Source organism: Dipodomys merriami, unplaced genomic scaffold, assembly GCF_024711535.1.
Source record: "Dipodomys merriami isolate MVZ:Mamm:240054 unplaced genomic scaffold, mDipMer1.0.p SCAF_718, whole genome shotgun sequence".
NCBI classification, from domain to species: Eukaryota; Metazoa; Chordata; class Mammalia; order Rodentia; family Heteromyidae; genus Dipodomys; species Dipodomys merriami.
The window spans coordinates 177,869-293,882 of NW_027206311.1; the positions used below are offsets into that span (position 1 = coordinate 177,869).

Here is a 116,014-nt window from a genome sequence, read left to right on the forward strand (position 1 = left end):
TCCAATGATTTCTCTATTTGTTTTCTGTTTTTTAATCTCTATACAGCTGGCAGGGAATATGAACGTGTGAGTGTGAATCCGCCGCAGGGCCAGCTATTCTGGGACTATCTTTGTAGCCAGGGATGATAAGTTATGTAATGACCAAAGGTCAAAAGAAAATATGCTCAAGTTGTGGGGCATTGAAGGAATGGAAGTTGGGCCAGCGGGTTGAGGGCCGGGGAAGTGTCGGGAGAGTGTGGGCTATGAAGCTGCTGCTTCTTGGGAGGATGAGAGCGGGGCAGTACTTACTGTCGGGCTGGCTAAGAAATCTTCAGTGCTGAGGAGTTTGATTCTGGACACCAGAGGTTTCCAGCATCTTAGCGTAGCAAGGAATCAATCTATAGCGGAATGAGTTTTTTTTTTTTTTTTTTAAATAGCATGAAGTCCGGAGCCAGTGACTCATTCCTGTAATCCTAGCTACTCGGGAGGCTGAGATCTGAGAATCTCAATTCGAAGCCAGCCAAGCCCCGTGGCGACGGGGGTGGGGGGTGGGGGGTGGGGGGGTAGAGGATGGAGGGAGGCAGAGGGAGGGAGAGCAATTTTTCAAAGATGTTTATGGTCCAATATGTTTAGCAGAATGTAAATCCATTTAAAAGCCAATTTTATAGTATAGCCCCATCAGCATTTAATAATACTGCCTGTATCCTCTATGAAATGGCATACACAGTTACTATGTGAATCCGTTGCATTGATGTATGTGTTTCTTTGTTTTACAATAGCTACAGTTTTAATGTTATATTTTTTTTTTCTTTGGCATATTGTGACAGATTTATTTTCCAAAATGTTGACTTCAACTACCTTGTTTCCTTTTGCCTCTTCTCCAAAAACAATGTTGTGTGCTGGTTTCTCCAAAAACAATGCTAACTAGCTCATCCTTGTAACCCTAGCTACTCAGGAGACTGAGACTTGGAGGATGGCAGTGTGAGGCCAGCCTGGGCAGAAAATTCTACCAGACTCTTTATCTTTTAATCACCAAAGTGCCAGACTGGAGGTGTGGCTCTAGTGATAGTGCACTAGCCCTCTGAGCCAGGAGGGCACAAGCCTGGATTTCAAGCTCCAGTATTGATCATAGATAGAGGTTTTTGGTTTTGATTGGTTTTTAAATTTTTTATTATTATAAAGGTGATGTATAGCTGGGTGTTGGTGGCTCACACCTATAATTCTAGCTACTCAGGAGGCTGAGATCTGAGAATCACAGTTCAAAGCCAGTTTGGGCAGGAAAGTCCCTAATACTCTTATCTCCAATTAACTTCCAGAAAACCAGAAGTGGCACTGTGGCTCAAGTAGTAGAGCACTAGCTTTGAGCTGAAGAGCTGAAGGACAATGTCCAGGCCCAGAGTTCAAGCCCCATGACTGACCCCCTTCTCCCCCCCAAAAAGGTGATGTACAGAGAGGTTACAGTTACATAATAAGGTAATGCATACATTTCTTTTTCAATGTGACTCTTTCCTCTCTCATTTTTCCCTCATTTCCCAATTCATAAATTGTGTTTTGATTTTTTTTTTGTTTTTTTTTTTGTTTTTTTGGGGTCCGGTCGTGGGCCTGAACTCTGGGCCTGGGCGCTGTCCCTCAGCTCTTCAGCTCAAGGCTAGCACTCTACCACTTAAGCCACAGCACCACTTCCTGCTTTTTTCCTTTTTGCTTAGGTGGTGCTGGAGAATCGAACCCAGGGCCTTAGGCATGCAAGGCAAGCGCTCTACCACTGAGCCACCTTCCCAGACCTGTGTTTTGATTGTTTGTTTTTGCCTGTCCTGGGGCTTCAAGGTGGGCACTGTCCCTGAGCTAGCTCAAGGCTAACTCTCTACCACTTGAGCCACAGCATCAACTTCCAGCCTTTTCTGTTTATGTGATGCTGATGAATCAAACACAGGGCCTCATGCATGCCGGGTAAGCACTGTACCACTGAGCCACCTTCCCAGCCCCCCTTGATTGTTTTTAAAGGGGTACATTGTTACAATTTACCTCCATTTTTAAATGTGTACTAGGGATATAACCCAGAGCCTCAGCACTTGCAAAGTGTTCCCTGGTCCTTTTGCTTTGTGTTCTGTTCTGTATTTTAGTTTTTGGAAGTACAAGAGTTTGAAATTATCGCTAGTTCTCTACCACTTAAGCCATGCCTCTAAACATAAGTATTTTGTTTTGCTGGTCTCAAAATTGCATTATTCCTGTCGGGCACTGATGGCTTATGCCTGTAATCCTAGCTGTTTAGGAGGCTGAGATCTAAAGATCAAGGTTCAAAGCCAGCTTGAACAGAAAGGCCGTGAGACTCTTTAATAAACCACCAGAAAACCGGAAGTGGCACTGTGACTCAAGTGGTAGAATGCACTCTTTGAGTTGAAGAAGTGAGTGACAGCCCCAGAGTTCAAGCCCCATGACCGAAAAAAATATTGCAATATTCCAAAGAAGCTGGAATTACAGGGCCTTCCTAAAATGTGCCCACCATGTCCACAATTCAATTCATTTCTAGTATTTAACCAAGGTTTTGCAGCTATCACTGAGATCTAATTTCACATCATTTTTATCACCTCAAAAAGAAAAGCCACACTTAATAACAATCACTCCAGACAATGGAAACCACTAATTTACTGTCTTTATAGGTTGTCTGTTCTTTGTATTTCATGTATACATGGAATCATACAATGTGTATATAACACATTCAAGGTTCATCATGGTTTACTATGTATCAGTGCTTTATGGTTGTTATTTTTTGGTTTGTCTGTTTTGTCTGTTTTGTCCATAGTGGGGTTTGTATGAACTCAGGAACTGGGCACTGTCTCCTGAGTTTTTTTCACTCAAGGCTAGTGCTCTACCACTTTGAACCACAGTGCAACTTCTGGTTTTCTGGTAGTTAATTGGAGATAAGAGTCTTATGGACTTACCTGCCCAGGCTGGCTTCAAACCATGATCCTAAGATCTCAGCCTCCTGAGTAGCTAAGATTACAAGTATAAGTCACTGGTGCCCAGCTTACTTTATTATTTTATTCATTTTATTGCTAGGGGCTGGGAAGATGGCTCAGTGGCAGAACGCTTGCCTTGCATGCATGAGGCCCTGGGTTCGATTCCTCAGCACCACATAAGCAAAAAGAAAAAAGCCAGAAGTGGCGCTGTGGCTCAAGTGGTAGAGTGCTAGCCTTGAGCTGAAGAGCTGAGGGACAGCGCCCAGGCCTAGAGTTCAGGCCCCACGACCGGACCCAAAAAAAAAAGAGTATCATGAGCTGAGAGCTTATGTCTTATGCCTTTAACCCTAGCTACTCAGGAGGTGAGATATGAGGATTGTAGTTCAAAGCCAGCCCTGGCAGGACAGTCCATGAGACATCTCCCATTAATAACTAGAAAAATGGAACTGTGGCTCAAAGTGGTAAAGTACTAGCCTTGATGGAAAAAGCTCAGACAGCATCCAAGCCCTGAATTCAAGCCCTACAATCAACATCAACAACAACAAATTATTATTGTCTATAAGAAATGGCCTATGGGGCTGGGAAGGTGGCTCAGTGGTAGAGCGCTTGCCTTGCATGCCTGAGGCTCTGAGGCCCTGGGTTCGATTCCTCAGCACCACATAAGAAAAAAGCCGGAAGTGGCGCTGTGGCTCAAGTGGTAGAGCGCTAGCCTTGAGCTGAAGAGCTGAGGGACAGCGCCCAGGCCCAGAGTTCAGGCCCAACGACCTGACCAAAAAAAAAAAAAAAAAAAAAAAAGAAATGGCCTATGGCCTTATGACCACCAGGCTCCGGTGACTCATACTTTTAATCTTAGCTACTCAAGAGGTGAACATCTGAGGATCATGGTTCTCTTGTTTTTGTTTTTGTTTTTTGTTTTTTTTGCCAGTCATGGTGCCTGAACCCTGGGCCTGGGCACTGTCCCTCAGCTCTTCAGCTCAAGGCTAGTGCTCTACCACTTGAGCCACAACACCACTTTCAGCTTTTTCTGCTTATGTGGTGCTGAGGAATCGAACCCAGGGCCTCATGCATGCAAGGCAAGCACTCTACCACTGAGCCACCTTCCCAGCCCCAGGATCATGGTTCAAAGCCAGATCAGGCAGGAAAGTCTGTGAGACTCTTATCTCCAATTAACACCAGAAAACTGGAAGTGAGCGCTCACCTTCAGCTGAAGAGCTCAGGGACAGTGCCTAGGCTCAAAATTCAAGCCCCATGAATGACAAAAATAAAATAAAATAAAAAAGGCCTTATTTCAAAGAAACACATGAGGAATGTTCATCATCCCTGGCTGTAAAGGAAATGTAAATAAAAACAACGCTGAGATATCACCTTACCCCAGTCAGAATGGCCTATATCCTAAATCCAGACTGACAAATGCTGAGGGGGATGTGGAGAAAGAGGAACCCTACTGCACTGCTGGTGGGAATGAAAGCTGATACAACCACTCTGGAAAACAATCTGGAGGTTCCTCAGAAAACTCAACATAGACATATGACCCAGCCATACCACTTCTAGACATCTATCCTGTGCAACAGGAACCAGGATACAACAAGGACACCTGTACTTCCATGTTAATTGATGTGCTGTTCACAATAGCCAAAATAAGGAAAGAACCCAGATGCCCCATTACAGATGAATGGATCAAAAAATTGTGGTACCATATAAAATGGAATTTTACACAGCCATTAGAAAGGATAAAATAATGGCATTTGCCAGGAAATGGAACTAGAACAAATCATGTTGAGAAGGTAAGCCAAGAGCAGAGAGACAAATGGCACATGTTCTCCCTGATATGTGGATATTAGAATTAAAATGCAGTGAAGGGGCTGGGGAGGTGGCTCAGTGGTAGAGTGCTTGCCTTGCATGCATGAGGCCCTGGGTTCGATTCTTCAGCACCACATAAGCAGAAAAGGCCAGAAGTGGTGCTGTGGCTCAAGTGGTAGAGGGCTAACCTTGATCTGAAGAGCTGAGGGACAGTGCCCAGGCCCAGAGTTCAGGCCCACAACCGACCAAAAAAAAAAAAAAAACTAAACTAAAAAATAAAATGCAGTGAAGCTGGGCACCAGTGGTTCATGCCTGTAATCCTAGCTACTCAGGAGCCTGTAATCCTAGCTACTCAGGAGGCTGAGATCTGATGATCATGGTTCAAAGCCAGCCCAGGCAGGAACATCTGTGAGACTTATCTCCAATAAACCACCAGGAACCTGGAAATGGTGCTGTGGCTCAAGCGGTAAAGCACTTGCCTTGATCTAAAGAGCTCAGGGACAGTGCCCAGGCCCAAAGTTCAAGCCCTACAACCAACCAACAAATAAATAACTAACTAAATAAATAAAATGCTATGAGATATATGAAGTAAACAGGACTCAAGTAACCCATACACAGTGAGACCAAAAGAGGATAATCTTGGGAGAAAGGCACCAAATTGCAATACTCAAACACCTCTTCATTTGTATATAAAATAATATGCATACTGAAAAGAACCCCAAGGATAAGGAAACAAAGGACCTCTTCTTAATTTGTCCTATAGTTTTTTTAGATGACTCTGTATTCTTTACCTCATATATAGTATGTGCACATCTGTGAGAAGGTGGGAGCAGAGCACAGAATTAGTGGAAAGCAGGTAAAAATACACGAGAGGGGCCTATCAGCTGCATTGGACATTGATGAGGATGAATTAAGCAACTCAAGGGTGGTGATGGGAGGAAGGGAATAAGAGAGAAAGAGGGAACAGCTGATACTAAGTAAAAGGAAAGAAATGTATGTATCACCTGATTTTTTTTTTTAAAGTTTTATTGTTAAGGGTCATAGAGGGGGCTGGGAAGGTGGCTCAGTGGTAGAATGCTTGCCTTGCATGCATGAGGCCCTGGGTTTGATTCCTCAGCACCACATAAACAGAAAAAGCCGGAAGTGGTGCCGTGGCTCAAGGGGTAGAGCGCTACCCTTTAGCTGAAGAGCTGAGGGACAGCACCCAGGCTGAGTTCAAGCCCTATGACTGACCAAAAAAAAAAAGTTATAGAGTTCATAAGTAATGTAGATTAAGGGCTGGGAAGTTGGCTCAGTGGTAGAAGCGCTTGCCTTGCAAGCCTGAGGCCCTGGGTTCGATTCCTCAGCACCACATAAGCAAAAGGAAAAAAGCCGGAAGTGATGCTGTGGCTCAAGTGGTAGAGCGCTAGCCTTGAGCTGAAGAGCTGAGGGACAGTGCCCAGGCCCAGAGTTCAGGCCCCACGACTGGACCCAAAAAAAAAAAAAGTAATGTAGATTAAGATAATGATGACTATCATTGTGAAGATTAAAAGGTGTTTGTGTCTTTAAATAAATAATGACTATGACCAGAATTGTGAAATTTGTGTAGTCATGTAATCTCAATAAAGAGATATTTTGGGGGAAGAAATGGCCTTGTTTTTATCTTCCAAGGATTTGGCAAGTATTTGATACATAATAAAATGTTGTGATTAGTGAAAGAGAACAAATGAGTAAATGAATGAACAAATTACTAAAAAAGTTCTTAGACATAGCCAGCTGTGGCATCACCTCTCTGCATAACAATAAGGGGATATTGATGACCTCCATCCAAGTAAAAGACTAAACTAGAAATGAGTAAAGATAAAAGACATGTCAGAGGACCAGACATTTAAAAATAAAAAATGGCAGAAATCTAGAACTCTAGCTCAGGTACTTTATATCAAGAAAAAGTTGTATGTGGGCTGGGAAGATGGCTCAGTGGTAGAGCGCTTGCCTTGCAGGCATGAGGCCCTGGGTTCGATTCCTCAGCACCACATAAGCAAAAAGAAAAAAACTGGAAGTGGCACTGTGGCTCAAGTGGTAGAGTGCTAGCCTTGAGCTGAAGAGCTGGGGGACAGTGCCCAGGCCCAGAGTTCAGACCCCACTACCAGATCCCCCCACCAAAAAAAAGTTGTAGGTTATGTGTGGTGTTAGGATGAGCTTTGTAGATGCTAGGCAAGGGCTATCTGGCTGAGCTATGCCCTGGTTATCGTTTTTTGTTTTTGTTTTGTTTTTCTTTTTTGCCAGTTCTGGGGCTTGAACTCTAGGCCTGTGTGCTGTCCCTGAGCTTCTTTTGCTCAAGGCTGGCACTCTACCACTTGAGCCACAGCACCACTTTTTCTGAGTATGTGGTACTAAGGAATCGAATCCAGGTCTCCATGCATGGTAGGCAACCACTAAGCCACATTCCCAACTCTGCCCTGGTTATTTTAACTGCCAAATTGGCAATGTAATTCTGGAGAGCTGTGCAGAAGAGTGGACACAGTTTTGAGAAATAAGTAACCGAAGTGCATGGGAGTGGCCTGTGATTCCAGGAGGACCTGTGGGGCTCTCCTAACTTAGAGCTCTGTACTCCCCCACTCTCCTTTTTACCACCCCTCAAATCCTAAACTAAACATGCTGGCACTCATCCTGTATCTCTCTTACCCATAGGATTCTCAAATGGACTCATCAAACCCAGTGTGTGTGTGTGTGTGTGTGTGTCACTCATCCTGTATCTCTCACCCATAGGATTCTCAAATGGACTTATCAAACCCAGTGTGTGTGTGTGTGTGTGTGTGTGTGTGTGTGTGTATGTGTGTGTGTGTGTGCATGTGTTTGTCATAAGACATGAGCTCGAAACCCAGGTGCTGTCCATGTATGAAGGCTTGAACTCAGGGTCTGGGCACTGTCCCTGGAGCTTCTTTTGCTCAAGACTAGCACTTTAACACTTGAGCTGTAGCACCACACTTCCAGCCTTTTCTGTTTACGTGGTACTGAGGAATCGAACCAGGGGTTTCATGCATTCTAGGCAAGCACTCTACCACTGAGCCACATTCCCAGCCCCCCTGAGCCTTTTTGCTCAAGGCTAGCACTCTACCTACCACTTGAGCCACAGATCCACTTTCAGCTTTTGTGTGTGTGTGTGTGTGTGTGTGTGTGTGTGTGTGTGTGTGGTTAATTGGAGGTAAGAGTCTAATGTGTGTGTGTGTGTGTGTGTGTGTGTGTGTGTGTGTGTGTGTGTGTGTGTGTGGTTAATTGGAGGTAAGAGTCTAATGGACTTTCCTGCCTGGGTTGGCTGTGAAACGCAGTCCTCAGATCTCAGCCTCTTTATTAGCTATGATTACAGGCATGAGCCACAGCTCCTGCACTGATTTATTACCCTGCAAGTCCCCTTTGTTCCTCAGCACCCAAGAGAACTGAACACATTACCTTAATTAGCCAGCAGAGGGCAAGGAGTTGAATATGTTGGATCTCTTGAAAGAAACTTTTTTTGGGGGAATGGGGAGTACTGGAGGAGAGCAGTACTGAGATCTGAACTTGGGGCTTCATGCTTGCTAGTGAGGCTACCATTTGAACCACTCTGCCAGCCATGCAAAGTCTCTCTTTTACACAAACACCTGTGTTCTCTATTCCCCATTACAGTGGCAGTGGGTAGCTTTGGGCAGTGAAAGGGAATGACCTAGTGAGGCATTTTTTCCAGTTGGAACTGAGGTCATGGCGAGACAGGATGTGTCATGGTGAGGGCATGTCTCAGGCTCCATAGTTCTGAAATGGGGTTTAGGGAATGGAGAGAGTCCAGTTACTAGTGTAAATTGGCCCCACAGACCAGAATAGGCAATGTGAAGCTTCAAGAGAGATGGCAAAACTACTTAAAAGTCTGAAGCAGAAACAGAACGGAGGGCATTCCCACATCCACTTAAAGCCTGAAGGCACTGTGTTCCCAGAGGGGAGTGAACAGGAAGCCATGACTTCCTCTCTCTCCCTCCCTGTTCTTAGCTTCAAGGTCACTTGCTGCTGTAATGAATTCCAACCTGTGTTTTAATTGGCACTGTTCCCAGGGCATGATGACAATAGCTCAGCATCCTGCTCCCACTGACCCCTATAAACACCCCAAATGTTCTTAAATAATAGTCATTCACACAAATGTCTCACACATATTATCCCATTTTACCACACCAATTATGTGTAGGACATTTTTTTTTTCTAGTACAAAGGATTGAACCTATGGCCTGGTACATACTAAGCATTTACTCTACCACTAACCTACACCTCCAGCCTTTAAAAAAAAAAAAATTGGTACCAGGCACTGGTGGCTGATGCCTATAATCCCAGCTACTCAGGAAGCTAAGATCTGAGGATCATGGTTCAAAGACAAGAAAGACTCTTATCCTCAGTATACCACCAGAAAACTGGAAGTGGTGCTGTGGCTCAAGTGGTTTAGTGCTAGCCTTGAGCTGAAGAGCTCAGGGACGGCCCTCAGGCCCAGAGTTCAAACCCCATGACAAAAAAAAAAAAAAAGGGGGAGGGCTGGGAAGGTGGCTCAGTGGTAGAGCGCTTGCCTTGCATGCCTGAGGCCCTGGGTTCGATTCCTCAGCACCACATAAGCAAAACGAAAAAAGCCGGAAGTGGCGCTGTGGCTCAAGTGGTAGAGCGCTAGGCTTAGGGACAACGCCCAGGCCCAGAGTTCAGGCCCCACGACTGGACTCAAAAAAAAAAAAGGGGGGGGGGAGGCGGGGAAGGGAAGTGAAGGGTAAACAAAGGAGGAGGCTGCAATGCTTGGTAAGAAATGTATGCATTATCCTGCCCATGTAATTGTAGCCCCTCTGTACAGTATGTTCCCAAATAAAATAAAATACAATTAAAAAAAAAAAAAAAAGGTTCTGAGAAGGGGAGATTCTGGGGTTTCAACTCAAGACCTCCTACTTGCTAGCTAAGCAGTCTGCCACTGGAATTTTGTCCCAGCTCCCTTTGCTTTTATTTTTTTAAATTAATTTACTTTACTGTTATTATAGATGATGTACAGAGGGATTACAATTACATGAGTCAGGTAATGAGTACATTTTCTTTTGTACAGTCTTCTGTTCCCTCATCCTCTCCCAGTCCCTCTCTCCTGTCTCCACCCTTTCACCCATGTCCAGTGAGCTACCCTGCTGTACTTCTTCACCCTTTCCCTTTGTGTTCCTTGCCCTCCCCCCAACTCTCCCAAAGATATATACGTGAATACACCATATATAAGGTAAAGAAGACAAAATCATAAAAAACTAAAAAATAAAATCTTTCTCGTATCTTGGAGTTTCAGTATATATATTACTTTATATAAATATGAAGAGGCATTTAGGCATTGTGCCTTTGTGGTTCCCTCCTAAGAGTATCATCTTTGGGTCTCACTGTGTATGATTATGTAGAATCCTGTGTAATTTGTCATATCTCAGTGCATTTTAGATCTAGTTTCTTCATATCAGAGATAACATGCACCATTTGTCTCCCTGAGCTTGGCTTACCTCACTTAACATGATTTATTCTAGGTCCATCCATTTCCCTGCAAATGACATATTAGTATTCTTTCTAATGGCTGTGTAAAATTCCATTATGTATAGGTATCCCCCCCTTTTTTTTTGCCAACCCTGGGGCCTGAACTCTGGGCCTGGGTGCTGTCAGCTCTTCAGCTCAAGGCTAGTGCTCTACCACTTGAGCCAGTGTCACTTCTGGCTTTTTCTGCTTATGTGGTGCTGAGGAATCAAACCCAGGGCCTCATGTATGTGAGGGAAGCACTCTTCCACTAAGCCACCTTCCTAGCCCCCACTCTACCAATTTGAGCCACAGTTTATGTGTTTATGTGGTTCAGAGGAATCCAACACAGGGCTTTATGCATGCTAGCCAGGTACTCTACCACTAAGCTACATTCCCAGCCTCATAGGTACCATTTTTTTTTTGTATCAACTCATTTATTGTGGGGGCATCTGGGCTGTTTCCATATCTTGGCTATTGTGAGTAGTGTGGCAATGAACATGGATGTGCAGGTGTCCTTATCATATCATGGCTCATGATGTTCAGGGTAGATGCCTAGGAGTGGCATGGCTGGGCTGTAGGGAAGGTCTATGTTTAGATTTTTGAGGAACCTCCAGACTGCTGCCCAGAGTAGTTGTACTAGTTTACATTTCTTTCCACAGTGCAGTAGGGTTCCTTTTTCCTTACATCCCCACCAACATTTGTTGTTTGAATTGACAATGTTGGCCAGTTTTACTGGGATAAGATAGAACCTGAGTTCTTTTGATTTGCATTTCCTTTATGGCCAGTGATGTTGAACATTTCCTGTGTTTCTTTGCCACTCTTACGTCTTCTTCTGAGAAGTCTCTCAACTCTCTTTCCCATTTAGTGATTGGCTTATTAGGTTTGGGAAGGGTTTCTTTAGCTCATTATATATATTAGATATTAGATCTCTGTCTGATATATTGCTGGTAAAGATTTTTTTTTTTTTTTTTTTTTTTGCCGGTCGTGGCGCCTGAACTCTGGGCCTGGGCACTGTCCCTCAGCTCTTCAACTGGAAGCTAGCACTCTTCTATCACTTGAATCACAGCGCCACTTCCAGCTTTTTCTGCATATGTGGTGCTGAGGAATTGAACACAGGGCCTAATGCTTGCAAGGCAAGCACTCTACCACTGAGCCACCTTCCCAGCCCACTGGTAAAGATCTTTTCCCAGTTTGTTGGCTGTCTTTCTAGTTTAGCTATGCAGAAACTTAGTTATTTTCTTGACAGATGGGGTCTCTCTGCTGGCCTTGAATTCCTATCTCTACCTCCTGAGTAGCTGTGATTATAGGCATGAGCTAGTGAACTCAGCCCCAAAACTATTTTTGATATTATTGTTATATTGCCAAGGCTGGCCTTGAACTTCAAAAGACACACAGCAAGTATCCAATGTAAGACTCTAGAGCCTTTGCTTTTTCCTGTCTCTTTGATGTCTATTTTGGTTTCCTACCTGTATACCCCTTCCTTGTCAAGACTCTAAAGGAGTTTTGTCTACAGAAGAGACTTTGTACGGTTTGGAGAACAAGGATTTCTAGTTTGGTTCTTTTCATCTCTAGACAGGGAATTTCTAGTTCTCTTCCTAGGATGGAGGTGGGGGGCTGTTCAATGTAGTATGGTAACTACCATCCTTCTCCTTCCTCTGTTGTTTAGCCACACACACACACACACACACACACACACACACACACACACACACACACACACACACACACACACACACACACACACACACACACACACACACACACACACACACTCCGTGTCCTGCCCCCCACACACACTCCGTGTCCTGCCCCACCCTCACACACACACACACACACACACACACACACACACACACACACACACACACACACACACACACTCCTTCTGTGTCCTGCCCCACCCTCAGTCTTGTGCTACAGGGAAGTTGTAGGTTTTTCCAGCTACACCCCTCCCTCTGAGGTGTGGGTGTGGGTGTGGGTGTGGGTGTGGGCTGGGCTCCTGACAGCTAGAAGGCCCCAGAGAAACATTCAGTACTGAGCCTCCTGCTGAGAACTTGAGGTGGTGTCTGGTGGGCGCTTGCTGGTCCCTCTGCTCAGCACCACCAACTTCTGATGTTCTGCAATGCTCACACTCAATTCTTCTGCCGCTTTGCCTATGTTCTTCTGGATCAACATGTCTGGAGGCAGCGTGCTGAGTGCTGATGATGCAGCGATGCCTGTTGAATTCCTCATCCTGCGGGTCACAGTTGCCCTAGCCTATGGGCTTGTGGGGGCAATCGGCTTGCTTGGAAATTTGGCTGTGCTCTGGGTCCTGGGGAACTGTAACCGGCGAGCTTCCAGCACCCCTTCAGACACCTTTGTCTTCAACCTGGCGCTGTCAGATCTCGGGCTGGCCCTCACTCTCCCCTTCTGGGCAGCTGAGTCAGCATTGGATTTCCACTGGCCCTTTGGAAGTGCCCTCTGCAAGATAGTCCTCACAGCCACTGTCCTCAACATCTATGCCAGCATCTTCCTCATCACAGCACTGAGCATTGCCCGATACTGGGTGGTGGCCATGGCTGCAGGGCCGGGCAGCCATTTCTCTCTTTTCTGGGCCCGTGTAGCCACCCTGGCAGTATGGGTGGCAGCTGCCCTGGTGACAGCACCTACAGCTATCTTTGGGGCTGAGGGTGAGATGTGGGGCGTGCGCCTCTGCCTGCTGCGTTTCCCCAGCAAGTATTGGCTTGGGGCCTACCAGCTGCAGAGGGTGATTGTAGCCTTTGTGGTCCCCTTAGGCATCATCACCACCAGCTACCTGCTGCTGCTGGCATTTCTGCGACAGAGGCAGCGACGGCGGCAAGACAGCAAAGTCATAGCTCGCTCTGTCCGTATCCTGGTGGCCTCCTTCTTCCTCTGTTGGTTCCCCAACCATGTGGTCACACTTTGGGGTATCCTGGTGAAGTTTGACCTGGTGCCTTGGGACAGCACTTTCTACATCATCCATACCTACGTCTTCCCTGTCACCACCTGCTTGGCTCACAGCAACATTTGCCTTAACCCTGTGCTTTACTGTTTACTACGACGGGAGCCCCGACAGGCTCTGGCAGACACCTTCAGGGATCTGCGATCAAGGCTGTGGCCCCAGGGCCAGGGCTGGGTGGAACAAGTGGCCCTAAAGCAGGTAGGCAGGCGGTGGGTAGCAAGCATCCCCCGGGAGAGTGGCCCTTCTACCATGCTCATGAGCATGGACAAAGGGACACCTGGGTGAAGAGTACAGCTAAACTCTCTCCTCTTCTGGGATCTGCCAGGTGCGGGACCCACACATTCTAGGGAGAGTCAGCACTCTGCACAGCTGCAGTGTCCTCAGGGCAAGTCTGAGCCTCTGAGCACCAACTCTGGGTATGGTAGAATGGGGAGGCCAGGGCCTGGATCAGGGCTGAGTATGACACAGCTTAAATCACTATTTGAAGATGGCAAAGAGTAGGAACTGAGAATAAACCTCTAGATTATCCACAAATTGTCTTGACCTTTTATACCAGTACCACCTCCAGTTCAGTGTGGGATAATTTTCTGCCATATTTCTGCTGTAAGTATTCCTGGAAACTTTTTCCTTAGGTGTCTAATCTATCAGAAGTCATGCCCCGTCCGTTTGTCCTCCTGTAACCTTCACCACCAAATAGAGTGCCCCTGATGCTTCTCCAATACCAACGTCCCCAGGGCCTTCTTCCTCTGTCCTCTCTCTTTTTTTTGCCAGTTCTGGGGCTTGAACTCAGGGCCTGGGCAGTCCTTGAACTTCTTTTGCTCAAGGCTAGCACTCTACCACTTGACCACAGCACCATTTCCGGCTTTTTTTTGTTGTTTTTTGTTTATATGGTACTGAGGAATTGAACCCAGGGCTTTATGCATGCTAGGCAAACACCCTACCACTAAGCCACATTCCCAGCCCCCAACCTCCTTTTTCTTATAGGTGCCCACAAAAATAGAAGCTGGGTAATGGTGGCTCATGCCTATAATCCTAGCTTCTCAGGAGGCTGAGATCTGAGGATCATGGTTCCAAAGCCAGCCTGGGCAGGAAATTCTGTGAGACTCTAATCTCCAGTTAGCCACCAGAAAACCAGAAGTGACACTGTGGCTCAAAGTGGTAGAGTGCTAGCCTTAAACAAAAGAGCTCAGGAACAGCATCAAGGCCCTGAGTTCAAGTCCCACAACAACCAAATAAAGAGAAAGAAGGAAGGAAGGGAGGGAGAGATGGAGGGAGGGAGAGAGGGAGGGAAGGAGGAAAAGAAAAAAGAAAGAAAGGAAGGAAGGAAGGAAGGAAGACAGACAGACGTAATTTCAGCAGAGACTTCAGTCTCCAAAGCTGTAGCTCCCTGGAAGGGAAGATGCCATATGTTGGGTCTTGTTAGAACCCCTATAGCACCTGCCATTCTGGGTGTAAAACACTGGTGATGATTGGAAATACGTGTCTCTACTTAAATTAGGATTTGGAGAGAGAATAACAAATTAAAGACGTGGGTGAAGTGAAGGAAGATGCTGAAAGTTGAGAGGCTAAAGGTGGGGCCAGGAAAATAGAAACCAGAGAAAGTGGTATTTTAGTCTTCTTTGTTTCCCCAAATGCTTAGTTTTGAACATTCAGTGTCAGAGCACCTGGATTTGTTCCTTATCTCAAGAAAGTTTCTTTACCTCCCTGTGCATCAGTTTTCTAATCTACAAAATGGGCTATTGAGTCAAGTGTCTGAAATTTAGGTCTGGCTATTATTTTCTCATCCTATGTATAATGGAAGGCAGAAATAGGGAGGGAAGAAAAAAGGAGAGTAGCTGGAAGACAGGGGGCTGAAGGAGTCTTGAAAGTCTTGTCTGGGTTATTGTGGTAGTGCATAGCTGTAATCTTAGCACTTAGGAGGCTGAGGTAGTAGGATCATGAGTTTGAGGCCAAGGTGAGCTACAGAGTTGTGACCCTGATGCAAAAAAAGAATAAAAGGGGCTGGGAAGGTGGCTCAGTGGTAGAGTGCTTGCCTTGCATACAGGAGGCCCTGGGTTCAATTACTCAGCACCACATAAACAGAAAAAGCCAGAAGTGGTGTTGTGGCTCAAAGTGGCAGAATGCTAGCCTTGAGCATAAGAGCTTGGGGACAGTGCCCAGGCCCCAAGTCCAACAAAAAACAATGGCTCACGCCTATAATCCTAGCTACTCAGGAGGCTGAGATCTGAGGATCACGGTTCAAAGCCAGCCCAGGCAGAAAAGTCTATAACACTCATCTCCAATAAACCACTGGAAGTGGCACTGTGGCTCAAGTGGTAGAACACCAGAGTTGAAGAGCTCAGGGACACTGCCCAGGCCAAGTTCAAGCCCCATGACCCATCAAAACAATAACAGACCACCAACTAAATGTCTTGAAGAGCAGATCTGTCTCCACTGGTGCTTTTTTTTTTTTTTTTTCCCAAGTCAAGAAATATCAATAAGACTTTTGGGGGCCAGCCTCTGCACAGAAGGGAAGAGCAGCAGCTGCTTGTATGTTACCCCCTTTAGGACAAGATCTCTGATGTGCCTTGTAGCTTGACACTTTCCACTCAAGGTCCCAGAGTCCTCGGGAGGGGAGGCCACTGGCTTTGGTTCCAGAAGCCCTGAAGAGCCAACCAATTCACAACATAGTAGGCAATGGGAAAGAGATTTAATTAGGCTTTTGATGTTCAATTTCCTCTATTTGATAATGTTTAAACTGGTTCCAAAATTCTGGGTCTGTTCCCAGCCCATTCAGGAAGATGGAAAATCCTCCCTAGCCTAAGTACCCTCTTTTCAACCCCCAGCAGCTTTTCTGATGTCCTAGCTTGGGCTCCGGATATTGATTTCTCAGGGGGGGATCTCTGTTTTATGGTACCCATAGGTAAATATTGACAAAATGTACACAGGTCCAAAACAGAGCTGAGTAAATGCACATAGACCTACCATTGGAGGGGGTAGTGAGGAGAGGAGACAGGAAGGGTGTGGTGATGCAAGAGGGATGGGCAGGATTAGGCATGGCAGGCCCAAGAGCTCCTCTAGGAATGAAAAGATCTCTGGAGCATGAGGCCCCACCCCACAACTTTGAAAATGCAGCAGGAGAGATTAATGTTTAAGACAGTCCTTGAAAGTAGGATTAGAGAGAGGGATGAGGGACACAACGGTGAATGAGAGAAATTTAGGTGTCAGAAACAGGCACCATGTTTTGAGGCTGAAGATGAGGTTAGGTAAAAGGGTGACACAACAGTGCTGCTGAGAATAAAACAGTGTTTCTCTCTAAGGAGCTGTGGCTTTTCCACATCCCCATCTTGGTGGTCCTTTGGATGCTTAACACCACCCCTACCTCTCTATCCCCACAGGACTTTCCAAATTCAGGCCTCAGCTCTTCTTTCATAGAAGACAGATGCTAAACCTTAGAGTGTTTGAAACTTGAAGTTTTTTAGTATTTTTTGGCAGAGTAGCCAAGTGTATGTGGGGGGAGTAGAGGGCTGAAACTAGGACTGGCTATTCCTGGGTTATCTACCCTGGCCTAGCCACCTTTCTGCACCTAGTGCATAAAATGAGAATTTTTTTTTTTTTTCTTTTTTGGTCATGGGGCTTGAGAACTCAGAATCTGGGGGTTGTTCCTGGACTTTTTGCTCAAGGCTAATGCTTTAACGACTTGTGCCACAGTACCACTTCTGGTGGTTTATTGGAGATAAGAGTCTCCTGGACTTTCCTGCTGGGGATGTCTTTGAACCAGGATCCTCAGATCTCAGCCTCCAGAGTAGCTAGGATTACAAGCATAAACCTACTAGGTATCCTGCCTGGAGCCTCATTCTTAACCCAGAGGCTGTACACTCACACCAACCGGTATACAACCGTAGGCTCTGTCCCCACCCCCATAGCCCAAGGGCATCTGTCAGAAACAGGAAATGAGCCAAACCCAAAGCAAGAACTGAAACCAGTTACTCTCTCCAAGAGGCAATGAGCAAATAAGTAGTTGTTGTGAGCAGTCCATCACCCCAGGGCTCTCTCTGATACTGGAGATGAACCAGGGTACAGTAGGGGCTAGTTCCGAGAATAACACTGGGGAGAGGGCAACAGGAACTGTTGCCAAAGGGGGCAAAAGGTAGATGTGATTTGTAACCACAACATGCAAATAAGATGAAACAAGTTTTCTAACATTTGAATCCCCAAGTCATTAGAAACTGGATGCTACTTCTTTTTTTTGCCAGCCCTAGGGCTTGAACCCAGGGCCTGGGCACTGTTCCTGAGCTTCTTTTGCTCAGAGCTAGCATTCTACCACTTGAGCCACAGTGTCACTTCGTTTTTTCTGTTTATATGGTACTGAGGAATTGAATCCAGGGCTTCATGTATGCTATGCAAGCACTCTACTACTAAGCCACATTTCCTGTCCACTACTTCATTTTTATCCTGGCATTTGTATTTGTGAGTTGCTATTTAAAATGACTAGCAGTTTAAGCTGTGCACTGGTGGCTTATGTCTATAATCCTAGCTACTCAAAGGGGCTGAGATCTGTGGATCAAGGTTCAAGGCCAGCCTGGGCAGGAAAGTCCATGAAACTCTTATCTCCAGTAAACTACTCAGAAAAAGCCGAAGACTGGCAGCTGCATTTGGTAGCACTTCTTCTGAGGCACCAGAAACTGCCAGTGGAGAGGAAAAGTCACCTTTAGAGGAACCTATGTCACTTCCCCCCAGCCCAACAGGAGAATATGTAGTCATTACAAAACAGCACCTCATGGGGTTTCAGGTCTTTAATTTTCTGTGTGGTTTTTTTTTAAAACAATCAAATTGGCAGAAAAATGGCTGGAGCTGGTAGGCATTGGGGGGTTCCACTGAAATCCCCCCAAATTCATACTGAGGTTTTAGGTCATGGTTGCCAAGGTGGGTGATGAGGTTAGGATTTCTAGAGATTTCCCAACCCACACTAGAACTTCTTCCAAATGGCCAAGGAAGAGGTCAGAATAGGAGCCCCATTACTATAGATGAAGGGAGAAGTCACTGTCTCTCCCCCACCACTCAAGTTCAGAGATGTGGAGATAGAAGGCTACGATCTCTAAGTGCCTACAATCTTCTCTTAAAAATATAAAACACGTGCAGTTGGCTTTGGTACAAAAACAAAACAAAACAAAACAAAAAACAACAGCAACAAAAACATTCTGGTCCCTGTGGATTTTTCTCTCACCCCCAAATAAACCAAGATGGCCACCCTAACCTCTACTCCATCAACTCTAGGAAGCCAGGTTATCTCCCTGAGATTTCCGTGGAGGATGGAGAGAAGGGAGAACAGCAGTAGGAGGGTAGCAGGAGTAGGAAAGGGACAAAGTCCTGCCCACAGCCCTCCTTAAAGGGGTAGTAGGCCCTGGCTGTGGTCTTGCTTTCTTTCATGTTTGCTGGGGAGAGTGTCAGACTTGAACCCTGCAGCCGCATGGCTAAGCCTGAATACCCAGACCCCAGTAGTGTTAAAGGAGAAGGGCCCCTGATCCCTATGGCTTGGTTCCCATGTCTCTGGTCCTTTAAGTCTCCTCTCTCCCCCTAAACTAATAAACAATAAATAAATAAATTTTTCTAAAGTAGAGGGAAGAAGGCATGAAAAATTGGCATCTGTGGTGTAGGCTTTTGGATGCCACTGGGGGTTATTGTGGCCTAAATCCCCCACTTCCTAAATGGCCCTAGGTATCCAAGGATCCCAGAGCTGGCAAGGACAATTAGCAGTTCTTTCAAATGTTCCCTCATCACTGGCAGATTGGAGTTCTCAAGTTTTGTCCCCCTCAGTAATGTTCTTCAGGGGGACACTGGGCAGAGGGAGGGGCCCGCTTAGCTCTCTGAAGCCACAAGTTCCCCATCTCGGTTCTCTGTCTCCTCTGGGATGTCTTGCATTCGAGTAAAGTCTGAAGAGGGACAAGGTAAAGCCAGTGAGTGAGATTTTCCCATGACAAACTACACCCCTATATTACTGCCTCCCCATCTTCAGACTGTGGAGGGATAAACGCTCAGGTGAGGGAAAAGTCAGCAGTGGGCCAATTCTTAAATCTTTTTTTTTTTGGGGGGTCCGGTCGTGGGGCCTGAACTCTGGGCCTGGGCGCTGTCCCTCAGCTCTTCAGCTCAAGGCTAGCGTTCTACCACTTGAGCCAGTGCCACTTCCGGCTTTTTTGTTTTGTTTATGTGGTGCTGAGGAATCGAACCCAGGGCCTCATGCATGCAAGGCAAGTGCTCTACCACTGAGCCACCTTCCCAGACCCTTAAGTCTTTGATATATAAAGATACAATTATAATCAGGGCTGGGAAGGTGGCTTTGTGGTAGAGTGCTTGCTTAGCATGCAGGAAGCCCTGGGTTCAATCATATAAAGAGAAAAAGCTGGAAGTGGCGTTGTGGCTCAAATGGTAGAGTGCTAGCCTCGAGCAAAAAGAAATTCAGGGGGCTGGGAAGGTGGCTCAATGGTAGAGTACTTGCCTCATACACTCATGAGGCCCTGGGTTTGATTCCTCAGCAACATGTAAAAGAAAAAGCTGGAAGTGGCACTTTGACTCAAGTGGTAGATCACTAGCCTTGAGCTCAAGAGCTAAGGGACAGCACCCAGGTCCAGAGTTCAGACCCCACAACCAAAAACAACAACAAAAAAAAGAAGCTCAGGGACTGTGCCCAGGCCCTGAGTTCAAGCCTCAGGACTGGCCCAAAAAAATTTTTTTTTGAATTTTTTTTTTTTTTTTTTTTTTTACAATTTTATCATGAGGGATAAAAACATGGCTTAATGGTATCCAGCCAGCCTACCAACTACAATTAAGTTGCTCTTTGATTAGATTGTATTTCCTGCACAAATTACTGGGAGCTTCAGGAACTATAGACTTGAAAGCTTCTGAAATTGTTTCACCTTAAAAATGGTTTTCTTGGCAATCCCTTAGTACAGCCTTTTTTAATTTTTTTCCAGTTGTAGGATTTGAACTCTGGGCCTGGGCGCTGTCCCTCAGCTATTCAGCTCAAGGCTAGTGCTCTAGCACTTGAGCCACAACGCCACTTTCGGTTTTTCTGTTTATGTGGTGCTGAGGAATTGAACCTAGGGCCTCATGCATGTGAAGCAAGCACTCTACCACTGAGCTACCTTCCCACCCCCAAAATATTTTTTAAATAAAACTGAAAGAGAAAAAATGGATTTCTACCTGCAAAGCCTAAGGGTTGCCAAGCAATTAAGAGGAGAAACCCCTCCCCACTCTGCTTCCTAGAGCTCCACCCCTGCTCAGTACAGGAAGTCCTGGCCCACCTGGAATGACTGTGGGCATCAGCAGCCATTCACTTAGAAACATACCAGGCCATGGCCTACACTTATTCCATGACCCCCACCACTCTCTCACCTCGTGGACTGTGGGGTGGAGACAGTCGGCTGCTCCCTTCCTCCTCACTGCCTGTGTCTGGGTCACTACTATCTTGCAGTCGCTCCTCCGGGCTACCCAACTCCTGCCTCTCACGGTCCTCAAAGGGTCGGTGGAGGGAGCGAGTAGTCACAGGCAGATCCAGGCGGTCATGGCCACGGCTAGGCTATGGATAGTAGGCAGGAAAAGTAGTAAGCCAGGGGATGAGCAACATGAATATTGCAGGATCTGCTTAGCTAAGGGCAGTGGGCCCTACTAGGCCTCAACACAGGCTTTCTTTCCTCTGGGGTCCAGCAACATCTGCCACCACTGGCTTCTTTTAGTGCTGACCATCCAGGTTGTTTTCTTTCAGCATCTGTCCCTGCACTTATCTGAATTCTTTTTCTTCTTTTTTTTTTGTCAGTTGTGGGGCTTGACTCTGGGCCTGGGTGCTATCCCTCAGCTCTTTAGCTCAAGGCTAGCACTCTACCACTTGAGCCACAGCGCCACTTCAGGTTTTTCTGGGGGCTAACTGGAGATAAGAGTTCTCATGAATGTTCTTGCCAGGGCTGGCTTTAAACCATGATCCTCAGATCTCAGCCTCCTGAGTAGCTAGGATTACAGGCATCAGCCACCAGCACCTAGCTGTTGCCTGATTTCTTAAGTTAAAAATCTCCAACAGTCCAGTATCTTTGAGGTTCTATGGACACCTGAATCTGGCCCAGGTCAGTTCACTACATGCTGCCTTACCTGTGGGGGGTTGAAGCTCAAGTATAGGGCATCGCCTGCTGGGAGGCTTCGTCTCCTAGGATCCAGAGGCCTGCGGGCCCAGGGGGCCTCTGCTGGGAGTGGCTCATTCTGACCCAAGGCCGCCAACTGCCTTCGAGCCTCTTCAGCCTCCCGCTCCAGCAGAGCCCGGGCCTGCTCACTTTCCCGGAGCCGAGCTTCCAGGCTGCCGGCCTCAGTTGCCCGCTCTTCACCCAGCCGCCGACAGCGCCGCAGCTCCTCTTGCAGCAGTGCATGCTGTCGCTGCAGTAGTGCCAGCTCTGTGGCCTGCTTTTCAGGAGCCACAGGCCCAGCCCCGGCCCTGCCAGCCTCACCATCCCGGGAATTAGCTCGAGTCAGCTTCTCCCGACGCTCAGGACCCTCTGGGAACCTGGCTTCCATTAACGTGTCCTGCTGAGCCACAGCTGCCTGGGATGGGATGGGGACACATGGGGTGCATCAGCAGCCTGTTTCCTTCTACACCTTCCTCTCAGCCCAGGGGATTAATCCTGTAGAGGTTGGCCTGAGGGAATACTTAGAAAAGACTGTTAGGGTAACTAGGCCCACCTACACCCACCTCTCTGCACAGCTATAATCCTTCCCCATCCCAGCCCTTGCCCACTGACCTGTAAGCCATGAAGAAGTCCATAGAGATTGACCAATCGCTGTAACACTTCCTGAGGACAAAGGAGAGAGTGGGAACAGTGCCCATGTTTAGGATGGGAGCACTGCCCAGAAGCTGAACAAGTATGGGTGTGGGTGAGGGAACAATACTATCTGGAGAGATACTTTGAGGTGTTGTCTTTCTCCACCCTCCCTAAATTGAGATACAATTTTTCAGGCTGGGAATATCATCCTGTCTCCCATACCAACAGATTCCCACTTACCTCCTGAGGGGATCTTAGCTGGTTTCCATTTCGATCCTGCAGAAAGGGGCAAGGATGGAGAATCAGCGGACACACAAGTCCCCACTGCCAGCCCCAGAGGCCAGCTGCACCTTCCCACCCTCTAGCCAAGCCCCAAAACCTCTAGAGAAGCCACCTTCTGGTTGGAGTCTGAGTCAGCTCTGCAGAGCTCAATGGAGCCGTTAAAGGTCCTGGCCTCTCCATCTGTTGAGGGGGAAAAGGAAGGTTTTGAAATCACTTTCCTAGGCTCACCCTACTGAGTCCCTGAAGCCCCCATTCTGTTTAGTGCCCCCCACCTACTACCTTAGTCCCCGGCCCTAGCACTCACTGGCAGTGACCCCAGGACTTGTGTTACCACCGCTGTCTGTTTCCAAGGGCAGGGATTCTCGGGATGTTAAGAGCAGCTCCACTCCAGGCCCCACTAGCAGGTCTTTCAGGCCCTCCACTGATGGAAAAAAGGAGGTGATGAGGATAGGAATGACAGAACCCCAGGAGTCATGCCATCCACTGAACACACATGGACTATTCAGCTGGTATTTAGAAATGCCCTACATAGGTAGTGGGCAGGCTTTCATTCGGTCATGTGGGGGCCAAAGGTCATTTAATATTTCCAAGGACATGTAAGTTTACACATAAGGACCATGTCTCTCCCTGATATTCTGAGGAACTGGCACAGAAGAGGTACTTGGGCTGAAGAGTTGATAATCCCTCTGGTCTGCCCATACGTCCACATTAGGTGATGGTGAACAAATGTGCCTAAACTCTTCCTGGAGAGTTCCCTCACTCACCCTCACGGATGGCATCTTGCAGCAGCCGCTCGCCACGAGGTGACTCCAGGGACTCTGAGCGGAAAAGGCCCCTGGGCAGGCTGGGCAGGGGCATCCCACTACTGCCATCCTCTTCTGCCTGGAAGTGGGTCATCTCAGCAAACAGTCCAACCTTCTCCTGCAGCAGTTCTACCAGTGCCCGGTCCTTCTGCTGAAGTTCCACTGTGGGTGAGAAAAAGGTGAGCATGTGGAATAACTCAGTGGGACAGCCACAGGGCAGAGGTTGGCTAGGAAGAAAGGCAGAATTTTATTTTATTTTATTTTGCTGCTCATGAGCTTGAAATCTAGGCCTAGGTGCTGTCCCTGAGCTGCTTTTGCTCAAGGCTAGCACTCTACCACTTGAGCCATAGCACCATTTCCAGCTTTTTCTGAATAATTTACTGGCAATAAGTCTCAGAAGGTTTCCTGCCTGGGCTGGCTTCCAACCATGATCCTCACATCTCAGCCTCCTGAGTCACAGCGCCACTTCTGGTTTTCTGGTAGGTAACTGAAGATAAGAATCTCACAGACGGGCGGGGAAGGTGGCTCAGTGGTAGAGCGCTTGCCTTGCATGAATGAGGCCCTGGGTTCAATTCCCCAGCACCACATAAGCAAAAAGAAAGAAAAAAAAAAAAGAATCTCACAGACCTTATTGCCCAGGCTGTTTCTGAACAGCGATCCTCAGATCTCAGCCTCCTGAGTACCTAGGATTACAGGCCTGAGCCACCAGTGTATGGCTCAATATTTTTTATTGTTTTTTATTTTTCGCCTTTCCTCGGGCTTGAACTCAGGGCCTGGGCACTATCCCTGAGCTGCTTTTTTGCTCAAAGCTAGCACTCTATAGCTTGAGGTACAGTGTCACTTCCAGCTTTTTTCTGTTTATGTAGTACTGAGGAATTGAACCCAGGGCTTTATGCATGCTAGGCAAGCACTCTACCATTAAGCCACATTCCCAACCTTCAAATTTTTTCTTTTTCTTTTCTTTTTTTTTTTTTTAGGTCTGGTCGTGGGGCCTGAACTCTGGGCCTGGGCGCTGTCCCTCAGCTCTTCAGCTCAAGGCTAGCACTCTATCACTTGAGCTACAACGCCACTTCCGGCTTTTTTTTTTCTTTTTGCTTATGTGGTGCTGAGGAATCGAACCCAGGGCCTCATGCGTGCAAGGCAAACGCTCTACCACTCAGCCCCAAATTTTTTCTTTAACACATTTTGTTTTTATAACAAAAGTGACAAAGATTTATGCCAAAGATTAAATTGTCTACCATATTCTTTCCATCTTTCTTTAATTATAGAATGTGAACGGGGCTGGGAAGGTGGCTCAGTGGTAGAGCACTTGCCTTGCACACATGAGGCCCTGGGTTCGATTCCTCAGCACCACATAAGCAAAAAAGAAAAAAGCCGGAAGTGGTGCTGTGGCTCAAGTGATAGAGTGCTAGCCTTGAGCTGAAGAGCTGAGGGACAGCGCCCAGACCCAGAGTTCAGGCCCCACAACCGGACCCCCCCCCCCCCCAAAAAAAAAAAACAGAATGTGAACAAGTTTCATTTGGACATAGCTGCCCAGGCAGATTATTTCCCAGCTTTATCTACAGCGAGTTACACACTGCCACGTGCTAAGCCCAGTAGGAACTGAACTCACAGCCTGATGTTTGCTAGGTAAGTCTTTCAGCTATTTTTGCTTTGGTTATTTTTGAGATAAGGTTTCACTTTTTGCCCAGACTGGCCAGGAAATCAATTCTATTTATGTTTCCCACAATAGGTAGGAAGACAGGCACACATCAACAAACCTTTTCTGCTGAGACAGGGTCTTGCAAACTTTTTGCCCAGGCAGGCCTCAAACCTCCTCAGCCTCGAATCCTTCTGATTTTTAGTATTCCCAAACAGACAGGATTATAAGTGTGAGCCACCATTGTTTGGTGAAGAAACTTTTTTGTTGGAGTTGTCATGGGGCTTGAACTCTTGGGCTTGGGCGCTCAGCTCTTCAGCTTAAAGCGGGCACTCTACCACTTGAGCCATAGTACCACTTCTGGTTTTCTAGTGGTTTATTGGAGATAAGAGTCTCAAGGCCTTTCCTGCCCAGGATGGCTTTGAATCGAGATCCTCAAATCTCAGCCTTCTGAGTAGCTAGGATTACAGGTGTGAGCCACCAGCACCGGTCTTTATTGGTGTTTTTGTATAGCAGCTCAATTAGACCCTTACTAGGGACATTATACAACTAAAAAACACCCCCATAGAATCATCTCATCTTTTAAGCAATTGCATAATATTTGTATGGATATATCACAACGTATTTCATAAGCTCCCTGTGGGTGGACTTACTCTTGATCCGCCTCAGGTAAGCCTCATCTTCTGTCTCAATCAGGGGGAAGTCTTCCCTGGATGGACATCTGGAGAGGTAATAGGTCAGGTGGGGTTGGCGGACAGATGTGAGGTTACATATCAATAATCAGTCTTCCCTCCTTCTGATACATGTTCTACATTCCCCTTATCTAGTAAGCTTCCTCACATCTTGGCTTCATTGACTTTTATTTATTTATTTTTTTAATTTATTTATTTTTTGTCATCTTTAGGGCTTAAACTCTGGGCCTGAGTGCTGTCCCTGAGCTCTTTAGCTCAAGGCATGTGCTCTACCACTTAAGCCACAGAGCCACTTTGGATTTTCTAAAGGTTAATTGGAGATAAGAGTCTCACAGACTTTCCTGCCCAGGCTGGCTTTGAACCAAGATCCTCAGATCTCAGCCTCCTGAGTAGTGAGGATTACACGTGAGAGCCACTGGCACCTGGCTCCTGTGCTCTTTTTCTCAAGGCTAGCACTCTACCACCTTGAGCCATAGTTCCATTTTCAATTTTTTTTTTTTGTTAATTGGAGGTAAGAGTCTCACTGACTTTCCAGCTCAGGCTGGCTTTAAACCATGCATGATCCTCAGATCTGAGCCTTCTGAGTAGTTAGGATTACAGGCCTGGATGCATAAACACTTTTACATGTAAACTTCCCTTCTTGGCTCTATCAGGTTGGTTTAACGGGAACCATCCCATCTTCTCTCTAACATCAATGCTTTTATTATCTTCTTTTTTTCATTTTCAGAAAAGATAAAATGCAATATAATCCAAAAAACAGTCTCTTGCCTACAGATCAAGATGTTAATGAGGCTCAAACTGTCCTTTTGGCTGGCAGCTGTGACCATTCTAATTGTTCTTTGGCTTTTCAGCTCATGCTACATTTGAAAGGTAGTTGAGGTTTTCAGCATATAAACTTTGACATGATTCTCTCAGCCACTGCTCCTCCCTGTCAAAGCTAGGTTCTGTTCCCAGGTGGTACTGAGGCTTAGCACAAATGCCATAGGTACTTGAGGCCATATGAACAAATAACACAAGCAGCAGGCACACACTCACACGCGCACACTCTGCTGAATGACTCGCATCCAGGTGCTCCGGTCATCCCGGGATGCTGTGTGCACCTCATACATCTCAGGAGGGGCCGCGCTAATCAGAAACATCCCCTTTTCTTGGTTGGCAATGTCCCGAACAATCAGATTCTGCAGTGATACCACCGAAGGCTTGTCCTGTTGGGAGAAAGAATTAAGCCTGGGAATCCTAAGCTAATTGGGTCTTCAATCCTGGAATGCCCAAAGGATTGAGGAAGATATCCTACCCCCTCTTCTGGGCCATTCAGAGAGAACTTGGAAATGTGTATGACCTTTGTCAGGTTAACTTTAAGATTTATTTTCATCATCTATAAAATGCCAGTGGCTAAAAATGGACTTTCCTCATAAATATTGAAATATCTGAATACAATAATATGATAGCAAAAAATGATAGCTAACTTTTATTTTATTATAGTAATAGTTATAATAATTGACAGGAAGACTCTAGGGCTTTTTCACTTGGAGAAGAAAGCAAGCAGAGCTTGAGACATTTGCAAGTGTTAAGAGAATGAGGACTCACCAGAGCAGGAAAGATGTACTTCTGATCCTTCTCTTGGAGAAACAGTAGCACATCGGTCATGAGCAGCATTAGCACATCTGGTAGGAGTATAAAGTGGGAGAATGGTCAGCACTAGAGAGATTGAGCAGCCATTTCTCTGTGCTTTTTCCAAGAATCAGGCCTACACCATTAGATAGAACTTCCCATTCCCCTCTTCTTCCCCTAATCCCCTTTTTTTTGGTTGCTTCTGCCACCTTTGTAGACCTCCCACTTTCTCATTCTGAGAGCAGAGAAATGAAGGGGAAAAGAGAGATGTATGTGATACCAGATAAAACACCCTTTTAAGCTAGCAGGGACAGCAGGAGACCACTCAGTGCTTTTATAGAAAACTGCCACAGCTGATCAGGCTTCTTAACCAAAGGTCTACAGGTTCCCAGGATAGCCACTGCTAGCTCCAGGGGCTCTGTAAACATTCTGAAGTTGCATAAACAGTTGGATGTATCAATATAACATATATGTGTATTCTTCTGGGTGGAAGGGTCCAATAGTTTGTTTTGTTTTGGTAGCACTGAGGTTTGAAATCAGCCTTGCACTTACTCGGAGAGTATTCTACCACACTTGAACCACACTTCCATTCCTGCTTTTTGCTGGTTACTTATAGATGAAATAGAAGGAACTTCTCTCTCTCTCTCTTTGTTTTTTGGTGCTGGTTCTGGAGCTTAAACTCAGGGCCTGGGTGTTGTCCCTAAGTTAATTTGTGTTTTTGCTCAAGACTAACAGTCTACCACCTGAGTTATAGCTCCACTTTGGCTTTTTTGGCAGTTAATTGCAGATAAGAGTTTCACAGACTTTCCTGCTTAGGCTGGCTTTGAACCATAATCCTCAGACCTTGGCCTCCTGAGTAGCTAGGAACACAAGCATGAACCACTGACACTGGTCTGTAGAGAACTTTTCTGCCAGGGATTGCCTAGCAATCCTCCAGATCTCAGCCTCCTGAGTAAGCTAGGAATTTAGGCTTAAGTCAATGGCACCCAGCTCCCAGACTGGTCTTGAACTTGTATGGGCTCAAGCAACCTTCTGGCCTCAGCCTCCTGAATAGCTGGGACTAAAGGTGTATGCCACATGGGGCTGGGTCCAAGGCCTTTATGTTATTAAGGATTCTAAGACCAATAGGAGCTATGCATTTCCCAGCCTTTATGGGCTTCCCAGTCTTTAAGTTTCATGTCTAGCATCTAACTAATATAAAAATCTTTTTTTTTTTTTACTTTTTTGCCAGTCCTGGGGCTTGAACTCAGGGCATGGGCGCTGTCCCTTAGCTCTTCAGCTCAAGGGGAGCGCTCTTCCACTTGAGCCACAGCACCACTTCCAGTTTTTTTTTCTGTTTATGTGGAACTGAGAATCTAACCCAGGGCTTTGTGCATGCGAGGCAAGCACTCTACCACTAAGCCACATTCCCAGTCTAATATAAAATCTTTTTTTCTTTTTTGTCAGTCATGGGGCTTGAACTCTGGGCTTGGGCGCTGTCCCTAAGCTCTTCAGCTCAAGGCGAGCACTCTAGCCCAAGGACCACTTCTGGTTTTCTGGTTGTTTATTGGAGATAAGAGTCTCAGGGACTTTATTGCCCAGGCTGACTTTAAACTGTGATCCTCAGATCTCAGCCTCCTGAGTAGGTAGGATTACAGGTGTGAGCCACCAGCACCGAGCTAACATAAAATCTTTTTTTTTTTTTTTTGGTGGGGGGTCCAGTCGTGGGGCCTGAACTCTGGGCCTGGGCACTGTCCCTCAGCTCTTCAGCTCAAGGCTAGCGCTCTACCACTTGAGCCACAGCGCCACTTCCACCTTTTTTCTTTTTGCTTATGTGGTGTTGAGGAATCGAACCCAGGGCCTCAGGCATGCAAGGCAAGCACTCTACCACTGAGCCACCTTCCCAGCCCTAATATAAAATCTTTAAAAAACTTTTTTAGGTATCTGACCTAAATTCTTTCTGCCTTGGCATATTCCTATTTTTCACTTTGTGCTCAGTAAAGGGAGAAAGTTCACTTCCTGTCTACTAAAGGAGGATTGAGAGGTCAGCCCTCATCCAACAAAGGTCAATTCTATGCAACCTGGATGTCACAGTCAAGAACACATACACTCACCCTTCATCCTTGGGATCTTACTAACTGTGGGCATACAGAATGGGAGGGCTTTTGCTAAATGCTCAGAAATAGAGCTCTGTAGCCTTGCTATTTTTAACCCTCGATGCTTTATATTCTTAGCTGCTGTGTGGGAGAGATGAAAAGGAGAGAAATGGAAGAAGCTGGTGAAGACAGAATATCCAGGCCCTCCAAGCAGAGATTTTATGACCTGGACACAGAGGAGCAGGCAGACTCTGGCCTCAGATGTCAGTTGTTTTTGTCCCCGAGTCCTTACCCCCAAAGCTGATTTAGACAGAATACTTTGCAAGTGCACAAAAATTCTGAAAAGGGAGCCTAGGAAAGTGGGCTTAGGCCCACAGGACTCCATTCTCTCGCCTTTCCTGCCTGACCTTCTCTGGGTTCAGCCTCTCCCTGGAAACTCCCAGCTGTGCTCCTTGAATGCCAAAGCATTCCACAGCCCTGATGGCTGGGATTCCGGTTGGGGAAATTAACTGCCTTAATCTTGTCCTGTGGTCTGCATTTCTATTTTTTTACCCCTGGGACTGGGGCTTGAACTGAGGCTCTAGCACTTTTGCTCACAGGGTCTTCCACTTTTCTTTTCTGGCCAGTCCTGGAGTTTGAACTCAGGGCCTGGGCACTGTTTTGCTCAAGGCTAGCACTCTATCACTTGAGTCACAGTCCCCTTCAGGCTTTTTCTGTGTATGTGGTACTGAGGAGTCGAACCTAGGGCTTCATGCATGCTAGGCAAGCACTCTACCACTAAGGCACACTCACAGCCCAGGTCTTCCACTCTTGAGCAATGCGCCAGCTTCTCTCTCTCTCTCTCTCTCTCTCTGTGTGTGTGTGTGTGTGTGTGTGTGTGTGTGTGTGTGTGTGTGTGTGTGTGCTGGTGTGGGGTCTGAACTCAGAATCTCACACTTCATCAGCTAGCATGCTTAGCTAGCACTCTACCACTGGAGCCACACCTCCAGCCCACCTTTTTATTGGTTATTTTGGAGATAGAGTCTCAAGAACTTTTCTGGCCAGGCTAGCATCAAACCTTAATCTTGTAGATATCAGCCTCTCAGACAGCTAGGGTTACAGGTATGAACTACCAATGCTCAACTGTGGTTTACATTTCTATGTCTTCATTAAAACTGATGGTTCTCTGGCCTGGCAAGGCCCACCGAAATGAATATAAACTCATAAGACTGTCTTGTCCAGAATATTAAAAACAGAATGCAAAACTTTGGCTGCAATAAACAACATATCTTTTCCTCCTACTGAGTCTCATACTTGGTGCAGGCCTACATAAAGAGAAGTTTTTTTTCTTTTCTTTTTTTTTTTTTTTTGGTTATGGGGCTTGAACTCTGGGCCTGGGCGCTGTCCCTCAGCTCTTCAGCTCAAGGCTAGCACTTTACCACTTGAGCCACAGTGCCACTTCTAGTTTTCCTGGTGGTTTATTGAAGATAAGAGTCTCATGGGGGCTGGGAAGATGGCTCAGTGGTAGAGCGCTTGCCTTGAATGCATGAGGCCCTGGGTTCGATTCCTCAGCACCACATACGCAGAAAAAAAAAGCTGTGGCTCAAGTGGTAGAGAGCTAGCCTTGAGCTGAAGAGCTGAGGGACAGTGCCCAGGCCCAGAGTTCAGGCCCCACGACCGGACCTAAAAAAAAAAAAAAAGAGTCTCATGGACTTTCCTGCCCGGGCTGGCTTTGAACCATGATCCTCAGATCTCAGCCTCCTGAGTAGCTAAGATTACAGGCGTGAGCCCAGTGCCCAGCTAAGAGAAGTCTTTTTTTTTTGGGGGGGGGTGGGGGTCCAGTCATGGGGCCTGAACTCTGGGCCTGGGCGCTGTCCCTCAGCTCTTCAGCTCAAGGTTACCACTTGAGCCACAGCACCACTTCCAGCTTTTTTCTTTTTGCTTTATGTGGTGCTGAGGAATCGAACCCAGGGTCTCAGGCATGCAAGGCAAGCGCTCTACCACTGAGCCGCCTTCCCAGCCCTAAGAGGTCTTAAGAGTGGCTGTATCTCCCATTCTAACTCTGGACTCTTGTAGACGCTTCCCAGCAAATCACTGATCTTTTGTTTATTTTTATGTTTTTGATAGCGTCTCACTATACAGCCCAGGTCGACTTTGAACTTCCCATATAGTCAAGGCTGACCCAGAATTTATGATCATCCTACCTCAGCCTCCTGAGTGCTGGAATTACAAATGTGAACCACCACGCTCAGCAAGGTCTACTGACCTTTAAAGCGACCTGTCGCTGTCTTCCAGAGCAGGCAGCCATCATGGATGAGCTTGCGCCGCAGAAGCTCCTCTCGGCCAAAAGGGCCCTTGCCAGGTACTGGGGCCTGGGCCCGAGGGTCCATGCGGTTATAGATCTCCTGCAAGCGAGCCCCTTTCTCCAACTCATGAACATCCTGGTCCACATTCGACAGCAACTCTTTCACTAGCCCCAGTGCTGCTGTCAGGTCCTGGCGCTCCTCCTCAATTCCTGTATCAGAAGGCCAACATGGGGGACAACTTACCCACTGTCATTCCAGTCCTAACTCCCACTGTGTCCCAACTCTACCTTTACAGGCTTCCCATAACTCCATACCTGCCCTTTGAGCCTTTATCATCCCAGCCTTTCCTTACCCATAATATCCCCCCTCCCTGGTGCTTCTCCTCACCATGGGAATGCTGAAGGATCCGGTTGATGAGCACTGGATACTTGGTGATGCGCTGAGTCACCAGGAGGATGCATTCCTGTACCCCATGTCGCTTCAGCACAGCTGAGCGGGTCACTTTCTGCAAAGGAAGAGGCAGGGCTCAGGGCTATCGAAAGATGCCAGTCCTAGCTTTTGGTGCTGGTCCTGCCTTGGCTATTACCTGACACTGGTCTACGTGACATCAACTGGAAAATGGGGACAATGTCCCCGATTTGTGGTAAGGATCAACCCAACAAAGTCAGGAAAAGTGGATGGGAAACTAGTAGGAGATACTGTCTTCTCTGAGGGTTAACTCTTGACAGGATCCACAAATCTAAAGGGGTAGCCAGTACTTGCTGTCTGGGTGGGCACAGATCACACATGACCTTCCCATGAATGAGGAAGATGGATTTAGGCTTATGAGGAGGCTGTGAGTCTGGATCTGCAGAGGCTGGCTCACCCGAATGAACTGCTGGAAGCGTTTGTCTCGAGCATACAACTCCTTATAGAGCTTTAAGGCCTTTGTGTGGCGGCTGCAGAACTCTGAGTAGGTCTTCCGCATCTGCTCTGCACTGGGACCTGAGAACTAGATGTCAGGAGAGCAAAGCCAAGTCAACATTTCTCACAAAATCATACCTTATCCCTTGGGCATACCTCCAGCCTCCTGCCAAACAGGCTGGCATCCTGCCTCTGGAGTGTGGTTGGAGACAAAAAAAAAAAAAAAAAAATGCTCACTCCTCCTTCAATGACTATTACCCAGGGGTCCTACCCTTTCCCACCTGGCTGATAAGCAGGTCACCCAAACGATGGATGACAAAATTCCGAGTGCTGCCAGGGCACAGGGCTTGGCGCCGGCGTTCTAACAGTTGGCTAAGGAAGCGGGTATGAATGTCATTGAGCTCATCCACGCAGGGGAATAGGCCCTGGACCACTCCTGGCTCTAACTGTAGTTCTTCTAGCATCCCAGTGCGGAAGAGGCGGGTCATGATCTTCAGTGTCTTCACATGGTGCAGCTCCGTCTGGATTAGTTCTGTGGGGACAATGGGTCATTCAACCTTCTACTCTGTCTTGAGCACAATCTGTGGGCCCCTTGGCTGGTCCCTTTTAAGTTAACATCTGCATTAGTGGGATCTTAAATCATTTTTTAATCTTTACACCTGTCATCTGACGATTATCAACTATTTTAGGAAAAGAACCATGTGTCTTCTATACATCTAAGCCTCCCACACCCAGCATGGTGTCGTACATTAAAGAGGCAGAGTGAAAACTGAGAACCACGTTAAGAAAAAGGGATAAAGATGGAGCAGTTGAGTATGATTGGTGCATGCCTGTATTCTCAGCACTCAGGAGGATTCTCAGCAAGAGGATTGTTGGCTACCTAACAAAACCTTGTCTCAAAAAAACAAAACAAAATATGGGGCCTTGGAGACCAGATGAAGGCCTAAGGAGCAACCTGATGCCAAGCAGGGTCATGGAGATAAAGAGTCTGGAGAGGTGAGACTGCTAGAAAGGAGAACATAGACAATCAGGGCCTGGTAAGGGAAGAAGGCTGGGGTGATGCAGTTGGCTCACCATAAATGACATCCTGCTGCTTCATCACTTCCTTTTTATGTTGCTGCAGGAAGCTGCCATCCACAGCAAGGCTCCAGGAATCTGCTGCAAAGTCCTTCTCGTCCATTTCAAAGTCACTCATCAGCTCATTATAGATCACTTCTGCACCTGGGCATCAGTAGAGGAAGAAACTAGGAACTGATTCCTCCTTCCTGCTTTCTAGGCCCTCCTTTACATCCCTTGTCTCCCTGCCCTTCCCAAGGCTGCTCCCACCAGCCCTGCTTCATCTCCTCCAAGTCTCTCCAGCCTCAGGCATGCTCACCTTCATCAATAAGGGATTCCACTGATAGGGTTCGGTTTCGCATGTTGAGGGAGTCTGTGGACTGGGAAAGGATCCGACGCAGCCCCAGGGGAGACTCATCATTGAAATGTCTGAAGGAAGTGAAGGTTGTCTACATCATCCCTACTCAGGCAGAATATCCCTTCCCAGGAGGGGAACCAAGACTGGGAACTTGAAAGGCAGTCACCCTAAGTTCTCCTTACTTATCAGTCTACAATTCTCAACTCAGAGATGGAAAAAAAAACCTTAGTCCCCCCCTTTGGGATCCATACTTTGCTATATATCTGGTCTTCCCTTCCCCAAAAGAGGCTCACCCAGCAATGTTGGTGGTAGAAACACTCTTAGCTAAAGACAAGGAGGAGCGGCCGCGGCGGGAGCCAAGGAGGGACTGTCGGAAGCTGTCGGAGGGGTAGATGGCAGAGGTAGGCCGCTCCCGGGTAGTTGCTGTCAGGAGAGAGGCCAAGCAGGCAAAAATCAAACTCTGCCTCCCCAGAGTTCCAGCCTCCCAAGCTCCTCCACTAGAAACAAGGTATTCTCTGGCGCCACTCCCGGCCCTTCTGGTCCAAGAAACACTTATAATGTCACTTTACATCTGTGCTATCCTCCAATGTTTGCAGAGCTTTTTCTTGCCTTACTTCCTCCCTGAAACAAACTGAGCAAAGTGAAGCTCAAAAAAAGTAAGAAGACCTGATCAGGACCAATGGTGATGAGACTTGGGGCTCTGATCTTTCTGCCTAAGTACCATGTTGTTACACCAAAGCTATCTGACTGAAACCACTACCAAATGCAGTGATAATAATACAAGGCCAGGCATTCAAGCCTCTAACCCTACTACTAGAGATTGGGGGAATCACGGTTTGAGCGCCAGCCCAAGCAAAATGTTTGTTAAAACTCCATCTCACTCATGGCTCAGCAAGGTTGTGTGTGCCACCTACAGGGGAGGTACAATGTGGTTGGGTATAGTGGTGTACACCTATCATCCCCAGAAACACAGGTAAGCATGAGTAGGAGTACCAATCCCCAGGCTAACTTACTGAGCATACCTCAAAAATAACCAATGTAAGCCGGGCGCTGGTGGCTCACGCCTGTAATCCTAGCTACTCAGGAGGCTGAGATCTGAGGATCGCGGTTCAAAGCCAGCCCGGGCAGGAGAAACCGTGAGACTCCTATCTCCAATAAACTACCAGAAAACCGGAAGTGGCGCTGTAGCTCAAATGGTAGAGTGCTCGCCTTGAGCTGAAGAGCTGAGGGACAGCGCCCAGGCCCGGAGTTCAAGCCCCATGACCGACAAAAAAAAAAAATAAAATAACCAATGTAGACAGGTGCTGGTGCTCTTGCCTATAATCCTAGTTATTGAAGAGGCTAAGATGTGAAGACCACAGTTCAAAGCCAGCCAAGGCAGGAAAGTCCATGAGACTTTAATCTCCAATAAACTACTAAAAAAAAAACCCGGAAGTGGAGCTGTGGCTCAGGTGGTAGAGCAATAGTCTTGAGCAAAAGAAGCTTAAGGACAGGCTGGAAATGTGGCTTAGTGGTAGACTGCTAGCCTCACAGCTCATAGAAGTGGGTGCATCTACCTTTATTTTACAGATGAGCTAAAGAAGCTCAGGGACAGAGCCCAGGCCCTGAGTTCAAGTACTAAGACTGGCAAAAGGAAGAAGAAAGAAAGAAAGAAAGAAAGAAAGAAAGAAAGAAAGAAAGAAAGAAAGAAAGAAAGAAAGAAAGAAAGAAAGAAAGAAAGAAAGAAAGAAAGGAGAAAGAAAGCAAGAAAGAAGAGAGAGCAAGAAAGAAGAGAGAGAAAGAAGAAAGAAAGAAAGGAAGAAAAGAAAGAAGGAAAGAAAGTAAGGAAGGGAGGGAAGGAGGGAGGGAAGGAAGGAAGGAGAGAAGAAAGGAAGGAAGGAGAGAAAAGAAAGAAAGAAAGAAAGAGAAAGAAAGAAAGAAAGAAAGAGAAGCAACAGCAGCTTAGGGATAGTACTTGGGCCTTGAGTTCAAGGCCCAGGACCAGCACAAAAAAAAAAAAAACAAAACCAAAGCCGGGCACCAGTGGCTCATGCCTGTAATCCTAACTACTCAGGAGGCTGAGATCTGAGGACTGCAGTTCAAAGCCAGCCCCGGCAGGAAAGTCCGTAAAACCTCTTATCTCCAATAAGCTACCAGAAAACCGGAAGTGGTATTGTGGCTCAAGTGGTAGAGCGTAGCCTTGAGCTGAAAAGCTGAGAGACAGTGCCCAGGCCCAGAGTTCAAGCCCCACGACTGACCAAAACAACAACAACAACAACCAAAAAAAAGGTCAAAAAGGGGTTGGAGGTGTGGCTCAAATGGTACAACGCATGCCTATCAACTGGGAGACCTTTAGTGCAATCCCTAGTAAAAAAAAAAACAAAAAAAAAACAAAAAAAAAACCAGGTAAATGATACTAATACAGCATGTACCAGGCCCAAATGACAGACCATCACAATCCTTCATCCCTATAAGGATTCCCCTGTCCTACCTCTAAGCCCAAGAATATAGACCATCCCCTTCCTTATGCCCCTTTTAGCCACTTCCACTAGAGGAAGTTGCTGTGTCCAGGTATAACCTCAGGGGGGCAGCAGAGCCCATGAGCTGAGAAGCCTGGGGTCCCAGGGGCTTATGGTGGCCTCCCCAATACCCAACTACTCACTCTTACTTCGAAGAGAGACAGACTGCAAGGCAGTGTTGTTCTTCAACAGAGCAGCTTTCTGTTGCTATGAGAAAGAGCAAGAGACACCAAGAACAGCTGTCACCTAAGGATCACCCCCCAGAACCGAGGAGGAAGCAGGTACTGAGCACTGCTCCCTGGGGAGAAGCTAGCGCTATGGTTACAGGAATCAGGATGGCAAAGCCCAGTGATGTGGGGCCATGTCTTCAGCAGTAGGCCTGATCCACTAGGGTCTGAGGCCTGGGGCTGAGGGTCTGGGCTGCCCCGTGGTAAGAAGGGTGGAGGAACACAGGGTAGGGAATGAATGCAAAGGCATGAGGGCACCACACGCTTATTACCCTCTCCCCCAGCCCTTTGCCCTCCCTGTCATCTCACCTTCTGCTTGACCTTGGTACAGTTGGCCAGGGTGTCTTTACAGCGGTTGTGGATAGTCACATTGCAGGCTGGGAGGGTGGGGTAAAGAGGGTAAAGGGAGGGCTGGGTGGTACAGGAGGGGACACACCCATGTGCAGACACCCATCTCCCCCTGGCCACAGGTATTTCCCCCCTTCCCATACTTCTCAATAATTACCACACCTTAATCCCTTCTCCTCCCACCTCCCTCTTTCTTCTCAAGCAGGAAGTGAAGTGAGAGAGGGGTCTGGATGTGAACTGGAATCACAGAGTCAGGAGGAGTGAACAATTCTGAACTTGAAGCAAGCTTGAGATGTGGACTACAGGGAAGAGGAGTTACTGCTGTTAGAGATGAGCTGGAGAAGCACAATGGAGGATGAGAGCAAGGACTCCCACAGACCACACGATGACAGGATGGCAGCTGGGGTGGGGGCTAGGGTAGGGAGACGTGAACACTCCTTGAGCACTAAGGACATGCTCCACCTTGACTGTGTTCCACAGCCCAGAGAGGTGGGTGCCACTACCCTTATTTTACAGATGAGGAGCCTGTCCTGGAGATGTTGTAATCAATAGCCTGATACCCTCTTGCTGGTAGCAGAGCTGGCATTTACTCCTTCCTGCCAGTGCCGCACATATATGCCCACTGCCTCTGGCTGGGTCTGAGCAATTCCAAGGCTGATGGATCTAGTGGGGAATAAACAGGTCCACGCCTTGCCCTGCCTTCCCTGCCAATCTATCAGCCTTCTGTTCTGATCCCAGTCAGGCTGCCTCTTCCCTTCCAGGCCCAGGGAGTCCTGTTCACCACGCAAGGCAAACCTACAGCTCCCACACACTCCATCTGCTCCTCCCCCACTTTCTGCCCCACCTCGCCATGGAGTAGGGAAGAGGAGGAAAAAGGAGGGATAGCCAAGTCTAGGCACAGGACCACTGATGTCCCCTTCCCAACACACTCTCAGCCCTTGGCCCTCTCCAGCTTCCCCTCCCCCGCCCAGCACCGGAAACGCTGCTAACTCCTTCAGACAATACTCAGCCCCAAGCTCACTTCCACAAATACAAGGCAAGTAGGGTGGGGCAGAAGGTTTAGACAGATGTGGGGGCTACAACATTGCCCACCCCCCCCCTCCCAAGGAGCTCCCTTCTACCCCCAACACCTAGTGTCTCTGGATCAAACCTCCGCTTTCCACCTGCTCTCAAAATAGTAATGCCCGCCTCCCCAGTTCCCCTGGCAACAAGCTTCCGGACTGGGTATTTTGTCAAGTCTCTAGAGGAATCTAGATGGGGGTTCCCTCCTCATCCTCCCAACTCTAAATGGAGCAGTGAGAAAGAAGGGAGGAAGTTCTTTCTGGGTTTCTTCTCCATAAACCAAAGGGATTCATTTGGAAGCTAGGAAATTCATCCCGTTGGTCAGCAGCCAGTCATAATGCCTCCAATCCTGTTCTAATCAAAGGCAAATAGTTGCCATAAATTTGAGGGAGCAGGCCCGAGCTAGAGCCTTCTGCATAAACAACTTCAGGAAGGAAGGGATTTCTGGCTGACACTCCCTCATGCACGGGTCCTTTCTTACTGTCTAGACTAGAAATCTAAGACGGTGTTCTAATCCCATCTTGTCCTTGAAAGGACATGATTTCAGACTCTACCCACAAGTATCAGAAAGGAAAGGACAATGGAACCCTGAGGTCCTGAATGTCCAGTTTTGCCCAGCAAGATGGACAAAGCCAGCTGTGAGGCTGGCAGCTTTCCCCAGCTCCTCTCCCACCACTTTTCACACACAAGTCCTCCTCCTCCTGCAGTCAGTTCCCCTCAGCAGCTGTTCAGGGAGCAAGAAGGCTACCCCGCGGGTGACAGCTGCAAAGAGCCATTCCAGCTTTTCTCATCCACATCCCCAGCTAGACCTGCTTCTGCCACATTCCAATAGCCACCACCCTCCAGAGGAAGGAGAATAAGAAAGAAGCATCTGGTCCTGGCACTTGGGCTCAGAGGAGAGCTTCCCTTATGATCCAGGGCGGAAATGACAGGTTACAACTGGTAGTCACCAAATCTGTTCAGGGGACAACTTACTTGGGCAGATGAGGGCTTCCTTGGCTGTGATGCTCTTGTTACAGGCATAGCACATAGTCATGCCCGAAACTGAGATGGTAGTGAAGAGGTGCCCATTGGTATAACGGGCGTCCTTGGCTTCCTTCATCTTCTCCTTTTCCCGGTTCTGTGGAAGGGATGCAAGAAACAGGAGGTGAAGCTAGGTGGCATCAGGGTGCCTGGAGTCCAGTCACAGGTTGAGGGCAGAAGCAGAGAAATGCCTGCTTGCTGAGCTGGAAAGACCATTCTCAAAACAGCCTGCAACAAGGTGTCATCAGGGGCAGCTGTCCAGAAGTGAGCAGGCCGAGGGAGAGCCAGGTGCAAAGGGCTTCTGGACCCCTGACCTACCTGGCCCCTGCGGCTGGGCTGCCTCCTATTGCCACTCATCTCCCTGGTTCTCCGATCTCTGCGTCCTCACTCTACCTCCTAGCCTTAGCTCTGCTCGCCCCCGGGCTGCTGTACGCTCTTCTCTGTGCTGGGGGGAGTGGGGGGGTGGGAAGATGCGCAAAGAGGAGGGAAGAGCAGGCAAAGCAGAGGGTGCCAGCTCACCAGCGCTTTCCAATCTATGGGAGTTAGCTCCTCTCATAACCATGACAACCAGTGTTAGAGCCGCTATCTCATGGCAGTCACAGTGGCAGTGGGGGGGAGGGGGGAGGCAGGAATGAGAGGGGCAGGAGTTCCCTCTAATAATGGCTGAAGGAGCAAAACACCTCAATGGCTACCCTCAACTTAGAGGTCAGGTCCCCCAACCTCTAACTCTTCCACCCACTCTCTCAGCCAAAGCCTCTGTTTGGAAGGCAGCATGTCTCCCATTGACTTCTAGATAAGGGGAGCCTCATTCTGACCTCAGGTCAGTCTTCCTCTCTGGCACCTTTAAGGAAGGAAATCAGCCAGCAGGCTGGGATGTCCTAGTGGAAAAGCTCCCTTGCAAACAAACTTATTCCTCTCATATTCCTCTTCAGAGACAAAACCTGTGGAAGCTCCAGATTGTTCCTCATCCAACTGGTCCTGGTCTCCCACATCCTTTCTACCATCTACGCCATCCATCAGTATTTTTTTTTTTTTTTTGGTTGGTCATGGGGCTTGACTTCTGGGCCTGGGCACTGTCCCTCAGCTCTTCAGCTCAAGGCTAGCGCTCTACCACTTGAGCCACAGCGCCACTTCCAGTTTTCTGGTGGTTTATTGGAAATAAGAGTCTCACAGAAGCTGGATCCCGGTGACTAACACCTGTAATTCTAGCTACTCAGGAAGCTGAGATCTGAGGATCATGGTTTAAAGTCAGCCCGGGCAGGAAAGTAGTCCAGAAACTCATCTCCAATTAACCACCAGAAAACTGGAAGTGGCGTTGTGGCTCAAGTGGGAGAGCACTAGCCTTGAGCTGAAGAGCTCAGGGACAGTGCCCAGGTCCAGAGTTCAAGCTCCACGACTGATCCCCACCAAAAAAATAAAAATAAAAAAATAAATAAAAAACAATTGACCCTCCCCCCCAAAAAAAGTCTCAGAGACTTTCCTTCCCAGGCCAGCTTTGAACTGTGATCCTCAGATCTCAGCCTCCTGAGTAGCTAGGATTACAGGTATGAGCCACTGGCACCCAGCCGCATCCTTCTCTTGATCTCCATGGAGATAGGACACACTCCATATATGTTCCTTCCCAGCCTTTCCTCTGTAAGCTTTCTACCAGCTTCTTCTGCTTTCTTGACCTCTTGTCAGTCCCTACTTAAGCCTGAGCTTCTGAAACAGCGGGAGGTGAGATGGTGAGGACATCATTCTTCCTCACCTCTTCTAGTACCTTCCTCAGTTGTCACTTGAGGTTTCTTAATTTTCCCTCCATTCTTTTTCTTCTTCTGTCATGGTCCTAGGGCTTGAGTCAGGGGCCTGAGCTTTTTTTTTTTTTTTTTTTTTTGGTCGGCCATGGGGCTTGAACTCTGGGCCTGGGCGCTGTCCCTCAGCTCTTCAGTTCAAGGCGAGCGCTCTACCAATTGAGCTACAGTGCCACTTCCGGTTTTCTGGTAGTTTATTGGAGATAGGAGTCTCACAGTCTTTCCTGCCCGGGCTGGCTTTGAACCACGATCATCAGATCTCAGCCTCCTGAGTAGCTAGGATTACAGGCGTGAGCCACCAGCGCCCAGCTGGGCCTGAGCTTTTTTTGCTCAAGGCTAGTAGCACACTACCACTTGAGCTACAGCTCCACTTCCAGCTTTTTTTAGTGGTTAATCAGAGAATCTCAAAGACTACGTTGGAGCTGGCTTCCTTCAGTGATTCTCAGATCTCAGATCTGGCTTCCTGCTTCCCTCCACTCTTAAAGGACATAAGGCAGTTCTAGAAGCAGACCACTCTTTTCAAGGTAGCCCTGCCTCTCAGAAATCAAAACAGCAACCATCTGGGTGCTGGTGGCTCAAGCCAGTAATCCTAGCTACTCAGGAGACTGAGACCTGAGGATCAAAGTTTGAAGCCAGACCTGGCAGAAAAGCTGTGATACTCTTACCTCCAGTTTACCACCTGCAAACTGGAAGTGGAGCTGTAACTCAAAGTGGTAGAGTGCTAATCTTGAGAAAACAAAGCGGGGGGGGGGGGGAACCCTCAGGAATATAACACCCAGGCCCTGAGTTCAAGCCCCATGACCAACAACAACAGAAAAAGAACAACTGAGGCTAAGGATCTGAGTCCCAGTGGCTGGGACCTTGGGACAAATAATTAGAATTACAACCCAGTGAGGCCATAAACCAGTCCTGACCACAGCTCCAGCCATGCTCAGGGCAGTTACACTAGCAGTCAGGGGTTGGGGGAGGGGAGAACAGTGGCCTGGTGCCTAAGGGTAGAAAAGGGAAGTGTGCAGGGTCTGAGTCAACAACTCAGGGGCCAGAGGGCACTGGGCTGCAGTACCCTAGGTTTCAGAGTGTCCTGTGACTTTAGGCCTCAGGGTGTCCTGGTACCCAAGATCCTTCTCTAGCCCCTCCCCTCCTTAGCTTAGAGTGGCTGGTGGATGTCTGACAAGGAACAGAGCTCAGAGGCTTGCAGGTCTTTTCCTTATCTTTATTCTCTTCATGTACCCTCCCCACCCCCTTGTTCTCTCTCTTCCCATCACCCAGTTTTCTCTCCATGTCCTCTCTTCTGAGCTCAGGCTCTCCCTCCTCTGCACCTCCACCTCTGCCTTCCTTTTCTCGGCCAGCTTTGCTTCAGCTCTGGCTTCTGCTTCTCCTCTGCTGCAGTGAGGCCCTCCCTCTCCTTTTCCCTGCAGGCAATTCCTCCTTTCTGCTTGGGCCTAGCTCAGGAGCTGAGCTGACAGATTCTAGAACTCTGTCTAGCCTTCTTGATACTGCAGCCTCCCTTTTTCTCCACTGGTACCTAACATACCCGAATCACTAGAAACATCATTGGTCTAATCTTAATCTATTTTGTGCCAAAGTATAGGTCTTTAATCAATGCAATGTCTTTAGATCAAATTCTCCTGTAGGACCTCAAAGACCAAGTCCAAAGAGCTGGGCACACACTGAATGTATGAGCAATTATGACATCTGAATGAAAAGAAGCAAGCAGACAAACATGAAAATAGCAATACAATCAAACATGCCCGGAAGGATCACTCCAGAGGGTAGTGCTACAGATGGCCAGAATGCTGCTACAAGAACCCTTTTTCCACACACAGCTGGGCCCCTGGCCTCAGCCTTGGCCTCTAATTAATTTCCTGAGGTAGGAGACCTCCATCCTCCAAAATTCACCTATCAGGCCAGTTCCAATAGGAGTAGCAAAGGGAGAGAGAGGCTTCAGACAGCTAGAGAAGGGGTTCTCCAGTTCACTCCTGCCCTTTGGCACAGAAGCGGATATAACCCAGGCACTCGGGGCCCTGCCTCCTCCACCTCCCAACACTCACCCTGTCTTGAAGTGACCCCCTCTCTAGGTGGGCCAGCAGCGGGCAGCAGCCACAGCAGCAGCACATCCCAGCATGGGCACTGCCCAGCAGCAAGCAGCCCTGGCACTGCCTAGCACTATTGTTCCAGAGGTGGCCTGTGCCCGCCCCAGGGCTTGGGCTACTGAGGATGGAATAACACAGGGCCTGCTTACCAGGGCTGCCTGCTCAAAGATGGGGTGCTGAGGCTGGTTTGGTTCTTTGTCCTACTGTTTTCTATTCTAGGTAGTTTATTATTTTGTTTGTATCCGTCCTGGGGCTTGAACTTAGGGCCTGAGCACTGTCCCGGAGCTGTTTTGCTCAAGTATAGCACTCTACCACTTGAGCCACAGCTCCAGGTTAACTAGAGATAAGTGTCTTATGGACTTTGCTGCCCTAGTTGACTTTGAACCATGAACCTCCTATCTCAGCCTTCTTGAGTAGCTAGGATTACAGGCATGAGCCACCAGCACCCAGCTTCTTTTAAAGTATTTGTTTGTTTGTTTTTTAAATTACATTGGTTTCCATTTAGCAAACAAGACAATCCTTAACTTTTATGCCCCAATCTATCTATTCAGAAAAGGCCAAATACAGCAGGTATGGTGGTAGACATCTAATCCCAGCTACTTAGGAGGCTAAGGTAGGAGGATGCTAAATTTGAGGCCAGCTTGGGCAACTTTGCTAGACCTTGTCTCAAAATAAAATTTAGGAAAGAGCTGGGGGGGCTGGGAAGTTGGCTCAGAGGTAGAGAGCTCCCCTTGCATGCTTAAGGCCCTGGGTTCGATTCCTCAGCACCACATAAGCAGAAAAAAAAAAAGCCAGAAGTGGCACTGTGGCTCAAGTGGTAGAGTGCTAGCCTTGAGCTGAAGAGCTGAGGGACAGCACCCAGGCCCAGAGTTCAGGCCCACAACCGGACCCCCCCCCAAAAAAAAAAAGATTCTCATGGACTTTCCTGCCCAGGCTCACTTTGAACCACAATCCTCAGATCTCGGCCTCCTGAGTAGCTAGGATTACAGGTTGAGCCACCAGTGCTCAACTAAGCCACATTCCCACTTCTTAAAAATGCATCTTGCCGGGCGCTGGTGGCTCACGCCTGTAATCCTAGCTACTCAGGAGGCTGAGATCTGAGGATGGCGGTTCAAGGCCAGCCCGGGCAGGAAAGACCGTGAGACTCCTATCTCCAATAAACCACCAGAAAACCGGAAGTGGCGCTGTAGCTCAAGTGGTAGAGTGCTCGCCTTGAGCAGAAGAGCTGAGGGACAACGCCTAGGCCCAGAGTTCAAGCCCCACAACCGACAAAAAAAAAAAAAAATGCATCTTAATGTTCTCAATCAAAGAAGCTGAGCCCGGCACCAGTGGCTCACACCTGTAATCCTAGTTACTCAGAAGTCTGAGATCTGAGGATCAAATTCAAAGCCAACCTTGGTAGGGAAGTTTGTGTGACTTATCTCCAATTAACCACCAGAAAACTGAAAGTGGCACTGTGGCTCAAGTGGTAGAGCACTCGCCTTGAGCTGAAGAACTCAGGGATAGCACCCAAGCGCAGAGTTCAAGCCCCACAACTGACAAAGAAAAAAAAAAAAAAAGAAGAAGCTGAGTATGGTAATGTGTTCCTATGATCCCAGACAGATCAGTCTAAACACAACCTGGACAAAAGCAAAACCCTGTCTCAAAATAACCAGTATAAAAAAGGGTTGAAGCCGGGTGCTGGTGGCTCATGCCTGTAATTCTAGCTACTCAGGAGACTGAGATCTGAGGATCTCGGTTCAAAGCCAGCCCGGGCAGGAAAGACTGTGAGACTCCTATCTCCAATAAACCGCTAGAAAACTGGAAGTGGTGCTGTAGCTCAAGCAGTAGAGCACTCACCTTGAGCGGAAGGGCTGAGGGACAGCGCCCAGGCCCAGAGTTCAACAACGGGCAAAAAAAAAAAAAAAAAAGGTTGAAGGGCTATAAGTGGAAAAGCAAGTGACAGCACAAGGGAGGTCCTGAGTTCAAGTCTCAGGACGAACACCAAAAGAGGGTTGAAGGCATGGCTCTCTGGCAGAGCACCTGCCTAGTAAGCATGAGGCTCTGAGTTCAAAGGCCCATCACTTCATAGTCCAAAAGCTCCCCACCATGCTCAGAGGCTCTTCCTGCTGGATCCAACCGTCTGCTGTCCAGCATGTATGGTCACTGTGCCTCTTCATTACAAACCTTTTCCTGTTCACTGCCTTTATCTATGCCACTGTTACATCATGGATTAAGTGAATAAAGACTATGAACCCACCTGCACTCTAACATAATCCCTCACTTACAATAAACATAATCCCTCATTTACAATAAGCACTCAAGCCGGGCGCTGGTGGCTCATGCCTGTAATCCTAGCTACTCAGGAGGCTGAGATCTGAGGATCGCGGTTCAAAGCCAGCCCGAGCAGGAAAGACCGTGAGACTCCTATCTCCAATAAACCACCAGAAAAGCGGAAGTGGCGCTATAGCTCAAGTGGTAGAGCGCTCGCCTTGAGCTGAAGAGCTGAGGGACAGCACCCAGGCCCAGAGTTCAAGCCCCACGACCGACAAAAAAAAAAAAAAAAAGCACTCAATACATGTTAAGAAAGAAAGAAAGAAAGGAAGAAAGGAAGGAAGGAAGGAAAGACATGGGATCTCAGCAGCACCCATTCCTTATGGTGGTTAACTGGAGATGAGTTTCTGCGGACTACTTTCCTGCCCGGGCTGGCTTTGAACCATGATCCTCAGATCTCAGCTTCCTGAGACAGGCCTTCCTCTCCTGTCACTCCTTTTCTCCCTCTTCCTAAAGTGTTCCCAGTCCTATACTTTTATTTCCTTTAAGCATAAATCATAAGAGTAACCTATATCATCCTTCTACTCAGATCTTCATCATTGTGGGGAAATAACAGGCTCGGGGCTAGGAAGGTGGCTCAGTGGTAGAGCGCTTGCCTTGCATGCATGAGGCCCTGGGTTCAATTCCTCAGTACCACATAAACAAAAAAACCCGGAAGTTGCTCTGTGGCTCAAGTGGCAGAGTGTTAGCCTTGAGCTGAAGAGCTCAAGGGACAGCGCCCACGCCCAGAGTCCAGGCCCCATGACCAGCATTAAAACAAAACAAAACAAAAGAAGAACAGGCTCACTGGCTGACTGCTGACAGGTTGAAAGGTTCCCCTTCTCTTCTGTCCACCTTGTTTTCCTGGCCAAGAGAGTAAAACAGTGACATCCATGAAGGACAAGGCCTGCCAAAGCCTGGACCTTATCTCCTGTGCTCCCCAGTGGGCTGCAGAACCTGGCAGAGCCATCCAGGGGAGTCAGGGCTTCTCCCAACCCAAGGATCCTTGACGGGGTCCATTGGCTCCTGAGTCATTTATGGCTCAGCTGTGGATAGCAGGGGTGCAGGGTTACTGGCACTGAATCATAGGGAATGAATGAGCTATAGGACTGGGAAATGAAGAGGGAAAGGGCTCCTGACAATGGAACTTGAAAGAGGACCTAGGAATGGTCCTGGCCAGGCCTTGCTCCTTTAGGAGCTTCCAGGGACAAGATGAAGGCAGGAGGCTGAGAAAGTGGCCAAGTGGAAGAGAAACAAACAGCAAAGCCAGAAACCACACAGAAAACCATCACAGAACACACAAAGGCACTTAATACTTGTTAAATGAATGAAGAGAAGACACTGGTCTTAGGGGGTGGGCACACTGGTAAAGGAGAAGAGGGATGGCTAAGAGCTATAGGGAATAAAATCAGGCTAGAGACTCAGAGATCCAGGCACTGTGGATGCCAGCCTGCCCAAACCCAGATGGCCACACCTGTCCGGCCAAGAGACAGACAAGCAGAAAGAGAAGGAGGGAGAAAGATGCAAACAGACAAGCATTTGTGCAAGCGAACAATAGCTGTGCCAGGACTCCCTGCCCTCCTGGCACAAGGCAAGCTGGCTGAGTTAGGAGGGGGCAGCTGCTGCCTGCAGTCCTCCTCCCACCCTCCCCCAAGGAGACACAAACAAACCCAGAAGGGTCCAGCCAGCTTCTCTACCAGCTCCAGAAATCCTGACCAATCCACTCACTCAGTTTCTACAAGATACTTCAAATCAGAGGCTGAAGCTAAGAATGGAACCACTTCCTCACATCCAGAGAGCATGAGCCCCCTAACTTTGGTGACTATGGTTTCAAGCTAGAGTAACCCAGAGTACCACATGCAGGTAACATGCACACATGGGGTTCACATTTAGATAATGCCCCCTCCCTGATCCAAGATCAAAGCTGCAGAGCCTGTGGGACTGAGATCAGACCCCTCTTTAACTCCTATGCTTGCCCCCAGCAGATCCCTCAGTGACTTTGTTAAACCTTCCCCATCCTGCTTCCTCTCCCTCCCTCAATTCTTTCCCTAACCTTCATGATCCCTAGAATCCTCTTCTATGTCCACAAAAGCTTCATCCTCCAGGGACACCCCCAATCCCTCAAGTCTCCTCCCAAACTGTCAGCCCTCTCCACTCCCTCCTGGCTCCTCTCCGCTACTCTTGGCCTTGCACACAAAGCCAGCCACCTCTCCAGGGCTCAGAACAAAGACACAGTCTCTCTCTCCGGTCTCCACTCCACCTGCCCACCACACACGCCAATGCTACAGTCCTGGAGATTCTAAGCACCCTCTTTGCCCCTGGCCTCCAGAGTCATCCCTCCATCTCTGGCCCTTGCTTGTCAGAAAGGGACCCTTTGTTCTGAATAGGAAGAGAAAAAAAAAAGGGAAGAAAGAGCAAGAAGGCGAAAAGACAGAAAGGGGACCTATGGGCTTTGGGATTTGAGGAGGTAGAGAAGCAGAGCAGAGAGAATTGAGGGGGTGGAAAACTGAAGACAGTCTGGAAGACTAGAAATGGAGTGAAAAGCAAAAGGAAGCATGAGACATCCTATGAAGCGGGAAGGAAAAAGGGACAGGTTATACTTAAATTCCTCCTTCTATGAGGTGAGAACTAGAGTGGGCTTGGGGCATCTAGCCCCAGCCCTGACCCATCTGCCTACACAGGTAGCAGGAGAGACCATCTTCCTCAAAGAGTCTCATTTCCAGCAGGCCCCCTCCACTTTCCACCACCGTATAAAAAGAAAGGAGACAGCTGGTGAGCTTGGGGGGAGGGGGAAAGAGGGGATCCAGGGTTTGTTGGCTAAGAATCAACTCCCCCCTTCTTGTAACCACAGCCTTCCGGAGGCAGCCCTCCCCTTCCGACCAGCCCAAACTGACAACCGCCCTCCTCCTGTGGCCTCCTGGCCCTCTCAGATCTACCCACTCAGGCCCCCCAGATGGGTTCCCCAGTCCCCCCTCCATGTCCAGCCAGGGTAGAAAGTCGAGCCATGCATGTGGATCCCTGTTCCTCCACTAGTAAAAAAGAAAGAAAAATATAAATAGAGGGCAGGAGAATCCAGGTATCTGGCCTACCAGCTCCGCCATTAATAGAGAAAAGACCCCAGTTTTTGCCCTCCAAGAAGCTCTCGCTATACCCCCTTCTCACCAGGTCTGCCCCCTCACCAGCTCCCCCATAGCTTTCCTTTTTAGGGTGGAACCCAATTTCCGTGGTTTCAAAAAGCCTCTCCCGCCCCCCTTGGCTCCGCTCCAGGGTCTCAGCTCAAACGGTTGAAAAAATAAACAGACCTTGGAAGCCGCGGCCTGGCCTGGCACAAGGTTGCGAACAGTGTCTGCGCCCCACTGTTCCACCACACTTCAGTCATTTCACCCTGGCCCTCTGTTTGTCTTAGGCATCATTCAAATCCCTGGTTGTTTTCTCCTTAGCCGTATCTAAGCCCAAATCCCAAAGGAAGCCTTCAAACCTTATTCCCTGCCCCCAACCCCACCCCCACACTGAGATGGCCCCTCTCCATTAAACATCAAGACAGGTAGCCTAGCAAGGAACGAAAAGCAAGATGGAAGAGTGGACTTTCCATGCCCTGGAGGGCTCCAGAAAGGTTCGGCTCCCTTGCAGGAAGGTGACCCAGCCAGACTGGCCACTAAGCAGGGGCTGGACTCACAGAAAAGCCAGAGATTAAGATGAAAGCAGCTCTGGGCTGGGTCCTGGCCTTCTGGAGAACAGGGGACAATGTGGGGGCCCTGAGGAAATGGGAAGTGCTCTCGGTCGGCACCACCTTCCTCTCAGCTCTCACTTATTCACTGGTCTGTTTCATCATTTCCTGGGGGCTGGGGTGTGGAGAGGTCATGGAATTTGGGACTAAGGCTGGGTACAAAGGAAAATAATGGATATTTGCAGAGGAGTAGCCTAGAGGTCCTGATGGTTGTGTGTGTCTGTGTTCACCCAATCATACATCCAGACTGGAGATGACAGGCAAGAGATGATAAAATGAGCCCAGGGAGGTGGGAGTGGATCAGCCTAAGGGTTCTGGTGGTTTCCGGCTGAGAAAACAAGGATCCTGGAAGCTGGTGGGGTAGGTGGGGGACTGGGGACCAGCCTGTGTCCCAGGGGTGCTGGAGAGGAAGGGCAACGTACGTACCAGCTACACAAAGACCTCGGCTCTCTTCACCTGAGGGTGAAGAAAACCAAAGCTCCTGACCCCAGCCACCAGCCTACCCCGAGGGGAGAACTGAATCACAGCTGGAAAGTCCATTTGCGACGAGAGGAGGAGCTGACTTTTGTCTTGGAGGGGTGGTGGGAGGAAGCTGGGAAACCACCCCCTCCCGCCCCCTCCGGTGGGTGGCGGGGACAAAGGGGGAAACGACCGAACCCGCGGCTAGGGTTTGGGGGGTGGGGGGGCACCGCCAAAAGCAACCCGGCAGGACCCGGGAGCAGAAAAGGGGGGGATGCCAGAGAGTTTCCACCGTTCCGACCCCCCAAGACACACGCCTCCCTCTTCCCGCTCCGTCCCTTACCAGAGCAACTTTCTTCCGAGCGGCTCAAAACGCTCCAGTCTCACCGGATCGAGGCCACCAAACCCCAGGTCCGCCCTCTCCCGGTCCCGGCGCAGAATCCGCGCGGCAGGGGCGGGAGGCGCGGGGCCGGTCGCGGGCTCCCCGGCCCCCTCCCCACTCACCCTCAGTCCCCACCCACCCTCCCGTCCCGCCGCGCGCTCGCGCGCCGCTCCGCCCGGAAAGCCATCGCGGAGCGTGGGGGGCGCTGCCCGCCGGGGTGCGGGGGTCGGAGGGCACCTGGAGGCCAGCGGCGGGGGCGCGGGGCGGGCTCGCGGACCCCAGCCCACCTTGCTCGCCAGCTCTTTGCTCCGGTCAATCCGCGCCCGGGTGAGAGACTCGATCCGAGACATAATCCTAGGTGGGCCGCGGGGAGGACGGGGCGCGGACCCAGGCGTCCGGCGGCGGCGGGGGGAGCAGGGGGGGTCCGCCCCGCACGCGTCGGTCTCGGGGACAGGAAGTCTGACTCCCCGCGCCCGGCACCGAGCGAGCGAACGAGCGAGCGCCAGTTCCTCAAACCCTTGTCTCCTCCCCCCGCCGCCCGGGCTCAGGAAGGGGGGAGGCGGAGCGCAGGGAGGGAGGGCGGGGGACCGGCGCACGGGACAGGACGCCGGGGTGGTTGGAGCTGCCAGGAGAAGATCTGGGGTGCCCCCGCACGGGTTTGAGGGCCCCCCCCTGCGGGTTTCCCCTCTTGCATCTCGGGGCGCCCTCTAGCCCCAGGCAGCCGCCTCGTAGCCGTGCGTTTCCTTAAACCCCACTGGTGCTTAGTCCCGCAGTCCTGGCGGACCCGAGCGCTTCCCTTTCCCCTCCCCCTTCCCGCCGCCACGGACCGAAGGATTCCATCTGCCCCCCCCCCCCACGGGGAACCTGGGATCAGTTCCTTCCTGGCTTTCAGGGCCCATCAAAGCAGGCCAGGACTGACTGACACTCCCCACTCCCCCCACTTTTACGATTGGGGGCAGGGGTAGCAGAGAGGGAAATGACAGAACTAGAAGCTGGGTATGTAGTAGTTGTGAAGGAGAGGACTCACAGAAGTAAAATAATGGAGAGTATTCTCCCACAACCCTCTGCCCCCCTCCTCCCTTCGGCCCTTCAGTTCTTCTGGACCACACAACACTGCCCATCTCCTCCTAACTCCGCCTCTGCCAGCTACTTTGGTGGATGAAGAAGGTAGGATCTGGCTATCCTTCCAGAGGCTAGGAAACTCAGGAAGTCCCGCCATGTGTCTAGCCTCAGTTCCCTCTGTTCTAAATTAAGCTGGAACCAGAAGACCAGGAAACAGCCTCCCAGAATCAAGGAGTGATCAGAGCACTTCTTGGGTCTCTCTTACTCTGAGGAGGAGGGTGAGGTGGGAGCATTCATCTTTCTAGACCTTTTGCCCCAACCTGAGCTGGAAAATTCTTCCTCTAAACTAACTGTAATCACTAGCATTGAAATTCATTTCCTCCCCTGAGGCCTCCCATTTCTCTGTAATACCAGAACCTTAGAGAGCCTTAAGATGGGACATTTAAGTTGTAGGTTTAGGGGGAAAAGGGAGGCAGAAAAGGCCCAACCACCCTATCAATCCGGGTCTAGCAGCTCCAGGCCCAGATTAGTGGCAGGTCCAAGCTGCAGGTTTCAAGCCCAACTCAGCACTCTTATAGGTGCCAATTTTAGCCTCTGCCTCTATTTTAGGCTCCACTGCCTCACCACTGGGTGAGCTGGTTGGGCTCCTCACCCCAGCACCACCCCCACACTGCTCCTTTGCCCCCCTTGCCTAGCAACTTTCTTTTCCTGCACCCATTCTTCTGTTGATGATCCTTATATAACAAAGGGCAGAAGAAAGGAGAGCAAACAAGCCAGGCCCAGTGAATGCTGAATAACAATTAGAAGCAGAAAGGACTTTCCCAGGTCAGGACTGGTTCCTTCAGGCTAGCACCTGCCCTGGCAGACCTATGGGAAAGCCCTAGGAACTCCACAAAACCAGCCATCCTGAGGTTCCTGGCTCCCCAACTCCAGACTTACCTCCCCACAGTGGTCAGCCAAAGTTGAGGAATGTACTAAATTTAAAAACAGACAGTGAGACACTGGGATTCTGGCCTCATAGTTCCACCCACTGGGGACCTAGAGACCTGGGTTAGGCTGGGACCTCAGCTTTTCTCCCAGGCCTGGATGCTGAAAGCTGAAGACAGAATTTTAAAGAGCCAAACTCTGCCTGCTTATCTAATAAACCAACTTGATTCCCAGTCTGAGAGTCTTTAGTAAAACAAAACAAAACTCAAGTTAGATCTTCAAAAAAAAAAAGACTCCCAATCTCCAACTACCCCCACCCCAACCTTCAAGCTGCTTTCCATACCATTTGTTTTTTTTGTTTGGTTGGTTTTTTTTGTGTCCGTGCGTGGGGCCTGAACTCTGGACCTGGGCGCTGTCCCTCAGCTCTTCAGCTCAAGACTAGCACTCTACCATTTGAGCCCCAGCGCCACTTCCGGCTTTTATTCTTTTTGCTTATGTGGTGCTGAGGAATTGAACCCAGGGCCTCATGCATGCAAGGCAAGTGCTCTACACTGAGCCACCTTCCCAGCCCTCCAGCCCATTTGTTATCCTGAGCCTCACTCTTTGCCCTCTAGTTAAAAGGAAGAGGCCAGCACCAGTGGCTCATGCCTGTAATCTCAGGAGGCTGAAATATGAGGATCATGGTTTGAAGCCAGCCTGGGCAGGAAAGTTCTTGAGACTTGTATCTCCAATTAATCACAGAAAAAGCCAGAATTGACGCTGTGGCTTGAGACAGCACCCAAACCCTGACTTCAAGCCCCAGGATTGGCCACAAAAAAAAAAAAAGGAGGGGGGAGTGGAAAACTGCTCTCTACCTTTAAATGTTTAATCTGCATTTACTGAGCTAAGCCTGCAGCTGGACTCCCATTTTCATTTTCTGTATCCTCTGGAGCAATGAATACTTTCCCTTGGGTGTCCCCCACTTTCCTAATCCCCTTTTTCATTCCAGCTCTCACATCACTTCTATCCAGTGATATTTTCCAGATTTTCAAGAAATATTATTTTAGGTTGATGGCGGTAGACGAAGCTACTTGATAGGTAAAGATCAGGAGAATCACAGAAAAAGGCCAGCCCAGGCATACTTAGCAAGACCCCATCTCAAGCAATAACCCCGGTATGGTGGTAAGTATCCCCAGACATCCAGCTATGCAAGAGTCCATAAAATAGGTGGATCAAGGTCTGAGGCAAATCCCAGGCAACAGTGACAAACCATGCCTGGCGCCGGTGGCTCATGCCTGTAATCCTAGCTACTGAGGAGGCTGAGATCTAAGGATCGTGGTTCAAAGCCAGTCTGGGAAGCAAAGTCCATGATACTCTTATCTCCAATAAACCACTAGAAAACCAGTCGTGGCACTGTGGCTCAAGCGCTAGAGCACTGACTTGAGCTGAAAAGCACAGGGACACCGCCCAAGCCGAGTTCAAGCCCCACAACCGACCAAAAGAAAAAAAAAAAAAGAGACCATATCTAAAGCACAAAAGGGCTAGAGGTATGGCATAAATGAGTAGTATAGTGCTTGCCAAGCAAGCACAAAACCCTGTGCTCAGGGCTGGGAAGGTGGCTCAGTGGTAGAGCGCTTGCCTTGCATGCATGAGGCCCTGGGTTCAATTCCTCAGCACCACATAAGCAGAAGAAAAAAAAAAAGCTGGAAGTGGCACTGTGGCTCAAGTGGTAGAGCGCTAGCCTTGAGCTGAAGAGCTGGGGGACAGCGCCCAGGCCTAGAGTTCAAGCCCCACGACTGGACCCCCCAAAAACCCTGTGCTCAAATCCATTATGGAAAGAAAAAATAAAAAAGAGAGAGAGGGGTAGAGGTAGAGAGGAAGAAAGAGAGACAAAAAGGAATTAGATATACAAAGCCAAAATTTCCTCTAGAATCTAAAGTAGCCACAATCTTTAGTTTGTTTAACTAGACAAAATACACTCCTCTCATTTCGGTGCTAGAGAGGACGCCTCAGGTAAGGACCTGGTTGCTGGACGCTTAGCCAGTAAGGGAGCAAAGGGCCTGCAGCTCTGTGTACCCAAACTCCACTCTGTCCAGAACAAGTCTGCTTTCCTTCTGATTCTTCTGCACCTTCTGCATTCTGGGAGGGGGTGTTTATCCAGCAGAGACTAGTGGATAAAAGCTGATTTGCTGAGTGACTGAGAGATGTAGAGGCCACATAGAAAGGAAGCCCCACTTCATATTGGCTGTAAGATATTAGATAAAGAGCCCAGCCTTAAGTTTATGTGTTCTGTGAAATGGCAATTAAAAATACTTGATCCAGCCGAGTGCCAGTGGCTCAAGCCTGTAATCCTAGCTACTCAGGAGGGTGAGATTTGAGGATGGCAGTTCAAAGCCAGTCCAGGCAGGAAAGTCTGTGAGACTCTTATCTCCAATAAACCACTCAGAAAACCGGAAGTGACTCTGTGGCTCAAGCGCCCAGGCCCAGAGTTCAAGCCCCAATGCCAACAAAAACAAAACAAAACAAAACAAAACCTTGACCTTTATTGGAGTCAATATAAGAAAGTGTCTGGATGGGGCTGGGAAGGTGGCTCAGTGGTAGAGTGCTTGTCTTGCATGCCTGAGGCCCTGGGTTTGATTCCTCAGCACCACATAAGCAAAAAGAAAAAAAGCTGGAAGTGGCGCTGTGGCTCAAGTGGTAGAGCGCTAGCCTTGAGCTGAAGAGCTGAGGGACAGCACCCAGGCCCAGAGTTCAGGCCCCAGGACCGGACCCAAAAAAAACAAAACAAAACAAAATAAAGAAAGTGCAGGACCGGACCCAAAAAACAAAAAAAAAAAAAAAAAAACAAAGAAAGTGTCTGGTCAATTACAATGCCAGTCAAAGAGGTAGACGGGAGCACCTCCTCCTCTCACTACCTTCCTGCCTGACTGGCTCTCCAGCCCCACCCTGATGTTTACTTGCTAGGCCCCCTAGCCTGAAGTGGGCACAAGAGGAGGAAGAGATATACACATTCATGAGGTAGGAGGGAGGCGACCAGGGCTGGCCAGAGAGAAATAAAGACAGGCCCAGAACAAGTTGCAGAAAGGCCGAGAGGGACAATATCCTGACTTACTCTGCCTCTTTCTTCTCCTCTATTTGAGCTTCAAAGCCTCTACCCTGCCGGGCGCTGGTGGCTCACGCCTGTAATCCTAGCTACTCAGGAGGCTGAGATCTGAGGATCGCGGTTCAAAGCCAGCCCGAGCAGGAGAGACCGTGAGACTCCTATCTCCAATAAACCACCAGAAAACCGGAAGTGGCGCTGTAGCTCAAGTGGTAGAGCGCTCGCCTTGAGCTGAAGAGCTGAGGGACAGCGCCCAGGCCCAGAGTTCAAGCCCCACGACCGACAAAAAAAAAAAAAAAAAGCCTCTACCCATTAGCAAATGCAGCCTGGTCAGAACGTGGATGGCTCCCCGCCCCCCCACTGCTGTTCACCACACTGGAGGAAAAGAAGGGTTCTCTTAAGACTCTCCTACCTTTAACTAACAGTCTGTGGGTAGGGTGAGCTTGAACCCCAAGAGCTCTGTGTTTGTTTTCTAGAGATCCTTCCTCCAACTGACAGAAGAATTCTTTGTCTCCCCTGCCCACAGGCCAAACTGCCACATCCAGTGGCTTTAAAATTCCCCACCTGCTCCTGAGACATTCAGAGACACACCAGCTCATGCCTTTCTCAGACCCAACTTATCCATGGCCTGTGAGAGACGGTGCTAACAATGGACCTGCTTATATCTCTACCTTCTTCCACCCACCCACCGCAAGGCAATTTTGGCTTAGAAGAAATCCCAAAAGCCGGGCGCTGGTGGCTCACGCCTGTAATCCTAGCTACTCAGGAGGCTGAGATCTGAGGATCACGGTTCAAAGCCAGCCCGGGCAGGAGAGACCGTGAGACTCCTATCTCCAATAACCACCAGAAAAACTGGAAGTGGCGCTATAGCTCAAGTGGTAGAGCGCTCGCCTTGAGCTGAAGAGCTGAGGGACAGCGCTCAGGCCCAGACAGAGTTCAAGCCCCACGGCCGACCAAAAAAAAAAAAAAAAAAAGAAATCCCAAAGGAGGGCCCTGGCCTTGAGATGGGGTAGGAAACCCAACTAGGAGAAAAATCTCCTGACTCCTGAATAGGATGGTATCTACTCTGAGGATTCGTCTCGAGGCTAGGAGACCATCCAGGTTGGAAAACATGCATATGTGGGGCAGCCATGAGAGGTAAAGTAGTAGTTTGTTCTGCTACTAAATAGTGCACCGTCTGCAAAAAATAAAGTGGAAATGAAATGAATTTGGGCTGTAGTCAGAGCTCCTGAACTCAGCAGAGCTGAGGATTGATGACAGAAGGGAGAGCGGTGTGCCTTCATTTCCTTGGATCAGAACGCATAGGGCCACACAGGCACCATGTGCATGTGCTTCATAATCACATACTTTCCCAGCTTCCACACCACCTATGGTCTTATTTCAACTCTTTCAGCTGTAACACCCACCCATAAAATTATGAGTGTAAAAGCACTTTGCAAACTAATACTCTATGAAGAAGTAAAAAGTATCACTGTAATTATTATCATTATTCTGTCCAACAGGCAAGATTTCTGCTGCCCACCTTTTAACTAGATGAGGTCTAAAGTGAGGGAGGGCTAAGCCATTCTGAAACTACTGAGGCTTTTGGCCCATTTCCTCTTGCAGCTGTTCACAGCTGGCTGAGCTGGAGGCATTGGGGGGGGGGTGGGCAGCAGGGTGGGAAGCAAAGAAAAGGTAATTTACTGAGCCACAGACATATTAGTTTGGAGATAGAATGTTCTCTGACTATTTGAGTCATCTCCCTGATTCTCTAATAGGGAGAAGCTAGAGAGGGGTGGCATGGAGAGATGGGAAAGAAAAGAAGCTGTGGCGCTGTGGCTCAAGTGGTAGAGCGCTAGCCTTCAATTGAAGAGCTGAGGGACAGCATCCAAGGCCCAGAGTTGAAGCCGGAAGACTGACAAAAAGAAGAAGGAGGTGGGGGTGGGGGGAAGCAGGGAGGCCAGCAGGTGTAGGCCTCCTGCTTCCCAGGCTAACTCCTACCTTGGTTTTGCCCGTCATGCTCAAGAGGAAGCTGAAGGTCCGCCGCAGGGAAGAGCCTGCCCAGACACCTGAGTCCCCTTCCAGCTGGCTACAGCTGCAGAGAGAAAAGGAAGTTGTGAGGAGATGGGAAACAGAGTTAGAAAAGAAGAAAAAAGTACTCCCAGAGAAGCAGAGGATGACAGGCCCCTGACCTGCAGAGGGGCTGGAAACAGGAGGAAAGACTCTGAGAAAAAAAAGATGAGGGACAAAAGGGAGGAAAAACCACCTCTACCTCCTAGAGCTTCCTGGATGTGAACACATCAGCTTTCCAGGCCCCTCTATTTAAGAGGAAACTCCTCCAGGCCCCTCCCAGACACATTGCAGACTCCCCTTCCTACCTAATCCAGGCTCCAGATGGGAGGACCCAAACTCCTTTCTGTTGCTCTCCAACAGAAGTGGATGGGGTGAGTTCCCTCCAGGGGGGCATTTTCCCCTCTCCAAACAAGAGCCCTGTGTAGACCCTTGCTGTTTGGAAAGAGGCTCTGGGCCTACAGCCAATAAAGACTGAATTTCCTGGGATTTCATCAGCCCCATCCCATGAGCTAATCCCAAACTCAGAGCCAGAAGGATGTGTCAGCTAGAGATTTTTCAGGACCACAAATCAGAGCTTGATATCTTAAAGGGCCCATTACTTGCTCTCTCTCATGGGCAAAGTTAGAGGGCTGTCTCACTCTAGTGAATCTTCAGCCACTCATGCCAAACAGGTGCTGATTTTGCATGCTTATTTACATAGTTACTGGAACTCCTTTCCTGAGCTGTGTGCTTTAGGCTCTGCCCTCTTCTGGGACTTCTCTTCTCATTGGTCATTTATCTGAGTCATCCAAAACCCATCCATAGTCCTTGGTCACTACCTCTGTATAAGGCTGTCAATCAGCTGATCTGCCAGCTCACCTTTGTGTCATTAACAACAACAAGCAACTCTCGCTCTTCTATTTCTTTTCATCCCTTAATCTCTCCTCCATCCCAAGGATGAATTCAATGCAGCTCGGGGAGAAGGATCTCTGATATTTAATCCGAAATGTTCAAGAAAATAGTGTTTCAGGAAGCGGAGAGACCCTTGGGACTACAAAACCCCATGGCCTAGACTCATCTCTCCTCCCGCATCTAGGCCTGTGAACAACAAGTCCCCCAAACTCACCGTTTGCTGAGATCAGTGCAAGAGGAATGGGACAAATTCCCTGCTAACACAAAAGGAAAAGAAAAGTGTCCAGTTAAAGCCAGACAAAAGCGCCCAGGGCTGCCTCCCCCACCCCCTCCACCTGGATCAGGTTCCCAGGCTGCAGGTGCATGTGACGCCATTCCTGAGGGCGGGCACTGGGGAGCAGGGATGAAGGGCGGGGTCTGATCAAGGCAGAGCTGAAGAGCTTAGGAACCAGGGTTACATGAAAGGTACTGGAGCCTGATATTTTAGTCCAACTTCAGTGAACGAGGAGGGTTGAGGTTTCACAATGAGCTCCCAACACTCCATCTTGAAGACAAGATGCATTGCAGGAAAATGACCTCCATCTCTGGTGATAGTTGATTTAGAAAGCCTCACTCTGTCCCATGTTCCCAGCTTTTCATTGGCAGGAGAGTGTCACAAGGGCCAAACCCCAAACTTAAGACCTTTTCTCATTTGAATAAAGGCATTGGTGGGGGGGGGTGGGGATGGTACCAAGGAAGGGTAGGTATAAATAATGTAGGGCATATGGACATTAAATAACTGGCTTTGAGGACTAGGGATGAGATGGGCTGGGGAAAGTGCCACCACTACTTTGCCCCACTTTTACTCACCATCTGAATTTGAGTAGTCCAAGAGGTAACTGATGTTACTCATGGAAACAGACTTGGAAAGCATGCCAGGGGTCGAGTGGTGCAAAGAGCCAGCAGGTGGGTGACAGGAGCTCTGACCCTAGAACACATCAAGAGTCCTCATACCAAGGTCATGCTTTGCACACCCTCCCACTATGTTCTTTCATTTTCCCACTGCTTAGCCCTTCTTTAAAACCAGACCTCCCAATCTTGGCACTAGGAGCTCATGCCTGTAATCCTAGCTACTCAGAAGTCTGAGATCGGGCTGGGAAGGTGGCTCAGTGGTAGAGCGTTGCCTTGCATGCATGAGGACCTGGATTCGATTTCTCAGCACCACATAAACAGGAAAAAAAAAAAGCCGGAAGTGGCGCTGTGGTAGAGTGCTAGCCTTGAGTTGAAGAGCTGAGGGACAGCACCAAGGCCAAGAGTTCAGGCCCCACGACTGAAAAAAAAAAAAAAAAAGAATCTCAGAGACTTTCCTCGGCTTCAAACCATGATCCTCCTATCTCAGCTTCCTAAGTAGCTAAGATCACAGGTATAAGCCACCAGTGGCTGGGTTTTATTCTTTCTTCTTCTTTTTGAGACAGGTTTGTTAGCCTTGAACAATGATCCCAGCTTGGCCTCCTTGGTCTCTCAAGGGCTGGGATTACATATATTGTGCCCCCAAACCTAAATTTTTTTCCTCTTCCTCCCCCCTTCCTCCTCTTCTTCCTCTTCTTCTTCACCATTGTCATTATCTTCTTTTCTATTTTTTTTTTTTTGGGGGGGGGGGTCTGGTCGTAGGGCCTGAACTCTGGCCTGGGCAAGAGTTCAGCTCAAGGCTAGCACTCTACCACTTGAGCCACAGAGCCACTTCCGGTTTTTTTCTTTTTGCTTATGTGGTGCTGAGGAATCAAACCCAGGGCCTCATGCATGCAAGGCAAGTGCTCTACCACTGAGTCACCTTCCCAGCCCAAATTGCTTTTATTTATTTATTTTTTTTGGTCGTGGTGTTTGAACTCTGGGCTTGGGCGCTGTCCCTGCACTCTTCAGCTCAAGGCAAGCACTCTACAGATTGAGCTACACTGCTACTTCCTCTATTATTATTATTATTTGCTATTTTTTAGTTTAAATTTGGGGCCCACTATTATTGGGCTTGAACTCAGGGCCTGGATGCTGTCCCTGAGCTTTTTTTTTTTTTTTTGATAGCTCATGGGACTTGAACTTTGGGCTTGGGCACTGCCCCTGAGCACTTCAGTTCAAGGTGAGCACTCTACCACTTAAGCAACAACTCCACTTCGGGTTTATTGGAGATAAGAGTCTTATGGACTTTCATACCCTGGCTGGCTTTGAACAGTGATCATCAGATCTAAGCCTCCTCTGAGTAGCTAAGATTACAGGCATGAGCCACCAGTGCCTGGTCCTTGAACTTTTTTGCTCAAGGCTGGGGTTCTACCATTTGAGCCACACAGCCCTTCTTCTGGTTAATTGAAGATAAGAGGCTCTCGAACTTTTTTGCCTGGGCAGGCTCTTTCTTAACCTCCTAATTAATTAGATTATAGGCATGAGCCATGGGTACCCAGCTTATTATTTTTTTAACCTATGTGTGATTACAGGGTGTTTGCTTCCTATTTTACTGTATAGTAAGGTCTCTGTGTTTCATTTTGCTAAATTGAAAATAATCTCTGGAAAAAACAGAACTCTAGGGCTAGGGGTGTTACTCAGTGAGGTAGTACAGTCAAGACCTGCATGTAAGTTTGATCCCCAGAAGGATGAAAAAGTAAAAAGATTTTTTTTTCTTTTTTGGTAGGTCATGGGGCTTGAACTCAGGGACTGAGCACTATGCCTGGGCTTTTTTGTTTAAGGCTCACATTCTACCACTTTGAGCTACAGCTCCATTTCTGGTCTTCTGGTGGTTAATTGGAGATAAGAGTCTCACAGACTTTCTTTCCCAGGCTGGCTTCAAACCATGATCCTCAGATTTCAGTCCTTTTTTTTTTTTTTTTGCAGTCCTGGGGCTTGAACTCAGGACCTAGACACTGTCCCTGAGCTTCTTTTGCTCAAGACTAGCACACTACCACTTGAGCCACAACACCACTTCTGGCTTTTTCTGTTTATGTGGTACTGAGGAATCAAACCCAGGGCTTCATGCATGCGAGGCAAGCACTCTACCACTAAGCCACATTCCCAGCCAATCTCAGCCTCCTAAGTAGCTAAGGTTATAGGCATGAACCACCAGCTCCTGGCAAAAAGATAGTTTTAACCTATATAATAATGAAAAGACTTTGGGAAATAGCCAAAGTGATATTTCAAGGACAATTTATAGCCTTAAATTGTCTAAATTAAAAAGTTTTAATAGTTGAAAATTAGCTTTTGTCAACTTAAGAAGTTAGAAAAAGATCATTAGAATAAGCCCAAACAAAGAAAATTTGCAGGTAAAAGCAGAAGCTGGCTGCCAATTGCTCACTCTTATAATCCTAGCTATTCTGGAGGCTGGGATATAAGAATTGAGATTCAGAAGCCAGCGCCGGTGGCTCACACCTGTAATCCTAGCTACTCAGGAGGCTGAGATCTGAGGATCTGGTTCAAAGCCAGCCCGGGCAGGAAAGTCCGTGAGACTCTTATCTACAATAAGCCACTAGAAAACCAGAAGTGGCACTATAGCTCACTCAGTAGAGCGCTCTCCTTGAGCTGAAGAGCGCAGGGACAGCGCCCAAGCACAGAGTTCAAGTCCCACAACCGACAAAAAAAAAAAAAAAAAAGAATTGAGATTCAGAGCTAGAACAGGTAGAGAATTCTCAAGATTCTTATCTCCAGTTAACCAGCAAAAAGCTAGAAATGGACGTGTGGCTCAAATGATAGAGTGCCAGCTTGTGTGAAAAAGCCAGTGAGAGTCTAAGACTCTGAGTTAAAGCCCTAACACTAGCAAATAAATAAGTACAGAAATCAATGAAATGGTAAAAAGACACAAAATAGCATTAATAAAGCAAAGAGTTATGCTTGAGAAATAGGCAAATAAACTTGTAAGCCTCTGGTAAGAATGACAAAGACAGAGAGAAGTCAGAAATAAAATTTCAAATAAAAAAGTAGACATAACTACATAAAGAGCAACAGTTAAAAAGAGAACACTGCCTACCAACCTCATGCCCTTAGTTTCAAAATGCAAACAAAATAAGATTAATTCTTATAATGTATGGATATATAACTTACCAAAACTGAATCAAGAAGAAAGAGAAAATCTGAATGGTCCTATCAAAGAAATGGAATCAATCATTAATCTTTCTGTTAACATAACGAAACAAAAATATCAGGCCAAAGAGTTTTGGACAGATCTTTCACGATCAGATCATATGAACATAAATTCATTGAGTTGGAGAAAACAAAAATTAAAATTCTCCAACTGTCCCTGCATGAGAAGTATAACCTTAATTCTAAAACTCACATGGACAAAATAACCAAGAAAAAGTATGGGCCAATGTCTTTCATAGACATGAAATACAAAAATCCTTAATAAAATTTTAACATTTTAAATGGTCACCTACTATTTGCAGCTTCTACTAAGAAAGATTATTTCTTCATTCTTTCACTCTGGCCTGACCTGCGACTATGATGAACAGAATGTGACAGAAGTAGCATTATGTGAATTTTTTTGAGCCTTAGTTTCAAGAAACCTTAGCATTTTTCTCTTAGAATACCATTTCTGCTGGGCACTGGTGGTTCACACCTGTAATCCTAGCTACCCAGGAGGCTGAGATCTGAGGATCACAGTTCAAAACCAGCCCTGGCAGGAAAGTCTATGAGACTTTTATCTCTAATTAACCACCAGAAAACCAGATGTGGTGTTGTGGCTCAAAGTGGTAGAGAACTATTCTGGAGTGAAAAAGCTCAGGGACAGTGTCCAGGATCTGAGTTCAAGCACCACAACCAACTGAAAGAAAAAAAAATTCCACTGGGCTCAATGCTGGCTCACACCTGTAATCCTAACTACTCAGGAGGCTGAGATCTAAGGAACATGATTCAAAGACAGTTGTGGTAGGAAAGTCCAATTAACTACCAGAAAATGAAGTGGAGTTGTGGCTCAAAGTGGTAGATTGTTAACCTTGAGCAGAAAAGTTCAGGGACAGGGCCTAGGCCCTGAGTTCAAGCCCCACACTGACAGAAACAAAACAACAACAACAAAAAAAGCCATTTCTATCTAAAGAACCCTAAGCTAGCATTCTAGAGAGCCATATGAATAAGAAGCAAGATATTGTAACTTAACAACTGGCAACTTAACAATTATTCATAAACAACAGTCTTATTCAAGCTACTGGAGGACTGCAGTCTCAGGAAGTAGCAGAAGAGCCATTAGCTAAGCTTAGCTCAAATTACATACCCATAGAATTGTCACCCATAAAAGTGTGTTTTTTAAGCCACTAAGTTTGGAGTTGCTTTATGACATAGAAACAGATAATTGGTACCAAGAATAAAAGTCAGCAATGCCTTAAAAAAAGAAAATACAGGGGCCAGGTGCCGGGGGCTCACACTGTAATCCTAGCTACTGAGGAGGCTGAGATCTGAGGATCACAGTTCAAAGCCAGCCCGAGCAGGAAAGTCCATGAGACTCATTTCCAATAAACCACTAGAAAACTGGAAGTGGCACTGTGGCTCAAGCAGTAGAGTGCTTGCCTTGAGCTGAAGAGCACAGGGACAGTGCCCAAGCCCAGAGTTAAGCCCTACGACCGACCAAATAAAAAAGAAAAAGAAAATACAGAGCTGGGAAGTTGGCTCAGTGGTAGAGTTCTTGCCCAGCATGTATAAGGCCCTGTGTTCAATATCTCTGCACCACATAAGCAGAAAAAAGCCAGAAGTGGCGCTGAGGCTCAAGTGGTAGGGCGCTAACCTTGAGCTGAGGAGTTGAGGGACAGTGCCCAGGCCCAGAGTTCAGGCCCTATGACTGACCCAAAAAAAAAAAAGAAAGAAAGAAAAAGAAAGTACATCTTTTTTATTTGTCTTTGTGGTGCTGGGATCAAACCCAGGACCTCACATATACACTGCATTACACCCCCAGCCCTGAAACACTAGTGGTCTTGACCAAGTTGCATGTATCCTGATATTACAAGAATGATTTGACATGAGAAGATATTTATAAGTATACCTCAATCACATGTTAAAAGAGAAAAACGTAAATGTCACAGTAAATGTAGAAAAGCATAGGATAAATGTAAACATTCATTCTAAAATCAAAATGATGGCAATTAGAATAGTAGGAATTCTCTTTGATCTAATAATATATTTCACAGCTGAGTGATGAGTAGCTCTTTGAGCTATAGTGCCACTTCCAAGTGATGATGGCTTCATGTCTGCCATCTTAGCTAAGTAGAGGCTGAGATTGTAAAGATCATGGTCAACCAGGACAGAAAATCTGCAAGACTCCATCTCAGTAAAAGAAACTTAATGTGGGCTGGGAAGGTGGCTCAGTGGTAGAGCGCTTGCCTTGCATGCCTGAGGCCCTGGGTTCGATTCCTCAGCACCACATAAGCAAAAAGAAAAAAGCCGGAAGTGGCGCTGTGGCTCAAGTGGTAGAGCGCTAGCCTTGAGCTGAAGAGCTGAGGGACAGCGCCCAGGCCCAGAGTTCAGGCCCCATGACCGGACCCAAAAAAAAAAAAAAAAAGAAACTTAATGTGAAGATATGTATCTGTCATCACAGCTATGACAGGATGCTTAAAAGAAGGAGGATCAAAATCTAGGTGAACACTTAGGCAGGAAGTAAGACTATCTCAATAATAATCAGCATGTAAAATAGAACAAGGCAACTTGATATATGGACCACAGGACAAACGAAATTGAAATAAGTTCATTAAACATATACAAAACAGGATTAATGTTCGGAATATATACAGAACAAATTTAAAACAATAGAGAAAAAAACCTAAGCCAGGCACTGGTGGCTCACACCTGTAACTCTAGCTACTCTGGATGCTGAGACCTGAGGATCCATTGTGGTTCTAAGCCTGCCTGGGCAGGAAAGTCTAAGAGACTCTTATCTCCAATTAACCACCTGAAAACCAAAGTAGTAGAGCTCTAGGCTTAAGCAGAAAAGTGGTATAGCTCCAGCCTTGTGCAGGAAAGCTCAGGAACAACTGCCTAGGCCCTGAATTCAAGACCCACAACAACAACAACAAAAAGCAATTCAATACTAAAGTAAGCAAAAGATATGAACATAAATTTTGTATTTCTAGTAAGGGTGGTTCAGAATAAGACTACAATGAAATTTGTGTGTGAGTATATGTGTGTGTGTGTGTGTGTATGAGTATGCATGTGTGCATGTACATGTGTGCTGGGAATGGAAACCAGGGCCTCTCTAATGCTAAAGCAGCACTCTGCCTCTGATGTGCACCTTCAGTTCCACAATGAGATTTGTAATTAAGAAGTTGATGAGGGCTGGGAAGGTGGCTCAGTGGTAGAGCGCTTGCCTTGCAAGCCTGAGGCCCTGGGTTCGATTCCTCAGCACCATATAAGCAAAAAGAAAAAAGCCGGAAGTGGCGCTGTGGCTCAAGTGGTAGAGCGCTAGCCTTGAGCTGAAGAGCTGAGGGACAGTGCCCAGGCCCAGAGTTCAGGCCCCACAACCGGACCCAAAAAAAAAAAAGAAGTTGATGATAGGGGCTGGGAAGGTGGCTCAGTGGTAAGAATGCTTGCCTTGCATGCATGAGGCCCTGGGTTCGATTCCTCAGCACCACATAAGAAAAAAGCCGGAAGTGGTGCTGTTGCTCAAGTGGTAGAGCGCTAGCCTTGAGCTGAAGAGCTGAGCGACAGCGCCCAGGCCCAGAGTTCAGGCCCCACGACCAGACCCAGAAAAAAAAAAAAAAAAGAAGTTGATGATAGGCTGGTAATGTAGCTTAGTGGCAGAGTGCTTGCCTTGTATGCATGAAGCCCTTGGCTAAATTCCTTAGTACCATATAAACAGAAAAGGCCAGAAGTGGAGCTGGCTCAAATGGTAGAGTGCTATCCTTGAGCAAAAGAAGCTCAGGGACAGTGCCCAGGCCCTGAGTTCAAACCCCAGGCCTGCCAAAAAACAAAACAAAACAAAACAAAAAAGTTGATGACAGCCAGGCACTGTGGCTCATGCCTGTAATCCTAGCTACTAGGGGAAGCTGAGATCTGAGGACCATGTTTCAAAGTGAGGCCAAGCAGGAAGGTCCATGAGACACTCATCTCCAATTAACCACTAGAAAACTGGAAGTGGTGCCGTGGCTCAAAGTGGTAGAGCACTAGCCTTGAGCAGAAAAGTTCAGTAATAGTGTCTAAGCCATGAGTTCAAGCCGCACAACTGACCAAAAAAAAAAAAAGTTGTCTGCTGGATGCCAGTAGCTTACACCTAGCTACTCAGGAGGCTGAGATCTGAGGATCTCACTTCAAAGCCAGACAGAGCAGGAAAGTCCATGAGACTCTTTTTTTTTTCCTTTTTCTTTTGGTTGGTTGTGAGGCTTGACGCTGTCCCTGCGCTCTTCAGCTCAAGGCAAGGCTCTACTGCTTGAGCCACAGGCTGGCTTTGAACCGAGATCCTCAGATCTTAGCCTCCTGAGTAGCTAGGATTACAAGCATGAGCCACCGGTGCTTGGCCTCCATGAGACTTTTTTTTTCTTTTTTTTTTTTGGGGGGGGGGGTCTGGTTGTGGGGCCTGAACTATGGGCCTGGGCGCTGTCCCTCAGCTCTTCAGCTCAAGGCTAGCACTCTACCACTTGAGCCACAATGTCACTTTCGTCTTTTTTTTTCTGCTTATGTGGTGCTGAGGAATCGCACCCAGGGCCTCATGCATGCAAGGCAAGCACTCTACCACTGAGCCACCTTCCCAGACCCTCCATGAGACTCTTATCTACAATAAATTACCAGCAATCTGGAAGTGGCACTGTGGCTCAAATGGTAGAGTGCTCGCCTTGAGCTGAAGAGCTGAGGAACAGTGCCCAGGCCCAGAGTTCAATCCCCTTGGCCGACAAAAAAAAAAAAGTCAATGACAAATGTTGAGGAGGATATGGATCAGAGAAAACTCATTCTGTGCTGATGAAATGGAAAACAATTTGTCACTCTCATGTAAAATTGTCTATCTGCACAATCTGTGATACAACAATCCTACTCTGAACTATAAATGCTTCAGAAATTCTCACAAATGTGTACTAAACACTGGAGAAAAGGCTGTCGATAGAGCATATCTTCATGATAGTAACCAATGCTGGAACCCAGTGGCTCACAATGATAATCCTAGCTACTCAGGAGGCTGAGATCTGAGAATCATGGTTCTCAAGAAAGTTTATGAGACTTATTTCCAGCCAATCACTAAAAAAGCTGGAAGTGGAGCTGTGGCTCAAATAGTAGAGTACTAGCCTTGAGCAAAAATGCTCAGGGACAGTGCCCAGTTCAAGCCCAGGACCAATGCACACAAGACACACACAAGACACACACAGACACACACACACACAATCTAAGCAAATATTTATTAACATTAGAATGGAATTAAAATAAATAACAGCAACAATTTACAACACAGTAACAATTTGCATATATTTGTGTTAAGACAAAAATTTTTGGCAATACTAGAGTTTGAACTCAGGGCTTCTTTTTTTTTTTTTGTCGGTCGTGGGGCTTGAACTCTGGGAGCGTGCGCTGTCCCTCAGCTCTTCAGTTCAAGGCTAGTGCTCTACCACTTGAGCTACAGGACCACTTCTAGTTTTCTGGTGGCTTACTGGAAATAAGAGTTTCATAGACTTTCCTGCCCGGGCTGGCTTTGAACCATGCTCCTCAGATCTCAGCCTCCTGAGCAGCTAGGATTACAGGTGTGAGCCACCAGCGCCCAGCACAGGGCTTCATTTTTGCCACCACTTGAACCACATCTCCCGTCCCAAGCAATTTGGAGTGGCAGTGTTTACTGGGGTTTGAACTCAGGGCCTGGGAACTATCCCTTAACTTTTTCACTCATGACTAGGGCTCTCCCACTTGAGCCACAGCTCTACTTCCAGTATTTTTGTAGGTAATTGAAGATAAGAATTGAATAGTCGTTCCTGCTCTGGCTAGCTTAGAACCACAACCCTTAGATCTCAGTCTTCTAAGTAGTTAAAATTACAGAAGTAAGCCACTAGCACCTGGCTCCAAACAGTTATTTTATTTATTTATTTATTTGGTTGTGAGGCTTGAACTTTGGGCTTGGGCACTGTCCCTGAGCTCTTCAGCTTAAGGCAAGTGCTCTACCACTTGGGCCACAGTGTTGCTTCCAGTTTTCTGGTGGTTAATTGGAGATAAAGAGTCTCATGGCCTTTCCTTCCCAGGCTGGATTTGAACCATGATCTTCAGATCTCCTGAGTAGCTAGGATTATAGGCATGAGCCACCAGCACTCGGCCAAAACATTTTTTATTTTTATTCTTTTTTTTTGCAGTCCTGGAGCTTGAGCTTTGGGCTTGGGCACTGTACTTGAGCCTCTCTGTGCTCAAGGCTAGCACTCTGTCACATGAGCCACAGCACCAATTCTGGCTTTTTCTGTTTATGTGGTGCTAAGGAATTGGATCCAGAGCTTCATGCAAGCTAGGCAAACACTCTACCACTAAGCTATATTCCCAGCCTGGGCTGGAAATACAAACTAGAAAGTTTTAAGCCGAACACCAGTGGCTGTGATCTTAGCTACTCAGGAGCCTGACATCTGCGGATGGCAGTATGAAGCCAGCCAAGGTAGTAAAGTCCCTGAGACTCCAATTAAAAAAAAAAAAAAAGCCAGAAGTGGAGCTATAATAGCTCAAATGGTAGAGCTCTAACCTTGAGCAAAAGCAGCTCAGGGACAGTGCTTAGGCACTAAGTTCAAGCCCTAGTACTTTCTGTCTGTCTGTCTGTCTGTCTGTCTGTCTGTCTGTCTCTCTCTCTCTCTCTCTCTCTCTCTCTCACACACACACATACACACACAATATATATAGTTTTATTATTTTGACTTTTGGAAAGATGAAATAAGTTTCTTCAGCTGGTAAGTGAAGAATCTAAGAGTCAGTTAGCTAAAAAAAAATAAAATAAAATAAAAATCCAAATCTGGTGCCAATAGCTCACACCGATAATCCTAACTACTCAGGGGGCTGAGATCTGAGGATCACGGTTCAAAGCCAGCCTGGGCAGGAAAGGCCATGAGCCTTTTATCTCCAATTAACCACCAGAAAACAGGAAGTGGTGCTGTCGCTCAAATGGTAGAGCATTAGCCTTGAGCTGAGGAGCTGAGAGACAGTGCTCAGGCCCAGAGTTCAAGCCCTATGACCAATCCCCCCATCCCCCCCCACGCAAAAAAAAAAAAAAAATCCCGCTTTTTCTACTATAGCATATTGGAATGAGGATGGGAGACTTGGGGATGGGGAAAGGCAGTGATGGGAAGTTAGGAGTTCTTGCTATTTCCTTGGCAGGCTGGGCTCAGTGTCTTTCAGCATCCTCCCAACAGTGAGGCTGGTGTTGGAACCTCTAGCCAACTAAGGAATGAGCTAGAGGAGAGACCACGTTTCACCACTGGGCTTGAACATGTCAGGGATTCTCAGCTAACAGACCCAGAAGCGTCTCCTAAGCCCCAAGTATCCTCAGTGACTCTGAGATCTTCAGACGCCCCTCCCTTAGTTATATTTCCTCCTTCCTTTCCTTCAGCCCTCCTCCCTTCTCCTGGGTTGTTGAACCCAGGGACTCACAAATAATAAGCAATCGCTCCAGCACTGAACTATATCCTCAACATTCTATATGCTTTGTCCATCGATACGCCTACAACTATCTTGTTAGAGCACTATTGTATTTTGGGGGGGACTAGATGCCAAGTTTCATCCCACAAGCATTAAGTTCAGCTCAAACTGTGGGAAATGTGGGGCCACAGAAAGAAGTGGTTATAACTACTAGAGGAACAGGGAGCTTTTAAGGAAAGAACAGAGATACCCACATCAACACAGAGACAGAGACATAGAAAGGAAGAAACAGAGAGTCTTAGAAACTAAGACACAGAGGCAGGATACTGAGTCTGGAACAGAGAATACAAACCCTGAGAAGCAGACAGAGGGGTACAGATGAGATTCAGATTTGGTCAGATGGAGTCAGAGTAATGCCTGGGCAGAGCGAAACTCAGCAGCTGGCAGAACAGAAGAGACACAGAGTGGTGTTAGACAGGCAAGGGGCAGGAGAGGGGGAGCAAGGCAGAAGCTTCCATGGGTTCTATCATACCAGGTGGGAGGGTTGGCCACTCTGCTGCTGTGCTCCCAGAAAAGTGTCCAGTTTTTCTTGGCTCTGCAGAAAGAGGGCTTCCTGGGGGCCTGGGCATCCCGGTGGCTGCAGTCTCCTCCTGAAACACACATTGCCACCACTGCCCTTTGTAGCTAGTGACCCGTGATGGGCACCACGGAGGAACACTGCCTTAGCACAGCCCTCTTGTTTGCCCCCCAGCCCAACCCTTCCTGTTGGCATAGGCACAGGCCAGACCCAAACAGGCCTCTCCTTTTGGAGCTCTGCTTTGGCAGCGCTGCAGAGCTGGCTATGGACAAGGGTGGCCCCTACTGTCTAAGTGCAGTACTGCCGTCCATAAGAGAGCCAGTCTGGGAAGGGTGGAAAGGCAAGCTGCCCCACCATCTTCCCTCTTGACCCAAAGTGTAGAATCGCCTATCATGAGAGGTTGGTGGCACCTGAGACAACCTGAGAAGGTTGACATTGTATAGAGGATACCAAGGGCATCTCTGCTTTCAACTAAATTGTGTGTGTGTGTGTGTGTGTGTGTGTGTGTGTGTGTGTGTGTGTGTGTGTGTGTGTGTGTGTGTGTGTGTGTGTGTGTGTGTGTGTGTGTGTGTGTACTGGGTGAGCCTAAGTGCTTCCCCTTAAATTTTACACTCAAGGCTGTCACTCTACCACATGAGCCACAGCTTTACTCACAGAGTTTTGGTGTTTAATTGGAAGTAAGAGTCTTATGGGCCAGGTGCAGATGGCTCATACCCATAATCTTACTCAGGAGGCTGAGATCTGAGAATCATGGTTCAAAACCAGCCCAGGCAGGGAAGTCTCTAAGACTCATCTACAGTTAACCAAAAAAAGCCAGAAGTAGAGCTGTGGCTGAAAGTGGTAGAGCACTAGCTTTGAGCACAAAAGCTCAGGGACAGTGCCTAGGCCTTGAATTCAATCTCCAGGAATGGAACAAGAGAGAGAGAGAGAGACTGACTTAGGAACTTTCCTGCCCACACTGGCTTTGAATTGTGATCCTGATTTCAGCCTCCTGAGTAGTTAGGTGTGAGACATCAGCACCCAGCTAGTCTTTTTTTTTTTTTTTTCTTTTGTCGGTCGTGGGGCTTGAACTCTGGGCCTGGGCGCTGTCCCTCAGCTCTTCAGCTCAAGGCGAGCACTCTACCACTTGAGCTACAGTGCCACTTCCGGTTTTCTGGTGGTTTATTGGAGATAGGAGTCTCACGGTCTCTCCTGCCCGGGCTGGCTTTGAACCGAGATCCTCAGATCTCAGCCTCCTGAGTAGCTAGGATTACAGGCGTGAGCCACCAGCGCCCGGCTCCAGCTAGTCTTTTAAGCATTACTTTTCACTGAGTTCCCACCCAAGCCAGTTCAGTGACAAGGTCCAGGGTCCTTTACCCTCACTCAGCCTAAAAAGTGGTGCCCAAGAAGCTAAAGAAGATTGGTCTACCCATCAGAGCTAAGGGAACTTGCACAAGGGGACCATTGCCAAAGAAAAGTGACAGTGTCCTTCCATGGCCAGCAAAGCCCTATGATGACCACTCACACTGAACTCTTTGCATGGACCCCCTTGGACCTTCTCTTTCCAGCTTCCTCTGCCTTTGGGGAAGTGATCAGGGATTTTCCAGGGGCGAGGGAAGAGATGGCTCTCAAGCATGGTTGTAACCCCATTGCAGCCCTGGACCGTAAAGTCCTGGGGCTTGAACTCAGGGCCTCGGCAATGTCCCTGGGCTGCTTTTGCTCAAAGCTAGAATTTGAGCCACAGCACCACTGACAGCCTTTTCTGTTTATGTCGTGCTGAAGAATCGAACCTAGGGCTTCATGCATGCTAGGCAAGTACTCTACCACTGAGCACCTTCCCAGCCTGTAAATTAGTCTTAAGAAATTTTGAGCCGGGAGCTGGTGGCTCACGCCTGTAATCCTAGCAACTCAGGAGGCTGAGATCTGAGGATCGCGGTTCAAAGCCAGCCCGGGCAAGAAAGACTCCTATCTCCAATAAACCACCAGAAAACTGGAAGTGGCACTGTAGCTCAAGTGGTAGAGTGCTCGCCTTGAGCTGAAGAGCTGAGGGACAGCGCCCAGGCCCAGAGTTCAAGCCCCACGACCGACAAAAGAAAAAAAAAAAATTTGAATCTGCCTCTACCTAACCTAGCAAGTGGGCAGAAATCTGGGATTTCTGAGCCTTTTTCTCTCAAGAACCCTTCTAAAGTTTTTCTGGCCTCAATTTCCTCATATGTAAACTTAGGAGGATACTAGGTCACATGATCTGGTTTTGGAAGCTTTGACATCATAATATGGGTCTATGAAACCGAATGTGCACAAGGTGTTGGTGACTCATCCTATAATCCTAGCTACCTAGGAGGCTGAGATCAGAGGATCATTTAAACCCCATCCCAGGCAGGAAAGCATGGGAGACTCTTATCTCCAATTAACCACCAGAAAATCCAAAGTAGCATAGTGGCTCAAAGTGGTAGAGCACTCAGGAACAGCACCCAGGCCCTGAGTTCAAGCCTCACAACTGAGGAAAGAAAGAAAGAAAGAAAGAAAGAAAGAAAGAAAGAAAGAAAGAAAGAAAAGAAAGAAAGGAGGGAGGGAGGAAGGAAGGAAGGAAGGAAGGAAGGAAGGAAGGAAGGAAGGAAAGAAGGAAGGAAGATCCCAAAGTAGAGCCCAAGCATCCTATACTCACCCCAACTCTACACCTTCTTCCTACTCCCACCCTCTACCTACCTGTAAGATCAGGTAGAAAAGAGGAGTTAGGGTCACTAGGGAGGGCCCCATTTTGTTTTTTTGGTTTTTTTTTGGGAGGGTCCAGTTGTGGGGCCTGAACTCTGAGCCTGGGCGCTGTCCTTCAGCTCTTCAGCTCAAGGCTAGTGCTCTACCACTTGAGCCACAGCGCCCCTTCCAGCTTTTTTTTTTCTGCTTATGTGGTGCTGAAGAATCAAACCCAGGGCTTCAAGCATGCAAGGCGAGTGCTCTACCACTGAGCCACCTTCCCAGCCCCAGCGGGCCCCATTTTGGAAGTCAGGATCTCTCCTTCCTAGAGGCTGGGTACTGATTCTTTAGGGAGAGCTCTAGAAGCCCCAGGTATGCTGCCATTCTTTTTTTTTTTTTTTGGTAGGTTATGGGGCTTGAGCTCTGGGCCTAGGTGCTGTCCCTCAGCTCTACAGCTCAACCACTTGAGCCACAGGGCCACTTCCAGTTTTCTGGCAGTTTATTGGAGATAAGAGTTTCATGGCTTTTCCTGCCCAGGATGGCTTTGAACCACGACCATCAGATCTCAGCCTCCTGAGTAGCTAGGATTACAGGCGTGAGCCACCTGCACCCGGCTCCTCCCCTGCCATTCTTAAGAGATGGATGTCTCTCTAGAGAGAGCAAGGGAGACACAGAGCCCAGGATATTACTTCCCAACCACGTTCTCCAAGATCCAGGTCTTGAAGGAGAGAGAGAGAGAGAGAGAGAGAGAGAGAGAGAGAGAGAGAGAGAGAGAGAGAGAGAGAGAGAGAGAGAGTTCTCTAGGGACTTACCTGTTCAGTGGTTCCTGGAGTTCTCTGTCAGGACCCCAACTATGTCTTTTAAAGGGGTCATAGGTGTGGCTATGGGCACGAAATGCCCCTGATCTTCTGAGGGATGAAGCATAGATGCCATTTTCTACTTCCTTTTTTCCTTCCCTCTCCTCCTCTTCCTCCTCCTCTTCCTCCAGCTGTTCTCTGGATTCCACTGCAGATAAGCAGCGGCGAGTACGGCTTTGGGGTACCAGGTCTCCACCTGCAAGGAACACCTCTGGGACAGCTGTGTTCATGGGAGGTACACGCTGGCCTGTCTGAGTCAAGAAATAAAGAAGGGTGAGCAGAGTTCTAGAACTTTGGAACTCAAAGGCTGTCACAATCAGCCCAGGCTTCAGAGCATCTAGTCTCTCATTTTACTGAGACACAGAATTCAAGAATGTATGCTTAGGTTCATGATGTGGACTGTTTGCAGACTCAAGTCTGGAACTTGGATTTTCTGGTTCCTAATCTGTTATATTCTTTCCAGTACACTAAGAGATCCTTGCCAGGCCTAGTGGTTCATACCTGTAGTCCCAGTATTTGGGAAGAAGGAGAGGAGAATTGTAAACTCCAGGCTATCCTGGACTATGCACACTAGATTCTGCCTAAAAAAGTAAATAAAGTAAAATAGGTCCCTGATTTTTCATTGTTATTTCATTTTCTCAAATAACTATATGGCAAAGCTAAGTGAAATATAAGCCAAGATAAGAGAATTAATGCTTATGTCCTCAAGGAATTCACACTCCAGTGTTGAATGTATATGTACATACATGTTTACACATGTATCTATATACACAGGCAAAAGCACAAGCCACAATTGACTACTGATTGGAATATAACAGATGATAAAAAGAAAAATTTCATCAAAGTCAAGTGCCAGTAGCTCACACTTGTAATCCAAGCTACTCAGAAGGCTGAGATCTGAGAAACAGAGTTAGAAGCCAATATGGGTAAGAAAGTCCATGAGACTTTTTTTTTTTTTTTGATCGGTCATAGGGTCTGAACTCTGGGCCCAGGCACTGTTCCTTAGCTCTTCAGCTAAAGTCTAGCGCTCTTACCACTTGAGCCACAGCGCCACTTCCAGCCTTTTCTGCTTTAGTGATGCTGAGGAATTGAACCCAGAGCCTTATGCATGCAGGGCAAACACTCTACTGCTGAGCCACCTTCCCAGCCCTCCATGAGACTCTTATCTCCAGTTAAGCAGCAAAAAGCCAGAAGTGGCCTGATGCCTGTGGCTCACACCTGTAATTCCAGCCACTCAGGATGCTGAGATCTGAGGATCATGGTTCAAAGACAACCCAGGCAGAAAAGTCCCTGAGACTCTTATCTCCAATAAACTACCAGAAAACCGGAAGTGGCACTGTGGCTCAAGTGGTAGAGCACTCGCCTTTAGCTGAAGAGCACAGGGACAGTACCCAAGCCCAAAGTTCAAGCCCCACAACCAACAACAACAAAAAGAGTGAGCACATCTTATCCATTGGTAGATACCAAGAAGGGACATATAAGGAAGATCACCTCTGAGAGTACATGGAGATGGAGTAATTAGGATATGGTCAAGGGGAAAGAGAAGATATTTGATCAATAAAGTAACAGTGGGGCCGGGCGCTGGTGGCTCACGCCTGTAATCCTAGCTACTCAGGAGGCTGAGATCTGAGGATCTCGGTTCAAAGCCAGCCCGGGCAGGAGAGACCGTGAGACTCCTATCTCCAATAAACCACCAGAAAACCGGAAGTGGCGCTGTAGCTCAAGTGGTAGAGCGCTCGCCTTGAGCTGAAGAGCTGAGGGACAGCGCCCAGGCCCAGAGTTCAAGCCCCACGGCCGACAAAAAAAATAAATAAATAAAGTAACAGTGGGGGGAAAAGGTTCATAAGTGAGAAAGGGTTATACATTCTTTGAAGACCATGTTTTTTATTTTTTTTTTCGGTCGTGGGGCTTGAACTCTGGGCCTGGGCGCTGTCCCTCAGCTCTTCAGCTCAAGGCGAGCGCTCTACCACTTGAGCTACAGCACCACTTCTGGTTTTCTGGTGGTTTATTGGAGATAGGAGTCTCACGGTCTCTCCTGCCCGGGCTGGCTTTGAACCGCGATCCTCAGATCTCAGCCTCCTGAGTAGCTAGGATTACAGGCATGAGCCACCAGCGCCCGGCTTGAAGACCATGTTTGTATGAGGAGTAGAAAGCCATTCTGACCTCATGTCACCGAGAAGGGCTCCAAGCATCAGCTACATCCCACTCATTTCCTCTCCTCTCTCCTGTCCACTGCTTTCACTAGAATTGGGGCTAGACTCCGTGAGTAAGACCACTCAAGTACTCTTCAAAGTAAAAATAAGCCTCATTCCGAAAAGAAGTACCAAGACCTCCAAAGTACCAAGATGGTAGAGGGGAGGAAATACTTGGGTAGAAATCCTGAAGGCTAGGTCTCTCCAGACACACCTGCAGGGAGTCTCTCAGACTCCTTTCTCCCAGGACTGCCTCCAGCTACTCAGGAAGTCCCTGAGGCTATGAATCTGAACCCTCTGTTCCTTGGTTTTCTGTGGGAGTGTCAAGCCTTCTTCTACAAGTTGTCAAAATCCCCAGGAAAGTACAGGTTCCCTCCCTTGCTCCTGTCCTGGGCTCCCACCCCTCCCAGAGCTACCAGGAAGAAAGTACTTGTGGCTGTGTATATTTTCCAACATGCCTTGCCTTCCCTCAGCATCTAAGTATCAACCACCACCACAATAATAATAGCCTTTATTGTTAATAGCACAATGTCAATTGCATTGCATGAATTATCATCTTATCTCAACACCTTTACAAGGTAAATATCATCACTGATTTTGTAGATGAATCTTTTTTTTTTTTTTTTTTTGGTCATGGGGCTTGCACTCTGGGCCTGGGTGCTGTCCCTCAGTTCTTCAGCTCAAGGCGAATGCTCTATGGCTTGAGTCACAGCGCAACTTCCAGTTTTGTGAGTGGTTTATTGGAGATAAGAGTCTCATGGAATTTCCTGCCTGGGCTGGCTTTGAACCATGATCCTCAGATCTCAGCCTCCTGAGTAGCTAGGATTACAGGCGTGAGCCACCAGTGCCTGGCTTGCAGATGATTCTAAGGCTAAAAAATTAAGCAAGGGAGGGATAAACAATGTTTGACAAGAAATGTACTCATTACCTTACTCATGTAACTGTAACCCCTCTAAATAAAATAAAAAATAAAATAAATACAAAGTAAGCAGGGTTGTATGGCTTATGATGGCAACAGAACTAGAAAATGCAGTTCTGGATTAGATCAGACACTATTAGACCTTATTCTGGAATTGATCAGCCCCTAAAGAAACTATATTCTTGTCGGGTGCCAGTGGCTCATGCCTGTAATCCTAACTACTTAGGAGGCTGAGATCTGAGGATCACGGTTCAAAGCCAGCCTGGGCAAGAAAGTCAGTGAGACTCTTATCTACAATAAATCACTCAGAAAACCAGAACTGGTGCTGTGGCTCAAGTGGTAGAGCGCTAGCCTTAAGCTGAAGAGCTCAGGGACAGCACCCAGGCCCAGAATTCAGGTCCTATGATGACCGATAAAAATAAATAAATAAATAAAAACCTATATTCTTGGACTTTTGAACAACAGGTATCTCTATTTCAATATGTTAAAGCCCTCCTCCTAGGATCCAATAGAGTAACAAATGGTTGATGATTAGTACAATCAGTGAAGATTACACACTCAGAAAAGAGGGTCCTCAGACACTGGCGGTAGGAAGACAGGAAGATAAGTGGGAGATGACTATTTAGAGCCATTCCTGTTTGCCCTTCCTCCCTCAAACAGCTAATCCATTTCAGAATCTCCTGTCTCTGCCTCAGCAGAAACAATGATGTGACATGGTATGATCTCATTCAGGAGCTAAATATAGTCATTGTGTGAGACCCAACCAGGCCACTCCCTAGCACCATTTCCTGAACTGGGGAGTCGGGGATGATGGTGGGTTGGGTCACTGCTGAGGGAAGGACAAGCTAGGAATGAAAGCCCAACTTGAATTTCCGAAATGGAGGAGGGAATGTCTCTGCGAGGGAGTTAAGGAAGCCTGGCTAAATCTCATCTCTGAAGGAAAGAAGAACAATTATTGGCATTGTAACATGGGAAGAGATAGAGATTAAAAAGCAGGGGGAAAAATCCTCTGAGGGGCTGGGAAGGTGGTTCAGTGGTAGAGCGCTTGCCTTGCATGCCAGAGGCCCTGGGTTCGATTCCTCAGCACCACATAAGCAAAAAGAAAAAATGCCGGAAGTGGCGCTGTGGCTCAAGTGGTAGAGCACTAGCCTTGAGCTGAAGAGCTGAGGGACAGCGCCCAGGCCCAGAGTTCCAGCCCATGACAGACCAAAAAAAAGGGGGGAAAAATGAAATGAGGTAAGGGAGAAGCTGCTAAGCAGACTCCATTCTCACAAGAGACTAAGAACAAAATGCTAGAAGATGGACGACTCTTTGAGATGTTGGACTGCAGTTGGTGTGAACTTGGGAGAAGTGTGGGGCATGTAAGACCTTAAGTAAGATTAGCAGTGTGAGTCTGGGGGCGTAGAATAGATGGTGTCTTTTTGGTTTGGTTTGTTTTGCTTTTGTTTTGTTGGTTGTGGGGCTTGAACTCTGGGCCTGGGCACTGTCTCTGAACTCTTCAGCTCAAGGCAAGCACTTTACCACTTGAGCGACACCATCACTTCCATTTTTCTAGTGGTTCATTGGAGGTAAAAGTCTCACAGATTTTCCTGCTTTGGCTGGCTTTGAATCTTACTTCTCAGATCTCAGCCTCCTGAATAGCTAGGATTACAGGCATGAGCCACTGGTGCCCAGCTCAGATGGTGTCTTTAACTCCTATTTCCTGCATGAGGAGCAAACAACAACATTTTTTCATTTTGTCAATATTTAACCCTGTGAGGCTGGGTGCTGGTGGCTCACACCTGTAATCCTAGCTACTCAGGGGGCTGAAATCTGAGAATTGGAGGGGGTGGGGTTGGCCTGGGAGAGGGGAGGGAGCAGTTGGGGAAGGGGGGGAGGAAAGGAATAGTAGGGGAAATATAAAGGAGGGTGTAACAATGCTCAATAGAACTCATTACCTTGCTCATGTAACTATAACCCCTCTGTACAGTATCTTTACAATAAAATTATATATATTTTAAAAATCTGAGAGCGGGGGGGGGAAGGGAAGGAAGGAGAAGGATTGGGATTGGGGGGAGGGGGGAGGCTGGGAAGGGATGTGATGGGTAAACAAAAGGAGGAGGCTGCAATGCTTGGTAAGAAATGTACGCATTATCCTTCCCATGTAATTGTAACCCCTCTGTACAGTATGTTCACAAATAAAATAAAATAAAATAAAATAAAAAGATTTTTAACATCCAAAAAAAAAAATCTGAGAGCAGGGTGCTGGTGGCTCACGCCTGTAATCCTAGCTACGGAGGAGGCTGAGATCTGAGGATAGAGGCAAGGAAAGTCCGGAAGATTCTTTGTTTTTTGTTTTTTTTTTTGGGGGGGGTCCGGTCGTGGGGCCTGAACTCTGGGCCTGGGCGCTGTCCCTCAGCTCTTCAGCTCAAGGCTAGTGCTCTACCACTTGAGCCATAGCGCCACTTCTGGCTTTTTGCTTATGTGGTGCTGAGGAATCGCACCCAGGGCCTCATGCATGCAAGGCGAGCGCTCTACCACTGGGCCACCTTCCCAGCCCCAAGTCCGGAAGATTCTTATCTCCAGAAGTGGCGCTGTAGCTCAAGTGGTACAGCGCTAGCCTTGAGCTGAAGAGCTGAGGGACAGGGCTCAGGCCCAAAGTTCAAGTCCCATGACAAACCAAAAAGAAAAAGATTCTTTTAACTTTTTTTTTCTTTGGGTCCGGTCGTGGAGCCTGAACTCTGGGCCTGGGCGCTGTCCCTCCGCTCTTCAGCTCAAGGCTAGCGCTCTACCACTTGAGCCACAGCGCCACTTCTGGCTTTTTTCTTTTTGTTTATGTGGTGCTGAGGAATCGAACCCAGGGCCTCTGGCATGCAAGGCAAGCGCTCTACCACTGAGCCACCTTCCCAGCCCCTACACAAGATTCTTATCTCCAATAAACCACCAGAAAACTGGAAGTGGTGCTGTGGCTCAAGCGGTAGAGCGCTTGCCTTGAGCTGAAGAGCCGAGGAACAGCGCCCAAGCCCAGAGTTCAAAGCCCTGCCCAAGCCCACAATTCAAGCCCATGACCGACAAAAAAAGAAAAAAAATATCTGAGGATTGTAGTTCAAAGCCAGTGCAAGCAGAAATGTCTACATGAGACTCTTATTTTCAATAAACTACTCAAAAAAGTTGGAAGTGATGATGTGGCTCAAGTGGTAGAGCACAAAGAGGCTCAGGGATAGCACCTAGGCCCTAAATTCAAGTCCCATGACCAGCAAAAATTTAGCCTTGTGAGCAGAGATACCAGGTACAGGGTGGATGCTACAGTTCAAGCCAAATTTCTGCTCTGGGAGAATAGCAGGACACTCAAGATCTTCCCAGTGGTCCTCAATTTCTGTCATCTTTCCAGCCTCTTATTATTCTTTTTTTTTTTGGGGGGGGTCCAGTCGTGGGGCCTGAACTCTGGGCCTGGGCACTGTCCCTCAGCTCTTCAGCTCAAGGCTAGCACTCTACCACTTGAGCCACAGCGCCACTTCTGGCTTTTTTCTTATGTGGTGCTGAGGAATCGAACCCAGGACCTTGAGCATGCAAGGCAAGTACTCTACCACTGAGCCACCTTCCCAGCCCCTCTTATTATTCTTTACCTAGTGAGGATCTCTGGTTATTCTTCTGTCCATCTCAGCTTTTTTGTTTGTTTGTTTTGCCAGTCCTAGGGTTTGAATTCAGGGCCTGGGCACTGTCCCTGAGCTTCTTTTGCTCAAGGCTAGAACTCTAGCACCACATTGGCTCTTTCTGTTTGTGTGGTACAGAGAAATCAAACCCAGGGCTTCATGCAAGCCAGGCAAGCACTCTACCAGTAGGTCACATTCCCAGCCTCCAGCCCAGCTTTTCAGTGTCTCTTTGTCAACCCTTTTTGACCCTAGATCTTAGCTCTGGAGGCTGCTGGTTGTCAGGGACAACCATCATGCTCCCCATAGTGTACTCCCTCCTCTTTACCCAGCACTCAAGATGATATATGGTGCCAGTGGCTCATATATATAATTCTAGATACTTAGGAGGCTGAGATCTGTAGGTCACAGTACAAAGCTAGCCCAGTCAAGAATGTCTGTGAAACTCTTATCTCCAATTAACCAGCAAAAAAGCTAGAAGTGGGGCTGAGAATGTGGCTTAGTGATAGAGTGCTTGCCTAGCCTGCGTGAAGCCCTGGGTTTGATTCCTCAGTACCACATAGAAAAAGCCAGAAGTGGTGATGTGACTCAAGTGATAGAATGCTAGTTTTGAGCAAAAAGAAACTCAAGGACAGTGCCCAGGCCCTGAGTTCAAACCCCAGGACTGGCAAAAAAAAAAAAGCTAGAAGTGGAGCTGTGGCTTAAGTGGTAGAGTGCTAGCCTTAAGCAAAAAGGCTCAAGGAGGGCTGGGAAGGTGGCTCAGTGGTAGAGCGCTTGCCTTGCATGCATGAGGCCCTGGGTTCAATTCCTCAGCACCACATAAGCAAAAAGAAAAAAAGCCAGAAGTGGTGCTGTGGCTCAAGTGGTAGAGTGCTAGCCTTGAGCTGAAGAGCTGAGGGACAGCGCCCAGGCCCAGAGTTCAGGCCCCATGACCGGACCAAAAAAAAAAAAAAGGCTCAAGGAGACACCCAGGCTGTCTGCTGTCTGAGTTTAACCCTCAGGACTAGTACAAACACTACAAACACACACACACACACACACACACACACACACACACACACAGCAACAGCTTTGCACACACACACACACACACACACACACACACACACACACACACACACACACACACACACACACACACAGAGCAACAGCTTTGCTGTCCTATGGGACCCACTGAATCCTGTAAAACTGTCTCCTTCAAACTGAAAAAAGTGATAGAAGCCGGGCGCTGGTGGCTCACGCCTGTAATCCTAGCTACTCAAGAGGCTGAGATCTGAGGATCGCGGTTCAAAGCCAGCCCGGGCAGGAGAGACCGTGAGACTCCTATCTCCAATAAACCACCAGAAAACCGGAAGTGGCGCTGTAGCTCAAGTGGTAGAGCGCTCGCCTTGAGCTGAAGAGCTGAGGGACAGCGCCCAGGCCCGGAGTTCAAGCCCCACGACCGACAAAAAAAAAAAAAAAAAAAAAAAAAAGGTGATAGAATAGCCTCAAGTAATTTAGAACAGGGGTGGACAAACTCTAACCCATGGGCCAGATCTGTCCTCTACCTTTTTATTTTATTTATATTATACTTATTTGTCAGTCGTGGGGCTTGAACTCTGGGCCTGAGCACTATCCTGTAGTTCTTCAGCTCAAGGCAAGTGCTCTACCACTTGAGCCACAGCACCACTTCCAGATTTTTCTGCTTATGTGGTGCTGAGGAATTGAACCCAGGGCCTCATGCATACAAGGCAAGCACTCTACCACTGAACCACCTTCCTGGCCCATCATAAAGTTTTGTTTTTTTTTTTTGGTCGGTCGTGGGGCTTGAACTCTGGGCCTGGGCGCTGTCCCTTAGCTCTTCAGCTCAAGGCGAGCGCTCTACCACTTGAGCTACAGCGCCACTTCCGGTTTTCTGGTGGTTTTATTGGAGATAGGAGTCTCACGGTCTCTCCTGCCCCGGCTGGCTTTGAACCATGATCCTCAGATCTCAGCCTCCTGAGTTGCTAGGATTACAGGCGTGAGCCACCAGCGCCCGGCCTCGTTTTGTTTTTTAATACAGCTGTGATCACTCATTTGCACAGAGACCATATGGCTCACAAAGCCTAAAATATTTTTTAAGGTGTTTACAGAAAAAGTTTTCAGACTCAGGATCTACAGAAATTGAGTCTCTAAATCCCATGAAGAGGGGTTACATTGATCAAGATTATACTCATAAAGTGACTTATGGAATTAAAACCTCTCTGTACAACTTCTTAAAAAAACAATCTCAGGAAATGGGGCTGGGAAGGTGGCTCAGTGGTAGAGTGCTTGCCTTGCGTGCCTGAGGCCCTGGGTTCGATTCCTCAGCACCACATAAGCAAAATGAAAAAAGCCGGAAGTGGCGCTGTGGCTCAAGTGATAGAGTGCTAGCCTTGAGCTGAAGAGCTGAGGGACAGCACCCAGGCCCAGAGTTCAGGCCCCATGACCGGACCAAAAAAAAAAAAAAGGCTCAAGGAGACACCCAGGCTGTCTGCTGTCTGAGTTTAACCCTCAGGACTAGTACAAACACTACAAACACACACACACACACACACACACACACACACACACACAGCAACAGCTTTGCACACACACACACACACACACACACACACACACACATACACACACACACACACACACACAGAGCAACAGCTTTGCTGTCCTATGGGACCCACTGAATCCTGTAAAACTGTCTCCTTCAAACTGAAAAAAGTGATAGAAGCCGGGCGCTGGTGGCTCACGCCTGTAATCCTAGCTACTCAAGAGGCTGAGATCTGAGGATCGCGGTTCAAAGCCAGCCCGGGCAGGAGAGACCGTGAGACTCCTATCTCCAATAAACCACCAGAAAACCGGAAGTGGCGCTGTAGCTCAAGTGGTAGAGCGCTCGCCTTGAGCTGAAGAGCTGAGGGACAGCGCCCAGGCCCGGAGTTCAAGCCCCATGACCGACAAAAAAAAAAAAAAAAAAAAAAAAAGGTGATAGAATAGCCTCAAGTAATTTAGAACAGGGGTGGACAAACTCTAACCCATGGGCCAGATCTGTCCTCTACCTTTTTATTTTATTTATATTATACTTATTTGTCAGTCGTGGGGCTTGAACTCTGGGCCTGAGCACTATCCTGTAGTTCTTCAGCTCAAGGCAAGTGCTCTACCACTTGAGCCACAGCACCACTTCCAGATTTTTCTGCTTATGTGGTGCTGAGGAATTGAACCCAGGGCCTCATGCATACAAGGCAAGCACTCTACCACTGAACCACCTTCCTGGCCCATCATAAAGTTTTGTTTTTTTTTTTTGGTCGGTCGTGGGGCTTGAACTCTGGGCCTGGGCGCTGTCCCTTAGCTCTTCAGCTCAAGGCGAGCGCTCTACCACTTGAGCTACAGCGCCACTTCCGGTTTTCTGGTGGTTTTATTGGAGATAGGAGTCTCACGGTCTCTCCTGCCCCGGCTGGCTTTGAACCATGATCCTCAGATCTCAGCCTCCTGAGTTGCTAGGATTACAGGCGTGAGCCACCAGCGCCCGGCCTCGTTTTGTTTTTTAATACAGCTGTGATCACTCATTTGCACAGAGACCATATGGCTCACAAAGCCTAAAATATTTTTTAAGGTGTTTACAGAAAAAGTTTTCAGACTCAGGATCTACAGAAATTGAGTCTCTAAATCCCATGAAGAGGGGTTACATTGATCAAGATTATACTCATAAAGTGACTTATGGAATTAAAACCTCTCTGTACAACTTCTTAAAAAAACAATCTCAGGAAATGGGGCTGGGAAGGTGGCTCAGTGGTAGAGTGCTTGCCTTGCGTGCCTGAGGCCCTGGGTTCGATTCCTCAGCACCACATAAGCAAAATGAAAAAAGCCGGAAGTGGCGCTGTGGCTCAAGTGATAGAGTGCTAGCCTTGAGCTGAAGAGCTGAGGGACAGCACCCAGGCCCAGAGTTCAGGCCCCATGACCTAAATAAATAAATAAATAAATTTTAAAAAAATCTCAGGAAGGAGGACAAATGAGATTAAAAGAGGGACATTAAGGTTCATTCCATATCAACCAGGCATTTAGGAACGTTTTGGGAGGGGACATGGGGATGTCAACATGACTTTTTCCTAAATATCATCTGGAGCCCACAGGGGAATAGTAACCCATAGTGCTCACATCCAGTGGTGTGGTCCTCATGACCATTTCTTTTTTTTTTTTTTCACCAGGGCTGAGGACCGAACCCAGGGCCTTGCGCGCGCCGGGCGGGCGCCCTTCCGCTGGGCTAAACCCCCAGCTCCACCATTTCTTGAAATAGACATTATTCTCCGTATTTCACATATAAGAACAGACAGCATCAAGAGTTAAGTAATCTGAAAAAGGCCCTGTTGTGGATGAGAAGGGAAGATGAGCTTTCAAAACCTGATCCACCAGACTATGAAGCCTATGTTCTTTAGTAAAACCAGAAAGCAAAGCTCCCAAAGAGCAAGTGGTTGATTTTTTGAAAATCTAGCAACATTGTCATTCACCCCTCAACCCAGTCAAAGAAAGGAAACATCTTCCAAAAAAAAATTAGATGGGAGTTCCAGAGATGTTACATTTGCCCTTCTATTTCCTTTTACTTTAGAAGTCTGAAGAAAGTGATGGGTCAGGCAGGGCTCTGATTGTTTGCTACCAGCAAACAATGGGAGTAGGACCTGCCACTAGCTAAGCACTGAGGACTGGGGTCAATGCTGGTTTTCTCTTCAGAAGCTTGGGAGATTTCTTGCATCTGGCTCTGGGGTCCTAAATCTCCTGAGGCAGGAGGAAATAACAGGGAAGACCTCCCAGGAATAAAGTAGATAATAAAGATTGGAGAGGAAAGGAGAGGCCAGAAGACATAGCTTGTTTGCTCTTTCTTCATGCCTCCTAGCCCTGGGGGAACAGGGTCACAGAAAACCCTTTGATGGGTCAAATTTTAACTTACTATTTTTCTCCCATAGAAAGTAAATCATTAATCCTATAGTGCCTGGCAGAGAGGGTAGAGCAGAATGTCTTGTAGAAGCAGCTGCCTTCAGGTAAAGAAAGCTCCACTAATTGTAGTTTTTCCCTGCCCCTGTGCCCTGGATATTAACTATATCAGGAGTGCCCAACTGTCTTTGCCCTGTTTTGACTGAGACCAGGAACTACTCTGATTTTCTAACCGTCAGAAAGGGGTACAATCCCAAAATTTTTTGAAAGGAAAGATAGAGAAGACTCATACATTCATCAAATATTATTTTAGCACCAATCAAGTGTCAGATTCAGAAAAGTGGACCTACCCAGAAAGATCGATATACAAATGGAAGAGGGGAAAGTGGCTAATCTAGGCAAAAGCATCTGCTCAGATAAGCTTCCAGGTTGATTTTTTTTCTTTTCTTTTTTTTGGTGCCAGTATTGGGGCTTAAACTCAAGGCCTGTGGGGTCTACTACTTGAGTTATGCCTCCACTTCCGGCTCTTTGCAGGTTAATTGGAGATATGAGTATGTAAATTTGTCTGCCCCAGATGACTTCAACCTATGATCCTCAGATCACAGCCTGCGAAGTAGCTAGGTTAAAGGTATGAGCCACTGGTACATCCAAGTTGACTCTTGACTGGCATTCACCTACATGAGGGCCCAAAGGGCAGAATTACCAACTTTATTGTTAGTAAGTTCTAGAAATTCAACCTTAGCCAGACAGTTAAGCACCCCCAGTCCTTAATCTAACTACATTCACTCTACTAAGTCAGCAAGAAGGCATCTCAAACACCCACTTCAACCTCATCTCTATGATATACAAGGCTGTCAAGAATTTCACTGCTTTGGACTTCCAAAAGTGACTACTTGTTTTTTTTTTATTTTGTTATGTTTATTTTTTAAACTTTTTTCTTCTTTGCAAAATGGACTTAGGGACCCAGACTTCTTTATTTCTTGTGGGTCTATAACTGTCTGTTTGCTCTACCAGAGTCTTGAGTTCCCAACTAGGCCATGATATATATAGGATATGTAGAGGATAGGAAAGAAAAGGAGCAAGACTAATCAGTCTTTTACCTCCTGCCAATTTCTTGGCATGCACTCTGAGTGTTGTGCCAGAAGAGTGGGGCAAAGAGGGTCTGAGGTTCAGAGGGACACACCTGAGAAGACTTTGGCCATGGTGACCCAGGGAATTAACCCATAAGATTCCAGGAAACAGTTAAACATAGTAGGAAAAGCAGGAAACTCCTAATAGGATGGATAAGACAATCTGGAATTTAGAAGACCCTTGCCTTGAGGCATGATTAATTCCCTGGAATAAAAGAAATGTTAGGCATAAGAGGTGCCTGAGTGAATTAGGATCCCAAAGTTTTAAGACCTAGAGCCTTCCTTGGTATTCATAATTCCTGAGTAGGAAAGAGATCAAAAGACAGTAAAACAGTCTTTTGTGTGATATGAACTTGAATCTGAGCCTTAGCACTACAATTTTTTTACTTTATATATATATATATATATATACTTTATATATATAAGTATATATACTTTATATATATGTAATATATATGCATATATTATTGTAAAGATACTGTACAGAGGGGTTACAGTTACATGAGTCAGTAATGAGTACATTTCCTGTTGAGCACTGTTACTCCCCTTTGTTTTTCCCTTACCATCCCTTCCCTCCCCACCTCCCCAACTCCTCCCTCCCACCCCAACAAAGTTGTAAAGTTCATTTTCAACATAGTGTCTTGTACATTTCATTGTTACAATGGGTCAGCCTGTTTCAGCATTTTGTTATTTCCCTTCCCCTCCCCAAATTAGAAAAGTGTATATACAAGATGCAGGGTACCAGAATCAAATACAGTTAGCACTACAACATACTTCCTAATAGATATGCTTTCTTTAAAACTGATATCTTTTTTGGTTTTGTTTTTTACCAATCCTGGGGCTTGAAATCAGGGCCTGGACCCTGTCCATGAACCTCTCTGTGCTCAAGGCTAGCGCTCTACACTTGAGCTACAGTGCCACTTCTGGCTTTTTTGTTTGTGTGGTACTGAGGAATCAAACCCAGGGCTTCTCAATAAACCCTATGGTCTGGCAAACCCAGGGCTTCATGCATGCTAGGCAAGCACTCTATCACTAATCCACATTCCTAGCCCTTAAAACTTATTTATTTATTTATTTATTGGTGGTGCTGGGGTTGAAGTCAGGGCCTAGGAACTGTCCCTGAGTTTCTTTTGCTCAAGGCTAACACTCTACCACTTGAGGCACAGCACCACCTCTGGCTTTTTTTTTGGGTCCAGTCGTGGGGCCTGAACTCTGGGCCTGGGCGCTGTCCCTCAGCTCTTCAGCTCAAGGCTAGCGCTCTACCACTTGAGCCACAGCACCACTTCTGGTTTTTTTTCTTATGTGGTGCTGAGGAATTGAGCCTCAGGCATGCAAGGCAAGTGCTCTACCACTGAGCCACCTTCCCAGCCCCACCTCTGGCTTTTTCTGTTTAAATGGTACTGAAGAATCGAACCCAGGGCTCCATGAATGCTAGGCAAGCACTCTACCACATTCCCAGACCCTAAAACTGATATTTAATATAGGGTATGTCAACCCTGTTGGATTATTAGGACTAAAAAAGAATATATATATAAATTACTTAGTATAAGCAGAACACTGGTGGCTCATGCCTATAATCCTAGCTGAGAAGGCTGAGATCTGAGGATCAAGGTTCAAAGCCAGCCCAGGCAGAAAAGTCCGTGAGACTCTGATCTCCAATAAACTACTACAAAACTAGAAATGGTACTCTGGCTCAAGAGGTAGAGCACTGGCTTTGAGCTGAAGAGTGCAGGGACAGCGCCCAGGCCCCATGACTGACAAAAAAAAAAAAAAAAAGAAAAAAGAAAAAAAAGACTTAGTATAATTTGTCAATTATATAAATTTGTCCACTTGGACAAATTGTATGAATTAACCATTTGACTAAAATTCTGATTTATTTCCCTATGATTTATTTATGCCTGCACACGCACACACACACACACACACACACACACACACACACACACACACACACACACAGCGCACCCCTAATTAAAAATGAGAATAGAACATAGGTAGTTCCTACAGTATGAATTGCTTCCTGTTTCCCAGGATGCCAAAGGGTTCCTGGACTTCTCTGCTTCAGGGAAATACCCATTCATCAGGTAAAGACACAGAAAAGGGAAAAAGAAAACTCACCAGACTTGGGAGAGAGCCCAATGTTGAGAGACCTGTTCCTGCCCTCCGATGGTGACTTCAATAAAAGAAAAAATCCTGCTTTAGGTTGATCCTTTAAGGATCCAGGCCAGCACCTTGTTGAGAGGGAGGGGTCCTCTCTCTGGATGCTTCTAAAAGAACTGCTCATGGTACAGAAGTTTGCATAGGGCATAGGAGGGACTCATTCCAGCCCATACCAGCTGCCTCTTCAACTGCTCAAGCCCTTCCCTTCCCCACCCTACTTCAAACACCCTAGACAGTGCTATGCCCAGCCCTTTAACCTCTTCTGTGCCACTACCCTGTCCTTAGCATTTCCTAAACAAAGGGCTGCTACAAGCTTTAGGCTCCCATGAAAACAGGTATAAGAAGCCAAGCTGGGCCCACCCTGAGGGCAGAGGATGTGGGACTGTGACATCCAGGGAACTTTCACTGTCTCTCCAACAGGGACAGAAGGGTGGTAGGGGCAGGCAGAGAATGAGGACATGTCAGGAGAGAGCACGGCTGGCAATCTACTCAACAACATCTTATCCAGGTCAGCAGGATACTTTGAACTCTCAAAGTTGGCTTCAAAATTGCTCACAGGTCCCTTTAAGAAGCAGGTTACAGTAGTGGAGGGGGAAAGATTACATTTTGTGTATGTGTGATGAAAGTACAGGGAAAACCAATGACCAAGGCAGCTTCATCTGAGGAGGGCCCTAGTTTCAGCCAATAGGAACAGGGTGGCCAAGCAAGCAGCTCTGCACACAGGATTCATGGCATGGCTTGTTGTGGATACCAGGCAGCAGGATATTTGACCAGCTCCTCCACCCCTTTTCCTGACATTGGGGGATGGGTGGCTGACTCACCTTTATTTTTCACCAGTTTAGGCAAATTGGACTTGCTGAGGTAATGGGGATCTCCCCCCCACACACACACATACCTTCTGGTGGGTCCTGTGGGCTAGTGGGAAAGGCTTGTTGAAGTTAGATCTTGGCTGACTCGGCCAATTTACTAGATATGGAACCTTAGTTACCTATCAACTGCATTTCCTGCTTCTGTATAATACAGATGTTACACAAGAAATATGCAAATAATGGGTTCATAGTAGTGAATGAATAAAGCTATTTGCTGGTGACCTTGGATAAGTCATTTCACTTCATCACTCTTGATCTATTAAATTGGATGATCTATGATCATTCTTTGCTCTAAAATTCTTACTCTAGATGAGAGGAAAAAGGTAGCTGCTGCCAGATATAGAACTATGTGCCCTTCCCTTCCTGGCTGAGCCCCATGTTACATACGAGAAAGTGACAGTGTTTCTTTCTTTTTTTTTTTTTTTTTTTTTTTGTCGGTCGTGGGGCTTGAACTCTGGGCCTGGGTGCTGTCCCTCAGCTCTTCAGCTCAAGGCGAGCGCTCTACCACTTGAGCTACAGCGCCACTTCCGGTTTTCTGGTGGTTTATTGGAGATAGGAGTCTCACGGTCTCTTCTGCCTGGGCTGGCTTTGAACCGCGATCCTCAGATCTCAGCCTCCTGAGTAGCTAGGATTACAGGCGTGAGCCACCAGCGCCCGGCCTCATATGCACCATCTTATTGGCAAGGGGTCCTCAGAAGTTCTTTTTTTTTTTTTTTTTTTTTTGGGGGGTCCGGTCATGGGGCCTGAACTCTGGGCCTGGGCGCTGTCCCTCAGCTCTTCAGCTCAAGGCTAGCGCTCTACCACTTGAGCCACAGCGCCACTTTTGGCTTTTTTCTTTTTGCTTATGTGGTGCTGAGGAATCAAACCCAGGGCCTCAGGTATGCAAGGCAAGCGCTCTACCACTGAGCCACCTTCCCAGCCCAGAAGTTCTTTCATTTATAAAGTTAGCACAGGTGCCTCACATCTGTAATCCTAGCTAATCTGGAGGCTAAGATCCAGAAGATCAAGGTTTGAAACCAGCCCATGCAGAAAAGTCCACAAAATTCCATCTCCAAAATAACCAACAAAAAACTGGGCTGGAAGTATGACTCAATTGGCAGAACACCAGCCATGCAAGCAAGGCCAGCAAGTGTGAAGCCTTGATTTCAAACCCTGGTACTGGCAATAAATAAATAAAATAAATCCACTCATTATACTATTTCATGGCCGGGCGCTGGTGGCTCAGGCCTGTAATCTTAGCTCCTTAGGAGGCTGACATCTGAGGATCACGGTTCAAAGGATCACCTGGCAGGAAAGTCCAGTTCAAAGCCAGCCCTGGCAGCAAAGTCCATGAGACTCTTATCTCCAATAAACCACCAGAAAACTGGAGTGGCACTGTGGCTCAAGTGGTAGAGTGTTCACCTTGAGCTTAGAGCTCAGAGACAGCGCCCAGGCCCAAAGTTCAAGCTCCACGACTGACAAAAGCAAAAACATAAACAAAAACCAACCAAACAAAAAAAAGCTATTTCATGGTTGTCGAAATGAGGAAATAGGCTCCAAGCTGGGAGGGATTATCTAATGTTATACAGGTATGAATGGCCATGAGGGGCCTGGGCCCTAGTATTCTTGCTTCTCTGGTCACAGCCACCTCCCCGCCTGTTCCCGACAACTTCCCCTCCTTCCACTGCATGGCTCCACTACTCTTACCTGGTCCCCATTCATTTTCTTCAGGCAGAGAACAAAAGGCCTAGTATGAGGAGGGCAGAAATCAAGCCACCTGGCTCCTCTTGGTAGTGGGGCTATGTGTGGGTGAGCAGATACCAGCTGAGTCTGGACATTGTGAAAGGGTGGAGGGAATCTGGCAAACATTGGCAGTGGGGTTATTATCTGTATTGCCTTTTAGGGAGGAGCCCCTATTCGGGTACCCAATCTCCAGGGTAGATGTGAGATCAAGTGCTTACTTTTTCCTCTCTTCCTGTAGATCTGCACACAACTCCCAAGATGAGGGTTCACAACCTCCATGGGGTAATTTTCTAATAGAGTGAAGGAGTGCTGTCTGCCACTCATCCTATCAGATTACCTCAAGAAGTTAAGAGGGCTCAGTCCAACTGTTCCAGCTAACTGTCTATAGATTTTAAAAGCTCTTACATTGTCTAACACTACTACTTAATAAGGTAGGTCAAATTCCACCTGACTCCAAGGAAGCTGATCTCTTGAGAGATGAATTATCTGGTTTTGGCTTCAAGTTGCTGGTGACACATACCGCTTTCACAATGCTTCTCTTGTCATTTGTGAGCTCCTGGGTTACCCTCCTAGTCTTTTTCCTCCCTTAAAAGTACCAGGGCACAAAGTTCTGCAAGGAAAGGTAAAGAAAGGATTGCCCAGACTACAGAGGAAGAAAGAAACCTTGTACTTTCTAGTTATAAAGTTCATTCTGTCCTTTAAACCAGAGCTGTCCTCCTATAGGTTAACTATATTTCCGGAAGAGACTACAGATGGAAAACAGCAAGTTCCCTCCTCCAGCAACGAACATGTCAACCCTAGTGAGCAAAACAATATGCATCAAATTAGCTCCCTTCCTCAGACCTGTTCTCAACCAAGAGTCCCTGATCCACTGCCCTATTTTCCTGAGCATTTCCAGGTTCCCAGAAGGAACAGGATGGACCAAAGCAAACCTATCCTACTTGCCCTCTGACCTGGCCAGTCCTGGGATGTCCAAGCCGAAGCCCCTCAAAGAGGGATGCGAGCTGGTGGAAGGCCACTCCATTTGGAGCCTCCCGTTGTCTCCATGTCCTTTTCATCTTCCTGGGGCCCAGAGGCATCTACTACTGAGCAAAGGAAAGGTTAAACCGGTCGGGCAGGGAAGCCGGGGGAAACTTGGTGGCAGGAACAAAACCAGTGTTTGTTGGGTTTCCCTGCTGCCTGGGAGGCCTTGCCGGACCACGGCATTCTTGGGTTGGACAGAGTCAGCTTACAGAGGCTTCTCCCTGCTGCTATTGCAGCCAAAGCCTCTGCCTTTCTGTAGGCCACACACTTTTTCCTGGACTGTCTCAAACCACAGGGGCATTCAAAATGAATGCAGCTAGGTGAAGTGGCAATTTGTAATCTTAGCACTCAGGAGGCTAAGGCAGAGGATTTCAAGTGAGCCAACCTGAGCTACATAGACTGGCTCAAAAACAAGAAGGTAACCTCTTTGTACAACTACTTAATGCAAAACAAATTTAAGAAACTAAAGGGCTGGGATGGTGGCTCAGTGGTAGTGCTTGCCTTGAATGCATGTGGTTTGATGCCTCAGCACCACATAAGCAGAAAAAAACTAGAAGTGGCACTGTGGCTCGAGTGGTAGAGTGCTAGCCTTGAGCTGAAGATCTGAGGGACAGCGCCCAGGCCCAGAGGTCAGGCTCTACAGCCAAAAAAAACCTGGGGAATGCATTTCAAAAAGCATAACAAAAATCTATTTTTGCTAGGAGCCGGTAGCTCACACCTACAATCCTAGCTACTCAGGAAGGTAAGATCTGAGGATTCCAGTTCAAAGCTAGCCTGGTTAGGAAAGTCCATGAGACTTATCTCTAATAAATTATCAAAAAAGCTGGAAGTGGAGCTGTGGTTCAAGTAGAGCATTAGCCTTGAGCAAAAGCAGCTCAGTCAATGCCCAAGCCCCAGGCCCCAGAAAACAAAACAAAACTTTATTCTTAGCTGACTGCAGGGGTCTCCTTCCTGTAATCCTAGCTACTCAAGAGGCTGAGATCTGAGGACTGTAGCACCAAGTCAACCTGGGCAGGAAAGTCCATGAGATTCTCATCAACAATTAAATACCAAAAAGCTGGAAGTGAAGCTGTGGCTCAAGTGGTAGAGTGCCAGCCTTGAGTGAAAAAGCTAAGGAACTGCACAAAGGCCCTGAGTTCAAGCCCCAGGACTGGCATAGTAAACAAATAAAATTTAAAAATCTGTGTTTCATCTATCACTCTATATAAAGATATCTATATATCATATATAATATATAGTATATAGATATCTATAGATATATGAATATACCTATATAAAGATATATGAAACACATAGATACATAGACATGTTTCATATAGAATATGAAGAAGTGGTGTTGTGGCTCAAATAGAGCTTTCCCCTTGAGCTGAAGAGCTCAGGGACAGCACCTAGGCCCAGAGTTCAAGACCCACGACTGACCAAAAAAAAAAGTAAATAAAACCCAGTCACCTAGCCGGGTGCTGGTGGCTCAAGCCTGTAATCCTAGCTACTCAGGAGGCTGAGATCTGAGGATCTGAGAATCGAGGTTCAAAGCCAGCCCAGGCAGGAGAGACCGTGAGACTCCTATCTCTAATAAACCACCAGAAAACCGCAAGTCGCACTGTAGCTCAAGTGGTAGAGCGCTCGCCTTGAGCTGAAGAACGTAGGGACAGTGCCCAAGCTGAGTTCAAACCCCACGACTGGAGAAAAACAAACAAACAAAACAACAACAACAAAAAAAACAGATCAAAAGGACACCTGGGGCTCTAGAACAAATGTTCTGCAAACAATCTCCAGCTGTAAAGAATGGGCAAGTAAGGGTTAGGGAATTATGACAGTATGGAATACTCAGACTTGGGGCTGGGAAGGTGGCTCAGTGGTAGAGCATTTGCCTTGCATGCATGAGGCCCTGGGTTTGATTCCTCAGCACCACATAAGCAAAAGAAAAAAGCCGGAAGTGCATTGTGGCTCAAGTGGGAGAGTGCTAGCCTTGAGCTGAAGAGCTGAGGGACAGCACCCAGGCCCAGAGTTCAGGCCCCACGACCGGACCAAAAAAAAAAACCCCAAATACTCAGACCTGGAGAACGATGGCAACAAAAGGCTCAAAAAGGGACAGGTATCTCCAGAGTAGACCCACAGTTCCGTGGCAAGGAGAGACCAAAACTTAGTGCACTTGCCCTGGAGCCAGGGAACTCATGGCCAGAGTTTCCAAAATACCTTTGTACATTCAGCCGATGAGAAAACAGACAAGTAAGTGTGGCATTTGTTTTTATTAGAAAACCCAATTTGGTAACTACTTCCCTAACTCAAAACAGAGACTTGGTAGCCTCGTAGAGTCCTACAGCTTTCATCTTCCACCCTCTTCTTAGAGGAAAGGGCAGGGATAGAGGTGGTGTCAGGCAGTCACTGAAGGGTCCCTTTCTGGAACCCTGCGAGTTCACATTGCCAGCAATACACCAACAGCACCTTAGTGGGGCCCTCTAGGCCCAAGGTTGTGGCTGAAGGCCTTCCCGTTTGTATGGCTTCGCAATGGAACCAAGGAGGCTCTCATAGACTCCCAGGCCTGATCATTCACTCTGGTTGACAGCAAGGCAGAATCCAGGACAAGGTGGCTGTGGACTAAGAGCTAAAAGATCGCATCTGAGATAACCTTTGAAGTCTGGAAAGCACCTGGTTTCTTGAGAGAGAAAGGGCGTAGTAGCCCCACTCAGTTCTTCTTGGTTTTGGGAGTGTCGTATTTCCTCTTGCTAGAGTACCACAAGAGCAGGGGGATGCCGATGGAGGGTAGGGTCATGACCCCAAAGGCTGCCCAGTCCAGCTGTGGAAGGAAACCAAGAACTTAGAAGTCTGGGTGAAAACACACAAGATGATAAGGAAGGAATAGATCTAATGACAAACGGAGCAGTATAGACCAAATTTTAAGCAGAACTTTGGTCAAGAAAGTTCTCTTACCACTTCTGACCAATCTACCAACCTTTCTTTCTTTCTCCATTCTTTTTTGGGGGGGGGTCCGGTCGTGGGGCCTGAACTCTGGGCCTGGGCGCTGTCCCTCAGCTCTTCAGCTCAAGGCTAGCGCTCTACCACTTGAGCCACAGCGCCACTTCCGGCTTTTTTCTTTTTGCTTATGTGGTGCTGAGGAATCGAACCCAGGGCCTCTGGCATGCAAGGCAAACGCTCTACCACTGAGTCACCTTCCCAGCCCCGTCCATTTTGTGTGTGTGTGTGTGCATGGGCACTGTCCCTTAGCCTTTTCTTTTTTCAGTTGGTCATGTGGCTTGAACTAAATTCAGGGCCAGGCCCTGAGCTCTTTTGCTCAAGGCTAGCACTCTACCACTTTAAGCCAAAGCACCACTTCCAGTTTCTTGGTGGTTAACTGGAGATAAGAATCTAATGGACCTTCCTGCATAGACTGGCTTTGAACCCTGATCCTCAGATCTTAGCCTCCGAGTAGCTAGAATACAGATATAAGTCACCAGTTCTCCACCATTCCTGAGCTTTTTGCTCAAGACTAGTCTTCTATCACATTGAGCCACAGCTCTATTTCCAGCTTTTTGGTGGTTAACTGAAGGTAAGAATCTCATGGACTTTCCTGCCCAGGCTGATTTTGAACCGTTTCAGCCTCCAGAATAGCTAGGATTATAGGCATGGCTCTTTGCTCTCTATTTTTTTTTTTTTTTTTTGCCAGTCCTGGGGCTTGAACTCAGGGCCTGGGCACTGTCTCTGAGCTCTTCAGCTCAAGGCTAGTGCTCTACCACTTGAGCCACAATGCCATTTCCGGCTTTTTCTGTTTATGTGGTGCTGAGGAATCGAACCCAGGGCCTCATGCATGCAAGGCAAGTGCTCAACTGCTGAGCCACCTTCCCAGCATCCTCCCCAACTTTTTTTTTGAGGCAGTCTTGGTATTTAGTAATTATTCACTGAATAAATAAGCAAATGAATTCCCCACTCAGCCTTTTAGTCAAATCTGCAAAACATTCTCTTTCAGACTAAACCACAAAGTTTCCATCAGACTTCCCCAAATGTTCAAGGCCACTCTGAATCTAAACAGATCATCTTTTAAACCTTAAACTAGCTAAGTGTATTGTAGCTCACACTGGTAATTTCAGTTACTCCAAGAGGCTGAGATTTGAGGGTTGAGTTTCAAAACCAGTTTAGCAAACAAAGCCTAAGACTCTTTTTTTTTGGTCAGCCATAGGGCTTGTACTCTGGGCCTGGGCGCTGTTCCTCATCTCTTTAGCTCAAGGCTAACACTATACCACTTGAGCCACAGTCCCACTTCCGGTTTTCTGAGTGGTTTATTGGATATAAGAGACTCAGGGACTTTCCTGCCCAGGCTGGCTTTGAACCATGATCCTCAGATCTCAGCCTCCTGAGTAGCTAGGATTACAGGCGTGAGCCACCGATGCTCGATGCCCGATGCTCGATGCCCGTCACAAACTCTTTTTTTTTTTTTTTTTGGGTCTGGACGTGGGGCCTGAACTCTGGGCCTGGGCACTATCCCTCAGCTCTTCAGCTCAAGGCTAGCGCTCTACCACTTGAGCCACAGCTCCACTTCCGGCTTTTTTTTTTCTTTTTGCTTATGTGGTGCTGAGGAATCAAACCCAGGGCCTCAGGCATGCAAGGCAAACGTTCTACCACTGAGCCACCTTCCCACCCCCGTCACAAACTCTTAAGACTCTTATCTTCAATTAACCAGCAATAAGCCAGAACTGGAGGTCTGGCTCAAGTGTTAAAGAGTTCTAGCCAGCACAGTGGCTCCTGCCTGTAATCCTAGCTACTCAGGAAGCTGAGATCTGAGGATTGTAGTTCAAAGCCAGCTCGGGCAGGAAAGTCCCTGAGACTCTTATCTCCAATTAACCACCAGAAAACCGAAGTGGCGCTGTGGCTCAAGTGGTAGAGTGTGCTCACCTTGAGCTGAAGAACTCAGGGACAACACCCAGGCCCAAAGTTCAAGCCCTACAACCAAAAAAAAAAAAAAAAAAAGAGTTCTAGAGTTGGGCGCTGGGAATGCAGGTTAGGGGTAGAGTGCTTGCCTAGCATGCATACAGCCCTGGGTTTGATTCCTCAGTACCACATAAACAGAAAAAGCCAGAAGTGGCACTATAATTTAAGTGTAGAGTGTTAGCCTTGAGCAAAAGAAGCTCAGGGACAGTGCCCATGCCCTGAGTTCAAGCCCCAGGACTGGCAAAAAATAATAATAAATAAAGAGTTCTAGGGGCTGGGAAGGTGGCTCAGTGGTAGAGCGCTTGCCTTGCATGCATGAGGCCCTGGGTTCGATTCCTTAGCACCACATAAGCAAAAAGAAAAAAGCCAGAAGTGGCACTGTGGCTCAAGAAGTAGAACACTTAGCCTTGAGCTGAAGAGCTGAGGGACAGAGCCCAGGGCTAGAGTTCAGGCCCCACGACCCGACCCAAAAAAAAAAGAGTTCTAGCCTTGATGAAGCCAAGCGCTGTGGCTCATGCCTATAATCCTAGATACTCAGGAGACTGACATTTGAGGAATACAATTTGAAGCCAGCTTGGGCAGAAAAGTCTGTAAGATTCTTATTCCAATTAACCACCCCAAAACCAGAAGTGGAGCTGTGGCTCAAAATGCTAGAGGGCTAGCCTTGAACAGAAAAGCTCAAGGAAAGCACCTAGGTCCTGAGTTCAAGTCCTATGGCCAAAGGAAAAAAAAGTGTTTTGTTTTTTTTTGGGTCAGTTGTGGGGCCTGAACTCTGGACCTGAGTGCTGTCCCTCAAATCTTCAGCTCAAGGATAACGGTCTACCATTGCGCCACAATGCCACTTCCAGCTTTTTCTGCTTATGTGGTGCTGATGAATCAAACCCAGGGCCTCAAGCATGCAAAGCAAGCATTCTACCACTGAGCCACCTTCCCGGCCCCCCAAAAAGGTATTTTTATACCAAATGAATGCAAATAGAGAATGCTAGAAAGCTTACAAAATGAGGGGAGAATCTCCTATCAAACTCCCGCTGAGCCAGGATTCCTCCCTGTCCAGGGGCACTGGTAGAGCCAATCTGAAAAGAAGAAACAGCATTAATGCAAGCATCCAAGTCACCTCATCTGGGAGGTTGGTCCTAAACAACCTAGCTCTAAACAGTAGATTCTTAGTTTCCAAAGCACCCAAGAGTGTTTCAAGATGAAGACGGGCCTGGGAATGGAGCCCAGTAGTGGAGTGCTTGCCTAGTAGGTGTGAAGCCTTGGGTTCAATCCTTAGCATTTCAAAAAAGAAAGAAAGGTATGTAAGAAAAAAGCATTAATTAGGAACCAGGAGACCTAAGAAACACCAATAAGGAGCACTTTTTAGCCAAGCAGACAAGCTATGCAACTGAAATTAAACCTCAATTCTCTTGTCCCAGCCTGAGTAAAACAGCTCACCACTGGCCTCTCTGTAAGGCTAGACGTGTAATGGAATGAAATGATTGCCCTTGGCAATTGTTTACTTATTCTAAAGTGAAAATACTCTTCCTCTACTCAAATGAAATGAGAAAGGTTCTGAAAAGTCTAAAGCCCTACCCAAATGTACATTACTAAGGGAGGGTTGGGCCTAGCCAACATTCCTTTGCTTTGAAGAGGAGACCAAGAGTTTGGAGCACATTGCAAACAACTTCACTCTAAGGTGACAGCTAAGACTTTAATTTTGTGTCTATTAACCTATTGAATGCCAGGTATAACCAAGTCCTAAAGTTGACTGAAAGCAAAAATGATACATGTGAAAATATGGCTAGAATTATGAGGATACAATTTCATGTGGCTTATGAAAAAATTCAGAAACTACACTGAGTGTTACAGATTTTTGTTTTGTTTTTGTGCTAGTCCTGGGGCTTGAACTCAGGCCCTGGGCACTGACCCTGAGCTTTTATGCTCAGAGCTGGTTGCTTCTCCACTAGAAGAGTAACACTACTTCCAGTTGTTTGGTGATTAATTGGAGATAAGAGTCTCATGGACTTTCCTGCTGGTTGGCTTCCAACTGTGATCCTCAGATCTCAGTCTCCTGAGCAGCTAGGATTATAGTTGTGACCAATGGTGCCAGGCAAAATATTTATTTATTTTTTGTGCCAGTCTTGGGGCTTGAACTCAGGGCCTAGGCACTGTCCCTAAGCTTCTTTGCTCAAGGCTAGAGCTCTATTACTTGAGCCACAGCCCCACTTATGGCTTTTTTTTTTTTTTTGGGAGGGGGGGTAGTTAATTGAAGACAAGAGTCTCATAGGCTTTTTTGCCAGTGCTTACTTCCAACTGCAATTGTCTTAGCCTCCTGAGTAGCTAAGAATATAAAAATGAGCCAAAGGTACACAGTGGGACTTTTCTTGAGGACCAGGACAAGGTTTTGGTACTTCCCAGAGTCTAGCATCCTAAAAGTTCAATAAATATCTGGATATCTACATCAATTAATCAAAAAGTAGTTTGCTACTTTTTTTTTTTTTGTCCTGTTGTGGGGCCTGAACTCTGAGCCTAGACGCTGTCCCTCAGCTCTTCAGCTCAAGGCTGGAGCTCTACTACTTGAGCCACAGTACCACTTCCAGCTTTTTTCTTTTTGCTTATGTGGTGCTGAGGAATCGAACCCAGAGCCTCATGCATGCAAGGCAAGCACTCTACCACTGAACCACCTTCACAGCCTGTGCTACTGGGTTTCTGTTTTACCTATAGGAAACAAAGAGAATCTAAGACAAAATCTCTGGCGTCAAGGAGTTTAAAATTAAATTGGGAGGTGAGGGTGGGGGAGGAAAGACAAGTGAAAGTACTGAAGACAGTAAGTAATTAAATATTTAAGTAGCACAGATTGTAAGTGTTAAAGTAGTTTTGTTATAGTCAATGAACACTTACTGAAAGAGTAAGGACAATATGTATAGAAAGAGATACAGCTCAAAACTAGGTCTTGACAAGGCTTCAGATAATGGAGGCAGAGAATTCTTCAAATTGAAGAAATAAATTGCAAGAGAATGCTATGGTACTCTTCTCCACCTCTCCCTTCCCCCCTCCTCTCCTCCCATTCCAACCACTCTATTTCGGAACTTCACAATTTGAATCATACTTCTCTAGGACAAGTTTCTGGTTAACTTATCTCTTTGGAATTTGGTGGCTATTATGGACATTTTCTGTAAGAGTTTTTTTGTCTTGCACTGGTCCTGGGGCCTGAACTGAGGGCTTGGGGTGCTGTCCTGACCTTTGAATTTGCTCAAGCCTGGTGCTCTAGCACTTGAGGCACAGCTCCACTTCTAGATTTTTTTTTTTGGTTGGTCCTGGGGCTTGAACTCTGGGCCTGAGCGCTGTCCCTGAGCTCTTCAGTTCAATGCTAGCGCTCTACCACTTGAGCCACAGAGCCACTTCCAGTTTTCTGGTGGTTAATTGGAGATAAGAGTCTCTCAGAGTTTCCTGCCCAGGCTGGCTTTGAACTGCGATCCTCAGATCTCAGCTTCCTAAGTAGCTAGGATTACAGGTGTGAGCCACCGGTATCCAGCACAACCTCTGGATTTTTGGATGGTTACCTAGAGGTAAGAGTCTCACAACTTTCCTGCCAGGGCTGCATTCCTCAGAGTTTTTAGAAGAAGGAAAATCCAAGTCCCATTCAGCTCTGGATTTGAGCAACTCACCACAACAGGTCCATCCTCCTGTGCCAGGTAAGTAATTGTTGCAGAAGTGAAGTTGAAATAACCAGCCTTAAGAGGGCGCAGGACCACAGTGTGGGAGACATTGCTAGCACTGGTCCATGGGTTAAGGAAGGGGAAAAGATAATGAAACTAAGGTGGCATGCAAGGCAAGCGCTCTACCACTGAGCCACCTTCCCAGCCCCTGGATTTGTTTTTTTTTCTGGTAGGTTGTAGGGCTTGAATTCGGCCTGGCCACTGTCACTGAGCTCTTCAGCTCAAAGCAAGCGCTCTACCACTTGAACCACATGGCCACTTCTGGTGTTCTGATGGTTTAGTGAAAATAAGAGTCTCATGGACTTTTCCTGCCTGGGCTGTCTTTGAACCATGATCCTCAGATCTCAGTCTCCTGAGTAACTAGGATTACAAGTATAAGCCACTGGTGTCCAGCTAGGAATCTTTTTTTTTTTCTTTTTTTTGTTGGTTGTGGGCCTGAACTCTGGGCCTGGGTGCTGTCCTTCAGCTCTTCAGCTCAAGGCTAGCGCTCTACCACTTGAGCCACAGCGCCACTTCCGGCTTTTTTTCTTTTTGCTTATGTGGTGCTGAGGAATCGAACCCAGGGCCTCAGGCATGCAAGGCAAGCGCTCTACCACTGAGCTACCTTCCCAGCCCTGGAATCTCTTGAAAATAGAAAAACCTACACACACACACACACTGAACACACACACTGAACACACACACACACACACTGAACACACACACACACACTGAACACACACACACACACACACATACACACACACACACACATACACACACACACAGAACATTAACACTTACCAGACAATCTAAATCTAAATATACTTTAATCGCAAGAGGCAAATGAAAAGCTGTATTGGTTTGGTAGCACATATACTAATATTGGAATGATAGAAGTAAAATTAACATGGCCCTTGCGTAAGTATAACACATAAATCTGTGAAGCTTCCACTCTTCCCCTCCCCCCCCAAAACCTCAAGCATCTAATTTAGCCAGGGGCTGGTGGCTCATGCCTATAATCCTAACTACCCAGGAGGCTGAGATCTGAGGACTACAGTTCAAAGCCAGCCTGGGTAGGAAAGTCCATAAGACTCTTGTCTCCAATAATCTACTCAGAAAAAAACTGGAGTGGCCATGTGGCTCAAGTGATATAGCAATAGCCTTGAGTACAGAAAGACTCAGGGTCAGTACCCAGGCCCTGAGGACCAGCAAAACAAACAAACAAAAAAATCCAAGCATCTAATTCAATACTTTGAAGATAAATGATAAATAAGGGAAAAAGGGGGCTCAATGAATAAAAGCTTTTTTTGGGGGGGTCTGTCGTGGGGCTTGAACTCTGAGCCTGGGTGATTGCTGTCCATCAGCTCTTCAGCTCAAGGCCAGTGCTCTACCACTTGAGCAACAGCCCCACTTCCGGTTTTCTGAGTTGTTTATTAGAGATAAAGAGTCTCACTGATGGCTTTGAACCATGATCCTCAGATCTCAGCCTCCTGAGTAGCTAGGATTACAAGCACGAGCCACTGGCACCCCGCAAATAAAAGCTTATTTAATCCAAGTTAGCATCCCACTAAATCTTTTTACTTTTTTTTTTTTTGCCAGTCCTGGAGCTTGAACTCAGGTCCTAGGCATTGTCCTTGAGCCTCTCTGGGCTCAAGGCTAACACTCTACCACTAGAGCACCACTTCTGGCTTTTTCTGCATATGTGTTACTGAGGAATCAAACCTAGGGCTTCATGTATGCTAGGCAAGCACTCTACCACTAAGCCACATTCCAAGCCCCCCACTAAATTTCTTTTAAAAGTGACTTAGGATTGGGATGTAGCTCAGTAGCACAATATTTGCTTGGCAGGCACAAGGTCCTGGGTTTGATCAGTACCACAAAAAGTAGCACCAAGTATTGAACTCAGGTCTTTGAACTTGCTAAGCAAGAATTCTATTTACCACTTGAACCATGCTCCCAAGACCCACATACCTTTACAAGTATATATACATCCTTCTAATATAGTATGTTTCAGGGCATGCTCACACAACTTGTACCAGTCTGACCCTTACCAAATATATGATAGAATAACCATATAAGACCAGCCTGGTAGAAATTCCCTTGCCTCTTTGCAGGTAATATTCCTCTTGTCTTTCCCCAGCCTGATTACCCACAGCCAAGAGGATACGGAGCAATCCGGTCCCATTTGACATTGAGCATACCAGAGACAATGCCAAAGTCTTCTGGAGGAAAGGAATCATCCGATAATTCCACATCTAGTGCGGCACTAGAAAACAGAGGAAACAAAGCAGATCAAGTCAAATCTGCTTGATTCGCCTAAAAATCCAGAACTCAGAAAAAGTCACATAGCACACTTGGCATGCTCTACTGAAAATCCAGATCAAGGTCTGAATTCCATGCTCAGAAGTACCAAGACTCAACAACCTAGGAGAGAACGGGTGCAAATCCATTCTTGCCTTAATTTCTCTGATCAAGTAAGGAAGGAAGAAAAGGGCTGGGAAGGTAGCTCAGTGGTAGAGTGCTTGCCTCACATTCATGACGCCCTGGGTTCGATTCCTCAGCACCACATGAGCAGAAAAAATCAGAAGTGGAGCTGTGGCTCAAATGGTAGAGCCCTAGCCTTGAGCCTTGAGCTGAGGGACAGCGTCCAAGCCTAGAGTTCAAGCCCCATGACCAACCAAAAAAAGAAGGAAGGAAGAAAAGTCAGATGAATACAGTAGAAAAATTTAAAGGGAATAAGATGAACAGGCTAACAAAAAAAAGGAAGCTGTAACTTTGAATCCCCGAGGTAAAAAGTATTGTGAATTTTCTGTCCTTTTCCCCTTCCTGTTTCACAATTCTTGCTTCTCCTCTACTGTGAATCTCTTCCAGCTCAAAAAAATGGTAGACTATTGCTTGTAGCATAGGTAACAAACCCCTCACTTCCAAAAGCAGGCCCAACAGTATTTTTTTTTTTTTGGTCGGTCATGGGGCTTGAACTCTGGCCTGGGTGCTGTCCCTCAGCTCTTCAACTCAAGGCCAGTGCTCTACCACTTGAGCCACAGCACCACTTCCCCAACAGTATATTAATTAACTCTTTTTTTTAATTTTATTTTTTTTGGGTCCGGTGGTGGGGCCTGAACTCTGGGCCTAGGCGCTGTCCCTCAGCTCTTCAGCTCAAGGCTAGCATTCTACCACTTGAGCCACAGCACCACTTCTGGCTTTTTGCTTATGTGGTGCTGAGGAATCCAACCCAGGGCCTCAAGCATGCAAGGCAAGTGCTCTACCAGTGAGCCACCTTCCCAGCCCTATTAATTAACTCTTTAACTGGAGGCCTCTCAGAGAAATCACTATCCCCTAGGATACCTATGCCTCTCTGAGAACTCAGAATCCAAAGGTCCAATCTGGAACTCCAGGGGTCTCCTTACCTTGAGCCAACGTTGTAAATGTTGTACTGTAGGGTTAGGTCTCGCCCCTCCACAGCATATCTGTTTAGCAGCGATTTGGAAGCCAAAAGCCTGGCTCCTTCCTCTGCTTGAGTGACAGTTAATAGAGCCAACACCACAAATATCAGTAGCCTCATCTTTGGAGAAAAAAGCAAAACCAGCAATCAACCCAGGTAGGTAAACGCTTTTGATCCTATCAAAACAGCAGTCCCTTCCACAGTGAACTGCACGAGCCGCCAGCTCTTACCTATTCTCCAGACTCTCCTACATCTCTGCCCAAAGCTAGTCCTAGCAGTATCCACGGTCCTATTCCTGTCAAGAACCCCGGGTGCTCACCCAACTGATGGGAGTCTTCTTAGAGGGTGTGACGTGGCCAGAATAGGGGTTTCCTTGGGGTACCAGCTTTCTGCCGATCTCTGATCTGCAGCAGCCTCTAGCATTCCCTCGCAGTAGGGTCCTCCTCGGCTGCAGCCTTTCTGCGGCTCTTCTTTTCCCCACGTCCCTGTATGCCTCCCCACTAAGCCATGCCCAGGATCCCATGCATCCTCATCCCCGCCCCCCCCATCCCCATTCCTGTCCCAGGCTGGCGGGTTGGGGGAGGGGCGCTCAATACGCTCGCCCCCCTCCCGGAATCCCGTCAGGGGTACCCTCCTGCCAGCGCGCTCTCTGCCCTCTTTATGCTGACCCCAACCGCTGACTGACGTATGGACACGAGTTCCTTCTCCGCTCCTACTGGGACAGACTAAGTCTCCGAACTCACCATGCGCACCCCAAAAGCTTTTCTAGGGCCACACGACCGGAAGAGAACGTCAGCACCCGAAGAGCCGGAAATAAACTCTGGCCGGAAACCCTTGGTACTTCTCTCTGCCCAATGTCTTCTGGGAGTTGTAGTTCTTGCGCAAACCCCACCTCGCCCTTTGTAGTGCTCACTAGCCTGGAGAATGTGAGCAGTCCCAAAGCAGGGTCAACTGGGCCATGCCTTTTGTTTGTTTTTTGAAATGGCCCTGGGACTTGAACTCAAGGCCTGCTGACTCTGAGCTTTTTTTGCTCAAGGCTGGCACTCTACCACTTGAGCCACAACTCCACTTCCAGCATTTTTTAAATTGGAGATAAGGTCTCACAGACTTTTTTGCCCTTGCTGGCTTTGAAGCATGAGTCTCAGACCTCATCTTCCTAAAGTAGCTAGGGTTATAGTTGTGCCCACCAGTGCCCTGAGCTTTTACTGTAAGTCATACTTTTACTCCAGGTGAGTTTTGCTCAAGTAGTTTTGCTATCCTATGTCTTTTGCAGTTTTCCGTAAACTTTAAGACAAAAGTCCCTAGACGGCATTTTGAACAGTAGCCTCTAGCTTCAGAGGATGGACTATGAAGTTAGGCAGTAGTGGATTCAAATACAAATTCTGTCACATACTGGGTAGACAACTTGAAGCAAGATGTTACTTTTGTAACACCTTGGTTCCCAAGTCTGTAAAATGAAATACTGCTTTGAGAAGATCAGAGGTTCAAATAGGATTCCATATATAAAACTCTGACTGAGCACTTGCAGGTAGTCTCCCTACACACTTAGATAGGATAGCTTGAATCCAAGAATTCCAGGCCAATCTAGGCACCAGGGTGAAATCCTCCCTCAAACCAATTAACTGTACAAAAAAAAACTCTTAGAACTGGACATCTCAGATATAGATACTCAATAAGTGGTAACTACCAATACTGCTATGATTCTATATCCTTGTTGTAGCATTCCTGAGAGTAACCATTTATTTAGAACTTACTTTATGCTCAGTACTGCTCTAGGTCCTGAACAATAAAGCAGATAAGGTTTTACTTGTAGAGACTTAAAGTTTTTTTGAATGTGTGTGTGCGTGCGTGTGTGCACCTGGGGCTTGACCTCATTATCTAGATACTGTCCTTTAGCTTTTTTGCTCAAAGTTCATGCTCTACTACTAGGGCCACAGTTCTACTTCCAGCTTTAAAAAAAAAAAAAAAAGTTAAGGGGATGGGAAGGTGGCTCAGTGGTAGAGCACTTGCCTTGCATGCATGAGGCCTTGGGTTCGATTCCTCAGCACCACATAAGCAAAAAGAAAAAAGCCAGAAGTGGCGCTGTGGCTCAAGTGGTAGAGCGCTAGCCTTGAGCTGAAGAGCTGAGGGTCAGCGCTCAGGCCCAGAGTTCAGGCCCCATGACCGGACCCAAAATAAAATAAAATAAAATATATAGTTAATTAGAGATAAGAGTCTCATAGCCTTTCCTGTCTGGGCTGGCTTTGAATCATGATCCTAAGATCTCAGCCTCCTGAGTAGCTAGGATTACAGGTATGAGCCAATAGCACTAAGTTTCAATATTTCTTAATGATTTTCACATCATGACATTCTATTCCATATACCAAAGTGTTCATCTCCTAAGAACAAGGACATTCTCCTTCAGGAGCACAATATATTCTCAGTATATAAGATGGGTATATCATTGTTTTCTGATATACAGTAAATATTCTGTGCCTTTTGTGACTTTCAAAAACAAAATCTAGGTCTGAGAAGGTGGCTCAGTGGTAGAGTGCTTGCCTTGCATACATGAGGTCCTGGGTTCAATTCCTCAGCACCACATAAGCAGAAAAAGCCGGAAGTGGCACTGTGGCTCAAGTGGTAGCCTTGAGCTGAAGATCTGAGGGATAGCACCCGGGCCCAGAGTTCAGGCCCCACAACCAACAAAAAAATAAATAAAAATAGAAAAATAAAAAATCTAGCCAAGCACCAGTGGCTCACACCTGTAATCCTAGCTACTCAGGAGTATGAGATCTGAGCATCATGGTTTGAAGCCATCCTGGGCAGGAAAGTCTATAAAACTCTTATTTCCAATTAACTACCAAAAACGGCTGGAAATGGAGCTCAAAGGGCTAGAGCATTAGCCTTGAGCACAAAAGCTCAGGGATACCTCCTAACCCAGGCCTTGAGTTCACATCCCAGGACCAGCACAATAAAAACAAAATAATCTAGAACCCTTTCAAGGATCATGTATTACAGCATTGCATTTGCTCAATAACTGTTTAAATCAAATGAGCTTCTGGGGCTGGGAAGATGGCTCAGTGGTAGATCATTTGCCTTGCATGCATGAGGCCCTGGGTTCGATTCCTCCCCACCACATAAGCAAAAAGAAAAAAGCCGGAAGTGGTGCTGTAGCTCAAGTGCTAGAGTTTTAGCCTTGAGCTGAAGAGCTGCCCAGTCCCAGAGTTCAGGCCCCACGACAGGACCCCCCCCAAAAAATCAAATGAGCTTCTCCTGGAGAATGTGGAGAGAAATGCTAGAAGATAGATCCTTGGTTTTAGTGAGAGGAAAAGAGTAGAAAGAAAGGGGACTGAGAAGCTCAGCTAAAAGTCAGGCTCTTGAAACATACCCTGAAGTTCCCTTCTAAATCCTTAGATCCCTTGAAAATCTGATACACCTGGCTGTCTTGGGTTGCTTTGTCAGTCGTAGGGCCTGAACTTTGAGCCTGGGTGCTGTTCCTCAGCTCTTCAACTCAAGGCTAGTGCTCTAACACTTGAGCCACAGTGCCACTCTGGCTTTTTCTGCTTATGTGGTGCTGAGGAATTGAACCCAGGGCCTCATGCATGCAAGGTAAGCATTCTACCACTGAGCCACCTTCCCAGCCCTTGGTAGACTACTTTGCTTCTTGAAAAATTTCTTCCTAGCACATGTGGATACTAGAGTGGATTCTGGAATCTACATTTGCCAAGCCTTGATGTTTGGTGTTTTTGTTCATTTTCAGAATTTAATCATAGTCTCTTCTTCTCCCTGATGGAGAGGAGTATTCTCTGGTTGAAGTGAAAGAGATCTGTGTGTGTGTGTGTGTGTGTGTGTGTGTGTGTGTGTGTGTGTGTGTGTGTGTGTGTGTGTGCCCTCTCCTTCACAGGACCCCTCCTTGAACCCAAAGCTCTGGGACCCCACCCTCCAGTTGCTATAACAACCACTTCTGTGAGGACATGGGGGCCTACAGAATTGTGAGTGTATGGTGAGGAAGGGAGAGGACATGCCAGGGTCTCATTGCACTAGTGATCACAGAGCTTCATGATAATGAAGAAGAAGGAAAATGGCTCTTTTTCATCTGCCAGAGTAAGCAGGAAGGCTATGGAATACAGCTGGGAACCAGGGCAAGATGATTCTGGAGTTCTACTTGGTGTGGACTGCTCCACTTGGAACTGATCTGTCGTTCTTCTCTCCCCCAGGGGACCAAAGACGCTTGTGGGGAGTCAGGGTCAGAAAATCTCTCCTTTAATGGCTTAGCTGTTTCCTTGACATCCATCTGCAGCTTTTCTGATGAATTAGGCTACCAAGGGAGCCAGGAACCATCCAGTGTGAGTGTCCTGCCCCACAGTCCTTTGCCTCTGAAGACTTGCACCCCATGGTCTATCACCAGCCCACGGACCACCCTTCTGTTAAGACATCTGTGGTGTGTGTGTGTGTATGTGTGTGTGTGTGTGTGTGTGTGTGTGTGTGTGTGTGTGCATGCACTTGTGTGTGCTGGTACACCCTTCCTTAACTTTTTCCCACAAGTTGATATTCTAGCACTTGAGCCACTTCTCCACTTCCAGCTTTTTGCTGGCTCTTCGAGATGAGTCTCTTGGATTTGTCTGCTGGGATGACTTCAAACCTCCATCCTCAGCTATCAGTCTCCTGAGTAGCTAGTATTATAGATGTGAACCACATATACCCATCCCTACATTCTGCTCAATCTACATCGTTCCTAAACATGGTTTAAATTGATTAATTCCAGGAAAAATACCAACAGTAATAATAACCACAGCTTACATTTATTGAGTACTCAAGAATTATTTTATAAGGATTTATACTTCACTTAAACCTCATAATACGGGCTGGGAAGGTGGCTCAGTGGTAGAGCACTTGCCTTGCATGCTCAAGGCCCTGGGTTCGATTCCTCAGCACCACATAAGAAAAAAGAAAAAAGCCGGAAGTGGCGCTGTGGCTCAAGTGGTAGAGTGCTAGCCTTGAGGTGAAGAACTGAGGGACAGCGCCCAGGCCCAGAGTTCAGGCCCCATGACTGGATCCAAAAAAAAACCCAAAAAACCTCATAATAACCCCACAATGTAGGTACTATTATTGTCATCTCAGATGCAGAAACTGAGGAACAAGCAAGTTAAATTACTCTCCCTTTCTCCAAGAGCGCATAAGTGGAAGGCAAAAAGTTTAGCTCAGTTTATTGGACTCCAGAGTACGTACACAGGGTTGCCTCCCTGTTAGCTGCCCCATTCTTAATCAGTCTTCCAACTCAACAATTGATCCTCTCAATAAATGATGCATGAACCTCTCATTTGTTTGACCATATGGAGGTTTAAATGTTAGCCCTGTATTTTTTTTTTTTTTTGTCGGTCGTGGGGCTTGAACTCTGGGCCTGGGCGCTGTCCCTCAGCTCTCCAGCTCAAGGCGAGCGCTCTACCACTTGAGCTACAGCGCCACTTCCGGTTTTCTGGTGGTTTATTGGAGATAGGAGTCTCACGGTCTTTCCTGCCCGGGCTGGCTTTGAACTGCGATCCTCAGATCTCAGCCTCCTGAGTAGCTAGGATTACAGGCGTGAGCCACCAGCACCCGGCTAGCCCTGTATTTTTTGTTATTGATCAGTAATTACATGATAAATTGTGCATATATACACTATGCAATTTGATAAGCTTTGACATAGTTAAAAGCTCATGGAACCATCACCATAATACAGATAATAAATGCATTTATCAGCTTCAAATATGGACACCAACGATTTCTAGAACAGACAAATTTAGAAGGTGTCTTCCAAAATAAGTGTTCATTTTGCCAAAACATTTTATATCAGAATCTTTTCAAAAGACCAGCTCTTCTCTGCAGCACTCAGAACACAACTGAATTGTGAATCTTTTTTTGGGGGGGTGGGGGGGTCTAGTCGTGGGGCCTGAACTCTGGGCCTGGGCACTGTCCCTGAGCTCTTCAGCTCAAGGCTAGTGCTCTACCACTTGAGCCACAGCGTCACTTCCGGCTTTTTTTCTTTTTGCTGATTTGGTGCTGGGGAATCAAACCCAGGGCCTCATGCCTGCAAGGCAAGCACTCTACCACTGAGCCACCTTCCCAGCCCCTGAAATGTGAATCTTTTGCTCTGTAATTATACTTTAATTTTTTCTTGTCAGTCCTGGGGCTTGAACTCTGAACCTGGGCACTGGTCCCTGAGTTTGTTTTTTTGCTCAAGGCTAGAATTCTACTACTTCAGCACCACTTCAGTTTTCTGGTGGTTAATTCAAGAGTCTCATGGACTTTCCTGTCGAGGCTGACTTCGAACTACAATCCTTAGATCTCAGCCTCCTGAACTAGGCTTACAGGCACAAGCCACCAGCAAGTAATTATACTTTTTTTTTTTTTTTGTCAGTTGTGGGTCTTGAACTCTGGGCCTGGGCACTATCCCTCAGCTCAAGGCTCAAGGCTAGAGCTCTACCACTTGAGCCACAGGGCCATTTCCAGCTTTTTTCTGCTTATGCTGAGGAATTGAACGAACCCAGGGCTTCATGCATGCAAGGCAAGCACTCTACCACTGAGCCACCTTCCCAGCCCCACTTCTTTGTGTGTGTGTGTGTGTATGAATCATGGTCTTGAATTCTGGGCCTGTCCCTCAGCTCTTCAGCTCAACACTAGCACTCCACCACTTGAGTCACAGAGCCACTTCTGGTTTTCTAGTGATTTATTCAAGATAAGAGTTTCATGGACTTTGTTGCCCAGGCTGGCTCTGAACTGCTATCTTGAGATCTCAGCCTCCTGAGTAGCTAGAATTACAGGCGTGAGCCACTGGAGCCAGCTTATTTATTTATTTATAGACAGGATTTTGCTATGTAGCCAAGGGTCTTGATCCTCATGCTTTAGCCTTTAGTTCCAGGAAAATAGATGTGCAGGACCATGACCAGCTTCTAGCAATGTGTGTGTGTGTGTGTGTGTGTGTGTGTGTGTGTGTGTGTGTGTGTGTGCGCGCTTGAACTCAGGGCCTGGGCATTATCCCTGAGCTTTTTTTGCTCAAAGCTTGTACTCTATCACTTGAGCCACAGCTCCACTTTTGGCTTTTTGGTGCTTTGGGCTGGTAATCCTCATATCTCAGCTTCCTGAGTAGCTATGAATACAGGCATGAGCCACCAGCACCCAGAAGCTTCTAGTCATTTTAAATGACTTTCTCTTCCATACCTCTATAGTCTTCATCTGAGCTGCCCATTTTATGCTCACACAGATGGATGCTTGGTTTATGTTTGCCCTCTTATCTCAGTCTTCTGCCTCACTACCCCTCAGACACAAAGTCCCATAAGTAATAGACTGGTAAGTGGAGAACACACTTCATGCCTCGCTCTTGGATTCCCCAAGGAAGAAGATCCTGACTCTGCAGTAGCCAAGAGGCAGAAGCGAAAAAAGGCTGGTATTGTCCGAGTAAGGAAAAATGAAGTGCAAGAGGAAGAAAAGGAGGATGAAGAGGATGAAATTAAGATGTCTCCTTGTACTTCGAAGTCTCCTAGGCTGAAACAGAGACAATCTCCAAACTTGAGGATCTGCCAACTGCCACCCACAAAGCACATGACTGTCCTGGAAGGAAACTTGAGCTTATCCTCTGATGAGCCCAAGTTGTCCTGCTGGAGTTTGGCCATGGTTTGTCAAAGCCTATGTAGTTGCTGCTACAAGATGCAGAAGTCCATGGAGGACAGCAATATATCAAGTTCAGGAAAAAAGGAGGAATCCGAATGAGACTCAGTAAGTAGAAGGTTCCATTAATGCATGATGGTCCAGAGCTCTTCAGGGAACTCCAGGAAAAGGTCTGGAGGGGAGCCAGAAGAAGGGAGAGTGCAATCCTTCAGCTTGTAAATAAAGCAAACTTTATTTTTGTGAATGGTATGCATGAGCCTGAGGATACCAAGTCTTTCTCTTTCTTAATATGGAAATACACATTCCTGCCTCTCTAAACCTCCTCCGCATTTATCTTTCTGAATATGTCCTGTTTTATTGATTTATTTTGTGCCCATATTGGGGGCTTGACCCAGGATCTGGGCACTGCCTTTTGGAGTCTTTCTTTTCTTTCTTTCCCTCTCTCTCTCTCTCTTTCCTTCCCTCCCTCCCTCCCTCCTTCCTTCCTTTTTTTGTCAGTCGTGGGACTTGAACTCTGGGCTTGGGCGCTGTCCCTGCGATCATCAGCTCAAGGCAAGCGCTCTACTGCATGAGCCACAGTGCCACTTCCGGTTTTCTAGTGGTTTATTGGAGATAAGAGTCTTAGGGACTTTCCTGCAGGGCTGGCTTTAAACTGCAATCCTCAGATCTCAGCCTCCTAAGTAGCTAGGATTACAGGTGTGAGCCACTGGTGCCCAGCTCTTTCTTTCTTTCTTTCTTTCTTCCTTTCTGTCTTTTTTTTTTTTTTTTTTTTTTTTTTTTTGTCGGTTGTGGGGCTTGAACTCTGGGCTTGGGCGCTGTCCCTGCACTCTTCAGCTCAAGGCGAGCGCTCTACTGCTTGAGCTACAGTGCCACTTCCAGTTTTCCAGTGGTTTGTTGGAGATAAGAGTCTCAGGGACTTTCCTGCCTAGGCTGGCTTTGAACTGCGATCCTCAGACCTCAGCCTCCTGAGTAGCTAGGATTACAGGCGTGAGCCACCGGCGCCCAGCTTTCTGTCTTTCTGTTTGTCTTTCTGTCTTTCTGTTTTTGTTTTTGTTTTTGTGAGTCCTGGGGCTTGAATTCAGGGGCTAGGCACTGTTCCTGAGCCTCTCTGTGCTCAAAGCTAGCACTCTACCACTTGAGCCACAGCACCATTTCTGGATTTTTCTGCTTCTGTGGTACCGAGGAATCAAACCCAGGGTTTCGTGCATGCTAGGCACTCTACCACTAAGCCACATTCTCAGCCCTTAGTGTCTTTCTTTCTTTCTTTCTTCCCTTCCTTCCTTCCTTCCTCTCTCTTTCTTCCTTTCTTTTTTGTCAGTCATGGGGCTTGAACTCTGGGCCTGGGCACTGTCCCTCAGCTCTTTAGCTCAAGGCAAGCACTCCACCACTTGAGCTACAGTTCCACTTCTGTTTTTCTGAGTGGTTTATTGGAAATAAGAGTATCATGGAGTTTCCTGCCCGGGCTGGCTTTGAACTTCAATCACCAGAAAACCAGAAGTGACGCTGTGGCTTAAAGTGGTAGACTGCTAGCCTTGAGTGAATAAACCTCAGGGATAGCATCCAGATTCTGACCTACAACTGACCAAAAAGGCAAGTTAACCAGGCTGGGAAGGTGGTTCAGTGGTAGAGTGCTTGCCTTGCATGCATGAGGCCCTGGGTTCAATTCCTCAACACCACATAAGCAGAAAAGGCCAGAACTAGTGCTGTGGCTCAAGTGGGTGAGCACTAGCCTTGAGCTGAAGAGCTGAGGGACAGCATGCAGGCCCAGAGCTCAGGCCACATGACTCACCAAAAAAAAAAGTTAACCAAAGGACTGGAGTTGTAGCTCATACTTAGCATGTGTAATGTGCTGCCACCCCTCACCCAAAAGCAAGCCCAACTGTCTCATTTCTCTTCTGCATTTTCCATCCTCTTATTACTCCATTTCATTTTCATATTTTTGTTTTTTATTGTACTGGGGTTTGAACCCAGGCACTGGCACTCAGCTTTACTCAGCTGGTGCTACATCTCTTGCATCTCTTGAGCCAAGCCTCCAGCCTTTGTTTGTTTGTTGTTGTTAACTAATTCAATTGTTCAATCTGCTGTTAAACCCATTTATTGATATCTCAATTTTATTATTTTTTTGCAGCTAAAATCCTTGACTTTTTATTTATTTAGTCGGTCATGGGGCTTGAACGCTGAACCTGGGTGTTGTCTCTCAGTTCTTCAGCTCAAGGCTAGCACTCTACCACTTGAACAACTTCCAGTTTTCTGGTGGTTTATTGGAGATAAGAGTCTCAGGGACTTTCCTGTGCAGGCTGGCTTTGAACCACAATCCTCATATCTCAGCCTTCTAAGTAGCTAGGATTACAGTTGTGAGCCAGCAGCACCCGGCTTGACTTTTATTAAAAAAAAAAAAATTGTCCTGGGGCTTGAACTCAGGCCCCAAGCATTTCTTTTATTCAAGGCTAGTGCTCTACCACTTGAGCACAGCTCCACTTTGGCTTCTTGGTGATTAATTATAGTTGAGTCTCACAGACTTTCCTGGCCAGTCTGGCTTCAAACCACAATCCTCAGATCTTAGCCCTCTAAGTAGCTAGGATTATACATGTAAGCCACCAGTGCTCAGCTTTCTCAGGTTTCTTTTAGCTCCTAGACCTTCAAAGCCTTCAAGACATACAGCCTCTCACCTACCTTTTGCTAATTAATTAAATCTTCCAAGTCAAAGGATTTAGCCTTTTCCATTTTCCCCAGCCAATTTTGTCCTTGATGCTTTCTAGTTTTTTTTTTTTTTGTCAGTTGTGGGGCTTGAACTCAGGGCCTGGGCACTGTCCCTGAGATTCTTTTGCTCAAGGCTAGCACTCTACCACTTGAGCCACAGCACCCTTCAGGTGCTTTCTGTGTATGTGGTACTGAGGAATCGAACCCAGGGCTTCATGCATGCTAGGCAAGCACTCTACCACTAACAGCCCCCAAATTAATTTTTTTTTTTTTTTTTTTTTTTTTTTTGTCGGTCGTGGGGCTTGAACTCTGGGCCTGGGCACTGTCCCTCAGCTCTTCAACTCAAAGCGAGCGCTCTACCACTTGAGCTACAGCGCCACTTCCCCAAATTAATTTTTTATGTATTTATTTTTTGTTTATGTAGTACCAAGGAATAGAACCTAGGGCCTCATGCATGCTAGACATACATTCTAGCATCAAGCCACATTCCTAGCCTTACTTTTCTTAAATCTTACTCAGCTTTTTATTTATTTTTTATTTATTATCTTTAAGTGGTTTTACAAAGAAGTTCCCATTCTAGAAAACAGCATACGAATACAGTGTCTGATAACATTGTCACCCATGGCTCCTAACCCATCCCTTCTCTCACTTTTTTTTTTTGTTGTTGTTGAGATTAGGCGATTACATAAATTTCACATATTTCATAGTATTGTTGAATAGTGATAATTAAAGTCACAAACATTTTAACCTTCACAAGGCAAATTGTCATTAGCATGGCCTATAAAGTTTGTGAATTCTATGAACTTTGACAATACAATTATTTCTTCCATATCAGGTGATGTCTACATTTCTTTCCTTTTGCTTAGTGTAAGTGGTTCCCTTTCCCTCTCATTCCTTCCTTCCCATCACTGTCTTTGGGTTGCTTAGTTTATTTTCATCTATGTCCAGGCAGCTGATGGGCCCCTGTTTTATGTTTTCCTGTTTCCTTCTGATTCTGTGTCCTCCTCCTAGCTTCCCTCCCTTGTGCGTACATATATATATATATATACATACATATATATATATATATATATATATATATACATACCATTTATGTGATCAGTAACATGGAGTCATTTAGCAATGATAGGACAAAATGAGTGGCAGTCCACTGTTTCTCGAGTCCTGTTTACTTTGTCCTATCTCCTTGCATTTTGGTTTTAGCATCCACATATCAGGGAGACCATGTGCCGTTTGTCTTTGCTCTTGGCTTACCTCACTCAAAATGATTTGCTCTAGTTCCATCCATTTCCCTGCAAATGCCATTATTTTGTCCTTTTTAATGTCTGCATATTCCATTGTATATAGGTACCACAATTTTGTGATCCACTCATCAGTAGCGGGGCATCTGGGTTGTTTCCATATATTGGCTATTGTCAACAATGCTACAATGAACATGGAGGTGCATGTGTCCTTGTATCCTGGTTCCTGTTGCTCAGGGTAGATGCCTAGGAGTGGTAAGGCTGGGTCATAGGGAAGGTCTATATTTAACTTTCTGAGGTACCTCCAGACTGCTTCCCAAAGTTTTACCCAGCTTTTAGCATTTCTAGTGAGTGCTAAAGCATCCAGTCTACCATTCTCAGAATGTTCTCTACCATTCTCATGTATGGTTCATTCCTTCAGCACTGTCACTTCACTGAATAGAAGATACTATCTCATAGCTATAAAGACTTCCTGAAGTTCACAAGCTTATAGTAGATCTAGACAATTTGTTTTGCCTTTCTCCCAGAACCAGAGGGCAGTCTAATCAGTAGACCAGGATGGAGGAAATGACCGATATTTCCCCAATACTTTTTTTTGGTTAGTCGTGGGGCTTGAACTCT

At 47.1% G+C, this 116,014-nt stretch overlaps 3 protein-coding genes, 1 long non-coding RNA gene and 1 other non-coding gene across 13 annotated transcripts; 3 read left to right on the forward strand and 2 right to left on the reverse strand.

Annotated features, from left to right (window-relative positions):
* The first annotated feature begins 12,301 nt into the window (after positions 1-12,301).
* LOC138818147 (relaxin-3 receptor 2) lies at positions 12,302-13,777 on the forward strand. The gene has a single exon (XM_070009073.1). The coding sequence runs from the start codon at positions 12,370-12,372 to the stop codon at positions 13,492-13,494; it is 1,125 nt and encodes a 374-aa protein (XP_069865174.1). The 5' UTR covers positions 12,302-12,369; the 3' UTR covers positions 13,495-13,777.
* A 4,189-nt stretch (positions 13,778-17,966) lies between these two features.
* LOC138818135 (rho guanine nucleotide exchange factor 2) lies at positions 17,967-88,324 on the reverse strand. 9 transcript variants are annotated; one of them, XM_070009052.1, is made up of 28 exons: positions 88,129-88,324; positions 73,179-73,474; positions 69,652-69,769; positions 61,662-61,700; positions 58,455-58,572; positions 57,820-57,862; positions 56,643-56,736; positions 38,804-38,948; positions 36,728-36,795; positions 36,335-36,398; positions 33,987-34,116; positions 33,655-33,764; positions 33,354-33,500; positions 32,561-32,811; positions 32,242-32,367; positions 31,764-31,881; positions 31,337-31,585; positions 26,993-27,069; positions 26,441-26,610; positions 25,367-25,434; positions 23,036-23,236; positions 22,576-22,692; positions 22,384-22,451; positions 22,230-22,265; positions 21,969-22,019; positions 21,328-21,771; positions 20,581-20,764; positions 17,967-19,121 (listed from the first exon to the last, which is right to left on the reverse strand). In XM_070009052.1, exons 2-28 carry the CDS (start codon positions 73,451-73,453, stop codon positions 19,048-19,050), a joined length of 3,585 nt encoding a protein of 1,194 aa, XP_069865153.1. In that variant the 5' UTR covers positions 73,454-73,474; positions 88,129-88,324; the 3' UTR covers positions 17,967-19,047. The 9 variants fall into 9 exon arrangements, with proteins under 9 accessions (XP_069865153.1, XP_069865149.1, XP_069865150.1 ...); XM_070009048.1 differs by lacking the exon at positions 88,129-88,324 and having other exon boundaries at positions 57,820-57,859; positions 73,179-73,470; XM_070009049.1 differs by lacking the exon at positions 88,129-88,324 and having other exon boundaries at positions 36,341-36,398; positions 73,179-73,470.
* Positions 88,325-94,018: 5,694 nt separating this feature from the next.
* Positions 94,019-104,648, reverse strand: LOC138818150 (translocon-associated protein subunit beta). The gene is made up of 6 exons (XM_070009077.1): positions 104,573-104,648; positions 103,795-103,949; positions 102,555-102,653; positions 100,355-100,463; positions 97,703-97,780; positions 94,019-94,581 (listed from the first exon to the last, which is right to left on the reverse strand). Exons 1-6 carry the CDS (start codon positions 104,573-104,575, stop codon positions 94,471-94,473), a joined length of 555 nt encoding a protein of 184 aa, XP_069865178.1. The 5' UTR covers positions 104,576-104,648; the 3' UTR covers positions 94,019-94,470.
* Positions 101,241-101,346, forward strand: LOC138818151 (U6 spliceosomal RNA). The gene has a single exon (XR_011368990.1). It is a non-coding gene; the product is annotated as a U6 spliceosomal RNA (small nuclear RNA).
* Positions 104,649-107,826: 3,178 nt separating the features above from the next.
* On the forward strand, positions 107,827-111,681 carry LOC138818142 (uncharacterized). The gene is made up of 3 exons (XR_011368989.1): positions 107,827-107,912; positions 108,026-108,154; positions 111,180-111,681. It is a non-coding gene; the product is annotated as an uncharacterized lncRNA (long non-coding RNA).
* The last annotated feature ends 4,333 nt before the right edge of the window (positions 111,682-116,014 follow it).

What these genes read in the sequence shown, in the direction of transcription:
- LOC138818147 (XM_070009073.1), top strand. Translation starts at nt 12,370, where the DNA reads ATGCTCACACTCAATTCTTCTGCCGCTTTGCCTATGTTCTTCTGGATC.
- LOC138818135 (XM_070009052.1), bottom strand. Translation starts at nt 73,453, where the DNA reads ATGAACACAGCTGTCCCAGAGGTGTTCCTTGCAGGTGGAGACCTGGTA. An exon ending in TCTACCACCAACATTGCTGG is followed by an intron (nt 33,765 to 33,986) that starts GTGAGCCTCTTT and finishes CACTTCCTTCAG; the next exon opens with ACATTTCAATGATGAGTCTC. An exon ending in GATCCTTCAGCATTCCCATG is followed by an intron (nt 31,586 to 31,763) that starts GTGAGGAGAAGC and finishes CTTCTGATACAG; the next exon opens with GAATTGAGGAGGAGCGCCAG.
- LOC138818150 (XM_070009077.1), bottom strand. An exon ending in AAATGGGACCGGATTGCTCC is followed by an intron (nt 100,464 to 102,554) that starts GTATCCTCTTGG and finishes CCCATGGACCAG; the next exon opens with TGCTAGCAATGTCTCCCACA. An exon ending in GGAGATTCTCCCCTCATTTT is followed by an intron (nt 94,582 to 97,702) that starts GTAAGCTTTCTA and finishes TTCCTTCCACAG; the next exon opens with CTGGACTGGGCAGCCTTTGG.